General features: G+C 54.0%; 1 protein-coding gene across 18 annotated transcripts; it reads right to left on the bottom strand.

Moving 5' to 3' along the window:
* Nucleotides 1-293: 293 nt before the first annotated feature.
* On the bottom strand, nucleotides 294-92266 carry PTPRF (protein tyrosine phosphatase receptor type F). Of its 18 annotated transcripts, none has more exons than XM_074380674.1 (36): nucleotides 92040-92266; nucleotides 84871-84950; nucleotides 78161-78296; nucleotides 69581-69726; nucleotides 69289-69430; nucleotides 53952-54140; nucleotides 48207-48224; nucleotides 45251-45361; nucleotides 35176-35445; nucleotides 32634-33215; nucleotides 32241-32377; nucleotides 31629-31773; nucleotides 26213-26518; nucleotides 25350-25543; nucleotides 22136-22162; nucleotides 20758-20875; nucleotides 20102-20680; nucleotides 19305-19402; nucleotides 18862-19115; nucleotides 18683-18776; nucleotides 17837-18064; nucleotides 17321-17475; nucleotides 14829-14944; nucleotides 10844-10876; nucleotides 9899-9996; nucleotides 6417-6540; nucleotides 6080-6255; nucleotides 5192-5311; nucleotides 4736-4890; nucleotides 4369-4654; nucleotides 4084-4262; nucleotides 3722-3848; nucleotides 3348-3473; nucleotides 2949-3103; nucleotides 2717-2852; nucleotides 294-2020 (listed from the first exon to the last, which is right to left on the bottom strand). In XM_074380674.1, exons 3-36 carry the CDS (start codon nucleotides 78249-78251, stop codon nucleotides 1952-1954), a joined length of 5784 nt encoding a protein of 1927 aa, XP_074236775.1. In that variant the 5' UTR covers nucleotides 78252-78296; nucleotides 84871-84950; nucleotides 92040-92266; the 3' UTR covers nucleotides 294-1951. The 18 variants fall into 18 exon arrangements, with proteins under 18 accessions (XP_074236775.1, XP_074236776.1, XP_074236779.1 ...); XM_074380675.1 differs by lacking the exon at nucleotides 92040-92266 and adding an exon at nucleotides 90592-90611; XM_074380678.1 differs by lacking the exon at nucleotides 10844-10876.
* Nucleotides 92267-117300: the final 25034 nt, after the last annotated feature.

Here is a 117300-nt window from a genome sequence, read left to right as displayed (position 1 = left end):
CTAAGGTGGAGGAGCATCTTAAGGGGGAAGAGAAGCAAAGGGTGTGTTCCCCAGCCTAGGGTGCTCCTCACATGCAGTGGTGGCTCACGCCTAGCTGGCTCTTGGTGGCCTGGTCTTCAGAGTTTATAACCACTCCTTTCTCAAAGTGGGTAGCATGCCAGCAGACTACTCTGTCACAAATATTTAGGATGCCCTCCCCATCCCCTCAGGAGCAGGAAATCTCTGGAACCCATCTGAGCTACTGATTTGGCCCAGACTCTTCGGTTCCAGAAACAGCTGAGACAGAGGCCTGGTTTGTAAGAAATCTGATTATTCAAATTTATTACCATCAAGAATTATGCAATGATGCTGTAGTTTTTCTTAACAAATAGAAAACAGACTGTGTACAACAGTGAACTCTACAGCACTAGCATCCACAAGGTAAAAATGAATGTTTCATCATCCAACATTACCAACCCTGGAATGTTGATCTTGACTTCGCCTAGCTAGGTTTGGGGACGTCTGCACCACGTCCCTCAGCTAAAACAGCTATGCATCCTTCCCCGCCCCCACTTACCTATCTAGATAGCGCTGCCCAGAGGAAGAGGCCCTCTCCCTGCCCCTCAGCAAGCTGGGATAATAAGGACTGATTAGAGTACCATTGACAGAAGTCCAGTAGTCTTGCCACATTGGTGTATGAGGGCATCTTGGAGTGGAAAAAGAGCGATTCTCGGGGGCTTTGAAAACAGCTGCAAACCAGGGAGGAAAATCATCTGGCCCCTGTTCTGAGGACAGACATGTGCTACCAGGCCCACTGGCCTGGACCTGAAAAGGCCAGCCACGCCCCCGCTGGGCCCTGAGGTGCATGGGGCGTGGCACACACCCTGACCTGTGCTATTTACCTTGGCCACACAGCCGGAACCCACAGCCTACAAACACCACGCCATACTGCAATGCTGGGGACCGAAGCCAGGCTCTGCGGGCCCAGGTCAGCCAGCAGCTCCCTCGGGAACCCCAGGCACATGGAGTTGCTTCCCCTCTTGAGGGTTTGAAGCAGAAGCCAAGGGCTGACTCTCTTTTTTTCTTGGGTTTTTTGTTTTTTTTTGTTTTTTATTTTTGTGGTTTTTTTTGTTTTGTTTTTGTTTTAACTTTTGCAAACACGATGGTGATGAGGAACGCCCTGTCAGGCTCTTCCAGACATGTCTGTGGTTCTGGGCTGTGAATGTTAAACACACACTGGGATAGACGACCGGGGATGAGTGTTCCCTATCTTCTCCCCGCCCACCACTGTCGATGCGGCCTAAAAAAAGGCTTTTAAGGGAAAACAAAACTTAAAAAAAATTGAGTTTCCCTGCATTTAGCTGAAACGGGATCTCGTCTGAAGGGCTGGAGGAGCAGCCGGATCAGCGCTGCCTCCCAGCCCACGGCCGAGCCTCCGCTCAGGCTGGCGGCCCCAGCTCTGCACGAGGAAGGCAATGTTCTGTCCTTCAGCAGAAGTCATACAAAATAAGGATCCAAAGTGAACTCAAAAAAACCAAAATAAACCCTAACCCCTACAGTGGCCCATTCTGCAGTTATGGATTTGCAAAAGGAAAAATCAGAGGGAATAGGCTAGAATCCCTCAGTCTACCCACTTAACGTATAAAAAAGGAGGCTTTGCCCCAACCCCACCCCATGAGAAGAAGCATGAGAAGCATGGCAGCGCAGCAGAGAGCTTGAAGCGGGTTCCGGGTGGGCCTGGTGGACAGAAGGGCCACAGTGCCTGCCTGCCGGGCCACCCACTTGCCCAGGGATGTTCTAGGCTCTCTGATTGATGTGGCAATGTTCCTGAAACGCTGTGATCCCCGTGGGCTGTGCTCTGCCAGTGACAGCATCTGCGTAGGAGGGCTGGACGATGGTCGGTATGGCTCAGAGGAGCTGGGTCCCCTCCGGAGCCCCGCAGCGGGGGCGGCGGAGGAGAGGGGAGCTGTAGTTACGTTGCATAGTGGTCAAAGCTGCCGAGGTACTCCAGGGCCGCACGGTAGCACAGCTGGTACTGGTCCTGCCAGGACAGGGGGCTGGTCAGCATGGGTTGTGCCAGTGGACAGCCCCACCACACAGCTGAGGACACTCACACTGCAGCCACAGGCCACGGAGTTAGCCTCTGCTGACCAAGAGCAGGCACTGGACCCTGGCAGATACATCAGGCAGCGTGCGGGGGAGCCCAAAAGAGCCTCTGAAGGCTCATCTCTCTCCTTTCACTCTCCCGGGACCCCATATCTACCTGCCTTCCACCTGCCATCCCAAACATGTTTCTCTGCTCCTGACTGGGCACCCCATAAGGATTGTCATGTACAACCTTGCCCCACAGCCAGGCACACCACTGGGGCTCAGTAGAGAGCTGCTGAAAGAAAACATCTCACTCGTCTCTCCCCGAGCTCCCAGGCAGCACAATGTTGCAGCATATTTGTTTTGTTTTTTTTCAGAGACAGAGTCTTGCTCTGTTACCCAGGCTGGAGTGCAGTGGCATAATCATAGCTCACTACAGCCTCGAACTTCTGACCTCAAGTGATCCTCCCACCTCAACCTCCCAAGTAGGTAGGACCACAAGCACACACCACCATGCCTATTGCAGGCAATGTTAAGGGTTGGCAGCATGAATGAACGCACGTGCCTGTGCATCCAACTGCAGCTGGAGCCTCGGGTTGCCAGCAGGGCTGCTGCCGAGACCCTGGCCCTATGGACTGGTCTGCGTTACCTCTGTCTGCACCATGGCGGGACGCTGTGTACGCAGGGTCTTCACGGTCTGAAACATGTCGACCACGCCCTCGTAGCGCATGCGTTCCAGGACGATGCTCAGAGTGATGAATACCCCGGTGCGGCCCACACCAGCACTGCTCAGAAACACAGTTGGGTCAGGAGTCCTGTTTGCCTCAAGCAGTGGGTTTGCCAGGCCCACCCACCCCAGCCCTCCACAGGGACAGCCCCACCTGCAGTGAACCGTGATGGGCCCATCCTGTCCAAACTGCTCCTTGGTCTTGTGTACTTGCCCGATGAAGTCTATGAAGCCCTCACCCGTCTTGGGCACACCCTGCTCCGGCCAGTCTGTGAACTGGAACTGCCGGATTGTCCTTGACTGCCCATCCTGGGAAAGGGTGGGGGACATGATTAGGATTCATGCCTTATGCTGTCACCCCTCTGGACTAGACCAGAGTAGTACAATGACAGAGGCATGCATCTGTGTCACTGCACCCAAGGCCAGGGGGAGACATGCTCATACCCTAATACCCACTCCCTGCCTCAGATTCCTGAAGCTTGAGCCAAGGTACTGTGCAGGCAGCCACCTGCTGTGTGTGTGGACAGGCAGTGTTATGAACACACTTACTCACCCGGGCATCCGTGACCTTGAACTCACGCAGGATATACTGGGGCATGTTGTACTCAGCCATCGGGTCAACAACAAAGTACTGGTAGCGAGCAGAGCGCTCTGCTGGCCAATACTGGTGGCATTTCTCCTGTGGACAGACAGCCGGGCCCCCATGACCAGGTGAGGAAGAATGGGGGAAGGGGTGCCAGGCTTCACAGGATTATGGGACAGATACCTCAGGTGGTAATAATGGGGGCCCGAGGCTATGCTGATGAGCAGCTGGGGTTTGAAAGGAGACAGTAACACAGGGGGCAGCTCTCCCAAGGGTGGCTGCTCAGAACTCCCAAGGTGTTCTCCCGGGTATGACAGGGGCCCTGGGGGAAAGGGTGGGCTCACCCTGCCCATCTCCCGAAGCTTGGTCAGCATGACGATGATGGTGGAATTGTGCTCCCAGAGCATGCGCCAGAAGTCCTCGGTGCTCTCTGCCAGAGGCCCCTGTGTAGCTATGTAGGCCTTCTGCTGTCTGGGGTGGACATAAGACTGGATATGCTGGAGGTGCTGCTGCCCCCAGAGTCTCCCCTTAGGCTGCCTAGCCCCCTGGGGCCCTGCTGAGATCACCCCTCCTCCAGGAAGTACTCACTGCTCTACCCAGCCCTCTCTGGTCTTCTAGGCTGGCCCTACTCTACTGCCCACCCCCACCACCTAGGCACAGGCCTAGCCCCTGTAGGGCATGGTGGGGTAGTGACAAGCATGCTGACCTATAACCATCCAGGAAGCTGGCGTTGATGTAGTCAGAGCCCTCCACGCCACGGATGGGTTGCAGACACACACGGGTCAATTCGTAGGGCATGATGTTCACCAGCCGGTTCTTGAACTTGTTGCAGGGCAGGTTGGCGCTGATGAAGCGAGACGTGTGAGCCTTGGAGCTGGCCAGCAACTATTGAGAGGGACGGGTTGGTCAGGCCAAGTTTCCTGTGGCAGTGGGGGTCATCCCCATGACCCAGTCCAGGCCCTGGAGCCAAGCAGGCACACCCGAGCCCCACCTTGAACTCAAGCTCCATGGCGGTCACACTCTCCCCTGGAGGCACTTGGCCCAGCTTCTGGATGTGGGCATAGAGGTTGCGGGCAGGCACCTCTGTGTGGCCGCACGTGGCAGCCTCCAGCAGTGCCTCGTGGATGAACACATACTGGTCCTCCGTCTGCACCATGTAGTTCCTCTGTGATCGCATGCAGGTCACGTGGCCATAGATGTCGACCGTCTTCTCGTGCTTCATCCGCTCCAGCATGGCATCAATCACGATGAAGCAGCCGGTGCGGCCCACACCCGCGCTGCAGGACACCGGCTCGGCTTGAGGCACAGGCCCTCCCACCTCCCACCCCACCCCTCTGTGTGCCACTGTACCCTCTCACCTGCAGTGCACCACCATGGGCCCTGCGTCCAGGGGGTTGCAGGCCTTGACCCGTCGCAGGAAAGCCAGGATGGGAGTTGGGTACTCAGGAACTCCATGGTCTGGCCAGGCCATGAACTGGAACTGACGCAGCTCACGCTTCTCACTGGAGCCACTCTGGGGGACAAAGTGGGGACATAGTGGCGACTAGGAGCCCACCTGCCATAGACTCAGGGCAGAATGACCCGACGCCGAGGTCAGACCTGCCACTCCCTGATGGGACTCAGACGCCACAGAGTAGCCTGAAGGAGCGCCTAGCACTGTTCCCATAACATGGATCATCACACCACACTCGAACACCTGAGCCTCTGACCCTCCAACACCCAGGCTCCGGCTTGCCCCCAACCCAGCACACCACACCCAAGCCACTGTCCTTATAGTATCAGGGCAAGAGATAAGCACTGGGGAAGGGCCATACCTTGTGGAGTGCGAAGGTGCGCACAGTATAGGTGGCCAGCTCCACTGTGTCCAGCAGGGTCACCTGAATAAGGCCATAGGTCTCGGTGCCACGGGCTGGCCAGTACTGGTCACATTTTATCTGCAGGGGGATGAGCAGGGCAGGTTGAAGCAAGCCTACTGGCTCAGATGGGCTTGGCCTCAGTGGAGGCTGGCCTACTCCCTGACTTGTAGACCTCCCTGTCTGGCTACAAAGGCCCCCACAGCCTCGAACTCTCAGATCCACTGCCCTTTGTCCTCCACAAGCCACATCAGGTCCTCAAACTATGTTACCACCCTGCCCTAGCTAGTGGAGTAAGTGCCATAATTGAAAATTATTTATTCAAGGCCAGATCGCACCAGGCACATTTTCTGCCAAATTTACCCATAATGTTTATGTGCCATTTTCAAGCTCTGTAAATTTTACGTTCCAGTCAATGCTTTGCAGTGCAAAAACAGATAACAGCAGCTCTTTCCACTAATTAACTTAGGAGATGTGTTAATGCCCCAGGAACACGCCAGCATCTGGGGAACACGTGAATACTCCGGGAACATGCCAGCAACCGGGGAACACATTAACATTCTCAGAAAATGACAGCATTTGGTGAAACGTATTAACATCCTAGGAACCCACTAGCATCTGTGGGGAACATGCTCTATCCCAGAAACACCCCAGTATCTGGGGAGCTTAATCCCCCCAGAAACGTAACAGCATCTAGGGAATCCCTTGAGTGACTTCCTGCACAGGAGGAGGAGGCATAGAAGAAGGTGCCCTGTGTTGCCTTGTGGCTGGGCATTTCCCTGGCCATGGACCAGGAAATGGGCATTCCTGTGGCCGTGGGCATCTCCTGGCAGGGCCCTGCAGTCTCACCCGGGACTTCTCCTCCAGCCGTGTCATCATGACCACAGTGGCCGTGCGCTGTTCCCACACCATCCTCCAGAAGTCGCCCATGGTCTCAGGCAGGGGCCCCTGCGTGGCGATGTAGGCGTTCTGCTTTCGGTAGCCATCGATGTAGTTGGCATTGATGTAGTCACTCCCGGGGACACCTGTGGATAAAAACGGAGGTGGGAGGGCATTACTCCAAGGTCCCCAACCACCATGCCTCAGTACACCCCTGAGACTCGTGGACATTCTCTGGAGGATGACATGTCCCAGCTAGCAAGGGGGAGGAGAGCAAGGGGACAAGGGCAACACCGTCTTGGCTCACCATCGATGGAGGTGAGGATGACTCGAGAGTGGTCGTAGGCGATGACATTCGCGTAGCGGTTCTTGGGCTTGTTCACCTCCAGGTTTGAATTCTCCCATGTGAACTGCTGGCCAGGGTCAATGGACTACAGAGAATGGAGAAAAAGAGCCGAGGTTGACTTGCTTCTCCGGCAGGGGACCCAGCCTTCTGGGTGATGCTCACATCCTGCCTTCACTCCACATGCCACAGCCAGGCCCTCTACCTCATGGTGCCAGCCATGGAGCTCACAGTTTGCTACATCACCATCACCTATCAGAAAAGTGATGGACTATGGCAGGTGTCCCCAAACTTTTTACACAGGGGGCCAGTTCACTGTCCCTCAGACCGTTGGAGGGCCGCCACATACTGTGCTCCTCTCACTGACCACCAATGAAAGACGTGCCCCTTCCTGAAGTGAGGCGGGGGGCCAGATAAATGGCCTCAGGGGGCCGCATGCGGCCCGTGGGCCATAGTTTGGGGACGCCTGGACTAGGGACTCCTCTGACCGTGGTACCAAATCCCCTTGCTTGGGAGAGTGGTCTGAGCTGGGTCAGGGGCAAGGGAAGGGTCTCTCGAAGCCCTGCACTCATCTAATGAAAAATGAGCTAGGACAGATGGAAGGGATGGTGGACCCTCTCAGGCAGTCCAGACGCCGCTCAGGACTCAGCGCCCAGGGCGCCTCCCTGCTTGGCTCTCCTCCTCCCTTTCCGGCTGCTCCTTCTCTGTTTCCTCTCCCTCCCCTGCGCTTCCCATGGGCAGAACACAGAGCTCCTCCAGGGTTCCTTCCAGGCCCTCTTGTCTCTCTACAGCCTTTCCTGGGTGACCTCATTTGCTCACCTGATTCTTATAAAATATGCCGGAGCTGCCCATAACCCCAGCAGCAGCCCAGAGCTCTCCCCTAAGTAATCAGCAGCCTGACACCTCCACCGGGAGGTCTTTCGACCTTAGTCATTTCAAAGCTGAGTTCACTTAGAGGAGGTGGGGGTCCCTTTCTATTTGGTTAGGGGTCTCTTATTTATTTATTTGAGAGGGAGTCTCACTCTGTTGCCCAGGCTGGAGTGCAGTGGCATGATCCTGGCTCACTGCAACCTCCGCCTCCTGGGTTCCAGCGATTCTCCTGCCTCAGCCTCCCAAGTAGCTAGAACTATAGGTGTGTGCCACCACACCTGGCTAATTTTTGTATTTATAGTAGAGATGGGGTTTTGCCATAGTAGCCAGGCTGGTCTCGAACTCCCGACCTCAGCTTTCCCTCCAAACCTGGCGCCGCTGCTGGGACTCCACCTCCACCTCAGTGAAAAGCACCATCACCCCTTTACTCAGGAGCCAGGCCACAACCTACAAGTCAACCTCAAAATTCCTGCAGTGCCCCCCATCCCATCCCACCCCACCGGTCACCAGGTTCTGGTGCTGCCCTACCCCCTCAGCTCTCTCCAACCTGCTGCCACTGCCCTGGGCCAGGCTGCACCAACTCAGGCTTGGCCTCTTCCCGCCTCTTTCCTCTTGCCCTACTCTGACCCACTCAGCCCCATAGCCAGAACAATCCTTCCAAAATGCAGATCTGAGTATCAATTTCCTGCTTAAAGGCCTTCTGTGGCTCTTCACCACCTCGGAGAGCAATAATGATGATAGCAAAGCCTTAGTGAGGACCCGCAGTGTGCCTGGCACCGCTGTGAGCACTTTGCAAGTATTCCCTCTTCAAATTCTCTTACGAGATAGGTTCCGTTATTATCTTCACATTTTCCAGATGGATACAATCTCAAGTTCTCAGCGTAGCACGCGACGTCCTCCGTATGTTGTCCCCAGCCTCACTGCTCTCTGCAGGACTGCTGCCGTGAGACCCTACAGCACACCCCACCCCTCGGGCTGCTTTGGTGCTGCCAGCCTACCTTTTGCACGCCTGTCAGCCCTATTCAGCACCGGGGCATGCCGTCAGAGTCACAGACTCAATGCGGATTATCTGTCTGCACGTGCTCCCCACCAGTGGGCTCCCTAAGGGCATGTGTCTCTGTATCCTCAGTACAGGGATGGCACATGGAAAATGTGTGCTCAACGACTAACTGAACTTTAAAGACCACAGAGCTACAGGATCCCGGCTGAGGGAGAGCCCACGGCAACCTTGGGTAGCCTGAGAAGGCTTCCTGGAGGAGGAGGGTCTTGTAAGGAGAGCTCTGATCAGAGAAGGGAAGTAGGTAGAAGATGGAAGGGGACTACTGTGAGCAGAAAGACAAGCACAGACTGCTTCTTAGAGAAGGTGGCGGGGCGGGGGTGTCTCTTTTTTTCTTGGTTAGGGATCTTTTTCCCTCCCTCCTTTCCTCACTCCCTTCCTTTCTTGAGAGGGAGTCTCACTCTGTTGCCCAGGTTGGAGTGCAGTGGCATGATCCTGGCTCAGTGCAACCTCTGCCTCTCGGGGTTAAGCAATTCTCCTTAACCCTGGGAGGCACCTCAGCCTCCTGAGTAGCTGGGACTATAGGCATGCGCCACCACACCTGGATAGTTTTTGTATTTTTAGTAGAGATAGGGTTTTGCCATGGTGGCCAAGCTGGACTCGAACTCCTGACCTCAGGTGATCCACCTGCCTCAGCCTCCAAAAGTGCTAAGATTACAGGCATGAGCCACTGTGCCTGGCCAGGGGTCTCTTCTTTAATCACCTCCTTCTCTAACAAAGCCCCTTCCTAGATGGGCAGCCTGGGGATGCTCAAAGTCACCCCGACACTAGCTGTGGGTGGGAAATCCTCAAGACTCTGAAGGCTGAGCCCCAAGCAGGCTCCTAGGAGTTAAGTCCAGAGTAAGGTGAGCACGTGGAGGGCTGCAAGCAAGACTTGTGCAGCCTGAGCAGCCAGTCTCGAGGCCCTGACTCCCCCTCTTGAGTGCACACGTGAGCACAAGCATATGCAGAGCACAGGGCAGCAGGTAGGCCTGGGTTTGAATCCTAGTACCACTATCATCAGCTGTTTGACCTCGGGCAAGTCACTTCCCCTCTCCGAGCCTCTACTTCCTCATCTGGAAGATGGAATTATAACAGTCCCCATTTCAGAAGACGGAGGATGGGAACCAAAGGAGTTAATGCATGCCAAGTGCCTAGCCTGGTGCTAGCCTGCAGGAAGCTCTTGATGCCAGCTCTTGTGGCTGTTCTTACTGATCTGTGTCCGCATACCTGTGGCCTTGTGTCTGCCTCTGAGCATGTGGGCATGTGTCTGAGTGTCCAGACCCTGGCGGCACTCACAGCCTTCTGAAGTATCTCCTAAGGGTGACCACAAGAAGGTGCTGGGCAAGGCTATGGTCAGACCCAGCATTTGAGGTGCCCAGTTCCCAGCTGACCCTTGCCACTGCCGAGCCTCCTCTCTGTGCGCCTGAAAAACCTGGACCCCCTCTCTCCCCCACCACAGCCGGGCTCTAGGACAGCACAGGAGCTGGTGTAGGGTAGGCCTGGGCCAGGCACATGGTGGGGGGCGGGAACGCCTCACCTCGTACTCCTGGGAGAACTTGAGGCCATCGTTGGCTTTGAGGCGTTCAATGTTGTCCGCCAGGTCAGTGATGGGGATGGGTGGGTGGTCTCGCATACCTGGGGGAAGCAGGGCACACACAGGCAGCGTTAGCGTGAGGCTTGAGCAGGGTGGCAGAGAAAGCCCCGATGCATGTATGTGCACATGTGAACACGGGTGACCACGGAACACTGGCAGTGGTGGTATGGAGACGGCAGCACATGCGGCAACAGGGATGACGGAGCACAAGGTGGCTGGAGGGTGGGAGAGGACAGAGGGCGGTGGTGTGCCATGAGCACGTGGAGCCTGTCTTGGTGGCATGGTGCTGAGTAGGGGCACTAGGCCCTGCCTGGCAGGTCTCTCAAGAGGGAGGAGAGGCTTCCTGCCACCCAGGAGGAGCGGGACGCTCAGGTCGGTAGCAGCAGACGTGACAGAGGCTGGGCTCCATCGCACCTGCCTGCAGAGAGCCCTCCTGCCCCTCACTGGCAGCAGTCACCATGGGAGACTCACGGCTATCGTCATCCTGGGCCCCAAGTGTGTAGATGGAGTGGTCACAAGGTACAGAGACAACGGCAGAGCAACACAGAGAAACCCGGAGAGAGAAGCAGCTATCAGGAGGGAGGTGTGAGACAGAGACGAGATGAGAGGAGAGGCACGCAGAAGGAAGGGTGTCCGGCCGGGACTGGAGGCGGGAGAGACAGGGACAGAGGCGGGCCTGGTGGGAGAGAAAACAGGCCTGGAGGAAGCAAGGTGGGCAGAGGGGAGGGTGGGGAAGGAAAGGGGTCAGGAGACAGCGGGACGGGGGAGAAGAGTGGAAAGCGGAGAGAATTCAAGGAAGGACAGAGGTGATGAGTAAACAAAAGTAAGGGGTGGAAACAGACACAGAAGCCAAAGTATCCCCCAAACATGGGAACTTTGAAAACTAACTTGAGGTATTCGGGCAACTGGGGACACTGGAACCTGCAGAGAAAACAAAAACAAAAAAACAACGGGGCAAGAAAAGAGAGCCCATTAACTTTTTCTGCTTACAGAGCTGTCACATGTAGTGGAGGGGCGGAGTAGGCTTGAGAGGGGCTGGCGGAGGAAGAGGACGGGGCAGAGAGGGGCTGGGGCTGCAGACAAGCTCTGTCAAGGCTCCTGTCTCCCAATAATGCAGATGGGTGTCCCACCCCCCAGAGACAAGCCCTTCTTAAAGCCTGGTGGCGTAGGCAGCCTCGGGGGGCTCTTTCTATGATTAAATACTTAAGTCCAAACCAGCCCTGCCCCATTTGGTACCAAAATATGGCCTTGACGATTTTCAGACGATTTCCATGTTGGAAAAAAGAGCTCTCTTTCTTGGATCCCACACACTCCCCTCTCCCACTGCGCCCTGCCCATTGACTCCTTCCCTCTTCCCCCGGGTCTTTGGAAGGGGATTCTCCACTATCTCACTCCTCCTCGACACACTGCTTACTGAAACACTTCTGCCCACAGGACACGGCCACCACCCTCTCTCCAAGGCCCCATGTGCTAAAGCCAACGGTCCTCCCACTGGGTCTCCCACTGCCCTAGCTCACTGAGTCCTCTCCTCCTTGTGCAACTTCCCCCACCCTGGCATCAGGGACGTTGTGTCCCTGCTCTTCACTCGCCGTGGCTGCTCCTCCGTCATCTCCCTAGCTGCTCTTCATCGGTCTTTCCTTAACGCTGCACCATCTTCCCTGCCCTGGGCTCCTTTTGTGGTCCCTGCTTCCTTCCCGTCCTCACCCCATCCTCATCCTCATTCTTTTTTTTTTTCTTAAACGGAGTTTTGCTCTTGTTACCCTGGCTGGAGTGCAATGGCACAATCTCGGCTCACCGCAACCTCCGCCTCCTGGGTTCAGGCGATTCTCCTGCCTCAGCCTCCTGAGTAGCTGGGATTACAGGCACGCGCCACCATGCCCAGCTAATTTTTTGTATTTTTAGTTGAGACGGGGTTTCACCATGTTGACCAGGATGGTCTCAATCTCTTGACCTCGTGATCCACCCGCCTTGGCCTCCCAAAGTGCTGGGATTACAGGCTTGAGCCACCACGCCTGGCCCATCCTCATTCTTTATATATATATAAAGAAATATCTTTACATATATTGCTTTATATATATATTTCTATATCATAGAAATTTCTATATATAGAATATAGATTATATTATATATAAATTTCTATAGATTATATATAATTATAATTCTATAAAATTCTATTTTATATAGAAATTTCTATATATATAATATAGAAATTTCTGTATATATAACATATAATATAGAAATGCCTATATATGAGAGAGATATATATTATATATAGAAAGATATGTATATAAAGAAATGTGTATATATACACATATATATGGTTAGGGATGAGGTTTCACCCTGTTGGCCAGGCTGGTCTTGAACTCCTGACCTCAGGTGATCTACTCACCTTAGCCTCCCAAAAGTGCTGGGATTATAGGCATGAGCCACCGTGCCCAGCCCAGAGTGACATTTCTACAGCATAGTTCTGACCATATGGCTCCCCTGCTGAAAGTAATAGCTCCCTGGCATCCTCAAAAGGAAGTCTAAGCCCTTTAGCCTGACTCTCAAGGTCCTCTTGACTGGACCTCTGCCTAGCCCTCCAGTCTTCTCTTGGCTCAGTATTTCCCCCAGCCCCTAACTCTCATGCTGCAGAAACTCAAGTGCTCATAACGTGATGCATATGCAACACGCCCAAGCTTCTGCACATGCTTCCATGGAGAGGAGCTCTCTCCCACCCTTCTTCTCCTGACCATTGCCCACATGGCTCAGCATCCCATCTCCGAAGAAGCTTCTCTACACTCCAGGTTCCAGCATCCCGGTGCTTGATCCTTCAGAGGTGTAATCATGCTGGGTTGCAATAGCCTGCTAGGTCTGCCTGGCACACTCTCCAGACATGTGCTCCTGAAACTTGGTCACCATGTTGTGAGGAAGCCCAGGCCACCTGAAGAGGCCTCATGTGGGTATTCCAGCTGACAGCCCCAGCAAGGCTCAGAGCTGGCTCATTAACCACCAGTCACATGAATGAAAGAGGCTTTAGAGTCCAGGGGTTGGCAAACTTTTCCCATAAAAGGCCAGAGAGTAGTTTAGGCTTTGTGAGCATCTGGTATCTATTACATCTATTTAATTCTGCCTTTATAGTGAAAAAGCAACCATAGATAGATAACATATAAATAAATAGGTGTGGTTGTTACAGTAAAAACTAATCAATTAATTAATGAGACGGAGTTTTGCTTTTGTCGCCCAGGCCGGAGTTCGATGGTGCAATCTCGGCTTACGCAACCTCCACCTCCTGTGTTCAGATGATTCTCCTGCCTCAGCTTCCTGAGTATCAGGGATTACAGGTGCCATCACGCCTGGCTAATTTTTGTATTTTTAGTAGAGATGGGGTTTTACCATGTTGGTCAGGATGGTCTCGAACTCCTGGCCTCAGGTGATCCACTCACCTCAGCCTGCCAAAGTGCTGGGATTACAGGCATGAGCCACCATGCCTGGCCAGTAAAAATTTATTTACAGAAACAGGTGGTGGGCTGTACTTGGCCAGAGGCCACAGTTTGCCAACCCCTGCTTTAAACGACTCTAACTCCCAGCCTTCAAGTCTTCCGGCTGAGGGCCCAGACTTTCTGGAATAAAGACAAGCCGTTCCTGCTGTGCCCCTGTCTGAATTCCTGCCTCACAAAAACTGTGACAGATAATACATAATTTAAGTTTTGGGGTAATCTGATATGCAATAATAACCAGCTCATACATACACAAACCCTGTGTGTATGCATTAGTTCACTCATTTGTTCATTTGTCTGTGTGTTCATTTCACAGGCATTCAACAAGAACCCATCATGTGCTGAATACAAGGGATGGGGTATGAACAAGACACAGTTCCTGGCACCACAGAGCTCAGAGCTATCACTAAGGCAATCCTAGCCCACTGTGAGAGACATCAAAAAGAAGGAGGCAGGGTCCCAGAGCCAAGGAGAGACACCCAACCCTGTGCGGAGGCTTCTCCTAGGAGGAAGGCTGAGCTGTGTCTGCTAGGTGTGGGGAGAAGTGACATTTCAAGTAGAAAGAGGAGCTGGACAGCCCCGTGGGAGTGGCTAGAACGGGCAGGTACACAGCATGGTAAACTCAGGGTTGGCCTCCACAAAGGCCCAGATGCAGGCACTTCATCTCCCCATGAGTGTCTGGGGAGGCATCTCCCACTGCTAACAAGCCCCTCTTTCATGTGAAGGGGCCAGAGTGTGGGCCAGACACTGGCCATCCTGTGGCAGAGATGTGGGCTCTGGGAGGTCCTCAGCCCACATTCAGAGGCCCTGACAAGAGGAGGCAGGGGCTAAGTGGCTTTGCCACCAGAGAGGCTTCTGGGCCTGGGGCACCTGTCTAGCTGCAGGATATGGTGGCCCCTCAGTCATTCCATCCAAAGTGGATGAGCACAGAAAGAAGGGCAGAAAGGCCGGGCGCGGTGGCTCAAGCCTGTAATCCCAGCACTTTGGGAGGCCGAGGCGGGTGGATCACGAGGTCAAGAGATCGAGACCATCCTGGTCAACATGGTGAAACCCCGTCTCTACTAAAGATACAAAAAATTAGCTGGGCATGGTGGCACGTGCCTGTAATCCCAGCTACTCAGGAGGCTGAGGCAGGAGAATTGCCTGAACCCAGGAGGCGGAGGTTGCGGTGAGCCGAGATCGCGCCATTGCACTCCAGCCTGGGTAACAAGAGCGAAACTCCGTCTCAAAAAAAAAAAAAAAAAAAAAAAAAAGAAGGGCAGAAAGGAGGAAAAGCAGCAGGAACAGGTGCATACGGCCCAGGAACTTCAGCGGAGACCCCCGACACCTGCAGAACAGAGCCACGGGCCTGCCAGGTCTGGACTGGGGGCACACAGGCCATGGGAGTACCCTACCTGGGGTCTGATAGTTGAGCCTCCGCATCTCCACAGGGTCAGAGGAGTGGGCCAGCAAGGAGTCCTTCAGCCCGATCGACTGCTCGTCCTTAGAGGATGGGGAGTGGGTCCTTTTCCTAGAGAGACAGAAGGGAGGCTGGTGAGAACCTGAGGTTCAGGCTGAGGCTGTGATGCATGGCATGGCTGGCTGTCAAGGAGCCCCCATGTCCACGCTCTGTCCTCCTACTGCCCCACCTCTTCCCGGGATCTCTGAGCACAGAGGAGCCAGGGCCAGAGCAGCCTGGACATGAGAACACAGGGCAGGGAAGGGGTGGGGAGAGCAGGAGTGTGGCGTCAGCAGAGGAGCAGTGCAGCAGGGAGGAAGGGGTCGCAGGGGCGGGCAGCTCCTTTGGATAGAAGGCAGGTCCTGTGGGACAGTGGCTGCTATCCCCAAGGCCACCCAGCTGAATAGCGGGAACCACCAAGAATAAACATGCAAATGACACATAAAATACACAAACAGCACAGGGGACAGGGCCCCAGCTTTCTGGCCATCAAAGTATCAAGGTAAATGCCCAGGACAGCAGGGGAGGGAAAGGGAAGGTGTCACCCTAGCTGGCCAGAGTCCTCTCTCACTGGCCTGTTTTCCCATCTACAAGGACAGAGTCAGAGACAGATCATAGGGTTCAGCTGCAAACAAATATCCAGAGGCCACTTGTGGTCTGCACACGTGTATGCTTGGGGAAGAATTTGAGTGAGTGTGTTCAGGTGTGAACCAGGACATGCCTCTCTGCTGTTCCACACAGTGAGTGCTCTTTGCACATAGGCGAGACTGTTTCTTGCAGCACTTAGGCAGCTTCTCAGAGAACTGGGAGCCCGGTGGCGGTTCTGGTGAGCTCTGCACGCTCAGGGAAAGCAATGCAGTCTGCATTATGCATGTGCCCCAGAGCGGCATCCTCTGCAAAGTTAAACTGGCAAGAGAGAGACAGAACCCGCCTCTCCACACCAGTGAGGACTCAGTCCTGGACCGGGGAGAGCCTGCTGAGCTGACTGGACACTTTGCTGCTTAAAGCCACAGGTCAGGGGACTTCTGGTCAAAGCGTCATCCCTCCCTGCTGGCCCAAGAAGTGCATAAGGATTGGAAGTAGAGGGGAGGTGTGTGAAGAGAGAAGGAATGACTCCTACCTTTCTTGTTTACTAGGTCCCAAAAGACAAGCAAGGACAGAAGAAAGGAACGGTCACAGTTTCCACCAAGCACTCAGCCCTCTAATGACATGGGGAGCCTGCAGGCCCCTTATATGGTACCCATGTGACATTCACAGGGAGGGGATCCACCTCTCTGGACAGACCCAGAATCCAGGTGGAAGTGGGAAGGATGAGTGCATCTGTGGGACGCTCTTCAGGGACCTGCCCACAGGTCCATCTACCCTGGGAGGAAGGAACAGTGGGTCCAGGATAGGAGCACAGGATATAGGCACTCTTGCAGGGTGCAGAGATGTGCTCAGACACAGACCAGCATGTCTTCATCTGCCAGGTGCTCACTGACATGCCTGTGGGCTCAGTCCAGTGCTGGAGGCTGAAGGCTTGGCACACAGGCCCAGCTGTGTTTGCAGTGAGCACCATGGGGGACAGATGTAAGGCTGTGCTAGGAAGGGGTAGGAGCCAGGCAAGACCTTGTAGGCACCAGAGCCTGGACTTGAGTCCTGAATGTTGAGGTTGCTGTTGCCAGGTGGGCAGGGGGAGGGAGATCTGCAGAGGGCACAGCATGTGTGGGCCTGAGCACTGAATTAGTTCAGTGTCGCAACGTCAGGAGTGTCAGGAGTGGTGACGGGTCAGATTAGCCAGGTGTTAGGCTGTCAGGCTGAAGAGGCTGGGCTTTATGTTGGGAGCCACCAAAAGGTATTAAACTGAGAGTGACAAAGTTAAACTTTTGGAAATCCCTTTCAGGCTGGAGGTGCACGGATAGGAAGGGGAGACTGCTAGGGTGGGTGGCTGCAACTACCGAGGGAGAGGACTGAGTGGGAGAGACACACCGAGGCTGAGACAGCAGCGAATGGCATGGTCACAGCAGGCTGTCAATCACGTCTGCTAAGTGAGCATCCGCGGCCTGTGGGCCTACAGCTCGACCTCTCTAGGCCTAAGTGGGAGAGCGGGGCTAGGGAATCATCCAGAAATGGTGGCAGAAGGGAGGGACTCGAGGTAGGAGCCCAGGAGATGGTGGTATCTTAAAACTGAAGAGGAGACAGACGCACTCATATAACACAGACAGATAGACGTGCCAGGGATGCACAGGGAACAACCCTCTGAGGCTTCAGCTCCTCATACCCAGGCTGCCACACAAAGGCTCCCTCACCTGACAGATGCAGGCCTGCAGACGTAGGGAGACACACACTGCTTCTGCCCTTCCTGCCGAGCCTGAGGCCCAGGGTCCCGGATGCAAGGCACCACCCTCGGAGAGGGCCCAAAAGGCGAGGGCAGGTGGCCGTCCCCGGAGCGCTGAGGGCAGTGCTCACCTTTTGAACAGGAGGATAGCGATGACAATGAGGATGATGAGGATGACCGCCAGCACGGGGCCCGTCACCCACAGCATCTCGGGCTCCTCCTGCTGCTGGGCTGGTGTCACCTGGACCACGATCTCATCCGAGTAGGGGCTGGAGGCATAGCGCTTCTGTGGCCCAGTGGAGAACAGCAAGCTGTGAGCTCAGAGGGAGGCCCCCCACCCTCTGCCTGTCATCCCTGGAGAAAGGGCTCTGGGTCTGGGTTACCCTGGGCCTGGTCTCCCAGACCCTACAAGGTGGCCCTGGCAGGACTGGGTCTCTGGAGCCACACTAAGTCTGGCCTTTGGGTCCCAGGGCTGTGTCTTAGGATCCCTGTGACAGGTCTTGGGTCTTTGGGGCTGGCCCCAGGCTGGGGATCTCGAAGCCCCTAGACTGATGCAGACCTGGGATCTGGTGGTGTTTGAGACTGGCCTACTCTCAGGCCAGGCCTGGGGTCTCAGGGTTCTGAGAGCCACGCCGGCTCAGGCAGACCTGGTCCACGGGTTCCTTCAAGGAGGCCAGCACAAAGCACTGGTAGCTCAGGTCCGGAGACAGGGGTCGGTTGTAGAAGCCCCGGTAGTTCTTCTTGTCCCCCAAGGTGAAGGTCTCAGGGAGCGCATCCAATTGAGCAGCCACATATGGCTTCAGACGGTCTGCCTGCCGCCGCCGCCGCCGCCGCCGCCGCCGCTCCTCACCGCCCTGCTCGATGGCTTCCAGAAGCTGGCAGAGCAGAGCAGGGGGGTCATGCGGGGCCTTGGAGCGTGCTGGCCCTGGAGCCATGGCCTGGGATGTCGGCTCCCTGGGCTGAGATCAAGGCTCACCTTCTGGGTAAGAGCCCACACCTGCCCAACCCACTACCCCCACAGAGTAACGCCAGATACTGCAAAGCTGCTCCTCCCCACTAGCCCACGAGAAAAAGCCCTGTGGGTAAGCTGCCCCACCCTAACCAGAGAAGGCTGCTTCCACACTGGCTGTGCGAAAGGGCTGAAGGATTTCAATCTTCAGGGACTCCTGGCCGTAGGGATCACCAAGCCCCCATGGCCTCTAGATCTGCGACACTCTGCGAAGTCTACAGGCCAGGCATTCTCTAGACCTGCAGAGGCATCTCCACCATGCCCACCTCTCCGTAAGCCCCCCCGGAGTTCTGCAAATACTCCTAGACGGTTTCCTCAGAGTCTCTCTCTCCAGAGAGGGCTGCTCTGACAGCCAGAGCAGCCAGGAGAGAGATTTCAATTTGGGGAGTGGATCTGGGAGTCACTGGCCCAGTGCTCAGGGCAGGAAGGCCACAGCCGATCGCTGCAATGGGGCTGTCAGTGTCCCCATCCCCTCCCCAGGCACCTCATCCAGCTCCAGCTCCTCGGGTGTGCTCCACCTTGGCGCCAGCATGCTCCCGCCCACACGGTCGATGGGCACCACCACGATGTAGAACCACCTGGGTGGGCAGGGCAGGAATCAGGACTGTCACCACTGCCCGCCTCCAGCCCTGCCCCGCCTCCTGTGATGCCTCGTGTGCACACCTGACGAGTGAGGGGTCCTGCACATGGGGCATGGAGAGAGCGAATCGGCCATCCTCTATATAGGCAGAGGCAGGCAGCGGCTTGTGTGGCAGGAGATCGGGGGCCGTGCGGATGGACACCAGGTGCTGCAGGCCCCCCGCGCTGCTGCCCCGGTTCATCAGCACGAAAGAGTACTCCGTGTTGGGCTGCAGGTCTGCGATCAGCTTCCGCATCGAGTGCCCATCCACGTCCACACTCTGCCCGTTGTACAGAATCTGTGGGGGACAGGAGGGACAATGCCTGCCTCTGGGTGACGTGACCTACCATGGGCTGCAAGGCACAGTGCATGCACACACAACCACAGTCCTGCTCCACAGCCAGGTGCACGTGGCTTAGGACTGGAATGACAGCACGCAGCAGGCCTGTGTGTGTGCTGGGCTCAGCAGGCCATGGCCCTTACTCACCTTAAAGGGCACGGCCGACTTATAGGAGTCAGGGACCTCCCAGCTGAGCAGCACAGATGTCTTCATTGCAGCTGCCACCCGGAAGTTCTTGGCAAACACTGCAGAGGCAGAAGAAGAGTGTCAGCTCTGCTGGGTATAGGAGGTAGGGTGAATGCGCTGACGGGTGGAAGCTGAATGGCCAGGATGAGATTACAGCTGGGGAATGGGGAGTTGAAGGATGGCTGCAGAGTACTAAGTGCCCCACTCCCAGCCAGCTTCAAACGGCACAGTTGAACTCCCAGCCCAAGCTCTTCCACAGCGAGCAGTGAACAGAGTGGGGGATGCCACGGCAACCGGGGTCACAATCTCCAGAAACACGGCTGTGAAAGCTTGAGCCAATGGACACCAGGCCAGAGTGATCAGAGGTCAGTGGGTTTCGGTCATGAGAAGCATGTGACCCTAGAGCATGTTCACTAGAGGCTGGTGGGTCATAGCCCCAAGAGATTAGTGTCACACACCAAAGATCAGAAGGCTGCACACCCAAGAATAGTGACACAGTCAAGAGAGATCAGTGGGTCAAGGTCACGAGAGATCAGGAGGTCACACAGCAAAGGTCAGTAGGTCAAGGACAGCAGAGGTCAGGGCATCAAGAACGTGCTGCCCATTCACTAGAGGTTAGTGGTCACAGTCATGAGAGATTGGAGGTCACACCCCAGAGGCTGGTGGATCACGGCTGCCAGAAGTCAGTGGGTCAAGGAGAGCAGAGACCCCCAGGTGCAGCCAAGCTCGGGTAGGGCTGCCATGTCCACAGCACACACCTTGCTCCACTGGCATGGTCCGGGACTGGATGCTAGGGCTGAGGGGGCCGGAGCCTTTGCTGGTCCATGCACGGACCTTGATGTCGTAAGTGGTGTCTGGCTTGAGGCCAGCGAGGGTAAAGCAGGTGTCTGTCGTGACGTTCTGTAGCTCCTGCTGGCTGTTGATATCTCGGAACACCACGGTGTAGCTAGTGATGCGTCCGTTCCTCTCTGCCAGCACTGGCGGGTCCCAGGCCAGTTCCGTGGTAGATGTGGTCAGTCCTGTCACACGCAGGTTTTGGGGGAAGCCGCTGGGCAGGCCCTCAGGGGTCCTGATCTCCTTCTCGAACTCCTCGCCCAGGCCAGCCCGGTTCTTGGCAGCAAGCCGGAAGATGTAGGTGGTCCCCTTGTGCAGGCCGGTGACTGTGAAGTGCTGGTCGTCCTTGCTGAAATCTATGGTGTTGGGCCGTGCCTCGTCGGCCCGGCAGTACTGCAGCCGATAGCCCAGCAGCTCGCCAGGCAGCTCCTTGGGGGGGTGCCACTGGAGCAGCGCAGTGTTCATGGCCGTGGTGCTGATCATCATGGTGGGCCGGCCTGGGACTGAAGGACCACGAGCTGGGCTCTGGCGCTGCCCTCCTGCTGCCCCGCCCTCAGGTCTGTCCTGACCCCTCACTCACCTGCACCTGTTGTCGTAACAATTTTGGGCTTGCTGCGGGCACCATCCCCCTTGGTGGTATAGGCAGCGACAGTAATGGAGTAGGTGGTCTCCGGGGTCAGGCCGCTGATAGTGGTTTCCTGAGGGAGGAGGAAGGGTCCATTCCCATCACAGGAATGCAGAGAGAGGCCAGACCCTGTCAGGGACCCCAGGACTCCAGCTCGAGGGGAGTTCCTGGTTACACACACAAGGCCAGGGGTTGTGGAAGGTGGGGCTGTACAAGGCTGGCCTCTGCTGGAGAGGAAGCAGGCAGGTGGGATGCAGGCCTAGGAGGACCCACCCACCCCAGGAGCCGCACGCCTGGGGCAGACAGCTCATTATTCCTTTCAGACAAGAACAAAAGGCCAGACTGTTTCCCTCACTCCATTGTACTGGGAACAGTGGCTGAGGATACACACACGGCACAGCCTCGCACGCACCCAGCACCTTGCATGGCTCTTGGAACCCACACGAACACAGCCTACAGCTCCTGCGTAAGCAGGTGTAAGGCCACCTGTGGACACGACTGTATGCATGCACACACAGAGCGAGGTAGTGGTGTGGGCTAAGGTGCCACCCTATAGGACCCAGTCAGGACTCCACCTGCTCCCATATACGCCACTAACTCTGTGAACATCTACACCTTGCAGTATCTCTTGGGAAAGGTGGGGGAGGGGCCAGGAGAATAAGAAAACCTTCACACCTGGGGAACTGGCGGACCCTGCCCACATACCCCTTCTGCAGCAAACGCATTATCTCTGGACATGCTGAGAAACACCATGGGAGGTTCAAGCCACATCACACAGAAAGAAAAGTGGGAAGCAGGGCAGCGACCACCGTGCAGTGGGAACAGAGCTGTCACCAACCCTGGTATCCCTCCAGCTCTGGCCTGAGGTGGGGCCCCTGCAGTTGCCACCACCCCCTGATGGGCCCCTCCTGCCCCAGCTGGAGGGTCCCAGGGTTGGGGCCCCAGAGTGCACCAATGCTAGAACCCAACTCCCCAGACTGCCCTCCCAGCCTGGGACCTGAAGCAGGTGATTTTTCACTCCAGGGATCAATAAGGCCTAACAATCAGGATCGGATTTAACTCCAACCCTGTCTGGCCCGAGCAGGGGCTGGGCCCTGGTCGATCATGAACATTGGCCTCAAATTGCTGCTCGACAGGCGAGAAGTAAGGATTAGAGGAAATGCCAATCGCTGCTCAGCTCAGTGCTGGCGTCTAAACGCCAATTTTCTCCAGATGTGGCTGGTGCCCTGTGGATCTTGGCAGCACAGGCTGGCAGGAAAGGAGGGAGAGGGGGAGTGTCCCATGAGCCCAGCCTGACCCAGGTCTTGTCCACGTTCGCACACCTGTTACTTACATAGTCCTCGGACTCGTCTGGCCGCCACTGACCGCGGGAGAGGGAGAGAAAGGGAGACAGGATGGTGAAGGACTCTGACCTGGAGGGGAACTGGCCCAGGGAGGACAGAGGGAGAGCTTGGGCCTTGAAGTACCCCTGGGGGTAGCACCCCAGGACAATGCCCGATTCAAAGATTCGAGTCTCTGCCTCACTGGGCACCAACTGTGTGTGCCAGGGCTGAGGAGGGTAGGGAGACCAGGAGGGCAGGCAGCCTCCAGGGAGAGGACCTGCTGACTGAGGGGCCCAGGAATACAAAGCAGCTAGAGGTGCTTTGAGGGAGGGGCTGCCAGATGTTGGGGGTGGGTTCAACAGCTCAGGCTAAGGGGAAGGAAGATACTGAGGAGTGAATGGGGTGCCCATATGCTCTGGTTTGCCTCAGACAGTCCTGGCCTATGCTTGCAGCCACAGAATGATTACTCAGTGTCCTTCCACCCTGCAAAGCATCCAGATGTGATCATACATTATACAATCACACAGGCAGCCCAAGTGTCCCACAACAATGAGAGCTGTACCATGGCTAGGATGGGCCAAAGGGCAAGCGGGGCAGCAAGACTATGAAGGCTGTGAATGCCAAGCTCAGAGCCTGGGCTGCAGCCCACAGGCAAGGGGAACCACCTATAACCCTGTTCCTTCCTCAGGGTGTCTGAGAATCAAGGCAGGAAAGAATGTTTCGGGGCTGGCAGTGTTGCAGGCCATTGGTGCGTGTCGGTATTCTGGCTGGACAGGTGGAGGGACTGTGAGGTCTCCATGCTGAGGCTCCATGAAACATCATAGGGGATGGTCCATGATGTCTCCAAGTTGGAGGTACCTTGGGGTCCTCCGGCCCAACCACCCCCACAGTGCCAGTGTGGCCTTTGTCCACTGGTCCCCATGCTGGGCGGCCTACGTTCCTCCTGTCCTGGGATACTCTGCTGCAAAGTCCTTGAGAGAAGCATGGAACAGAACATGAGAGGAAGCTCTGGACAGTGCATGGTCCTGAGGTCCCCAGTGCATGGTCACTCTATAGGGTGCGGCTGGCCCACCCCCGTTCCAGTTTCCTTGCCTAGGGGGAGACCTGGGCTGTCCCAACCAAGTGGAGGTTCTCATATGGAACCTGTCCTGCACCAGGGGCAGAGCAAAAAAGAAGGGAAAGACAGAGGATGAAACCAAATGGAGATGAAAGGAAGGGATCAGAGGAATGGCAGGAGGAGGAGGGAAGGAGGGAGGAAAGAGAAGAGAATGAACAAAAGAAAAACAGAGGCTGCAAGGAGAGAAATGAAGGCCATGAGAGGGGAAGGGAGGCATGGAGGTGGAATCAGGCATAAAAGGAGACAGGGCTGGCTCCACACTTCTGGGGTGGGGGTGGGGCACGCACCACATAGTTCTTTCAGGCCTGAGGGGGCCCTGAGCTGAGCAGATGGTGCTGTTGGGTGAAGGACAGGATGTGGTGCCCTTGATGGAAGTCCAGAACAGCTGGGCCCCGTGGCCAGGCTCAGGACCAGGCCCCATCTGCTCTCCCACTGGCGAGGAACAGAATGACCCAGTCCCAATGGGGCTACAAGGGCAGGCCTCCATCTTCACTGTCCTCCATGAGCCCAGACTCTAGTTCACCCCCATGATGGGATGTCTTGAGGCTAAAACAGCAGCGTCCCTGAGCCTCTGGCCCAGCTCCCTTTCAAAACTCCTCGGACCAGAAGGGGGCACTCGAAGTAGCTTCTCTGGAATCCCACTGGCCACAGCTGTGGCCATTGGCCCCCCTAAGAGAGGAGGACCTGGGGGAACCCATTCCCAGGATGTTTCTGGGTAGGTGTGTTCACTGAGGCTCCATGAGGAGCCCTCAACCTGCCCCAGGAGTGCAGGCAGGTGCACACATCCGCCGCCTCCACCCCGGGTGCCTTAGTACTGGGCAGGCTGAGAGCGGGAAGAGGGCACCCTCTGGGCAGAAAGGAATTTTGCTTTAGATGGCTGAACACAGCTGGAGGGGTGAGGCTCCCATCTGTCTATGTGGGTGGCCCCGCCCCTTTGCACAGTGTGTACAGCATGGAGTGGTTGGTACATGTAGCCCTGCTCTCCGCCCAGGCAGGGGTGAGAGGCTGGATGGGGAGGGTGTGTAGGTCCCCCAGGCCCTGCTCCTTGATGGGGAGATCTTGAGAGCACCACACCAGGTGTTGAGACTCTCCAGCAAGGTCTTTTGGGAGGCGGCTCAAGACAGCAGCTGCGAGTGCCCTTTCCTAGGGGTCCATAGACATGGCTTCTTATCCAAGAGCAGCCACCTACTTGAATAATTCCAAATGACTCTCATAACCTCCCAGCATTCCAAGTTCTCCATCTGAATAGCAACCAGTGTTCAGAATAGCCCAGGGACCTCACCCCAAGCTCACGAGCAGGACCCTCCTCCCAGGAAGACAGACACACAGAGGGAGGTGTGAGGCTGGCCAGAAGGCCTAGCCCTTGTGGGTGAACATCGGGAGCTGAGCCATTCTCTGGGGGGCAGGAGCAGGAACACCCTGCCTGGCTACTTACAGAGGTCTGCAGCAGCCACGGACCCATGGCCGGCAGTGGGGTAAGAGCCCTGGGGCACTCTCCCTACCCTTTCTGTGGGAGAAGCAGATGCCAGCTCAGCACTGTCTAGGGAAAAGGCACATCTCAAAACCCAGCCTGGTGGGGCTTGGTAGCTCACACCTGTAATCCAGCACTTTGGGAGGCAGAGGAGGGTGGATCACCTGAGGTCAGGAGTTCAAGACCTGCCTGGCCAACATGGTGAAACCCCGTCTCTACTAAAAATACAAAAATTAGCCAGGCGTGGTGGTGCACACCTGTAATCCCAGCTACTCGGGAGGCTGAGACAGGAGAATGGCTTGAACCTCAGAGGCAGAAGTTGCAGTGAGCCTAGATTGCACCACTGCACTCTAGCCTGGGCTTGAACCCGGGAGGTGGAGGTTGCAGTGAGCTATCATGCCACCGCACTCCAGCCTGGGCGACAAGAGCAAAACCGTCTCAAAAAACAAAACAAAACAAAAACAACCCCAGCCTAACCCCTGACACTGCCAAGCGTCTCAGGTCTCACAACCAAGGTAAGGCAGTCACAGCACTGCTGAGGGCAGACAGGGTAGAGGGACATATCTGGGCCCTGAAAAGGAACTTGTGTATGCTGGTCTGTGCTCACCCTGCCCCCCAACACCACCCAATGAGGCACCTGGGTCTCGGCTAGCATGACGTCTTGGATGATAGGGAGTCCACGGGGCTCGCCATTCTCCAGCCGCACGTAGGTGACCTGGTAGCCTCGGATCTGGCCATGCTGCTTGCTGGGGACAGGCAGCTTCCAGTAGACACGCACGGCAGTGGAGTTCAGTGGCTCCACTTCCACCTTCCTTGGAGGCCCACTGGGCACTGGGGGTCAGGCAGAGAAGGAAATCAGGCCTGGAGGTACTAACCCTGACTCAGATGGGCACAGCAAACTCAAGGGCCCTGCCTTTGCACCCCACTCCCCTAGGAAAGGCCCTGATAGAGTTTCCTTAGGTCACCTGTCCCTGGTGAGGAACACGGAAGGTTCCCTCTGCCTGCCATGAGTAAGAGCCCAGGACTGGCCCTGCCCACCCCTCTGGCCCAGGCCTTTCACTTGGTGGGGAGGGTCGACATGGGAGAACAGGTGGAGGTGGGGCACCAGGTCTTTGACCACCCCAAGTCAGCGTAACCTGTCCTGACACTTGCTAGGCCCCAAATCATGCCAATGTCCAGCCAACAGAGTCTTGCTCATTCTACTTTGAGTATCTTTTACACCAATCTTCCCAATCTTGACCTTTCAAATCTTAGTTAAGGCTGCTTCTCCTGTCTTAGCCCGTGAAGGCTAATCTCTGGGGCTAAGGCTAATCTTAGCCCCAAAGGCTGGGATTTGGGCATAAGTTATCCCATAAGTGACATCTCCCCACTTTGGACCATTAGGCCTGAACCAGAAAGATGAGCTGACCCGGGCCTGTGTGAGGAAAAGGAGGCCTGTGGTGCTTGGGGATAGTGCCTGAGGCAGAGCGCCTCCCCTCCCGCCCCGGTGGCACTGCCTACCGTCCTCATCGGTGCGCACCAGCACCGGGCTGCTCTCGGGCCCGGGGCCCACGTCTGTGTGTGCCCGCACCCACACCCGGTACTCCGTCCACTTCTCCAGGCCCACCAGGTCCCAGCTGGAGTGCTCACGGCTGATGCCTTCCACCACATGCCGCCCGCGGTCCTCGCCGTCCACCGCCACGTAGGCCACGGAGTACTGGGTGATAACGCCGTTGCGGCTGTCGGCCGGCGGCGGGACCCAACTTACCCGGACCGTGGTGGAGCCCGTGCTCACACATGTCACCTTCTGGGGAGGGGCGGAGGGGGCTGGGGAAGACAAATGGGGGGGAAGCAAGCAGATGGAGGGTGGGGATCACAGGCACAATGACTGAGCCACAGTGGACTGGAGACTCACCCGGGCCAGCTATCCCTCAGGTGCTGAAATGGCCATCCCAGGGTCCCTCCAGGCAGGCTGCCGCCACTCTCGCCAAGGACACCTGACTCCCTCTGAACTGGCTCCCTCCCTGCCCCGCCCCCTGCACGCATGGTGATATACACACAATCACACACACTCTCACACAGCCTCACACACACGGTCTCACACACACAGTGTCTCAGTCTCAGCGCCTCACATGTCTCTCAGTCACATGCTCTGTCACACAAACAGGGAGTCTCATACATACAGTCTTGGTGTCTCACAGTCTCACACACAGTGTCATATACACAGTGCCTCAGACACGTCTCTCACACTGTTACGCCCTGTGTCACACAGCCAGGGTGTCTCATACATACACTGTCTTGGAGTCTCACAGTGTCTCTCACACAGTCTCACACATACACATAGTGTCCTATACACACAGCCACACACAGTCACAGACTCACAAACATACATGTCACATACACAGTGTCTCACATACAGTTAGTCTCACAAATATACATGTCACCTACAGTGTCTCACAGTCACACACATATCCATCATGTCACATACACAGTGTCTTAGGCACACAGTCTCACACATAAACATAGTGCCATACACAGTGTCTCACATGTGTCTCTCACACACAGTCTCTCAGAGTCTCACACACACAGTTGTGTCTTGGTGTCTCACAGTGTCTCTCTCACACGGACTCACATACGTATAGTGTCACACACCCAGAGTCTGTCTCACACACAGCATCGGACACACAGTCTCTCATACACACACAGTGTCTCAAAGTTCTGATACAGCTTATGTCACACAAGTTCTCTCCCACACACACGCCATCTCACACAAAACATACACGATAGCAGATACACACAAGTACACGGCCAGCCCACTGCCACCTGCACACACGGCCACATATGGAGAACTGCTCCCTGTCTGCTGTGCCCACAGTCCTGCTCTGCTGAGGAAGAGTGGCCTCGGCGGCCCTTTTGGCATAAGGCAGCCTTCCCCTGTGCCCGCCTGGACACAGCCTCTTTGCCAGAGCCACAGGTAACCACTGCTGGAGGCCAGACATGCATGCCAATGGCCTCATGTGGAGAAGAAGCACCCACCAACAGAGGTGCCCTCACTCAACAGGTTCCTTGGGAATTAGGAGGCAGGCATGTGTCGCCTTGTGCCCAGTGACACTTCCAGACTCCACGCCCACCGAGGACTCTGCTGCAATACACAGGTTTCCTCTTCAAGTTCTGTCACCCCCCCCCCGCCATGGGGACTTCAGCAGCCCCTTGACCCACTGGCCCCAGAGCCCCTCATCTCCAGGACTTTCTCCTCCCCCACACGGCTGTGGTCATGCCCTGGAGGCTGCCAGTATGGGGCGGGGGGGCGGGGGTGCCCTCCTTCCAGAATCATGGACTCTCACATCCCCTCGCCAGCACCATCCCCTCGCCCCAGCTCAGTCACTCACTCCAGGCCCGGGCACTGTGCCTGCTCACCAGCCCCTCAGGACGCCTGTCCGTCAACCTTGTCCTTCCCAGCCTCCATGTTCAGCCTCCATAGCCCACCGCCTACCACTCTCTCCACAATATCCCAAGCTCCCTGCCTCCTGATCTTTCTATACTCCTTCCTGGCCTGTGCCAAGCCTTAGATGAATCCAACTCTCCCCTGCCTTCTCTACAGTGACACTGGGGCAGGCTGGCACCCTATGCGCACATCTCCAGAGGCCTCCTCCTCCAAGACCCTCCATGCTGCCTGTTTCTGCCCCATGCCCAGCTCGCTCTGCCACTTTACACAAAACACAGTCTCCCTCCTCCACGCTCCCCAGACCTCCAGCTCCCTTTGCCTCCCTCCTCTCGGCACATGGCCACGTCTCCCACTCTGCAGGGAGGACCGGGTTTTCACAGCTTCTCCCTCCAGCTCTTGCTACACCCACCCACCCTGCCTGCATCTGCGGCGATTCTCTCCTTTCCACGCATGAGAATGGAGAGTTGAGCCACCCTGTCCAAGGCTAAGCTCTCCCACCGCCCACACTGCACCCCTTCTCTCCACCTCCTGAGGCTCCACCAGTTACCCTCTTTTCCGTGGTTTCTTTTTTTCCTATTGACTGTTTCCAATAGCATTTAAATATGCTTGAGATTTCCCCATCTTAAAAGAAAAATCCCAGGCTGGGCGCGGTGGCTCATACTTGTGATCCCAACACTTTGGGACGCCAAGGCGGGGGGATCACCTGAGGTCAGGAGTTCAAGACCCGCTTAGCCAACATGGTGAAACCCTGTCTCTACTAAAAATACAAAAATTAGCTGGGTGTGATGGCAGATGCCTATAGTCCCAGCTCCTTGGGAGGCTGAACAGGAGAATCACCTGAACCTGGGATGTGGAGACTGCAACAAGCTGAGATCGTGTCACTGCACTCCAGCCTAGGAGACAGAGTAACTTCGTCTCAAATATTAACAAAAAAGAAAAATCCCACCCTCAGCCCCATAGCCCTCTACAGCTACAGTGGTTCCTTCACTCACAGCTACACTTTCTGGCAATGTCTGGGCTTGCTGCCTCCACTTCCTCATCACCCACAGGCCTCGCGAAACAGCCACCATGCTTCGTGTCCAGGGCCATTCCTCCACATTGCTCAGTCCAACAGGTACTCCTGACCGCTCAGCAGCAGCGTCTCATCTACTTCTTGAAACTTTCTCTCCTTCCAACCTCCAAGTCGCTCCCTTCCCCTTCCCCTGATTTCCTCTCGTCTGCAGTCTTTCTTCTCAGGGTCCTGCAGCTCGAGCCCAGCCCTGGATCCCCACAGCCTGCCGAGCACTGCCATGTGGATGGCACAGGCATCTCGAAGTTGGGTATCTGAGACCAGCTGCATTCTTCACACCTGCCTCGGCTCCATTTCCTATCCTATGCCAGCACCATTCTCCTCCCTGGTCAATACACCAGAAACAAGATTCACCTCCACTTCCCTCCCCCGGGGCCCCCGTTTGTAACCCATCACTAAGTCTGACCAGTCAGCAACCCTGATAGTTCTCAGATCCACTGCCATCGCCTCACCTGGGCCACCATCTCTGTCCATTCTCACAGAGCAGCCAGAGTCGGCCTTCCTGCCTACCCTGTGGCGCCAAGGCCCTGACTGTCATCTCTCTGGCAGCCACTGCAGCCACACTGGCCTGTTCCTTATCCTGTGACCATAGCCACACACCTTGTAGCTGGAGGGCCTTCAGGCCTGCAGACTCTACCTGAGGACTGTGTGCTCCCTGCTCCTGTTCACTTACAAGTTGGCTCCCACACTTTCTTCAGGCCTCGGGGAAGTGTCACCTCCCCAAGGCAGCCCTCTTTGACCCCTCAGACCAAAGGAGGTCTCATCAGCTCTCCACCCTGTCTCTTCCATCCCACTTTACACAAATGTCACTGTAAGCTCATTTGGAGGCTGGGTGAGGTGGCTCACACCTACAGTCCCAGCACTCTGGGAGGCTGAGGCAGGCGGGTCACCTGAGGTCAGGAGTTAAAGAGACCAGCCTGGCCAACATGGTAAAACTTCAACTTTACTAAAAATACAAAAATGAGTCAGGCGTGGTGGTGCTCACCTGGAATCCCAGCTACTTGGGAAGCTGAGACAGGAGAATCACCTGAACCCAGGAGGTAGAAGTTACAGTGAGCCAAGATGGTGCCATTGTACCCTAGCCTGGGCGACAAGAGTGAAACTCTGTCTCAAATAAATAAATAAAATTAAACGATAAAATAAAATTTAAAAGTTCATTTGGGTCATTACAGGTTTAACGTCGTCTGCCCTGCTGGACTGTGAGATCCCCATGGGCAAAGAGCCACGTGTCTGGTCATGCTGCCAGCCTTGTAATATGCATGGGGCCTGGCCCCCAGGAGGAGCACAGCAGGTGCTTCTGGAATGAATCCATGAACACAAGGACACACAGAGACTCTTGACATCACTGGTACATGCACATGGTCTCACATCATAAGGACCACTTCAGACACCACCACAGTCATGGTCATCACATGGCCACATCAGATGTGGTCATCTCAATCCCCCAATGCTAGCCAGCCACAGTCACATCCATGACACCCTATCACGCAGAGTCTCACACAGCAGCTGGCTGTGGCTGCGTGCTGCCCAGCAGCAACCACACATACACTGAGTCAAACACACACTCAGTCTACTATCTGGGGGGCTACAGAGACCCACAAACATGGTCAAAGGGTCAGGCCACAAAGTCACCCACAAAGACAAGGGTCCTGCCCAAGATCCACCGATGCGTGCGTACACAGGTGCTACACGGCCAGGTGGTCAGGTACAGTCACTCACACACACACACACACACACACACACACACGCACACACACACGCACACACACGGGCAGTGCCACCTACACAGCTGCAGCATTGGAGTCTTACATACGAAGAACACGGTAACACACAACACCAGAGTCATCACACAGACAGCCTTGCAGACAGTCCCCTGCATGGACGCATGGTCGCAATGCACATGTGAGCGGGCTGGGTCACACGGCTGCGTTCTCAGACCTGTCCCCGAGTGCAGTCAGCTCAGGTGATCACATGGCTCCCAGGTAACTTTCACTGGGGGTATGAGGAAGGGAACATGGGGTGATGGGGAGACGAGATGCGGAGCCATGGGGATGAGAAACAGTCGCCAAAGCAGGTCTGGGATGTGGCAGACCCACCAAAGATGGCCCATCAGCTAGTGTGACCAGCACAGAGTGGGGACGGAGATGAGGCACAGACACAGAACTTACCTGGGCAGCATGTGGGGGATGGGCGGGAGGAGGGGCAGGAAGCTGGGCAAGGAGCAAGAAGGGCAGCAGCCGCCTGGACTGGACAGACTGGGAGGCACTTACCTGGCCCGTTCCCGAGGTCCAGACTCAGAGCCCAGGCCAGAGTCCAGTTTGGGGCCCAGCAGACCTGACCACCCCACCCACCTGGTCAAGGGAGAAGTATGTGTGCGTGTCCCAGCCCAGGTGTAACAGGCAGCGGACGTAGGAGACACTTACTGGACTGTGCTGTGCGGGCCTCAATGGTGGGGGTGAAGACGCCCACCCCCATATCTGAGCGTGCAGCCAGCTGGAAGTGGTAGAGTGTGTCGGGCTTCAGGTCTTCTAGTGTGTAGGAGGAGGTCGGGTCAAAGGTCACCTTGTGCTGGAAGAGCAGGGAGCACTCACTGATGGCTCTGAGCTCAAAAGTCACTCAGAGGTTGTTCCCCAACATAGGCTGCAATGTGACACCTCTGGACCCACCATGGCTCCAGGACTGGCTCCATGGCATAAGGCCACACAAGGAACTCAGGGTTAAGCCCATGCCTCACAGACCACATGGGTACAGGAGTCACCTGGGACACATGGCTTCTGGGGAAACTTTAGGGCGCTGCCAGTCGTGTGAGCCACAGAGCCTAGGAAACCCAAGGCAGACCCTGAGGACTTTGCCCCCAGCACTAGGTGACAATGACTCCGGAATCACACAGGCTCTGCGGGCCCTGGTACTCATGAGCCACAACGCATCCAGCAGAAACCTTAGAGGCTGTGCTCACACCCGCCACAGAATCCAGAGAACATCGTCCTGGGTTAAGCCGGTCACAGAGGCCCCCGTATTCCCTGCCTGCTGCACACCTGTTGGTCTTCATCCTCTGCCGCCCAGTACACCAGCTCGTACATGACGATCCGCTCCTGAGGGGGTAGCAGCCACGAGAGCTGGATCCTGGTGTCGGACTCAACCTCAGCCTGGAAGTCCGCGGGCTGGGCAGGCACTGCAACACCCCACACCAGGCAGGTCAGCCTCGTCTGTGAGAGTTCAGGGGTGCCTGGGGACGACGGGGCCCAGGAAGGCAGGCCCAAACCTCGCACCCTTATCCTACACATCCCAAATGACTACACATCTATGGAATATGGTGCCTTGGTACTCCCAAGAGCCCCCAACCTCACAGCCGAGGGAGGAGAGGCACCGCCACAACCTCAGCCTACCCCCTCTGCCATCGGCTGCCCAGCCAGCATGCCCCCACCTACCTCCCTGCTGTGTCTTGACCTGGATGGTGGGGCTGGGAGGGCCATCGCCCACGGCGGTGAAGGCAAGCACACGCAGGCTATAGGTGATGCCAGGCAGCAGGCTGCCCACGGTCGTGAGGAGCCCCGCGTCAGTGTTGTGCTTGTGCCAGGCGCTCGGGGGGCGGCGGGAGTCCGGAGTATAGTAAACACGGTATCCCCGCACCAGGCCATTGGGCTCCTCAGGAGGCTCCCACTGCACCAGCATGGTGCTGGCGCTCAGCATGCGTGCCTGCACGCGGCGCGGCGGGCTGGAGGGCGCCTGTTCTCCTGTGCGTGCCCGTACTGCCTCGCTGGGCGGCCCTCGCCCGATGCTGTTGACCGCCAGCACGCGGAAGGCATATTCTGAGAAAGGGCTGAGGCCACCGATGCTGTATCGGGTGGTGGCCACACCATCCACCTCCTGGAAGGGGCCCTCTGTGCCCGCTGCGCGGTACTGGATACCATAGTAGGACACAGGCTCCGAGTTCCCAGAGTCCCAGGTCAGGGTGACGCTGGTGGCAGTTGTCTCTGTCACCACAAGATCAATCGGAGGCTTCGGCAGAGCTGGGGAGAAAGTGGAAGGTTCAAGGCTGCCTGAGGTCAAGACCCTCAGGAACCAACTCTATAGTTGGGGATTATCCACAACACGTGGTGGGAGCCCCTGAGTGTGGTTCATACACACAGCCTACCTTGAAAAATGGCCGGAAAAGCTTATGGTGACCTCTGAAGGCACAAGTGGGGGACAGTAGCCAGGCCTGTCAGTGCCCCCGGGCCTCGGGTCATTGAGTATGTACACCTATCAACAATGGGACTCACTGGAGCCTCACATCAGCACATGACTCATCTAACAAATGGACTTGGAGGTGACATGGCCCTTGCAGTCCCATGCAGATGAAAGGCCCCCAGACTGTGTAGCAAGTATCTGTCTCTGCAGGTCACCTGAGCCCACCTGGTAGAGAGTATGTGTAATAGGCAGGGAAAAGGCAGGTATTTCCTAAGGGACTAGCTCTGAGTTTTAGGAAGTGATGGGGCTGCTGGCCCACAGACCCTGTGGCTTGGCTGAAATTTAAGTGGAAAGGTCCCGAGTCCACAACCGTTCAACAAATAATGAACAAGCACTCACTCAATGCCAGACACTGCACTGGGGCTGGGGCTACAATGCCACATAGTCACATCCCTGCTCACGGAGTTTATACCTCAGTATGACAGATAATCAATAAACGAGTTGGTCGTACTCATGATTCTGGCATGTGCAAGGACAGCAGGAATCAGGGTGCTGAGGTGAAGTAAAATCCAGGGAATCTCCTTGGATGGGGTGATGAGGGAAGGAAAGCATCACTGAGCTGAGGCCTGGAGGGGTACTTGGAGCCAGTGACAGAAGGCGCTAGGCAAGGAGCAAGGGAAACTGAAAGGAGCGTGCGTCTACACAGCTGGCGCATGACAGGGTGGGAGGCCAGTGGCCCTGGGAGACCCAGTAAGGACCCTGATCTGCGTCCTAAAACCAACGGGAAGCCGCTGGACAGCGTTTCTCCCTTTCCTAACAGGGAGTGACATGATCCTGAATTACGGTTTTTAAAGATCACTCAAGTTGCAAGATAGATAATGGATCAGAGGCTGTTGAGAATTGAAGCAGGGAGACCAGGAAGGAATCTTTTTTTTGTTTTCGATAGGGTCTTGCCTCTGTCATTCAAGCTGGAGTGCAGTGGTGCGATCATGGCTTACTGCATCACCACAGCCTCAACCTCATGGGCTCAAGTGATCCTCCTGTCTCAGCCTCCCAAGAAACTGAGACCACAGGTATGTGCCACCATGCCTAGCTATTTTTTTTTTTTTTTTTTTTTTTTTTGGTAGAGATGGGTCTCTCTATGTTACTCGGACTGGTCTCAAATTCCTGAGCTTGGTCTCCCAAAGTGCTCGGATTATAGGAGTAAGCCACTCGCCCAGCCAGAATCTATTATATATATGCAACATACGTGTAATGTATGTTTGCCTGTTCCTCTCGGGCAGAGAGAACCCACTTCCCCCTGCTATTTTACCACATCCTTCTTGCTGGGAGGCTATAAACCTGAAGGTCTGGTACTACGTAGTGGTTAGAAGGGTAAGCTATGGATCCAGACCACACTGGGTTTAATTCCCTGCTCTATCACTTATTTTTGTGTGGCCCTGGGCAAGTGATATACCCTCTCTGTGCCTCAGTTCTCTCATTTGAAAAATGGAAATAATAAGAGCACCTATCTCCCAGGATAACACATTAAAAAACAAAATAAACTGTGCTTGCTAACATGATGTCTGCCCGAGGAACTCAATATGCCTTAACTATTATCATTAAGGCAGCTAAGAAAATCATTAACGGAAACCCGTCCCTCCCTCTAAGAGCTGGAGGACCCCAGGGCAGGGACACCCAGGAAAGGGTAAGAATCCCTCAGCCATGCCTGTGTCCATGGCAGCCAGCTCGGGTTCACCTGCCACCAGGACTTCCTAGATGACAGGGGAGGGCACTGGTCACAGCACCTGCCACACTCACCTTTCACTGTGACCTGGGCTGTGGCCTCAATCATGCCCAGCGAAGAGATGGCCACACAGGTGTAGTTGGCAGAGCGGACGACATTGCTGAGCTCCAGGACATTGCGGCCGACTGGCATCTCATCCTCCTTGGTGAGTTCTTCGGCCCCCATCATCCACTTCACGTAGGGCATGGGCGCACCCACTGCCACGCATGTCAGGTTCACGCTGCCGCCTGGCATCACCTCTTGGCTGCTGGGAGGGATGGAGAAACGAGGAGCCACGCGGCGCACTGCAGGAGGAGGGAGAGAGGCACTCACAGGCCGGGCAGGACATGCGGCTGCATGGAAGGGCAGGGGCCCATCATCCATGAAGCCCCTCTGGTCAGAGCTAAACCCACGGTCAGAGACAGGAGGGGTGGCACCGCCGGACCCCAGCTCACCATCAACTCCTACCCCACCCACTTCAGCCTAGAAGTGGCTCCCACACTGAGGGACTGTCTGGAACACAATGAGAGATCTTGCAACCAAGCTCCCAATATATAGCCTAGGAAGCTGAGGCCCAGGAAGGTCTTATCTGCCCAGGGTCACACAGGGACTCAGTACAAGCCAGGCCTGGTCAGGACCACAACCCAGGTTGTCCTCCAGGGCTCATCTCTGCCACCTCCTTCCTGGCTGGGGCACCAGGGAGAGAAAGCAGGCCCTAGGGTGGAGGGTCCTCAGAGCATGGCTGGGAGGGGCAGAAGGTCAGTCCAGAGGGACACAGCCATCTGCTGTGGAGTCACTGCCTCCCCCTCCAGGCCATGGCCCAATGGCAAAAAAAATAAGGGAAGTGGAAGGGCTACCTGCCCGGGTCTCAGCCATGCTCAGGGCACAACCTGGGAACCCAAGCAAAGGGGCTGCTGCCTTTAGGAGGGCTGGGCAGTGGCAGGGGTCAGGGCAGGCCAGGGACGTGGTCCGCGGGCAGGATGGGCATGACGATGGCAGTAACATGATGAGGGCGCCGAACAGACGGCTTCCTGCGCCAACAAACAAGGGTCTCAAGGGGAGGAGGGGTGGCTGTGCCTGGCCACAGCCTCCAGCCTTGGACTCCCCTGGCTAGAAGCTGTTCTGAGCTTCTCAGTCCAGGGTACAGTCTAAAACCACCCCCCTGAAGCTGTAAGCGAGGCACAGACGCAGGCGCATGCAGAGGGAAGGGAGGTGACAAGACCCAGCCGTGGACAGGCATGCCTGGCATGCAGATGGGCCATGCAGCTGGTGTGCAGAGGCCAGGGTGTGTCCTACACGGGCACTCTCACACGCGGGGCCAAAGGAGGCAGGCAGTAGGCTAGTCAGTACCTGAGAGCGCTGCTGAGAGCACTGGTCTCTGAGGACCCTCGCTAGGGAGCCCAGACATGCAAAGATCCCACAGCACCACATCGGGAGCATCTCCACTATAAGCACCAGACTATGCGGCTCGCACAGCCCCAAGTCACAGAACCAGAGCTAGAAGCAACTGCAGAGACCACCCGGTCCAACGTCTGACCTCACAATATAGGGGTCAAAACTGAGGCCCAGATATAAGACATTCAGCAAGTCACCAGGTCCTGTCGGCAGGGTGGTCTAAAACACTTTTCAAATCCATGTATTTCTCTCCAGACACACAGGAAACTGTCACCACCAAAGTCCAAGCCGCCATCGTCCTTCTCTGGGTTGCTGTAATGGGTTCTGCCTTGGTCCTCCTGCCTGGTCCCCTGCCTCAATTCCTGCTCATGGGCCCTCCACAAACAGCTGGTGCAAATCTGATACCACTCCCCGTTCAACAAGCTCCTGTATGGCTCCCAGTGATGACTCCGCCCAGCCTATGAGACCCTACCTGACTTAGTACTTGCTTCGACTCCTTCCACAGCCTGCCTTACTTCGGTGCTCCAGACAGAGCCCAAACACTGCCCGCACCCGAGCAGGCCAGGCCTGACCGGTGCCTGTGGGCTGGATCTGTGCCTCAGGTTCACCTAGGGCATGAGAGTGTCTTGTAGACATTCAGGGTTCTGCCTTCTCCGCAAATCAATCAGCATCCCCATTTTCTTTAGGGAGCCACTTCTACCCCCATTCTTGGTACATGGGGTGTGTGGCCAACATCTGACTGTGGAGAAACAGCTTTTGGACTTCTGCAGCAGAAACTATTAGAAAAGCGACCTTTTCTCTACTGAGGTAGCTAAGCTTAGAGCAGCTGGGGATTGCTTCTTCCAACACACAGGAAAAGCTGCTTGAGAACAAAGACGTCGACAGAGGAGAGGAGAGCTCAGAGACAAAGACAGACGAATGCCTGGTCAGCCTACTTAAGTCCCTGGATCTCACCCTGCCCAACACCAAGTCTACTACATTTTTCAGGTTTGTAACACAAGAGTTCCTTGTTTTGCTTATGCTGGCATAAGTGGGTTTCTGTCATCTGTTCTAGTGCCAGGAGTCTCTACCAATGATGACAGCATGGCACAGTCAGTTCTTGTGGCAGAACAGGTGGATTCCGGGGCATGGCTGGCAGTGTTTCATGGCAACAGAGGACTCTCTGAGCATGCTCCCTAAATGGTTCAAGGTGAGAGCAGGAGGCTCAGCCAGGACCACCACACAGCCTGGCGGTGTGTGCCCTTCCTTTGCTCTGGAGATGAGCCTCAGGGACGGGCACAGGCAGGTAGGTCTGCCTGCAGATCAGGTCCAGGCCTGCCACAGAAGGGGGCTGGGGACAGCACAGAGAAGCAGCCTTAATGAACCAAATCTCTCCTGTCCTCCTGGCCAGTGGGTGCCCCGTCTCCTTCTCTTCATGGGAAGGGAAGCTATTCTTTTTTTTTTTTTTTTTTTGAGACGGAGTTTCGCTCTTGTTACCCAGGCTGGAGTGCAATGGCACAATCTCGGCTCACCGCAACCTCCGCCTCCTGGGTTCAGGCAATTCTCCTGCCTCAGCCTCCTGAGTAGCTGGGATTACAGGCACACGCCACCATGCCCAGCTAATTTTTTGTATTTTTAGTAGAGACGGGGTTTCACCATGTTGACCAGGATGGTCTCGATCTCTTGACCTCGTGATCCACCTGCCTCAGCCTCCCAAAGTGCTGGGATTACAGGCTTGAGCCACCGCGCCCAGCGGGAAGCTATTCTTAAGCACCTACTAGGTACAGAAGGTTTCCATGCTGTAGATGCTATCACCTCCCATTCATAGTCAAGGGAACTGATTTAAAACCAAGCCACACATAGTAGGAATTGGTAGGTGTGATGAAAAACTTTTGAGCCCTTGCTGACAGGCCTGAAAAAAAAAAAAGACCCAGAAACTCTTTATTGAAGGGCAGAAGCATCAGAATTAGCAGAGGCTAGAAGGAGAGGAAGCTACTCCAGCAGGCATAAGGATGGCACTTAGACAGCCTGTGTCAGGGGAGAGGTCACGACTGTAGGCTTTACCCTAGCAGTGGTGGAATCCTGGGGCCTAATCAGGTCGTTGGCTACCAGGACAAAGAGCCCCAGCAGAAGGAAGTAGGTCTTAGGCCAATAAACTCTGGGCACCAACCTAGACACCTGACTGGACTTTACCCTTAAAGAGTCCCTGGAGGGCAGGGTCTTCAGGCCAAAAGGCAGACCTCATGGATCAGCCCTGGAGATGAGGCCAATGCCCTGAGCCATGCCTTCTAGAGCCTCCAACTCCTGATGCTATTAGGAAATTGAGGCGCTTCAGGAACACAAAATAGTTGCGTTTATTTTTTTCCCTCTTAGATGTGGGTGGCAGGGAGAACTCCAGGGGCTAGGGATGAGTGTGAGAGGTCAACAGTGGCCTTTAGGGTCATCTGTAATGCCAGGCAAGGGCCTCAGGGCCAGAGGTTCCTGGGTGCACCACCTTCACTCTCACAAGGACCCTGGGCTTCAGCCATGCAGACACTTCCCTGTAGCTGAGACATTTTCCTTGTGAGGGAGGTCAGGGTATGCCTACAGAGGAAGAGTGGGGGAAACAGAGGCAAGTGACAACCTCCTGGGATCCCAAGTACGAATGGGGCCTTGCATCCTAGACCTGCCCAGACAGCCACCCCCGTGCCAATAGGCAGGAGTGCCTGGCGTCTCACTGCAGCAGCCCCAACCATCCTCCGCCCACTGCTGCAGGCACAGGCCCCGAAAAGGAGCAGGCCTCACCCTGGACAGTCTATTGACAGAAGCAACAGCAGGGAAGGAAAAACTAGAGCTGGGAAAAATGCATTCAGGGTCTAATCTTAGGCTCCAACAATGCCGGTCTATTACTGTTCCCCGTGCATCCTTAGTGCTGACATTTTATAGACAATTTCCAAAACAGGGCCCTGCCATTTCTGGATTATATTTCAGCTGTAACTTTTAAGTCTAATTATTTGCGCTGACAACCCCCTATAATAGGGCGGTGCGGCGCCCAGAGGCATCAGCATTCAGTGGAGTGACAGCCTAATTGCAGGGGGCAGCCCCGCAATCTGCATTCACTAGGGGAAATTTCTCTGATGAAAATAACACAACATTAAGGAGGGGATGAGGGGCAGGATCCACTGTATCAAGATAAAATAACTCTTTAATAAATAACCTTGTGGCTGCCGCAGAGCAGTAATTAAATGCCGGCATACCCGGCACACAGTTTTAAGTAAAGCTGGAAAAATGTAAGATGCAATTATCAGCACCAAACAAATTACCAGCCCGGCAAATCCCCCCAGAATACTTAGAAACTCCTTTCTGCCTTCCTGCTAAATATTTGTGCATGTGCTCATTTTTGGTGGGACCACAGGGTGGGGTGGGGTGGGGGAAGGGTGGGGACGAGGGACCAGGAGGCTGGAGGAAGGGATGTGGAAGGAGCCGCTGTGGGCTGGGGGCTGTCTCTGCCGATGACTGTTTTCGGAAGACCCCGGCAGATCTGCCCAGTCAGCAAAATGGTATAACGAATGCCCCAGAGCTCAGGAGTGCACAGGATGGATGCTCAGGGCTGATATCTGAGCCGAGGCTGCAGCCCTCCTCTCGACTGGCTCCCTCACCCTCACAGAGGAAACTCGAGCCACAGAGGATGTGTCAGAGGGAACCAGGATGGCCTGGGTCTGCTCCCTGGCGCTCAGCCTGTCCTACATTTCTACCCTGAACCCCCAAAGCCCAGTGGACAGGTGAGTCTCCTCTGACCACACAGACCATGTGATAGATGAATGACCACTAGCCCCTGCTGCCAACCCCAGCATCAGGGGTGGGGGTCTGGCTCCAAGGGTGGGGCTGAAGACCAAGCCCTAAACAGGTCTGCTCTGTAACGGGTTAAAGGACAGTCTCCAGGAAACTCTTCCCAACCAGTAGCTGAGTCAAGGGCCACCAGCAGGCTCCTACAAGACCTTGCTAAGTTGCAGTTGACCATTTAGTCACTCCAGGTAGAAGCAACTTGAGTCTGAATGCAAAGTACCAGGCTAAGGAATGTCAGTTAGCTGGCTGGTGGACTAAATAAATTCCACCCTCAGACAGACACGGGAGCTAGCTGGAAGCTTGGGCAGAGGGGCCTGGGGCAGGTAGGAGGATCTTAATTTGGATCTGGCTGGAAAAGGAAAAGACAACCTTATGGGAAACTTCCCTCAGTGCGCCAAGATGACGCTACTCACCCTATGCCATGGACACCAAGCTCCCTGAGGCAGACCAGGGCTGGCTGCCCCACTGAGCCCTGATGGAGAACCTGAGGGCCTCAAGGACAGGGTAGACACTGCAGGACTTTTGCCCTGTGCCACAGGATATTGGGAGGACAGCCTACTCTAGCCTCTTCCCTTCATGTTCAGTGGTTTCGGCTGAGCCTGGGTCTCTAGGAGAGGAGGGCGGTGAAAGGTCCCACAGGTGCACAGAAACCACTACAGCTCTTACACCTCTCTCTGACCACAGCCCCCCACAACCATCCCTGAGCACCACCTGGATCAGACAGCTGGCCTGGCCTGGGTGCAAAGGTGGGGTGCAGTGTCATGCCATGCAGCATGCCCGACCCACCGCCCTTGCTGGGGAGCCAGGCTAAGGGGACATGCACATACATAGTGCACCAGGGACTCAAGCAGCAGGAACATGCAGGTCAAGGGGCTGCCCACCCACCCCTGGTCCTGCCTGCCCGCCGGCCCAAACAAGACACTGGCGGACAGGCACGGCTGCGGCAAGCCTGAGGGAGCTGACCGAGCCCGCTGGGCCCTACTGACGGGCGTGTCCCATCGACGGGCGAACTGTAGATGGATAAGAAGTGAAAAGGACCAACCTTCTCGCTGATCTGAGAGATGAGAGTTTGGGTTGATGGCAGAGTGCGATGAAGATGAGGAGGGAATAAAAAAAAGACAAGGAGAAACACAGAGAGAGTAAAAACAGGCCAACCTTCATCTGCCCACACAGCATGGAGGCGAGACAAGACTCTTGTGCCCCCTCGCGCACACACATGCACACGGGAGCACACGAACCACATCGCTCACAAAAGACTCAGGACTCATGGAGGACATGGTGGACAGGGCTGAGGCCCGCCAGCAGATGCCAGGAGGGCTGAGAGTGGGGCTGGGGTGGGTGGAAATGGGGCACAGGCAGGCCCCCATGCCTCACACACACCCCACAGCTCAGACAGACCCTGTGGACTGGGCTCTGGGGTTAAGGCCCACCCAGCCCACAAACCTGCCGAGGTACACAAGCCACTAGAGCCCAGCCACCTTGGGGAAGGCCCCACCAATACACACACCACCAGCGTGAGGAGCACGTCTGGGCACCTGTGGGGAGAAAGGTACTGTTCCTGTTTTAGACAGTGGTGACCCTGCAGCCAGGTCCCTGGAGAGAAGGGGGAAGACTGGTAGCCCTGGCACAGGTAGGCCAGGCTCTGAGGAGGGCAGGGCTCCACCCTGGCCCCAGCAGCTGTACACCCAGAGAGCTGTGGATGGAAGGAGAGAATGAGTCACTCAGGGAGAGAGTTAGGTGGTGACGGAGAAAGGCGCTGGCCCACCCAGCATGCCTGGGCCTGCCAGACTGTGGGTGGAGCTGCGGGCAACTGTGAACAAAGTCAGATGTAACTGGATGACACATCCCCCCACAGCGCTATCTGGACGGCCACAGAGGCTACTGACTAGCAAGTGCTTCCTGCGTGCCTGGCAGTACGTCGGGTTTCATGTGTACTGTCCCATCAAATGTAGCAGCCGCATGGCCTGGGAGAGACACTGGGACCCCTGAGAGTTTGGGGGACAGAAGGGAGATGTGAGGTAGACACTGAAGCTAAATCTGATGAGGAGATTAAACCCCGAAGCCAGTGGACACAGGAGAAGAGAGTCAGACGGGTGAAGACAATGACAGCGGGAAACTATCAGTATTTCCCTCAGGTGACATGTGGCTATGCTGGTTTTGACTGAGGGGTGCTACTGGCATCTGGAAAGCTAGAGATGCTGCTAAACATCCTACAAGGCACAGGATGGCCCCTTACAACTAAGAATCATCTAGCCCAAAATGCCAACAGTGCTGCGGCTGAGAAGCCCAGGGCCAGGGCCCACGCCAACCTGGCTGAGGCTCAGGAGCCTGCCGTGGGAGGAAACCTCGAAGCTGCTCTGCTGGGAGATGGATGGGGTGCAGGCCAGCACTGAGGGCTCCTCCATGGCCATCCAAGCAGAGCTCAGGACGCAAAGCTGGTGGTCAGCCCAGCACAGGCTGTCCCCAGGCCCTGGGGCTGAAGGGCCCCTAGTATGGCTGAGGGCAGAAGGCAGGGGCTTTGCCAGGCATGAGATGAGGAGGGGTGGGGGCAGCAGAGGCAAGGGATCCAGGGAGCAGAGCCTTTCAGGTGTACAGAAGTCCTGTCCTTATGACAGTAGGGCCTATCCTGGAACTATGGGGCAGGTTGCTCTTGGCAAAACAGGGTGGGTGTAGATTCTGATAGGGTCTAGATATGAGGCAGGTCGTGAGGAGAGCTTAGAACTGGTCCTGAGATATCAGGGCCCACAGGAACGTTGTATGTGTCTGTGATAGAGACAAGAGAAGTCAGAGGTTTGGCTGTTCTAGAGTCCCTGGGAAGTGGGCCTGGAACTAAAGGAACCCCTGTGTTTCCTACCAAAAGGCCTATGAGGATGGAGCCAGGAGAGTAGATTCGGGAAGAGCTGGTAGGGGTAGGGGATGGGCCATGGCAGGAGCCAGTCAGGGCCCTGCCTGAGTCTATCACGTGTAAACAGGGAGCCCCACAGACAGGGATGCTCCAAGGGGCTGTACGTAAGAGCTCCCTGGGCAGTGCCCGAGCTGCCAGCCACAGCAGTGAGCTCAGCTCATCTCCAAAGAGACCCACTGCTCTGCCTCCAGGGCTAGGGCCAGTGTAACTGTGACTTCAGAGAATGCTGCCTAGCCAAGAGAATAATTCAGGGGTCCATCTACGTCTGGGCCTTCTCCTGCCTCATGTTGCCTCCTGTAGCTCTGCCCTAGGAAATGTGCCCACAGGTCACGCCCTTGCAGCTGGCTTGGGTTGACAGTGGCTCTGGCTGGGCCCTTCCTCTTCCTGGTGCAGCCACATGCAGATAAAGGCTTCCTTGCTGAGGCCTCGAACTGCCACACTTTTGACCTTACAGTCTTGGGAGCAGAGCTCTGGAGAGCACAGCATTTGGGACAGTCAGGGTCGGAGGAGGCAGGTCTTTGAGAAGGGTCATTCCAGCTGCTCCTCTGTTGGAGTGGACTCGACAGCCCCCGTGCCTGCCAGACACTCCGCCTGGGACAAGGTGGGGCGAAGGCTGTGGCATTTACAACTCCACTCCTCTGGGCCATTTGGGAAGTTTTTGGGCTCCTGTTCCGGCAGACAGCTGAGCTGACCTGGGGCCTGAGCCTTGATGAGCAAGACACCTGACAGTAAGCGAGGGAACCTCCCACCCATGCCCCTGAACCCCAGGAAGCATCGTTCATAGTCTTTGAGGGACAATTTGCCCACCATGAATAGCTCCTCTGCAGCTCAACTGGTCACCAAATGGGCTGGCAATCTGTGGCCTCTCCAGAACCACCCTCTCCCCAGACAGATAGCAACCCCTTGTTTTGGTTGACAGCCTAATTCTCTCTGCTCTGAGTAAGCAAGTCTGACCATATGGCCTCAAAGAGTGGGACAGGGCACCGTCATCACCCATGGAGTGTACTGGCTGGCGAATCAGACAACAGCCTTCAGGAAGCTGTGCTAAGCGTGTGGCGTGATGGAACCATCATTGCAAGGAGCCACGTCCACTTTCCTTTACACATGCCCTGGGTGGAGACAGTTTAACTTTTAATGACATCCACCTATGCAGGAGGGCTAAGGAGGGAACAGTGTGAGGGTAGAAGGGCTCCCAGGGCCCCTCCTGGGCATGTGTATGCCAGACCCAGTGTGTTCTCAGGAAAGGGCAATGTGGCCAACTTTCGTCACCCTTAGGCTGTGAGCATAGCAGAGACTGGAAAAACCCAGGCCCCTCCCTGCTGGGTACTTGGGACTTCTGGAAAGCACATTGTCCACTTGCTCCCAGCAAGGAATACCTAGAACACAACAGGTGCTCACCCAAGGCAACATAACCATGGGGGCTCGCAGCTGAACGCAAGGGGTCCTCCAGGAAGGCCCCAGGCAGACCTGGCCAGAGGATAGGCTCACCTGGCCCGGTCCATTCCTGAGGTCTGACTGCCCCAAAGCCCAGAGCCAGGGTGGTTCTGGAGCCCACCGTGCTGTGGCAGGCAGGAGGACATACTAAAGGAAAGCCAGGCCAGGCGTGCATGCATTTACACACAGACAAGCGTGCCTGCATGGGCACACACACGCATATACACCAAGAAGTCAGCTTAGAAGGCTCCAAATTCCCATGAGGCTCTGGGCCCATGCGGCGGGACCTACAAGAGATACAAATGCTCCCAAGAGTGGCTGCTTCCCCATGGGCCTGCAGGGAAGGAAAGCAAAGTAGTGGCAGACACCAGGAGCTTGCCCAGTGGGAGCTGCTGCTGCTGCTGCTGCTGCTGCTGCTGCTGCTGCTATCGCCGCTGCAGAAAGCAGGAAGGAGGAGAAACTGGACCTACGGCAGTCCCTTGCGGGTCTGCACCAAGGGCTCTGAGCAGCAAGCCCGTCAGGTGCAACACAGCTCCGCAGTGACAGGGGCCAGGTACTGCCCGAGTCCTTACCTCGCACATACAGGTTCGCAGGGGCTGAGTAACGTGTGCCTGCCGAGTTGGTCGCCACACACTCGTACTTGCCTTGGTCGGATTCCTCACTGCTCTCTATCTGCAAGGCACCTGTGGGGACATGAAGCAAGAGCTCAGGCATGGCCCATGTTAAGTATGGCCTGGAACACGGGGAGGGGTCTTGACAGCACCTGTGGCTGATGTTGACCAGATGTCAAAGCTCTTCCAAGCCACACTCTGGCACCCATGCTGCTTCCAGAAAGCTCTTGCCGATGAGCCCAGTGGCCTCCTGACTAGAACCAAGGGTTGTGCTTTGGAGCACAATCCCATGTCCCCCACACAGTCCAGCAAGACCTGTCTTTGCTCTGCCAGGAACCGTAGTATCCCAACCCCCTGCTCCACTCAGTTTCCACCACACTCCTGCCAGTCAGCACTGGAGCCTGCTTCCCAATCAACGTCCCGCTTAGTGTTCCCAGCCCTACAGCCCCGGTAGGCCCGTCAGAGCCAGGTGTGGGAGCAGACTGCAGAACGGCGGGCCTGGGATTCACAAGCACGTCACGCCCTCCTCAGGCTGGAGCTTGAGAATGTGCCGCCCACCAGAAAGGAATGGGCATGCCCTGGGGGTCTGGTGCCCAGCAGCCTCTGCTCCCAGCACCATCTTCCCCTCGCACTCCACCCCCTCCCCGCCGGCCCCACCCATTCCGGCTCCTCTCCTCAGCCTGGTCCTGCTAAAGTGCTTCGACCCACCACGGCTCCTGCATAATTCAGGAGGCTAATGGAGGCTGGAGCTCCCACTCGGGCCAGTGCTCTGAGGGGCTGCTCCGGCCGCAGACGGACAGACAGGAGCCAGGATTGTGGTGGGCAGCAAAAGGACCCTCACAGAGGGTGGAGGAATCTTGGGCTTGAGGCCAGTTCTGACAGGTCCAGGTCGGGGAGGCCAAGGCAGAGTGGCAGGGTTGGGGCAGACCCACTCAACTTGGCCATCCCCTGGCCCCACCAATAAACACTTGAAAAAACTGCTTGTGAAAGCACACTGGGCAAGCTGTCTGTGACAGAAACACCCCCGAGCACAGGCAGCACACCCCTCCCTGGAACAATCCAACAGACAATTACAGCCACACAGGACAGTTCAACAGTTAAGAACCCCCACAGGACACAGTCTGACAAAACCACCTCCGGCACAGAACAGCCAGCCTGACCTGACAGCCCCTACCTTCCCAGGGCCCAGGCTGATGGACAATCACACCCACAAAGGACACGGACAGAACCTGCCAGACCCCCCGCCTGGACTGGACAGGAGCCAGAGGAAGAGTTCCAAGTCATGCTCTCACGGCTGGGGCCCACCCAGGACCTGACCTATAGTCCCTTCAGTGCCTGACGTCCCTCTTCCACCATCTAACCCAGGGCAGCAGGAGGGGCTGGGAGCTGGAGGTGAAGGAAGAGGGGAGGACACAAACGCAGGACCAGCCTGCCTCTGTGGTGCCGCCTCAGCCCTCCCCGAGGTGCCAGGGAACATCAGGGCCCAGTGCACATGCCAAATACCCAGCTCCTCCAAGAGCAGCCCTGATGGGTACCCAACAGGTCATGCTTATGGGATGGATGGACGCTGCTAGAGAAAACGTTCATTCGAGCAGGTGGGGTTCAGGCCCCTGACTGGGAGAGGCGACACTAAGGTCAGCTCAGAGAGGCAGGTGGGGTGGGGGAAGATTTGGTGGCTAGTGCCATAGACTTGGGGCAGAAAGTGGTGCCTCGGTGAAATTTTTGACCCAGAAAACAGGAGGTTCCTCTGCAACAAGAGCCTAAGAGTGGTCAGGAGACCTAACAAGGACCGGGTGCCTATTTGCATACAGAACCCCCCAAATATGGAACCAACATCAGGACCAGCAGCCGGGACAGGAAAGAGTCAGCACAGGCTGAGTGGATGGGCAGGGGGATTGGAGGGCTGCCAGGTGAAGCGAGAGCCAGCCTCAGGGTGATGGGCAAGATACCACCCAGGGAGGGAGCTGCTCTTCCCTGAGACCATCCTGGTCCTGAGCACTCAAGGTCTAGATATGCCCACAGAGTAATACTGAAAGAACTGGGGAGAAAATGATGTGAACAGACAAGCCACCATTTTTACAGGTGTCTGCTCTCCGCCAGACACTCCACATCCTCCTTCCCTCGAATTCTCATGACCCTGTGCGGCAGGTGGCCGTGCCCCAACTTAAAGAGGAAACACACTTCTGAGAGACGAACTGAGTTTCTGAAGATCAGAAAGGTGGTAAGTCACACTTGAACCCGGATCTTCCTGAGTCCAAAACCTGTGCTTTTAACTTGCAGGCTGCAGGGCCCTGCTTCGTGGAGGCAGCCCAGCGGGGAGTCTGCGCGGAGAGGTCAGGTGGTGGAGTTACCCAAGGGCCTGTTTACCTCCCTGTTGTCATCCCAGCACCTACACGGAAGTCTTAAGTGAATGTTCCCCCTAATCCTTGCCGGGCTGAAGGGATGGTCCTCATTCTACTACAGTACAGAGCCAGGATTCTAAAGGGAAAGTCAAGTAGTAATTGAGGTCCCCTCAAAAGAGAAGACTCGAGAGAAAAGGCAAGGCTTGGTCTGGCCTAAACTCACAGGAAGCTTTTCTGTCTACAGAAGCCTGGGGACAGGCTAAGCTTCACGGTGGGAGCTGATGGGGTCCCTTCTGTGGGGATGGCCTGGAAGGCCTGGGCAGCAGGGCTTGCCGTCCAGGGCGGGGCTCGGCGAGTATCTCCACAATTCAGACTTGGCAATGGATGAGTCCACAGGAGGGAATGACTGAGAGTGGATGTGTGTGGTGGCCGGTGGTGTTGGGGGGCTGGAGCTGGAGATGAGGAGGCTGAAAGGTTGGGATGGGGATGGGGAGGTGACAGACTGGACGGGATGGAGTGGAGGTGACGGCAGTGGCAAGGCGTGGTGTGGCGAGAGGCACGGACAGCATTCTTACCTCTGATTGGTGAACCACCTGGCGAGGTAATTTGAATGCAAATAAGATCAGAGAGAAGCATTAGTACAAAAGGAAGGAAAGCCACACAAAGCCAAATCAGGTAAAATAAAACATAAGAAAGGGCCTTAAATACATGGAGAAACTGAGGCCTGAGTTAGGCCGACGCGGATGATGTGTGAGCAAGCGCCAGGCAGAGCCAGGCTGAGTGTCAGTGAAGCTGTGTCTCAGGTCACTGGCTCTGCTCTGAGGACAAGGAGGGGGTGCAGTGTTGCTGGGGCTGATGGGAATCAGGGAGGTGAGTCAGGACTCCTTCAGACCCCACTGGCTTGGGACGATGGAGGGGAAAGGTAAAGAAAAGAGGTAGCAAACCCACCCCACAGGGCCACCCAGATCCCACCAGTGGGTAAGATTCCAAAACAAAGCACTTACCAAAACAGAGCCTGGTGTTAAGGCAGACAGGACAGAGGCTGAAGGGAGGGCTTGCCATGGGCTCCTAGCACACTGGGCCTCCCACAACACGCAGCCCAGCCCAGCAGAACGGGCAGTAGGGCAGCAAACTCACGGTCCAGGGGCGGACTCCCTAGGAACACCCACTCAATCCTGCTAAAAACTGGGGGACTACTGAGCTTCCCTCCTTTGGCCTGGCTGGCAAGAGGTGGAGACCAGTGCCCACCCTTTGCCTGTTCTGCACCTTATAACCCTGAGGGTTGGTAACCCAGAAGGCCAGGTGCTCACCCTCCATATCCAGGCCTATTATGGGGTCTGGGCAGGTTTCGTCCCCAACAGGTACCTTCTCCAAGGCTCAAGCCCCCCTGTGCAACCAATGCCTCCCCCAGAGGAGTAAGCAGCCCATAGGCGGGCCCAGGTCCAGCTCTATCTACCTTGCCCCACTGCCCTCTTCCTGCCCACGTCCAGGGATTGGCAAGTGTGCAGAAAAACCATCGTCAATCCCTGTCTCATGGGACTTCACAACACCTAGAGGCATTCTTCATCTTTAAGTTCAAATGAGAAAGCAGGCTGAGAGAGATTCAGGGAATTGCCCAAAGCCCAAGGTCACACTAGCCTGTAAGTAAAGTGGAAGGACCTGACCAGGCCCATCTAACTCATAGCCTGCCCACAGGATGAGGCTGTCAGTCCTGCAGATGCAGAGGCAGGGGACAGGGCATAGGCTGGGACTTGGGAATGAAGGTTACATGAGAGAATCTGCACAGTGATTCTCCCAAGTGTGGTCCCGGGACCTCCTGAGACCTTTCCAGGAGGTCCACAAGGTCAAAATTGTTTTTATAATATTCAGAAATTATTTGCTTTATGCACTCTCTTTTCTCTCAGGAACATACAGTTTTTCAGAGGCTACGTGACACGTGCTATCACAACTGGCCAAATGCAGAAGTAGCTAGGAAAATCCGGCTGCCTCCTATAAAGCCCCAAATTGAAGAGATTTGTAATAAGGGTAAAACAATGTCCTTGGTAAATTTTTTTGTTTTAGAAAATATAATTATTTTTCATCAAAAAAATGTTATTTATGCTTACAATGAGTTTTTAAATTATTTTAAAATGGATTAATAAATATTTTAAAATAATTTCAGTCTTAATATCTAATATGGTAAATATCAATAAAAACAACCCACACAAACAAGAGCTCTTTGATGTTCTCTGATATTTACAAGTAGAGGCCCTGAGACTAAAAAGTTGACAATGCTGATTTCCCATCATCCAGGCCAGGGCTCAGTGGTGGGTGGGGGCAGTGGACATGATCCAGGACTGGCACCCCTCACTCCTGACCTCAGCTCTTCCAGAACCTAACCTGTTCTGAAAGAACCTAACAGTAATTTCCCCACCGAACAGAGAATCTACCTTTTAGATTTCACAAGATGGGTTTGGGGGACTGATGGGGCCCAGGAGTCAGCATCCCTAGAGGTGTGCTCACGCCCAAGAGGTGCCAGGGTGCTCTGGGCCAAAGGGAAGCTGTGAGCACGCACTGGCAGTGCGCCCTCCTGGCAGGCCCAGCAGATGGTAGAGCAGGGTGGGGTGGGGACAGGCTCTTTCAGCCAGAGCTGGGGCCAGCCAGCAGGGTGATGGGCTGCAAGCCCTCTGCATCCTACCCACAGGCCTCCTCCGGCAGTGAGATGCTGCATCTCTTCTTAGACCCCCAGGTTTCACCTCAGGGTGCTGGGGGTGGGGAGGAGGCTGCTCTCTGGATGAGCACATGGACTCAGTGAGTTAGGCTGTCCTCCACAAAGGATGACAGCTCACATGCTCCGGCCACAGCAGGAGTGCAGGAATCTCCTGCGGCCAACACCTCCTCTCAGGACCCAGCAGGAGCTCTGAGCCCCTGCTCACGACTCCATTTCCACTCTCCAAGCTTGTTCCTGTTCCTCCTGGGCCTACCCTGATTTGAAGTTCAAATTCTCCAGGAGGCGGTTTTAGCAGCAGGTCACGTCACTACAGAGAAGAAAAGGCCTGCCGAGCAGAGCTCACATCTGGGCAGTGCGTGCTGCCAGCTACCTCCTGTCCAGCTCCTTCTTTGGGGTGGGGGGCATGCCTGGGTAGATGTGCTGTGGCTTGGGTGACAGATGGTGGAGGACTTCTGGGTACTGGGTCAGCAGGGGCCTGGGGTCTGGAGAAACTGGGAATGTGCAGCTTTGAAGCCCAGCAGGGTCAGCTGCTCCTCAGGCCCCCAGGTTTGCTATGTGTGATACTAGGTCCCGGGGTGATCTCCCAGGGGAGCTCCTAGGCCGAGTCTCGCTGTGTGACCCCAAGTGACTCCCATAACTCAGCTGTGAAGGAGGCATGGTAATCACAGCCTGTCCTACTTCACAGGGTTATAAGAGAATCAGCTGCAACAAAAAGGGGGAAAGCTCTGTTGTAAACTGTCAGTGATGCGTAAACCCGTGAAGGTCCCTGGAAACAGCCGAGTGCTCAGGGGCCTGAGTCCACTCCATGACGGGCCATGTGCACGGAATAGCCTCAGCACCCTTCTAGATGATAATAGGATAAAGACAGCAGCAACTGAGGCCAAGGGTCCTAGGCCAGGTCAGGCAGGGAGGGGAGAGAGCCCAGTTGTTACTGCAGAGGTGGGATGGTTGAGGCCCCTTAGGTGCCACCTGGCTCCATCCCAGGAGCTGGACCCTGGGCCCACGACCCTTAGGTCACAATTTCCAGGTGGCAGGAAAAGTCAAATAAGGAAGTCTTCCTTGGTCCTGGAAAGCAGGAGCACTAGAGCAGATACTGCTCTACAGGGACAAGGGCCAAAGGTCAAGTTCATAAATTCACTCAAGAGCTCAGAAGATCTGTCCTACAGCTGACCTCACCAAGTGGGGTCAGATCCAGGCCCTCCCTGCAAGGCCCAGCTGAACAAAACAGGACCCAGATGGTGACAACGTAAAGCAAGGTGAGGCCTGAGGAAGCGGCCAGAGGCTGGGCAGGGTGGAGGCTTTCAAGTGGAGCAGCCAGAAGGTGAGCAGAGGGCCTGAGGTGGTCAAGGACCAAGGACAGGCCAGCATGGCTCGGTGTTAGGAGGGTCGGGGGCACAGAAAATAGAAAGAGCTCCATGAAGCCCTTACCAGAGGCCAGGCTGCCAACTCAAGCTTTGACTGCCATTGTCTCACTCACTGCTTACTGTAACTCCTTTTCAAACATGAGAAAACTGACACATGAAAAAGTTAAGCCACCAAGGCCAGAGAGGGGGTAAGTGGTGTTGGCCAGAACCCGATGAGATGCGGGGGCGTGTACTTGACCAGGCAGGCAAGGAGACACCACTGAGGTAGTCAGAGCACGGGCAGGATGTGAGCAGCAAACCTGGCCTGCAGGGCGATGGCTTCTCGGGAGGGCCTGGAGGCAGGGAAAACAGTGTCTGGTGCCTGGGATAGGACTGACACAGCAGGAGGTGACAGGGGACCAATTTGAGAGCCACAAGGGTGATAAATCTGAGAGCTCTCAAATCAAACCAACTTGAGAGCCACGTTCCTTAGGTTGGGGGCTGCCACTTACAGAGAGTGTGGCTGTCTGGGAAGGTCATCGGTCATCACTGGTCAGGGTGACAACCAGAAGGCAGACTGATTTTTGGATCTAGAGCTCAGGCAAGAGGTTTGGGCTGGAAAGACTGAAGCTAGAGCTGCAGGTAAGGAGATGGCAGCTGGAACTTTAGGAGGGGTGAGCTCATCCCAGGCAAGGCTGTGTCCATGGGGCAAAGGCAGGGCTCCCAGGCTCCTTGGTTGAAGGAAGGGAAGATGCCGCTAGAGGGAAGGAGCACTAGGAAGAGGGAAGTCGCAAGAGACAGAACCCTGGGAGGTTAGGGAAAAAATGGGAGAGTGGTTGGGAAGGAGGGAGGAATGTTAGCTGCTGCTGAGAGGATGAGGAGGATGGGGCCTGAGTGGCATCCAGCGGACTGACAGTCAAGAAGGCGGTGGCCCAGGGCCAGGCACCCCGAGCCCTGCATAAATACTACTTGAACCAACGTGTGAGTGAGTCTTCCCAGAGCTGCTGCCAGACAAGTCCATGTGTTTCCAGGGAGGGGCCCAGGACTGCAGGGAGGAGCGTCTGGCTGCCTGGGAGCTGCCTGGGGGAACCGTGAGGAAACGCAGAGGAGCCGAACCATGCCGGCCTCTGTGCAGCGCTGGGCAGCGGCCACAAACACAGCCGGCCGTTCGCTGCCTTGATTATGGCTGTTTTAATTAACTGCACTACAGCTGCCTCCATCTTGTTGAGTTTTAATTAAATTAAATGAGCTAACACTTCATAGGCTGTCTCAGGCGGCCGTAGCTGGGGCCAGAATCTTGCCCTGTTGGGCAGCTTGTCTCTCCCTCCTCCTGCTGGGCACCGAGGGGCTGTGTGCCTGATGGGAATTGATGGGGAGGGGTTGGCATCTCAGGGAGTGGCAGGGTACCTCTGAAGCCTGCAGGGCTCTGAAAGGGGCAGGAGTCATGTCCTGCTTTTCAGTGTTGACATCACAGCTGACAGGCAGCAGGAGCTCTGGCCGGCGCTGGCCATCCTGCCGGAGGCCCACCATCCCATAGCTAGCAGGAGGGCTTCTGAAGCAAAGACTATTGGTCCAGGCTGTGCTGGCAGCAGAGGCAGAATGCAGCCAAGCTGATTCTGAACCTCTTTTCCCGCCTGCTCTGTTCCCACAAAAAACTGAATCAATTATCCTGGCGGGAGCCTCACAGGCAGATCGATCAATGGGCGACACCTCCCTCCTGCACAATGGCATCCTTGCTTCCAGGGCTTCGAGTTGGCTCGACGGAGACATCCAGAGGAGACAGGTGGCTCTGGTTGTTGAGGGACAACAGCAAGTCCCCTTGGCTTCAGGCACCTGAGGTCCAGCCTTTTGAAGCCTAAAGAATCAGGCACCTTTGGCCTCTTCTCCCATCTAAGCCCTGCTGTCTGAGGAGGCAAGAAGCATCACCCATCAGCCCTGTCTCAGGCCAGACTACAGGGAAGGAGGAAGATGGACATCCACAGAGCACCCTCAAAGAGTCTACCACATTGGCACATCACATGTGCTGAGAGGGGCAAACTGGCCCAAAGTCTGAAGTCTGACAATCCCAAGAGGGTAAAGAGGCACAGCCAAGCACAAGCTCTCTTCCCTGGGCCAGGCACACCTGCAGTAAGACCCAGTCCACCCCACCGGGCGCCCTCCGGTCAGCCTTGGAGGGTCACAGGTCCAAGAGGGTAGGCTATGCTGGGATTTGGCAAGACCCTTGTCCTGAGGTCTGCATGGCCCCTTGACCCCTGCCCTCTGCTCACCTGAACGCAGCTGCTTGATGCGGCCGTTGCTTGTGGCAGGATCTACAGGAAGGAAGTCCTTGAACCAAGAAATCTCAGGGTCTGGATTTCCACCTGCGGCGCATAGCATGGTGGCTGTGCGTGCCTTCTCCACCACCTTCAGCTGTGGCCCCATGTCGATGGAAGGGAACCCAGGGGGCAGCTGTTCCTCTGCAGACAAAGAGAAATGTGTGTATTAGAGCTGGCTCTGCCTGCCCCCGAGAACCCTTCTGGGGGTAACTTCCCCAGCTCCAGGTTTGCCAGGGCCCTTAAGATTCCACTCCCCTAGCCCTGACTTCTAAGCGTGAAGCCTACCCTGATGTGAGGAACCAGGGTCCTGAGCCTCTTTGGCAGGGCAGAGGCTGCAGTGGGGCCCATCCCTGCCATGTCAGGGAGTTTCCAGCTCTGAGAAGCAATGCCTCAGACTGAAGGTGTCAGCACTTAATCTCTCCAGGCCCTGAGAAGAACGAGAATCGATGCTCTGCTGGTCACAGCAGAAAGCCCTGTAGGGATGGATGCTGGGCTGCAGTGGGTGGGAGGGCTAGCGGGGAGCTCACATAGTATCGAACAGCCAAAGCTCGGTCTGAGGGCCCCTGTGCTGTCCAGCCCCCTCTCCCCTGTCCGTACACACACAGTGTTTCCTCCATCCAGCCTTCAGCTCTGTCACATGGCAGAGCTGACCATGGCACCGCCTGGTCTCTAGCCCTGACTCTGGACACCCCCAGCCCTACCAATGGTCCCCTTCTAACTCTCATCCTGACCTTGACCTATTTTCTACTTCAACCTTGACCCTGACCTTTCTCCCTCACTCAGTATCGACCCTGGGAGTCATGGTCAGGGCTGGGGACCATGTCTGTGCATGCAGAGGCAAAGGAGATTAAAAAGCTCTAAAGACATCAAAAGTTGGTAGGGGGAGGCAAAGCCCCTTCCTGGCTGCCTTCTCCCAGCTTGTCAGGGGCTGGCGGCTCACAGAGGAGTCACTGCCATGGAGTCACAGGAACAGATGTCAGCAGCAAACCCATTCCCATTACACATGGGCTCCCATATCTGCCCTGAAGGGCGGTGGGGCAACGCTATCCACTCCCCACTCCTTGGAAGCATGAAAAGCTAGGGCAGGCTCGGGACTGGTGTAGACCAAATGGGACTCCCACCTTCACCATGAACTAGCTTTAGCGCCTGGCATGTTACTCATTCTCTGTTTCTGCTTCTATCTGTACACAGGGTTCAAGGGCCCACCTCACAAGGCAATTGTGAGGATTGTATCTGATCATGTATGCAAGGTGTTGTGGAGCATCTGATGCAGAATTCACACCCAGTGAATATTAGCTGGTGTAACTAGTAAGGGGCAGACAGATAGTTAGACTAGAGCTGGGAGCTCCCTTTTCCATCTTAGGCTGGTGACAGGCCCTTCCCAATAGGACCAAACCACCAAGCCTTTTCAAGGTCTCAGCAGAGCCTCTCTCCCAGTGTGGACACCAGGCACAACGAATGTGGGGCAAGGGGAAATGCGTCCTTTGTCTCCTCCGTAGGGAGAGCTGGGCTCATGATGGAGGAGACCAGCAACATTCTGTACCTCCCTTCCACAAGCCCAGCACATGTTCCCACATGTGCCAAGGGAAGTCAGGCTTCTATGCCAGAAAAAAGGCACATGGCATCCTCAGATGTGAATAATTTAAAGGCTGGCAGAAACTAGCCCTCCCTGGAGCCTCTTGGAGACCTGAGGAGAGCAACTGGTAGGCAGGTGAAGAGGGAGTTGGAGGAACCTCAACAGGTGGGAGCAAGTTACCTACCTGCTGCCAGACCCCAGGGGGTGCTCCCCAAGGCTCCAGCTGCCAGGGGCATCCCAAAGGGACTGTGGCCCATCTGGAGCAGGGGTCTCAGGCTAGCGAGCAGTAGGACTCCCAGCATGGCCTTGCTACCCCAGCCTTTCCTGGGAGCTGGCTGTGTGTTTCCCCACCTGTAGCCCTAGAAATTCTGGATATAAACCCAGTGTCTCCTTGGCTGTAAATATGATCCCAAAGTGCCCTTTCAGCTTTGATTTTTAAAAGTAAAACGTTAAACAGTGGCAAGAGAAGGGCAGGAGCTCGGAAATGAAGAGGACTGGGATGCACCAGGCAGTGGAACAGCCTCCTTTGGCCCAGCTGCTCTTGCTTCCATGAGGTGCAGGGCTCCTCTCCCCAAGAGCTGGGGACACTCAGGGCTGCCAGGGCCATCCTGACCTCCAGGGCACCAGTCTAGTTCTTCTAAGACCTCATTCCTAACTGCTCAGCTCATGCGGAGGATGTGGCCACAGCCTGCTAGAGTCAGGCTCCAGGAGTCAAGTGGCCTCCATCTCTACCCACAGATAGGGAAGGGAAGGGAAGTACAAATGTGTGCAGCCGCGTGTTTCGGAATCTACTCTGAATTCCTTACACGGGGAAGGTCTTTGGGATTTACGCCAAATTAAGGACAATTAATTTTCCTCCCTCAATTATCACACCCTCAGTGGCTCTGTCCTTGGCTCAGATCATCCCTCAGGCACCGCCGCCAGAGCCTAAAACCAGCATGTGTGAAGAGCCGTCCATAAAACAGCGGGACCCAAAAGCCAGTCCCCTGTGCCAACTAGGCTTCTAGGCAGCACTCGGAAGGCTGCCACTCTGCCACCCAGGGAGGGAAGTGGGTCTCACAGGACGGCTCCAGCCCCTCAGGAGCGACGCACTGCTGCCTCTTCCTTCTCTCCTGCCCAGGCGCCTTGGAACATTCAAACACAGCCAAGTACAGCAGCCCTTTCCTGATACCCACCACGTGCCTGGGCCGGCGGAGCACGGGGCATCCTGGTGTCTGACCTATCAGCCAAACTGGCACACTGACCAGCTTCCCTGACAGGCACCTGCATGAGCTGGGTCCACTGAGGCCTGAACACTCAGGCTGAAGACCTGGGCAACTCCTCAGCTGATGTCACATGATCACTCCAAACCCATCAACAACTGGGACTGAGACCCAGGTATGAGGGATAGTAAGGAGCATTTATTAGGTTCCAGGTACTACGTTAAAATGCTTTACATCTTTACCAAAGTCTTATGAGGTACATTAGCAACCACGGCCTTAGAGAAATCTAGACATCTAGACACCTGTTCAAGGTCACATAGCTACATCAGAGGTGGAGCTGGGAGAAGACCTGGTGGTAGGCCCCCAGCCTCAGCGCTCTAGGCGGGGACACCCCCTCTCCCGCCACAGCGAGGGCGAGCAACCCTCCCCCATGCCACGCCCTTAGCCGGCCGGGCTCAGGCTCCACTGCAGAGCCTCGCACATGCACCGCGGTGTTTGCGTTTACGGCAAAGCGAACCCCCGGGTCCCCCACATGTGGACACTCGCAGTCACGCACCCACGTTCCAACCCCGGGATGCACCAGTCATGCCGAGTCCCCTCAAATCGCATCCTGTTGGCGCCGAAGGGGAGGAAAGGCCCCTCCCCGCTCCAGGCCAGCCGGTAGCCATGGCGACGGCGGAGCGGCGGGAGCCGCGGCAGAGCTGCGTGTGCCCTAGTACGTGCAGGCAGGCGCGCGCGTCCGCTGTCCGCCCGGGCGCTGCCCTTCCCGCCCCCCGCCTGGGTGGAGCCTCCGCACCCCTCCCCAGGCAAGGGCTCCCAAACTCCAGGGAATCCTCCTACTAGGCTTTCCCGCTTCCCCGACGCGGCCCTCCCCTCAAGCCCCAAATGAGTGCCCCCGCACCGGCCCGCACAGTGCAGGGAGGGGCCATCTGCCTCCGCAACTTCAGCGCTGGGGGCGTCCGCACGATGCGTTTCAGGGCCATCACCTGATCCCCTGGACGAAGAGAGAAGCCCACGGGGCCTTCAGAGGTGTCTAGGGGCCGGAGTATCCCACCGTTTGCGGATTCTACCTGCATGCACAGCAGCGTGCACACACATTCCCTGGGGTCTCTCCGGCTCGCGCAGATCTGTGTGCAAGGTGGGGAGTGCGCACATGTGCGCAAATGCCTCCTGCACCTAACTGGCCTTTAGCCACTGCAGCAAGGAGACCCGTCCCCTTCTGTGAACAGGTTCAGTTGCCCCATGGGCAGAAGATGATGACAACTGGGGGTGTGGGACAAGGGAGGGAGGAAGGGTGGCGGGAATCTAAGGTTCAGAGGCAGGTGGGAGCTGGGTTAACCTCCCACAGCAGTGTTAGAGCTGATCAGTTAGACTCCACAGCTCACTTGCCATCTTGGTGGCTTCCTGGAGGAGGGAGATTCAAGAACAGGAAACACGTGAGCATGGGAGGCAGAAAGCTTTCCAGGGAGGGGGGTGGAAACTGCCTTTTATAAAGGCTGTGGGGAGAGTGGCGGGACAACAGTAGCCAGGCGAGTCTGGTGAGAGCTAGGGCACGTGTTGGGGTCCTGACAGATGAGCCAAGGATGGGGGTGTAGGCTGCTGAGGCCCCCTACAAAGTAGACATAGGTCTCTTTGTCCAGCTCAGCCTTGGACGCCTGACGGGGAGTCTCTGGGCCAGAGGGAGGGGGCTGAACCAGGGAAGCTGACAGATGGAGACGACTTGCAGGGTCCCGGGGCAGGCAGCACCGTCTGTCAGTATGACCTTCTCACCCGTGTTTACCCAGCTTCGTGGCGTCTCCGTGCAAACGCAGGCACGCACCCGCACACACAGACACAGGCTCCCTGGGGTGGCACCGTCTGTGAGCCTGCCTGCCTCCCCTAAGCGTGAGTGTTAGGCTGGGCCTCACCCTGCATCTCAACACCCAGACAACGCAGAAACATGCACAGCCAGGAACCCACAGAAATAAACATGGAGAGAGAGACAGGTGTAAAAATAGAAACCTACATGTACATATGGAGGGGCACCTGCAGTGACAAGCACCTGTGGAAACAGACACATGCAGGCAGATCCAGAGGCAGCGCATGCAGAGACACGCAAACACACATGTGGAGACATGCAGAGCCAGACACACCTATGCCGTGACACGTGCGCCAGGAGACACATGCAGGGACGCGACACATGCAGGCATCTCGTAGGGGGCAGGGCTGCTGGCTCCCCCTGCCCTTCAGCCTCTCCACAGAAGCCAAGGCCACCTCCAGCAGTTCCATCCTCAGCAGGGCCAGGGCCAGGCGCCCCCAAAAAGTCAAAGGCTGCCAGATCCACACGCTCCCACACTCTCTCAGAGCGCCCAGCCCCACCCCCAGGCTTTCAGGCAGTAAGGGTGGCCTGGGGAGCCTTGGGCCCATCTCCCTTCGCAGCTTTCAGTCTCGATTTTCAGCTGTTTTTCCAAGAGCAAACTCCCACCTCTTCCAGCACTCAGATTTCATCAAACTTGGCATCTTAAAAGCCTGTTTTGTTTTTCAATCTGAGCTGTTTGGGGCCCGTTGGCAGGCACGGCCTCCCGCTCCCAGTCATCCCCCCCCCTTCTTCCTTGGGTTTCCCTGGCACCCCACATTGCCTTACTCAACCTGGTTGGTGAGGCCTCCCCACCACATGAACCCAGGGGCCATGCCCTGCACACACACCCGCCCCATGCTGCACTTCCGGACTCAGGCCCACACTGGACTCTCCTTCGGTGGCTCTCCCAGCTCAGTCCTACTCTGGGGAGACTCCTGTCATCCATTCACTCCCTAGGTTCGGGCCCTGCTTCAGTCACTCTAGACACTGATAACCTCCCTCTCACTGCTCAGCCCTGTGGCCCTGCTGCACCCTGCTGCCTCCCGACACCAAGGCCAATGATGGCTCCACAAAACTAACTGTTAAGGACACATGCCAGGTCTCTCAGCAGCACCCTACCCTGCTGACCACTCCTCCTTTGCACTCTTTTCTCTTGACCTCCTTGGCCTCACACACTCTCCTGGTTTCCCTCCAGTCTCTCAGGAACCTCCTCCCAACATGAAGAGTCGGTTCCTGGGACTCCTGTCCTGGCTCTGGCTCCCTGAGATTTGCTATTTCTCAGCCTGCAAGATGCCAACTCCAGATGTCCTCCAGAGTGCCAGGCAAATGTGTACGAGGCCTCTTTGACACCTTCCCTGGATGCCTGTGCACACGGGGCTCAACAGATTTCTAACGGGACTCACCAACTCGCCTCCTCAAACCTGGTCCTCCTCTAGTACGTGAATCTTAGAAATGGCACCCCCACCTACCCAGCCCCAAGGTCAGGAACCTGAAGCCTTGCACCTCCCCAATCCTACAGGTAGCCAGGCAGGCCTCTACTCTTTCGAACTTTTTTTTTTGAGATGGAGTCTTGCTGTGTCGCCCAGGCTGGAGTGTGGTGGTGCCATCATCTCCCCGCAACCTCTGCCTCCCAGGTTGAAGCAATTCTCATGCTCAGCCTCCCGAGTAGCTGGGATTACAGGTGCATGCCACCACGTCCAGCTAATTTTTATATTTTTAGTAGAGACAAGGTTTTACCATGTTGGCCAGGCTGGTCTCAAATCGAACTCCTGACCCCAAGTGACCTGCCCACCTTGGCCTCCCAAAGTGCTAGTATTACAGGTGTGAGCCACCATGCCTGGCCTCTTTCTAACCTTCTAGTAAACGGTTCCCCTTTCTTCCCCTGTCATACCCAGATGTGCACCCATGCCAACTCTCACCTGGAGTGCAACAACCTTTTACTGGTTTCCTTCCACCCCCGACTATGCACCCACAGGGACCTTTCTGAAGCTTAAGCTTGATCGTGTCACTCCTCTGATTAAAATTCAATCGGGAGCGGTGGCTCATGCCTGTGATCCTAGCACTTTGGGAGGCCGAGGTGGGTGTATCACTTCAGGTCAGGAGTTTAAGGTCAGCCTGGCCAACAGCTAACATGGTGAAACCCCATCTCTACTGAAAATACAAAAAATTAGCCACATGTGGTGGCGCAGGCCTGTAATCCCAGCTACTAGGGAGGCTGAGACGTGAGAATCACTTGAACCCAAGAGGTGGAGGTTGCAGTGAGTAGAGATTAGGCCACTGCACTCCAGCCTGGGTGACAGAGTAAGACTCCATCTCAAAAAAAAAAAAAAAAAAAAAAAGAAAAAAAGAAAAAAAAACAACAACGGTCCTTTCTCCTTAGCAAACCAGCACAGCGAGAGGGAGCACCTTACCACGGATGGAGAAAGTGCATGCGCAGGGCCTTTGGCCTTTAAATCTCCAACCTGGTGAGCCTATTCCCAGAGCCACTGGATCCACTGTGGTCATGAGGCCAGGGAAGAGGAGAGGATGCATGGCCACACACACAGTAGGCCTTACAAGTACCTGTGACTATAGGGGCAGGGGGCCAGGCTGGGTACAGGGGAGGTATCCAGTGTCCATGGCTAACAGAAGAGGCAAGAGTACCACCTACTCAGCAGCAGCAACCATTCAGAAGGAAGTCCACTTGGGCGCTTGAAAGCAGATCACAGCTAATAAAAATAGGAAACTCCAGGTACCAAGAAAACCAGGGTCTGACCTTCAAGGCCCTCGTGGCAGTGCCTACTTACCTAATACCTCTCCCATCCCCATGCCTGGGGCCTAGAACCTCCAGGAACTAGTTGTAGAACCTCGTATCTGCATGGATCTGAAATCTACTGTGGTCATGGGGGTGGAAGGACAGGTCACACAGGACCACAGCAGCTGGACCAGGGGTATACAAGTCATGCCTCAGTTGCTAAGGGGGGTAGAAGCTGGCCTGGGTTCCAGTTTCTGGGGCCTTTTCTACATCCTCTGTGTTGCAAATCAGGTGAGTGACAGGCCCAGCTTCTGCCAAAGCATACCGTTACCCAGACACACATGTAGACAATAGAAAGGGCTCACATCTCGCCCCTTGGGAAGTCATCTTCTGCCTGCAATAACCCTTTACCCAGACTCCCCAGCCATCAAAGTCAGGCCTGGGCCAAGTCATTCCACCATGGGTGGAAGGAATACACAGGTTTGGAGAAGGGAAGGAGGTGGAACAGAGAGAGATGACTCCTTGAGAAAACATGCACCCATCTCACAAATGTAAGCTCCCTTACCAGTTCTGCTCCTGGATACCTCAGGACAGGGTCATATGTCGATCACTGGCCCTCTGTCCCTAGGGCTGTTTCCAAAGGGACTGTGTTAGGGAGTGGTCAGGGGGTACTGCAAGAGGTCCCTCATCATCCTACAGGTCCCAAAGCCAGTCAGGGTTAGAGCTCCTGCAGAACCCAGAGGTCCAAGCCCAGTACAGCACTGACTTGCCCTTACCCTGGCCACTACTTCATGTGCCTGATAACCCTTCCCCAGAGCCTGCTCCAAGGCTGGCAACACCAACTCCATCCAGACACCTGGATTCCCTGGCCCGCATGGCATAGGTGGTATGGTCCTGGCTGGTTGGCACACTGAGGCCAGGTGGGAACAGACAGAAGGGATTGTGGGCTTGGTGGGGTAGGGGAAGGAGAGGAAAGGGGTCCCAAGACCTCTAGCAGGCAGGTCTGGGCAGGATCCCTATCTGGTGCACCCCACCTCCTGGCCTGGCTATAGAGGAGCTGCTGAGGGACCATTGTAGGTGTTGAGAACAGCTCAGCCAGACTATTCTGGCCACATCCAACTCTGTCCAGCTTCCTGGCTGACCAAGAGGTCCAAACAGGGATCCTGCAAGGTCCCAGAGACAATGAGCCCAAACACAGCATCTCTGACCTCCTGCCAGTGCCAGACTAACCCCACCACACATCAGCTCGGGCTGCATGCTGCCCACTCCTGCTGCTGTCCACACAGCTTGTAAGATGCAAACCACCTGCTGTCCACTCCCACCCCACACATACTGCCGTGGTACACCTACACACACAGCCTGCTGCACACCACCTGCTATACACACAAATATACTGCCTGCTGCATATGTACACACACATTGCTTGCTGCACACACATACACAGCCTGATGCATACACACATAGCCTGCTGCACACCACACAGCCTGCTGCACACATGCGCGCGTGCACACACACACACTGCCCATTGCATACCACCTGTTGTACACACACTGCCTGCTGCACATGTACACACACACACTGCTCGCTGCATACCACCTGCTGTACATACCACACAAACACTGCCTACTGTATACCCCTGCAAGCTACCTGCTATGCAAATGTGTGTGTGCATGCACACACTGCCTGATACATACACACCCTGGTACATACCACCTGGTGTACACACACACACAACCACACTGCCTGCTGCACATACACACATAGCCTGCTACACACCACATGCCGCACACCCCACAAACTACTCACTGCACAGAAACACGCATACATACATCACACACTGCCTGAAACACAAACTGCCTGCTACACACCACCTGCTGTATACACACACACACACACACACACACACACACAACCTGATACACACAGGCTGCTGAACGCCACCTGCTGTACACCCCACAAACAACTGCTGCATCTTGCACATAAACACACATCACATATTGCATGATACACACACACTGCCTGTTGCACACCACCCCACTGTACACATACAGGCACACTGCCTGCTGCACAAACACACAGCTTACTGCACACCACCTGTTGCATGCCCTTGCTGCACATAAACACACTGCCTGATACAAACACAGGTAGCCTGCTGCAGGGCACACTGCACACACACACTGCCTACTGCCCAAACACTGCCTGATGCATACCCCTTGCTGTATACAACGTATTCACTATCTACTTACACACCACACCCACACACTGCCTGATGCACACACCACCTGCTGTACACCCAGTGCCCTGCCAGAAGCACACAGATGCATACAGACACTGCCTGCTGCATACACAGCCCATAAAGCACACAGTATCTCCTGCACACACTGCCCCCTTCCCCGCTGCCTGATACTCATGTGTGCAGCCTACTGCACATCCTGTTCTGTGCACACAGCTTGCAAAGCAGCACCCCTGGTGTATACACTGCACCACACACTTCACACACACACTACCTTAAACACGGCACACAGGGCACCCACACCACACACAGTGCACCTTATCAATGAGCCCAAGACAAATAATGCCACCTGCACTCAGAACCCTTGGAGGCAGGCCCCCCAGGACAAGTCCAAAACAGCTCATCCCTGCTCCACGGCCTCTTTCTTCTTCCCACCTCCTTGTCCCTTCCAGAACCTACCCAAAGTCACCAGTGCCCTCCCCGTACAACTGAATGTCTGGCGGCCTCCTGGGGCTTTCCCAGCCAGTACTTCCAGACCTTAAACCTGTGGTCCCAGCTGAATCCATGACTTACAGACTGAGCTCCAAGACCTTCACTGCCCCCCAGCCTCCTGTACGGAAAGGCCAGGAATCCAGGCCTGCCTCCCCTCCCCCATGGCTCCCCCTCCCTGGTGAGGGAAAATGTCAGATTCCCTGTCTCAGTGGCGGCAGCGGGCGGGTTGGAGGGGGAGTGATTCAGCCGCCGCCTCAAGAGTGCGGAGCGAGAAGAGCTTTTCCTGCCATTACCCGGCGAGGGAGAGGCTGGCGCGCTAATGGCTTCAATTACCACTCAGACAGGAACACTGGGCGGCGGGCCCCGAGCTCATCACAGCCAGGACGGGCTCACCTCGGCCAGCTTGTGCTGGGCACCCCTACCTTGTACAGTCCTGGTGGGGGTGTCAAGGGGAGGCCACACTGGGAATGACAATCCTGCTCAGAAGCGGGGCGCAAAGGACACTGCTGTTGGAGGGGCACTCCCTCGGGCTGTGGTGGGAGTGGCCCTGGAGCCAGAGCAGTTTGGCCTGGTGTGACATGAGGCAAGGGCAGAGGGCACAGACAGACTGTAGGCCTGGGATCCTTTTTGGGGGTACACTGATCTTCACCTGAGCCAGTTCACCCCAGACAGCCCTCAGTCACCCTCCAAGAAGCCCAGCTCACAGGGAGAGCTGTGTGCAACTCAGGAGGGGACTGGACTCTTACTCCTCAGCCCCCAACCAGCTCCATCCTCTCCCCAGCTCCCCTCAGACTGGTGGTGGACTCCCAAGACTGGCCCTGGCTCCTGCTGTCCCCACCCCAGAGCTCCAGTCCAGCCATCCTTTCACCCAGTTCCTGTAGGCACCCAGCTTTCCTGACCCTCCTAGGAGGGAGGGCGCACCTCTCGCCAGGGGAGGAGTGGGGAGGGGCAGGGGGCAGGTGTTCACCCTCTGGGCTGCCTCCCTCTGACCCTCCCCTGGCACGCCTTTCTGTCAAGCCCCATGCTGGTCAAGGTTATACAGACCAACAGGATAAGTCAGCATTTTGTCTTCCTGGTGCTGTGTTTCAGAAGCAGGAGGGGCTCACTCAGGCCCACGGCTCCACACCCTTCCCAGGAGCACGGACAGAGTCTGGGTACTTGCCCCACATTCTCCCCAGCTTCATCAGACACTTCTCATCTCACACACCAGAAGCACAAAGACATACTGCTGGTCCCTGGTAGAGAAACCCAACAGAGACACCTCCTGCCAGTCCTTTTTTTTTTTTTTTTTGAGATGGAGTCTACTGTTGCCCAGGCTGGAGTGCAGTGGCACAATCTAAGCTCACTGCAACCTCCTCCTTTTGGGTTCAAGCAATTCTCCTGCCTTAGCCTCCGAAATAGCTGGGATTACAGGCATGTGCCATCACGCCAGGTTAATTTTGTATTTTTTAGTAGAGACAGGGTTTCGCCATGTTGGCTGGGATCATCTCAAACTCCTGACCTCAAGTGATCTGCCTGCCTCAGCCTCCCAAAGTGCTGGGATTACAGGGCTGAGCCACCGCACCCAGCCCCCTCCTGTCAGTCTGAGTGGGTCCTTCTCACCCCAGGCCTGAAAGACTACCTCCATTCTCCTCAACCCTTCGAAAGATAAGGCCTGCCCAGAGCAGTGGCAGAGGTTAAGAGAGCTCCTGACACAGGACCTGGAGCTTAGGCGCTTTTTAAGGACTTCTCTTTCAACACTAACAAGGAGGCCCTGTTCCCCAATCTGAGAGCCCGAAAATAAGCCCTCTGGGGCATCTGGTCCTTCTGCCACTTCCAAAATGCCAGGGCAGGGCAGATGGCTCCCAGCTAGGACAGATGCCAACAGGAGGATGGGCAGTGTTGAAATACTTGCCCCCAGGTCATGAGTGGGGAAACTGAGGTCAGGAGTGGCAGGGAGGAGCCTGAAAACACTCAGCAATCAGTGATCCTGGCCCAGGGCCTGTTCTCTGGGTTCCTGTTCCACAGGTAAGTCCCCCATGGGAGCAGACGGTGGGGCTGCACCACCGGATGATGCCAGGCAGCACAGAGGCCAACCACCTTCAGCTCACATGGTGAGGCCTCTAGATGTACAGCTTCCAGCCCCACAGCAACCACCATTCACACTCCTGGGAAGTGCTTCATACATGGCATTCGACCTTCCAAATCAGCTTGGATGGTAGGCATTACATCCATTTACAGATGGAACAAATGAGGCTCAAAGGCATAGTTACTGGCCCAAGGTCACATGGGAAATGAGTGGTCCAGAGTCTTAACCACTGTCCTCCACGGCCCCTCTAAGCTTGTAGAACCCATGGACTCATACAAGACACAGATGCAAAAGAGTAACCAAATGGAGATGCGTATATGAACAGATAAAGCCACGGAGTAAAAATGGCCAATGTGGAAAGATGTTCAGCTGTTCTTGTAATCAAAGAAATGCAAATTAAATCAAGATGCCATTTTTTTTGCCTATTAATTTGGCAAAAACGATTTTCTTTGGCCAGGCACAGTGGCTCGCGCCTGTAATCCTAGCACTTTGGAAGGTTGAGTGAGGTGGGCGGATCATGATGTCAAGAGATCAAGACCATCCTGGCCAACATGGTAAAACCCCATCTCTACTAAAAATACAAAAATTAGCTGGGTGTAGTGGCGCGCTCCTGTAATCTCAGCTATTCAGGAGGCGGAGGCAGGAGAACTGCTTGAACTCAGGAGATGGAAGTTGCAGTGAGCCAAGATTGCGCCATTGCAGTCCAGCCTGGTGACAGAGCAAGACTCCGTCTCAAACAAAATGAAAACAAAACAAGATTTTAAAAAATGATAAAATGATGTGCAGGAAAGAGGCCCTCTTCTGCCCTTCTTGGCAGGAGAATGAACTGACACAATCTTCTGGAAACACTGAAAGGCTTAAAAATGCATATGCCCTTAGACTCAGCAATTTACTTCCATGAATCTAGAATAAGGAAATAATCAGGAAGGTGAACACATCCATCTGCAGAGACGTGTATGGTACTTTATTTATAGAAGCAAAAAACTGGGAACATATGTGTCCAACAATAAGGGAATGGCTGAATAAATTAGGGTACTTCCATGAGACAGCTTACCCATAGCCATTAAGAATAATGATACAGGCTGGTGCGGTGGCTCACGCCCGTAATCCCAACATTTTGGGAGGTTGAGGCGGGTGGATCACCTGAGGTCAGAAGTTCGAGACCTGTCTGGCCAATATGGTGAAACCCCATTTCTACTAAAAATATGAAGTTAGCCAGGTGTAGTAGCATGCACCTGTAGTCCCAGCTACTCAGAAGGCCAAGGCAGGAGAATTGCTTGAACCCAGAAGGTGGAGGTTGCAGTGAGCAGCGATCACGCCACTGCACTCCAGCCTGGGTGACAGAGTCAGACTCTGCCTCAAAAAAATAAAAATGAATAATGATACAGAAGAATATTTAATGGTAAGGTAGATGTTAGCCATACTTTTTTTTTTTTTTTTTTTTTTTGGAGACCGAGTTTCGCTCTTGTTACCCAGGCTGGAGTGCAATGGCACAATCTCGGCTCACCGCAACCTCCGCCTCCTGGGTTCAAGCAATTCTCCTGCCTCAGCCTCCTGAGTAGCTGGGACTACAGGCACATGCCACCATGCCCAGCTAATTTTTTGTATTTTTAGTAGAGACGGGGTTTCACCATGTTGACCGGGATGGTCTCGATCTCTCGACCTCGTGATCCACCTGCCTCAGCCTCCCAAAGTGCTGGGATTACAGGCTTGAGCCACCACGCCCGGCCAACCATACTTTTTTTTTTAAAAGTCAGTCTACAAATCATTGAAAACAGTATGTGATCCCATTTCTGTTCACATACACATATATGCATGCACAGAAAATGGGCCACAAGAAAATAACCAAATGTTATTAGTAGAGGTAGGGTAATGAGACATTTTAATATTTTCTTCTGCGCTATTCTATACTTTTCCATTTTTCAAAAAGGAACAGATATTGACATCACATTTAAAAGAAAGCAACAATCAGCCAGGCACAGTGGCTCACGCCTGTAATCCTAGCACTTTGGGAGGCTGAGGCAGGCAGATCACCTGAGGTCAGGAGTTCAAGACCAGCCTGACCAACATGGTGAAACCCCATTTCTACTAAAAATACAAAATTCGCCGGGTATGGTGGCACTTGCCTGTAGTCCCAGCTACTTCGGAGGCTGGGGTAGGAGAATTGCTTGAACCTGGGAGGTGAAGGCTGCAGTGAACCGAGATCGAACCATTGCACTCCAGCCTGGGCAACAAGAGCAAGACTTTGTCCCCCCAACCATCCCCATTCCTCAAAAAAAAGAAAGCAACAACTGATGCTATATTTAGAAAATACAGACACATTCAGACTGATGAAACCGTTGTGGCTGGGGTCAGATCATGTCACCCCCACCCTGTTTGTGGCTTCCTATGTCCCAAGTAGAGTGTTCTTTTCTCAGCCAGATCCTACGTAATCTGGCCTCCAACCTCTCCAGACTTATGCTGAATTGCTTTCCCCTTCTTCCTGTGCTCTCTAGCTCCCCCTCTGCCTTCCAGAAAACCCAAATTGAACTACTCAGAGTTCTCTGAAAGTTCCATTTCTGGGCCTGGGCACCTGCCTAGCTGCCAACTGCCACCCCCAACTCCTACCTGTCCTCAAGACTTGGCTTAGACACAGCTCCCTCCTTCTCGGTGCTCAGAGGACTTCAAGGTGGTCCAGGTAGTGTTTGTGAATGAATGGAGAAGCCACCAAGTGAGAGAAGACACTAAAATCCACAGACAGAGCCCCAGCCCGCAGCTCACACGGGCAACAAGGAACAGACGTGAAACCTGTGGCCAGGTTCCAAATGGAAATCAGGTCCACTGCCACAGCCACAGCCATGTAACACAAGGGATACACAACTGCAGCTCCACACCTCCAGTCAGACCCTAGACCCCACCCAAGCGACGAGCCCGCTTAGCAGTATAATATAAAGGCACCATGCCTCACACAGCTGGCCTCAGCATAAGCCACACAATTCAGACCAGATCCAATGACTCTCCCTGTCTATCACCGACTTTCGCCAACCCCAAGGTAGCCAGTCCCCTTCTACCAAAGACGCATGGGTCCAGGGCAGGATCAGGGCCGGCTGGCTCTTCCCACACCTCAGCCCAGCAGCCCACTGTGCCACATGTCTCCCCAGCACGTACCTTCAAGCACTGAGAGCTTGGCACTAGTGTTGATCTCACCCAGGCTGTTGGTGGCTGTGCACTCATAGATGGCTTCATCTCGCTGCACCCGCAATGGCTGGATTCGCAGCACTGACCCTGCCCCATCGTCAAACTCAATTACCTGTCAGAGGACAGACATGGGGTCACAGTCCACTCAGGACACAGGACCCAAAGGCCCAGGGGGAGGGAAACTGAAAGGACAGGATGGGGGACCAGACCTCAGAGTGGGCAGACCCTGAGCCCTGCCTACCCCTTCCCACTATGGACGTACCTCAAAGCGCTGGGAGCTGACTTTCTTCCCCTTCTTCATCCATGTGATGCGTGGCTTGGGTTCCCCTGTGGCTTGGCACACGAAGGAGGCTACTCCTCCTGACAGCCCAGTCTGGTCCTCAGGGACTCTAATGAAGACAGGTTTGCCTGGAAGAGATGGAGATGCCACAGCACGATCACTACAGAAATGGCCAGTGAGGCAGGTGGCAGTCATGGGGGCAGAAAGACAGACTTACGAAGAAAACAATGACACCTAACCTGTATGTGGCACTTAGTATGTGCCAGGCACTGTTCGGAGAGTTTCGCATTTATTAACTCTTTTAAGCATATGAGGCGGGTGCTATAACTGTATCTGTTTCTAGAGACCCAGAGAGGTTAAGGGATTTGTCCAATATGACACAGCTGGTAAGTAAGTGGCAGTGCTCAGATCTCAACCCAGGTGTTTTGTTTTAACACAAAAACCTCTCTAGCTCCCTCTGAACAGAGAGGGAGCTAGAGAGCACTGTGACCACTGCACCCTTCTGTTGCCCACCCCCCCATCAATTCCAAGCTCCAGGAAAAAGGCGTCCTGGAGAGCAGCTGGGAAGAGCTCCAGCTCTCTCTGAGAGCTGTCCCTCCCCCTGCTCTCCATCTCGATGATGGCACCGTCATCCACCCTGGGGCTCCAGCCAGGAACCGTGACTCCTCCCTCTCTCCCAGCCCCCACATACCAGCAGCAGTCCCAAAGGCCTAGACAGTCCAGCTCCTAAGTATCTCTGGATGTCTTCCCAGGTGAACACTTTCCTGTAAATCTGCCCCTCCCACCCCTCCCCCACCGACTTGGTTATTGCTTTCTGACAGTTTTCCCAAGGTGTCCACAGGGAGGCAGAGGGAGGAAAAGAAAGATGGGGGCTCAGACACGGCACTGCCGCACCCTCATCACCTTGGTAAACATACCAGGGACAACTCGCACCCTCTATCCCTAAGAATTCCACCACCTAGAGTCACAAACCCAGAGAAACCCAACCCGCTTGCTACCATCTTGTAGCAATAGCTCCTTAATCCTGACAGCTGATCCATTTCCTATTTATCAGGCCAATAAACAACTCCAAAAAGGCTAGTAGTGCCGTGAGAAATGACCTTTCAGACCACCTGTTCGGTGCCCAGGAGCCCAGGCCCAGCCTGGTCCCTGGCACAGAAACATGTGCAATGATGACAGTCCTTTGCCAAGCACTCCCTCTGCACCAGTCTCTTTACCTTTAGTCCTTTATTGCTATTATCCCCAGTTTACAGGCTCAGAGGGGTCAAGTCACTTGTCCAAGGTCACATACCAGTGGGGGACACATCTGGGACCTGAATTCAGGCATGTTTGACTGCAAAACACCTGGTACAAAACAGTTCACACAAGATTGTCGGGGACCTTGTCAAGATCAGGGTCAGTGGAGTGGTGGGGGCCAAAGCCAGACCAAAGAAGGCCAAAGAATGACTGGGAGGCGATGAGGGAAGAGAGGAGAGTACAGGTGACTTACAGCAGGCGGCTGGGAAGGATAAGGCGGGAGGGAGGTTTGTGAATTTTTGTTTCTTTTTTTCTTGAAGACAGATCTGAAAGGCAATGTTTAAATACTGATGGGAACTAGCAGAGAGGGAGAAGGTGCTGATCCAGCTGAGAAGGGATGGAAGATGGGGCAGAGTCTCCCAGGAGAAGAGAGTGTAGGGGAGCAGGGTAGGGAGTGGCAGCTGCAGGTACCAGCAGGGAAAGAACTTTTGAGAATTCCAGGCCCAGGGGCTCTGGGGGTTTTATGTAATTATTATGCAAGTCAGTCATCATCTCCGGGCCTCTCTTTTCCCGTCTGCAAAACAGTGACCCACTATTCCGTCACAGATGGAATGAGAAGTCTGTAAACTGCTCCACATGGTGGGCCTTCCCTGAGGGAAGTATTATCAGTCTTAATACAATTCCAATGAGGTAGGTGGTATTATTATCCCCATTTAAGAGATGGGGAAATAGAGGCTCAGAGGGTGAAATGACTGACAAATCAGAGTGATGTGGGAGTGGAGCCAGGGTTTGAGCCAAGCTTCTAACTCCTAAGCTCACCTCCGGCCTTCCCTGGAGGGAGGCCTTGGGACTGACTGATTATGCTCTTAGAGTGCCTAGGGCAAGGCTCAGGCAGCCAGCTCAGGGAGGCTGTGGGGGCCAGAAAGACAAGGAGACACCACAGAAAGGCCAGAACCCCTGCCCCCCAGCATGCCTTGCCCTTCCCGAGTGCCCTCCTGTGGTCGGGAGGCTCCAGGCTGTCTGCAAAGTTGGCCTCTCAGACAGGACGCTCCCACTCAGGCCCCACCGGGGGGGGGGGGGGGTCTCCTGCCCCTCTTGAAGTCCTCCACAGAGCAGCTCAGGGTTCTCCATCTTCGCTGCCACACCCTAGTCCATATACTACCTTGTTGATGGGCACCCCACTGGCCTCACGCAGGAGCTCCTACCTCCAGGTTTACACCATGCCTCCCATCTGTTCTCTACTCATCGTCCAGAATAAGCTGACAGACTCCCTCAACACCCCACCCTCATCAAAACCCTCCAAAGGCCTCCCAAGTCACTCTTAAAACAAGACTGAACACCTATTACCATAGACCAGGCGTCCCCAAACTTTTTTACACAGGGTGCCAGTTCACTGTCCCTCAGACCGTTGGAGGGCCGCCACATACTGTGCTCCTCTCACTGACCACCAATGAAAGAGGTGCCCCTTCCTGAAGTGCGGCGGGGGGGCCGGATAAATGGCCTCCGCCGTAGTCTGGGGACGCCTGCCGTAGACAAAGCCACCGGGTCTGATGCCGCTGCTCTCCCCAGAGCCCCAGCTTTGGCTCCTCTCAAGCAGCAATGCAGTGTTCCCTGCAGCCACAGGGCCTTTGCATAAGCTGCTGCTTCTGCCAACCTTCACCAAACCCTCTAACTCCATTTACCCTTCTGCTCACCACTTAAATATCACTGCCTCGGAAAACCTCCTCCAGTCCCCCTGCCCCCAACTCATCAGCTCAGTTCCTGGTTTGAAACTCCCCAGTAACTCCTTTGCCTCCCACAGCACTCACTGCTCCCAGCTTGTTAGGTACCAGCTGAGCTTTTATCACTTTCACTCACGGTTTATTATGTACACGTATGAGGTTATTACTTTTTGCACATTTTTGGTTGAGTAATGGCTGCTTCCCCTCCCAGAATATAACCTGGGCAGGGCAGATAGCATGCTTGTCTGGTTTCCTGTCCCAGTGTCTGACCCAGTTTCTGGCACCCAGGGGTGCAGATTTAAAGAAAGACCGAACAGAGGCGCTGAGGAGGCAGAGGACTTCGGCCCCTGCTACACCAGGGGAGAGAAACACCGGAGAGAAGGTGCCCCTCCAGCTCCTGCCAGGACGTGCAGTGGTAGAAACCGGGAGGCTGGAACCTGCTGAACCAGAATGGCCGGGCGAGTGCGCCTGGAGGCGGGGCGGGGCGGGGCCTCCGCTCCACACAAAGAAGCCAGAGGAGACGCTGGGGAGGAGAGCCAGGTGTGGGTCACCGGCGGCCAGGAAGGGGGAGGGCCCGAGAGCCGTGGGAGGCTGGGCTGTGCCCAACGCCTGGGGCTATCGAGGAGGCAGAACAACTCCCCTCCCTTGGAGGCTGGAGGGGAGCCCGTAACCTGCCCGCCCACCCGACAGACTCGGCCAGGCCGGCCCAGTGCAGCCCAGGGGGCCGGGCAGGCAGGCCCCGCCCCTCAACCGGGCCTCGCCCGCAGCTTCCCTCCAATCCACCTCTATCCACAGGACACAGCCCCAGAGACGAGGCGTTGCCCCTTTTGTTCAGCAGAGGATCTTTGGGGAGTACAGATCTGACCACATCTCTCCTCAGCTACCAACAGGCCTGATGTTCCTCTCTAGGCTCCCCTCGGAAATGCGCTCCTCCTAAGCTCTCAGGCTCACTGTTCTTTAGTCTTTTCCTTTTTATTTTTATTTTTTTGAGACGGGGGGGGGGGTCTCAGTTTGTCACCCAGGTTGGAGTGCAGTGGCATGATCTGGGCTCACTGTAACCTCTGCCTCCATCTCCTCTCAAGCAATCCTCCCACCTCAGCCTCCCGAGTGGCTGGTATCACAGGCGCTCACCACTATGCCTGGCTAACTTTTTTGTATTTTTGGTAGAGATAGGGTTTCACCACGTTGCCCAGGCTGGCCTCAAACTCCTGAGCTCAAGTGATCCACGTGCCTTAGCCTTCCAAAGTGCTGGGATTACAGGTGTGAGCCACTACACCCGGCTTTACTCTTTCAACAAGTATTTTTTGAGCACCTACTATAGTACAGGCCCAGCACTGTGCAGAGCACACTGCTTGGACCCCCTACCCAGGCCACCCTGACAGGCCAGGCCCACGGGCTCCTCCCTGCTTTTGTGCATGCCTACCCCAGCCCCTCTCTAATGTACCACCGCACCAAGCTTCTGTAGGAGCCTGCTCTGTGTCTCATGACTGGAGGTGCCGAGGCTTCCCATCCTAGCACTGATCATATCCCAGTGTCAGGTCCCAAGCTACTTTGACTACTCAGCCCAGTGCCTGACTCACACCGGGTGTTCAGTGAGGCTCTGAACACAACTTCTGAGATGGGGTCAACAGATCCTAGAAGTCTAGAAAGTCCCTAGAGCACACCAGGAGGGACTTTCTGTCAGTTACCCACTGCCAACTGGCCTGACACCCCACGAGAGCATGCCCCCTTCTCGACACACACAGTGGTCGTGGGACGCACAGCCCTTTGAACACAGCTCCTACTGGTATGCCCAGCAACATTCTTGGGCCACCAAGCCCATGCAAGGTGAGAGAAAGTGGCCTAAGAAAGAAGTGGAACTGGCTGAAGGAGGGGGCCACATACCACCTAGGGAGGCTGTAGGGGTCCAGCGCCAGGGACAGTCAAACTGGGCCACTGTCAAGGCTCTTCTGTGGCGAGACTGCTATTCTGTGCCTTTCCAGTGGAGTACACATACACACGTACACAGAGAACACGGAGGCAGAGGGCAGACACAAGGCAGTGAGGGCTGGCGAGGGCAGGGCAGGAAGCTTCTAGAGAGGCAGATCTCCCGACTTTGAGCAGCTTAACGAGCTGGGACTCAGTGAGCTCCTGTGACTGCTCCTGGGGCCGCCTGGAGCCCACTCAGAGACAAGCCTGGTTCCCAGGGACAGAGCGAGAGCCCCAGGTCATGGCCTCAGATAAGGGGAGCACACATGAGGTTCCAGGCTCCTGGTCCATGTGACCTCAACTAACCTTTCCAAGTAGGAGTGTTTATCCCCATTGTGCAATAGGAAAACAGGCCCGGAGAAAGAAAGCAACGGAACCTGCTGGAAGTCCTACGGGGAGCAGAGTCTAGATAGCCCCCCCCCCCCATAGAAGGAAGGGGAGAGCACCACAGACCCCATGTGCTCCACAGGCTCTGGGGAGGAGGGAAATGACACAACAGACACACGCCCAGCTCTTCAGGCCTCTGACCACCTACCCCTCGAGCCAGTGGGCAGCCTGCTCTGGGCTCCTAGGATTCTGGGTAACTGGGCCAAAACCAGGGTCTCACTCCCACCCGGTCCTGGGACCCCACCTCTGACCCATGCTATCAGGTTCTCCCCTTGGCTCTCCCATGAAGTCCATAGAGAAGGCCAGGCACATTCCTGCTTCTTCCTCCCAACCCCACTTCATTAGGCAATATTCCTCCCATCAGCGAAGGTCCACTGATCCTCCAGGAAGCCTCCCAACTCCCCTCTTAAGATGCTTCTGCCATGGCCTGTGTCAGTCACCTACCCAGCACAGCCTATGGTCAGTGCTCACAACCCTGTGCCACCACGCTGCAGGTCCTATCTGAAGGCAGGCACCCAACATGCACTTGAGATCAGCAAACCCCTCTGCCCTGGCTCAGGACACCTCTGGCCCCACAACCTCCCTCCTGAGAAGCCACGAAGCCCTGGCTGGGGAAGCTGCGCTGTGGTAGATGCAGCCCCAGTGCATGCCCAGATCTCCACTGGAGCTGCCGTGGCACTGCCGCTAGGGCCTCTGGGCTAACTCTTGGCAGCTGCTTCTCCACCCCCTTCTCTCCGCTCCCCTCAGAGGCCAGGGCCCCCATTCATTTGTCTCGTTAAGAGGCCTATTGAAACACATTTGTCCTCTCCGTGCTTCACTGCCCCAGCAGTCAATTCTCTGGGGTGCCTACCCTACCATCCGCAGCTGCCCTGTCCATGTATGGCCGCTTGCCCCTGGCTAGAAGTCACCCAAGCTCAGCCCGAGCCTGGCCACAGTGCAGGGACAGATCCCAAAGTGTGTGCGGTGTAAGACAGGCCCAGGGGACAGACCCTGGCTCCTGGGGCTCAGTCACCATGACCCCCAGCCCAGGCTCTGTCCCATGGCTCTCTGCCTGGGAGAAAGCCTGAGTCCCCCGAATTCCCACCTGGATGAGGCAGGATTTCAGCTTCTTCAGCTGCTTTCTACCTTCAAGATCTGGTCTTTGGGCTTTGGTTCCTAAGAAGCCAGCACGGAGGTGCTTGACTTTGCTTTAAAAACTGTTCTGCCTTGCCCCTACCAATTCCTACCGAGAACTGGTGAACCACTGAGAGAAGTCAGCAATGGCAGGTGTGTGGGGGGCGGGGACAGCCAGGGATGAGGTTGACAGAGGCTTGATAATGCAGAGCCTAGAGGAGGGTAATGACCCTGAGGGCCGGAGGGAATGAAGCATTCTAACCTGAGGAGTAACGGGATGTTTCACCTTGTGACATGACTCTTCCTTTGGAATGCAGAATGGATTAGGAAGGAAAAGACTGGAGGCAGGGTAACTGTCAGGAGGCTGTTGCACGCAAAAGCCCAAGCAAGAGCTGAGGGTGGCTTGGATGAAGGCGGCAGAGAGAAGTGGATGCATTCCAAAGATATTCAGAAGGTAGAAGCAACGGAACTTGGTGATGGATTCGATGTGGGATACGAAGGAGGGAGGAGGCTGGAGGAGGCCCAGGTTCTGACTTGGGTGACCGGGTGGGTGGTAATGCCTTTCACGGGAGGAGCACGGGAAGACAGCAGGCTGGGGGATGAGTGTGAAGGGTGCAGGTTGGGGTGTGTTGGGTCTGAGGCAGAAGGAAAAGGACAGCTTTTCTACCAGGAAGTGTTATCTGTTGAAGCCCAGCTGGACCATCCTCCTCCCACCCTGGAGCTCCTGTCTGAAGGCCCTGAGAGTGTCCGGGGTCGGGGTGGAGGGCAAGGACAGTACTTATGTCCAAGAGCTACTGACCACACCTGGACAAGCCTTCACCTTCCTGCCAGCTACCGCGGTCACACCTGACAGGGCTTTCTACTCTAACCTGCCCCTGCAGGCTCCAGCCAGGCCTGGAGATCCCCGGCCCCACTTCCCCACGTGATTCCCCACCGGTCTTCTTCCTTGCTCTCACCTGCCCAGCCCTCTCTTTGGCACCTGGTGCTCCCATGACCCTTCTCCTTTCCCTTCTAGCTCCACCTAGGACCCAGCACCTGCGGACAAAGGGCGGGGCCACGCCAGTCCCATCCCACTCCAGAATCACCCCACTCTGAATAATTAATGAGCCATTAGAAGAAAGAGCCCTGGTGGGGCAAGGGGAGAGATCTGTGCCCAGAGATACAGAGGAAAGTTGGGGAGCTCTGTGGCCTGCTGACCCATGGACTGACCCCAGGGTTGGCCCTGGATCACCCCTGGGTTCTGGACAGGCCAGGAACGGCCCCTTCCCCCAGGGACCTTGGCTCCGACCTCGCCCCTCCCCCTCAGCCTGCAGATTGGCTAAATCTGCCCTGTGCCCCGCCTCCCACCAGTAACCAAGCAGTGGTAACCATGGTGACAGGGCGGGCTGAGGCCAGTCTCGGAGTGCCAGGCAGGGGGAAGGGCAGCAGGAAAGGGACCAAAGTTCAGAGTAGAATCTGGATGGGAACAATTCCACCCCACTCCAACACAAACACACACACAGGGGCGTTGCTCGGCTTCCTGCCGGCCAAACACAATCTTCCCCCCATTTCTAGGGCTGAGGAGCTGGGGTTTGGGGGATGCTCCTTTGCCTAGAAGGTCCCCATGAAAGGAGAAGGAGGGGCTCAGAGACTCACACTTGGACCCTGAGGTCCACCCTAGGGGAAGAGCTATTGGTGGTTACTGCTTTTGACCTTCCCTGAACCTATGGACACACCTGGCATCCTGGACACACATCTGCACACATGCCCTGTGTGCCACTCCCCCATTGCCATGCCACCCCCTGGCTGTAGCTCACACTGTGCCTGCAGCACAGATCTGAAACAGTGGACACAGCACACACATGGGCACATCAATCACACAATGACCACATGAATCCAGAACAGGTCTCACCCCAGCCCCAAAAGACAGGGTCATGATTCGACTGCCCCGCTCTGGTGCCTAAAGATGCTCTTAAGTACCCAGGTATTCCTTAGAAAGAGACTCTCCAAGCAGTGGGGCTCTCTAGGACAGAAGGTCTAAAGGGTTTCCGGCCATCCCATCTCTCCCAGTAGCTGGTCTGTCTCCATCCTGGAGTCCTGCTAGGAAGGATGCCACCTTTCAAGCTGGGAGATCTGCACCTTGAGGGGTCAGACTTACTGTCACCATGGGCGCCTGCTACCAAACCAAGCATCACCAGTGCAGGTACAAGGGGCACCATCGTCCTCCCTGGGGCTGGCTCGGGGGCCATCCAGGGCTCTAGCTCCACAGCCAGCCACAGCCCAGGACAATCAACCTGTAACAGAGAGAAGGGCAGAGCCAGTTAGCTAGCAGTCACCAGTGTCCCTAATGCCCACCCCTGCTGCTTCCTGACCCCCACTCATCCTCACTGACCATCGAGAGCCTAGTTCAACAGACGCCCCCACTTGGACTGTGCAACGACCACCTAGACCTTCTGACCCCAGTGGCCAACCACTCAAGCTCCTCATGATTCCCCAACACCCATAAGGACAGCCCAACAGTCACATTGGAGGTAGAAAGAGTGGAGGAGGCCTTCCGGCCATTCTCTAAACCTGAGTAGGGGGCACAGGGAACAGCTGAGACCAGAGGATGTATAGTGTGCTGCATTCCAGACCTTGAGCTCCGACTCAGCCCCAGAAGAGGACAGGGAAACAGGGTCAGAGAGACACTTAGGTGGGACAGAGGACAGAGACAAGACAGAGACAGGGAGCAGTGAGGGGCTAAGCAGACCGACTCTAGAGTCTCCCTGAAAGAAGGCTGTTGCTCCTCCTCTCCCCAGCAGGAGGGAGAAGATGGGAGGCCAGACTCTACAAGCACGCTAAGCACAGGCCTCAGAACACAGGCTTGTTAGCAGAAGACGTGCTCCAGGTATCAGAGGCGTCCAGCCAAAGCCACAGCCCATCAGAGCTTGCCAGGACGTGCTCCTGACAAGCTGCTGCTGCCCTGCCTGGCCACCCTCATCCTACCCAATTCCCATGGCACTTTCCCACTTCACAGAGAAACCACAGGGAGGCCCCTGGTGGCAGGAATGGGGGTGCTGGACCTCAAAATTCAAACCTCACACTTCTTCTGCACTTGCCCCAGAAGCCCGGAGCTGAACAAGTATAGGGAGGATGGAGTGTGAACCTCAAGGACCGGTATTTGAGGCAGAAAGCTATGCACAGGGAAGACCGAGTAGCGTCTGGGACTGGCTGAATGCCTCTAGGCCTTTACTCCCAAGGCTCCCGGCATGGAGTGCCTGCAGGCACCTGGGTGAAGCCTCTAGCGTGGCTCCCACTGTACATGGGAGATACGCTGCTATTGCTCCCCAGCCCCACTGGTGAGCTCCCCAGGGTCTCTCTCCCATACCCCTCACCTGGGGCACCAGGGGATGTATGGAAGTGCCCACAAGTTCTGCTCACATCATGCTCTGGGCAGAGGGGTGAGACGTGGTCAATCTCTCACGAATGCTCCGAAGACACAACAGAGCACAACAGGAAGTACATGATGGTAAGCATGCCTTGGGGCCCCGCAGTGACACCCATGGACTTTGGTGGGGGAACTGTGATCAGACCCAGCTGACTGCAATGGTAAGAGAATTTGCAAGGTGATAGGGTAGGTGAACAGGAAGAGTAGGGCTCAAAGGTGGCTCTGGTCCTTTCTGAAATTTGAACCCTTGTCTCAACTGAGATAATCAAAGGTCATGAGGTCAGAGGGCAGCAGGTGAGCGAAGGTGTTGGACAGAGCAGGTAGGACTTCAAAGTGGAATGGGGCCAAACACAAAGGGAAAGGCGGGGGAGTTGTCCCCTATCCCAGGATCTCACCAAAAATCTGAGTCAGGAGCTGAACACCAAAGTAAGAACGTTGAAGGGGCATGAGAGGTGTCCAGCCCCATTTACACCAAGCTGGGGGGGGGTCTGCTCCATGATCCCAGAGCTGAGGTGGCTGAGACCACATGACTCCTACAAGGCCATGTTGGGATGGAGGTCATACATCGCTAAGGCCCTGTCTGGGCTTGCGCTATGGTGCCACATGCAGCCAACAATAGAGCACCTTCCCAGCGGACATGAGGTGGTGGACTATGGGTGGCTCTTCCTCGCGGGGCCTGTGAGCACATCTGGTATCCCATGCCAGGCCAGATCATCATGGGGGTATTGTCCCCTGATGGACCATCCTGTAGCCCCTGGTTGAGATACCTGAGTTCATATAATATAGCCCCTGGTTGAGATACCCGAGTTCATATAATATAATAGTATTACAACAAAGGACAGGGTACGGTGGCCTCGTACCGGCATCATGAGGTATAACAATATAATAGTCACAGAAGTTAACTCCCAGGAACAAGCATTCCAAGCACGTAACCCCCACCAGGCAGGCTTCATAGGGATACAGGCCCCCAGCACAACCATATTTCCCTGCACAGTCATCACAGGATACAGCTCCCCAGTACAATGAACAGAGGCTTAATTCCCTGTAGCCGCCCTGGTACAGTAATCATAGCAATGTAACTCCCAGGTGCAGACATCATGGAGATGCAGCCGTGTGGTCTAGACATCACGTGGTGTACACAGAGGGCACCAACATCATGGAGTGTAGCTGCCTGCGAAGGACATTACAGGGGTGCACCTCCCTGTACGTTATCACAGAGGTGTAACTTGCTGCTACAGACATCATGATGGAGGCAGAGCCCCCAGTATAGCCATCATAGGCGTATAACTCCCAGAGTAGACATCCATGTGGTACAGGCTTGGATGAGAGTCTGGCAATGGGTGTTAGAGAACTTGGGCCTCAGGTAACCCTTCCCCCAACCGGGGGCCTCCAGGAAACCCCTGTGTATCAGGGGTGCTCAGGACACTGTTCAGATCTAGAAAGCCGGACAGAGAGCTTCTGCCAGTGGTCCATGATGGACACAGGACACAGATGTCCAGGGAGATGGGGAAACACAAGGGACATACACAAACACATTCTCAGGCAACTACTCTGGCAACCACACAGTGGCATCAGCCAGGGCCTCTCCCTCACCAGCTCCTGGCGAGAGCAAGCTGCCTCTCCCCTCCGAGACTCTGGGCATAGAGCCTGTCCTGGTGTCAGGCGGTTCAGGCCACTCCCAGCTCCAGGACCTCACTCGTCAGAGCAGAGCAGCCCTTGGCTCCCAAGGCCTGGCCTCAAGTCTAGACCTTATCCCTACACCGGCCCCCAGAGTCTCAGAGTCACCAGCAGGGAGAAGGTGGGAGAGGCACAGGGCTGCTGTTAGCCCGGCTGCAGTTGCAAGGTTTAGCACCTTGTGAATCCATGCCAACAGTGTTCACAGCAGAGCACCCACTTCACAGCATGGCTGGGTGAGCCTGGGCTTTCATCAACCAAGATAAAAACAAGGCCGGAGCACTTGGGCGCTCAACCTCGTCTCTGAATTGTGCCGTGGACCGTCGGTTCTGCCAAGCTGACATACTTGGGCAGGAACACAATTATGTACCATATGATATTACAGAATATAATTGGACACAATTTTTCCCACATTCAGAATGGTTTTAATATATCCTTCTCCTTTGCTACGTCAGTGTAAAGCTGCCAACTGCCCTTTCTTGGGAAGAACTGTCCTTTATTCTCAAATTTTGTCCTTGGTGTTAAAATGTTCTTTCTGGTATGAAATGATGGGGATAGCAGATAGCAGTTGTTTTTTTATAATGTCTTTACCTGGCAAAATAAAAAATTGCCAACCTTACGTCTGGCCCTTGAGTACTTTTGGAAATCGTACCGGTTTGTGAAACCAAAGAGCCTGGGAATCACTGCTTTGAGGGAAAAGGAAGCAGCAGGCACTAGACCAAGCCACAGCGTTCGCATGTGAACATCACAGACTATTCATGTCATAAAAAACAGGAGCCGCGTCACCTCCATGCAGCCCACCCTAACCACCCTGTCAGCCTCTGTGGGGGCCCAAGGAACCAAGAGACGCCAACGATGGGGGGGTTCCCCTGGAGAACAGCTGGGATCATTCCTGAGTCCTCTTCATAAATACGCAAACACAGATTGATTTGTTTTCCTTGGTCATGCATTATTATTCACAAATATTAATTAGTCTCCAAATACCACCTGTTCCTGCAGCCTCCCCCACCTCGCCCCCCCAGACCAGGTCCCTGCGGCCCAGAAATGGACAGGAGCAGAAGGAGGGGTATCCAGGGCCCCACAGAGCAGACGGCCAAGAGGAAAGGCCAGCGCTTGAGCAACGGGAAGCGCCTGTCGGCAGGGAGAGCTCAGAGCCGTTCATCGTTTAACCAGTGGGCAGCTAACCGAGCCCTTTTGTCATGTCCTGGACAGTTCACCGCGTGGCACTGCAGCAGCAGCCGCGGAGGCGGAAACAGGCCTTGTTATACTTGGGAAGGGAAAACCAACATGCTTCCAGCTCTCACCAAACCAACCACTGGATGATGACAGGAATAAATCACAGTGTCAGCCAGGACCCCTAACCCAGGGAAGGAGGGGCCTGTGGGGAAGAGGGCGAGGCCGCCTTCACTCCTCCAGCCAGTTGGCCAGAATCTGTGAGCACAGCCAGGAACAGCCCGCCCTCCCACAGCTGGTGTCAGGGCTCCCACCAGCTGGACTGAGTCCCACCCTGTTGTAGCTCTCAGCTTCTCCATCTCCCTGAGGAGTGGAGGGGGAGATTTGGCAGGGGAGATGAGGAGGAGCATCACAGAGACTGGGAGGTGGCAGAGTCAGCAGGAGCCTAGCTCTGGGGGCAGAAGACCAAAGGGGACCAGCGGAGGTATCTTCCTGCAGCTGTAACCTCTAAGCCTCCAGGCCCCTTCCCCTGGGGCTGGGGTCCCCCTTGGATTAATGTTCCCCAACTGTGCTGCCTCAAGGCCTCTGTACTTGTTGTTCTCTCCACGGGAAAAAATGCTCTTCTCCTGCCCCCACCGCTCACTCAGAACTCAGCTCAAGTGGCTCATCACTGTCCATTTTCCCCACTGACCCTCCTCAGTTTGCCAGGTTTGCACAGTATAGTGAAAGCAGCAAGAGGATGTAGACCAGAGGTTCTCCATTCAGGGTAATTTTGCCCCCATGGGACATTACAAACGAGTGGAGACATTTTTGATTATCAAGACTGGGGAAAGCGGGGAGATGCTACTGGCATCTAGTGGGAAGAAACCAGGGATGCTGCCAGATACCCTACAGTGACAGGCCAGGCTGCACTATAAGGGGTTATCGGATCCAAAATGTCACCAGTGCTGAGGCTGAGAAACCCGAACAGAGACAAGATCCTTTGCCAGTTGAGACTACAGCCTGACCTGGCCCTTGCCCCAGAACCCAATCCCCTATGGGCACTCTGGGTCTTGTACCCAAGGAGAGTGGTCTCCCCAGAGGACAAAGGGCTCCACTTTCAGGTACCTCTTCTGGCAAGACTGGGCTTCAAGGTAGGTCAAACCATCATCTGAGGGTGGAGAGGTGAAGAGACACGTGGTGTCCCCCATACCCACCCTCCCCATCTGACCTTTCCAGCCTGTGACACAGCCCCTGTTGCTGCACTCTCTACGTAACCCCAATGCCCATCTCACCAAGTGCAGGGCCTGAACCCCAGCAGACACCCAAGACACGCACATTTTCTTCCCATACCCAGGCCAGACCCATCTCTTCCACAGCCTTCTTAGTTCAGCCACCCGTCCAGATGCTCGGTGGAGAGGGTGATGAACAAGATAGTCACAGGCTCTGCCTTTGGGGAGTTTATAGAGGGTGAACAGGCCCACCGAGCTATTGGCTAAGTATGGCCTAACCAGAACTCATCTGCACCAATCCCACTCCTCCTCCAGGGTGACCAGTCTGGGGGCCAGCACCACCATCGCTCAGTTGCCAAGCCCACAAATCCTCCTTAAATGCTCCCTTGCCCTCATCCCACACATCTAACCCATCAATAAGTTTGAATCTGTCCTGCCTCCATCCCCACTGCCATGGTGTTAGTAAGACTTCATCACTTCCTGCCTCTTCAGTGGGCTTCCTGACTCCAATTAGTCCCTTCCAACCCATCCTGCACACAGATCAACACCATGTTTTAGCACATAAAAATGCAAATCTGCACTTTGTTTGCCACTTTATCCCACAGCAGGCGTTCAGACAGTGTTCCATGAATGAATGACGGGACGGGCAATGGACAGATGAATGCATGGATATTGCTTCTCTGCTTAAGAATCTTCAATGCTGCTGTATTGCCCTCAGGAAAAAGTCTAAAGTCTTTTGCTTGACATCCGAGGCCCATGATGCTGACGCTACACCAGTTCTCCAATCTCATTCCCTGCAACTCCAGCCCACCCACTCTGTGCTTCCAACAGACAGAGAGGAGGACAAGGGAACCTCAAAGAGATGCAGAGGATACGCTCAGATCCTGCAGGCACCATGCTCCTTCTACCACAACCTACAGTCGATGGGAACAGTCTTTTCTACAGAAATGTGGTGAATGGAGAAGCAGAAGACAGATCCTGGTGTAAGTTCCAGGATGTCACCCAGAAGCCTATTTCACACCTACAGTAGCTGATGAGCTGTATGTCATTCCCCACCCACCTCTATCATCCACTCCAGCCAAGAACTCAGACACCATCCTTGACACCTCCCCTCCCTCATGCCCCACATTTAATCCTTCAGCATGTCCTGTCTATTCCGCCTCCCTAAATAGCACTCACGTCCCTTCTCTCCACTTCTGTCGCTCCCTCCCTGGTCCAGGCCTCCACAATCTCTCACCAGCACACATTGGATCATGTCATGCCCCCTGCTGACACCCCCTCTATGGCTGTCCACTGACCCTGCATCAAAATCCAAGCTGCTCGGCCTGGCCCACAGGACTCCTGTACAACCCTGCTCCTGGCCACTCCTTGGGGCACACTCACCGGGTCTTTACTTCTTCACCCCCGTCACTCTTGCTGGACAATCAGCACCAAGGGCAGGGCACCAGGGCCTCCGCTCCTTCCTAGACAGAAAGGAAAGCATGAGAAAACATCAAGAATTTCATCATAGCAGCATATGTATTGACACAGAAAGACTTTGAAAATTTGCTGTTTACGCAGGAAAAAAAAAAGGTATGGAAATGTTCATGGAGAACCATCCGCATCTGGTAAAAATGCCCATCTTTTCCTTCATGTCCTCGCTCATTCGATACTCCCTGAGCACCTACTACATGCTGGGTGTCCTTCCAGGCAACCTTCCATAGAGCTGTGAGCCACACAGACCAAGTCCCTGACCTCAGCAGTAGAATCTGTAGCCCAGCTCCTCAGCATGACCCTGGACCCAAGCAGAGTTGGCCCCTCCCACGTCTGCAGTCCCACCTGCCGGTGTTCTCCTCCTGCCAGAATGGGAACTTCCTCTTCTGATCCTCAAATGTGCCAACAAATTTCTTCTTGTCTCCCAGCCTTGCCTGTGCGGAATGCCACTGCCTAGAGCAGGCTACCCATGTTGTTGTGGCCAATTTATCCTCGGATCTCAGATCCTGTGGCAGCTTCTCAGGGAAGCCTTCCACAATGTCCCACACTACATGCCTGGACCTTGGCTTGGAGCAGTGACCAAAACCATGACTACTGATGTATTTTTACAATTACTGAGTCACTGCCATAAGCTTGGTAGGAGCATGGGCTATGGCTGCCCAGCTCCTCTCCATATCCCCAGCGCCTGGCAGACAGCTAGCACACAGTAGGTGCTCAGTCAATATACACTGAATGAGTGGATGAACGCATGAATGAGTTCAAAGAAAACAGCCCAGCCAGGAAGAACACACCCCAACATACATGCCAATCTTCAAAGAAGCTTCAGAAGCAATATTTATTTTTGAGTTTCTGCTTCTCTATAATTTTTAAAATAAAGGTGTGCCCCTGGATGCCTCCTCCGCTGGCACACACGCAGTGACAGAGCCCAGCCCCTTCCTTCTAGAGCCATTACTGAGCCCCCACCAGTGTGCGCACCATCCTGGGTAGGGGTGGGGGTCAGACACACCCACACCACCTCATCACCACCTCACCGAAGCTCAGCTATTTGGCCTACTTGACGCAAGCTGCACCTTGCAACAGGCTTCTCATCTCAAGCCACACATGCACAGTGATCCCACCCCACACCACTCTGCCACCTTGGCTTCTCCTGTAACGGACATAAGGAAACCAGGGCCGGGGGCTGCGGGGGCAAGGGAATGTCCTCACAGACCCAAGCAAGACTGACCCTCATCATGCAATCAAGGACATACCTCTGCACCTGGCAATTACCCTCAAGAGGCACTAACCACCTTTGCCAATATGGGGGTGTTCTCACCAACTGAAGGCCACCCCAGCTGACCCAAGATGGCCGTCGCCAGCTCTCCGACCCAGCCTCCACTGCCCCACCTACCTGCACCAGAACCCACAGCACTGTGGGGCAGGACCTCTGCTCGCTTCCCTCCCCACTCTCCAGGCTGAGTTTCTCCAGTTTCCAGTGCTGCTGCTTCCAGCACACAGGCTGCCCAGCGGGTCTGGCCAGACAAACCAGCTTCCAGGCCCCAAACTTAAAGGCCCATTTGTCTAGAGATGCCCGCAGGGCCTCACGGTATCCAAGTGAGGTTTTTGGCTGCACCATTACGCAGAGACCCTGGGCAGAGTGGCAGAGTCCATGGCAGGGAACCAGGGAATGGGAAATCCCAAGCTGGCCAGGCGCTGCTGCCACACCCAGGGCCACAGCAGGGTCTCCTGCTTGGAGACTGAGACAGGCCTCACATGGAGCAGAAGCCACACCTGGAAAGAGGTGCGTACCCAAAGTGGCCGGGGGTCGTTTGCAAAGACCCTGAGGTACACAGAACAGATCCTAGAACGGCTACACCGTAACTTTGAGCCACATCAGTCTGGGATCAAAGTGGCCTCAAAACAACCTATCAGGCAACCAAAAAAAAAGACTCAGATTCACCAATAGCAGCCCCCAGAACCACTCTACACTCACATCAGAAAGGAGCCCAGAACAATCAGGACAACCAGATATACCCCCAGAACAGAGCCAGCGCTGACACCTGGAAGGCCGATTAGAAAGCTACTCAGAAAGGGCCTGAATGGTACAGGATGCGCTTTAGAAATCACGAGTCACAGTGGCTCACCCTGTAATCCCAGCACTTTGGGAGGTCAAGGCAGGCAGATCACTTGAGCCCAGGAGTTCAAGAGCAGCCTGGACAACATGCCAAAACCCTGTCTCTACAAAAAATACAAAAATTAGCCAGGTGTGGTGGTGCACACCTGCAGTCCCAGTTATTCAGGAGGCTGGGATGGGAGGATTGCTTGAGCCTGGGAGGTCGAGGCTGCAGTGAGCCACAACACCATTATACTCCAGCCTAGGCAACAGGGTGAGATTCTGTTTCAAAAAAAAAGGAAAGGAAAGAGAGAAAGAAAAAGAAAGAAATCACACTGCCTGACCCCTAGAAAGGCCTCAGAAGGGATGAAGTCCACAATCATGATCAATATCAAGAAAGCAAGCCCTTGGCACCAACAACCCAGGGCTGGCCCCAGCAGAGTTCCCCATCATCTGCCAGGCCTGAAACCTGGCCTGACAGTGGGTAGGGAGCAAGTCGATGATATCCAGGGGAATTCAGGCACAACTGCCCTCTCAAGCAACCCCTAGAAAGCCCCTGTGGCTGCACCAGGAACAGTCCCCAGAAACAGCAGCGAAAATACTGCTAAGGAGCTAACACCGGAATTCTCAGACCTACAAGTCACGCTCACACAGAGATGTGGTGCATCTGGACCAAAGAGGCAGATGCTGGTAGAAAGAACCTCAGCAGAAGCCCAGGGCCCAAGCAGGGTGGGAGGAAATGGAGAACTCAACACCCCAAGGCTACCCCTACTCAAAATTCCCTTCCACGTACCCTAAACATAAAGTCTCTTCCGTAGGGCCTCACCTCTAGTCTTCTCATGCCCCCCGCTCCTGAAAATCAAACACCTGAGCAACACACACGATCCCATCGATAACAACGGGGGCTGGGCACCCCCTTTGTTGAGCTCCTCAACCTGCTAATCTCAGCTCAGAATTGTAGCTACCATAGACAGACAGGTACCCTAACCTTAGCGGTCATCTTTTTATTAAAGGCAACCCCATGTGATCCCTGATGGAGGGTGCGTTTACACCACCCCTGTAGAGGACGATTATAATAACTGCAAACACAGATAACCGTGCTCACTAGATGCCAAGCCCTGTGCTGAGCACACTTTATGCATACTACCTTTAATCTTCATAACAACACTTGTAAGGCATGGGTTTTTATAATCATCCGACGAATGAGGAAACGGATTCAGAGAGGTTAAGCCACTTGCTTAAAGTCACACTGCTAGGAAACAGAGTCCAGTCCTAGCAGTATAAAACTCAGCTCTTCACCACTGTCGGAGGTGATCTTCTCTCAATCTGCGTACCTCTATGCTCTGTCATATAGCTCTTGCTTCTCTTTCTCTGGCACACATTTCTTTCCCATACCCTCACACCAAAGCCCCTTTTTGATGCTCCTCCCCCACTGAGCCTCAAATGCCCCAAGTACCTCAAAGGCCACATGTCCAACAGAGCTTATTCTCTGCCCCTCCTCACCAAGTCCCTAACTCAGTGAAGCTTCAGGGCCTTCAGTGAAGGCTCACCCAACCCACTCCCAGGAACCCGAACCCCTTCCTCTTCCTTTCCTTCACTCCCACATCCACTAAATCATTGTGACCTGACCAGTGCGCCTTCAACATTGCTCCATGCTACCACCTATCAAAGCCAGCATCTTCTCTCACCTCACTTACCTGCACCCTCCTGCCCCATTGGGCATCCTGTCTCCATCCCTTTCTCACGGCCACAGAGCATTTTCTGGAAACATAAACCTGACCACAGCACACTCCACCCTCCCTACCCAAGCTTTAAACCTTTGGTGTTTTCTCTCTGGGTTCTCAGAGTAAAATCATAGGTACGTAACAGGGCACTGAAGCCCCTCTGTGATCTCTGAGTACTTGACAAGTGACAACACCTCCAGTCTCTATTCATACTGGCTTTTATCTACCTCAAGTCCTTTCTCTCTTCTTTAAACTCCTATTCATCCCTCCAAACCCAGTTCAGATCACTCCTTCTTGGTCTCCTCTGGGACTCATCTCACTCTGATCTCTGAACTCTCCTGTCTCTTATGAAACTCTTCCAATCTTCTAACCCAACTCAGAACTGCAGCTGCTTTCATTGAGCAGATGCCTGAAGCTTAGGGGTGGGCTGCCTCTTCTACATGGCTATTTAGTCCCAAAGGAAGCAAGGCAGCCGGGCTGAAAGTGCCAACCCCAGGGTCTGGCACACCGTTAGTAATCAGTAACAGGTAACTGAATTGCTTTTGCATTCCCATGGTGCAACCTGCTGCCCCAGGGACCATGAGCTTCTCGAGGGCAGGGCCCTGGCTTTGAGCTTGGACCAAGCACACAGCAGTGTCAGTCACACGGGAAGGGACTGCCACTGCTGACGATGCACTGCACACAGTTCCCTTGGATGCTTACAACAGCCCTGGGACCCAGTCCGGGTTAGATTAGCTGCCCCATTTTACAGGGAGTGAAATCGAGACTCAGGGAGAAAGGGGCCTCTTTGAGGCCTGACGCTAGAAAGTGGAGGAGGCATGGTGTGTTATCACAATCTGCGCTGCAGGAGGTCTGGGTCCCCTCCTCCCCAACCCCAGTGAGGACCCTCAAAGCTAGACTCCCATAGTTCAGGCTGATGGGAAAAAGGGTGGACTGTGCTCAAACTGCCAGAGCTAGTATTTTGCTGCATGTCAATACGATTTCCAATAACAGATTTGTAGCTAGTTTACGTTTGCTGCAGTCTAACTCTGCCCCGCCAAACTTCTTCACCAGTACCCAACCCCCCTCCTCTCCTGGCAGCCCTGTACACCAAGCCAACCGGCACAGGGCACACAAAGCTGGATAGAGGGGAGGTTTCAGTAGTTGCAAGAGGAAGGAAGAGAGGGTGGAAGAAGGAATTATCTTAATTTTCTTGTTAAAGGAAAGAAAGGGAAGAGGAAGAGAAGTTGGAAAGGAAACTATAAGGGAAACTAAAAAAGAACTATAAAGATTTCAAATAATAAGGGAGAAATTGAGCAAGTAAAATGTGCCAGAAAGTACATACACAAAAATGCACAAGGATGAGTGTGCATGTGCACAGGTGTGCTGCGAGAGTGTGCAGGCACAGATTTCATGAGCCCTGGCTGGCATGCAGGCCCAGGTATTCCAGCAGGGGCAAGAAAGCCGCCGAATGGGGAGTGTGCGTGGGGATGGAGGGGGTGAGCTGAGCGTGGAAATGAAGGCAAGTGTGGCCTGTGGCTGGGGCTGAGAATGTAGGGGCTGTACTTGGGGAGTTACACCTGCTCTTTCTCGAAGCCCTAGGCTCATTCATATAATCAGTAAAAAACAGAGATTTTCATGCTCCCTGAAGCAAGAGTTAATAAGGAGCTAAGCACAGAAATTTCCTTAGATAGCCTGTCAGAACTCTCTTCTGGATCCCTCAGATCCCCGAAGCCTCCCAAAGGATCCCCCACCAGATCTTCCCTTCTCAGCAGATCCCTCCCCACGAGCACCCACCTGGAACCACCACCCCACATCCTTTTCTAGGCCTCTCACCCCAGTGCACTTCCCCGATTCTCAGTCCAGATCCGGCACCAGGTCGCTCTGGATCCCTGCCCTTGTTCCTTCAGAAGTGGAGCCTTCCTCATCAGCACTCCTAATCCAGCCTCCTGGCCCAGCGCTGTGGCCCCTCAGGGAGATCCAGACAACCCCCACGCTGGGTCAGCCTCTCTCCCCCATTTCACAGCTCAGGCAGGTAGCGCTCCCCACCCCCAACCTGCTCCAACTCAGGGGCCCGCACTGGGGGGCAGCGGGGCTTGAAATGGGGAGAAAGTCTAGCCCCTCCTGCCGGGGGTGGAAGAACCAGAGGGGCAGCATTCCAGAGAAATGGGGAGGGGTCCTAGCACAGAGGGTGCAGAGACACCAAGAGATGGGTGAGAGACAGGAAGCGGAGAGACTTAGGGAGGGAGACACAGACTCAGGGAGAGGAAACAGAAAGACCCAAGGGGAGAGAACAGGGAGACTCAGGGACAGGAAACAAGACGACCCAGGGAGACAGAATGGAGAGACCTGGAGAGGAGAGCAGAGTGACCTGGGGAGAAAGAACGGAGACAGCCGGAGAGACCCTGGGATTGCAGGGGCGTGAGATTGGGAGGAACTGACACGGGGAGGCAGAGATGCCGAGGAACACAGAAAGCAGTCAAGACAGCGAGGTGGGCTCGGCGATGGGGAGCCGGGACGGGACGGGCGGGACGGGACGCGGGGCGGCCACTGAGTGAACTTTCGAAGCGGGTCCGACTGGCCACGTCCTCACGGGACAGGTCGCTCCTGGGCCTCCAAGGCGTTGCACCCGGGTGGGGGCGGGTACAGCCTGCCCGGCCCCTCCCCACCCCGTGCTCGAGAACGAGGTGGGGTGGGGGGGCTCCAAACTCGCGCCCGGCGCAGCCCGGGACCGCACGTGCGCCAGGGCCGCGAGCGAGACCCGGGCGCGCCGGCTGCGGATCCCCCGCCGGCTGGGAGGGGGCGCCTGTGCGGCGGGGGCGGGGGCGCGGCCTGGACCCGCCCGGAGCCGGGGGCTGGGGGGGCTGAGGGCCGCCCCCGGAGTGCGTCCGCGCCAGAAGAGGGGACGAGGCGGGACCGAGGAGGGGGAGCAAGAACGCAAACGGGAAACTTTGCACTGTGGCGGGGGGGGGGGCGCGGGCTGCGGCTAAGGTGCGGCGGAGAGAGGGAGGCGGCGAGGGGCGGCGGGGAGCCAGCCAGCCGGCAGCACTGGGGGTGCGTCTGCCGCGGGGTGAGCGGGGAGGAGCCGCCAGGCTGGGGCGCTGCGGGGGGGCTTCGCCGAGGCTGCGGGTGCGGCAGGTGGGGGCGCGGCCCGGCCTCAGCGGCGCCCTCGTCCCCTCGGGACCGCCCCCAGCTCAGCTTGGTGGACGCCGGGGGAGGGCAAGGAGAACCGGGAAGGGACGGGTGCGGAGGGGGCTGGCGGGGGGCCGGGGGGGGTCACTCACCGCCTATCCAGGGGCCGTCGGTCCGCATGTCCCCCCGCAAGCCGCTGGGGCCGCTGCTCCCACGCCTCTGCCGCCGCCGCCTCCACCTGGTCTCGCTCCCGCCACCGCCACCCGAGCTGGAGCCGGAGCCCGACCCGGAGCCGGAGCTGGAGCCGCCGCCTCTGCCGCCGCCGCCGCCACCGCTCCCGCCGCTCCCGCGCCAGCTCCAGCCGCGCGCTCCCTTCGCGCTCGCGCTCGCGCCCGGCCCCTGCCCCTGCCGTGCGCGCCCCCGGCGCCGCCCCTCCCCTCGTGCACTCTCGCTCGTAGAGCCGGGGACCGCGGAGGCCTGGAGAGGCCACAACCCAACGCCAAGTCGAAACCGACCGGATCCTCAGTGTTGAACCCGAATCCCAATAATGAACATGGACAGCTCAAACTCAGATACTACGTCGACATCCTTCTAGTGGCTCCCAGCCCTAGCATGAACCTAATGCCACTCTAGGACCCCACTTTCTCCCCATACAGATCTGAACCTGATACTTAGCCCATACCTTGCCTTAAACCCAATATTGAATCTAAAGCCCTTAATCTGCCCCCAAATTAGCACAAGTAGTAATTTTGTTCTGAACCTCTATACTGATCCCAAATACCAATTCTGACTCTAAACCTCTTTCTCACTGCTACCTGCACTAACCTTGATAGTTACACTGGCACCAACCCTGGACCTTAAATGAACCCTGTACCAATACTCAGTCCCCAGTCCCTAAATTAACCCCAAAGTCTAAAAGCTACCTTGCTATGGACCCCAGTTCTCTCTTTTGAACTCCAAGCCTTACAGAAAACTCCAGTACTGCTCCCATTCCCAGATCAAAACCATCACACTCTGAATTGGGATTCTCGATTCCAGAGCTAGGATTGGGTCACCAGAAAAGGACCGCTAAATACAGATACTGACCTCAAACCCCACCCAACCTTGAGACCATTTAGGACCCTAAACCAACCCAGCTTTAATAACAATCTTGGAACCCAAAATGAGACTAGCTTTGCAGAAACTCCACACAAAGCCCCTTCATCCTCATGCTCACCCTCCACTTCTCTGACCTGGTGTCGACCCCAAGCAGAGGCTGGCTCATACCCCAATATTATACCAATTCCAACTGTGAACCTTACATTGGCCTCTGAACTAAAGACGTGATAATGCCCTCCAAGCCTAATTTAAATCTCAGGATTGAGGTTTTGACTCCTCATACCAAACTCAAATGATGACCCTAGAAAATTCTAGATGAAACCAATAAACTACCTGAAGATTTATTCCAAGACCTACTATCAGAGGGATTTGATGAATTCCAACCCAAGAGCCCCTGCCTCCAGACCCCGCCCCACCCAATCCATGCTACAACCACTTAAGAGTCAGCCAAAGCCACGCCAGCTCTTTCCTGTCTACCCGCACCCTGCTAGGCTTCACTACGAAGTATGGGGGACCTACTCCCACTGCCCTGGGTCAGGTAACTGAGCAGAAGAAGAGATGAGGTTTCTCCTCTGTGGGGTTTCTTCTGTGGGTTCTTTCTGAGAACCCTGTGAGTTTGGAGTCAGGGGAGAAATGAAGTTTGGAGATTGTTGAGGTGCCTGGATTCAGGGCTCACGTGGTCATGTGCAGGGCAAGGTTGCTGCAGTGTTCAGGGATCTGGGCTGAGGGATCAAGTTCTGGTGACCACCTGATTCACTGCCTGTTTTTGTCCTGAACTTGGATTCACAAACAGTGCGTGTGCGCCCCCTGGTGTGTGAGGAGGGGATGGGAGCGGCTCCAGTGATTCTGGACAAACAATTGGTTTGGATGACAAACAGATCAAAAATGAATAATTCCAGTGAGTGGTTTTTCACCACTGGTAATTTTGGTGTACCATGGGGGAGGTATTGCAATTTTTCTGCATCTTTAAGCATTTTTTTCCAGAACTTTGAGGATTTAGAGCTTCCCTCTTGGCCCCCAAATTTTAAAAGTATACTTTTCAGCCTGCTCATTGCTGAGTTATTAAAACAGTCCTTTCCTTGGCTTCATTGGCCCACCCTTTTCCTCACTGGCCACTGTCTCCAATTCCTTTACCACCTCCTATTCTGCTCTTCCGGGACTCTGGCCTAGGCCTCCTCTTTTCTCCTGCTCTGCCACTTTCCCCTGGACCACCTTGACTGCTACCAGACATACGCCGATGACTTCCAAGTCTCTATCTCCAGTCTGGGGTGCCCCCCTGAGCTCCAGATCCGTTTAACTAAGAGCATCCTCTGTCCTGCCCACTCCAGATCTGCTTACCTTCAATACTCCCCGTCTCAGGTAGTGGCCTCCCAGCCACTTAGTCACTGATATGCAGAGACCCTCCCTCCTGCACCACTGTCCAATCAGTCATTAGTCCTTCAAATTTTGAAAAATAGAGACTAGAGACCACATAGCTCCATGAGGGACACATGCAGAGGGTTTCTGGCTTTTGGGTTTCAGACCATACACACAAGGCCAAACGTCCTAACTCCTCTTGCATGCAGTCAGAATATAATGCCCCTCAAGACTTGCTCTACCGGCCAGGTGCTGTGGCTCACGCCTCTAATCCCAGTACTTTGGGAGGCTGAAGTGGGTGGATCAACTGAGGTCAAGAGTTCAAGACCAGCCTGGCCAATATGATGAAACCCTAACCCTAAACAAAAACAAAAACAAAAACAAAAATTAGCCAGGTGTGATGGCCACACCTGTAATCCCAGCTACTTGGGAGGCTGAGGGGGGAGAATTGCTTGACCCTGGGAGGCAGAGTTTGCAGTGAGCCAAAATTGCTCCACTGCACTCCAGCCTGTGCCACAGAGCCAGACTCTGTTTAAAACAAAAGAAAATAAAAACTTGCTTTACCTTTAGTGGAGTTTTGGCACCTCAGAGTCAACTGTACCTATTGGGAGCCATTGTTTCCTCCAGGAAGCTATCCTGGCTGTCACCATGGCCTGTCTCCCTCACCTGTGGACAGCAGGTTTCTCATAGTAGGGAGAAATAAGTCCACCTTGTCTCCTGTCATGTGCCAGTGGCCATCACAGGGTCCTGACACACAATAGGTACTTGATACATATTTGTGAAAGGAATGAAGATTGACTTTCCTATCTATGCTCAAGGAACCATCAGACGTAAATGACCAAGTGAAGGAACAGCTCCCTGACCAAGTCTTAGAGCGTGTCCAGCCCCAGTCTTCTGTGGCCCTGGCAAGCGCTAGAAACGGGGCTTGTGGTGTTTGCTAGCCTGTGTGCCTGCTAGTCTGGGCCTTGGTAGTCCTGATGCTCTGGCATCCCTGTTCCCTCTGCCCTGCATTGCCAAGCCTAATGAGCACTATATTGGAAGGTAGGTGAGTTGGGACCCCTGGCTTCCTGTGGTTGAAGTTAGCAGATGTGCTCACTGCTGTGCCCGCCAGGCTCTTGCTCCAAACCCCACAGGGTCACAGGGGTTTCAGAATCCTAACCCATCGGTGTCTGTCCTCTCCTTCACCCACATGTGGCAAAGTGTTTGCCGAAACAGGGCAAGAGAATGCCTGTAAGCAGCCTACCCAGATCTCTTCTCTGCATGTTTGGCATCTGGAACTAGATACAAATCCAAGGTAATGAAACCAGAAGCCTAGGTGCTAAGGCCACATGGATGAGAAGCTCAGGTGGCCGGGCCTGCGAGAGCAAGATAGCCGCTAAAGGAGAAGAGCCAAGGCTCTGTCCAGATTGCCAAACTGTGGGGCTGCTCTGCTGCCCTGCTCCTAGCCTGGGGGAAGGGATGTCCTTGTGCTCATCTGTGAAGGCCGAGTGGCACCACGTGGTCATTGAGTCTGCTGTGTTCCAGCCCCAGGGTGCAGGGTGAGGAGAGGGTCACATGTCAGCTCCCACTCACTGCTCACCCTTTGTCCAGGTCCTGGGCCCACTGGACACTTTGCAAACTCATGACGTAAATACACCTCTTAGTCATCCCTTAGTTGGTCTAAACCAAATTAAATTCAGCTTAAGTCTCTACCCGCCAGATCAGCAAGATTTCCCTATCACTCATGGCTACCCTTCACTTCCCTCCAATCAGCCATGAGCTCCAGGGGTTTGTACAGTCCCAGAGATGGTCGGTCCGTGCTCCACAGCCTTAAAAAGAAAGGTAGAAGGATTTTTCAGGCTGCTGCTGCTGCTGTTGCAGACATCCGTGGTCACTGTTACAGGGCTTCTACGATCTTTTGCCCATCTGCAGGGCCTCATTTGTCCAACCTGGTCCTTGGGAAGATAACCCTCTACTCCCTCTACCCCAGCTCTTTCAACAAGGGCTCTCCCACACACCCTACAGTTGCAGCCCTTAGTCCTTGGAATTTCGCATCACTTTCTTGTGGCGGCAGTCAGGGTGGGATGGAGAATGCCTGTTCCTCTGTCCCTCTCTTCTATGCCAAATAATCAATTCCCCAAGACACAGTGGTGTTCTCCCTCTTAGCTCAGGCACAGGAACTACAAAACAGCCTGCTTACTTTCTCAGGTATGAGGTGGGAGAAAAAAGGCCCAGGCCTCCGAACACAAAAGCCTGACTAACGCTTTTTTGATTTAAAAAAAAAAAATTTTTTTTTTTTGGACAAAAATCTCATCCTGTTGCCCAGGCTGATCTCGAACTCCTAGGCTCAGGAGATCTTCCAGGCTCGACCTCTCAGTGTGCTGGGATTACAGCAGGCATGAGCCTTAGTGCCTGGCCCCGGCTGATGACTTTCATTTCTTCCTGATGAGTCACATGGGCGTCGTGGGGAATGATACGGGAGTTAATTTCTCAATGAACACTCTGCTGATGACCTCACCTCATGTTTCCTGAGAAAACAGAAGCCACCACAGGAGGACTCCCTCATCTCCCACTACCGTATCCACAAAGCCACACACCCGTCCTCCTTCCGCTCTGCCTCCCCTGTGGTCAGGGTGCTCCCGTGCATCCAGGCTTTGTTCTGCACCCCCATCCGCTGCACTGTCTTCGCTATATCATTCCTATCTGCTCATGCGCATGTCTCTCCCTTCCTAAAAAAACTTCCCTCCCTTGGCCCCGTACGCCTCTCCAGGGTAGGAGAGACTCAGTGCTTCTCTGTTCTCCTTCCCCACAAACTCAAGAGCCATTCACTGATGTTGCTCTTTTTTTTTTTGGGGGGACTGAATCTCGATCTGTCACCCAGACTGGAGTGCAGTGGCACCATCTCAGCTCACTGCAACCTCTGCCTCCTGGGTTCAAGTGATTCTCCTGCCTCAGCCTCCCAAGTAGCTGGGATTATAGGTGCCTGCCACCATGCCCACCTAGTTTTTGTCTTTTCAGTAGAGACGGGGTTTCACCATGTTGACCAGACTGGTCTCGAACTCCTTACCTCAAGTGATCTGCCACCTTGGCCTCCCAAAGTGCTGGGATTACAGGCATGAGCCACCGAGCCTGGCCTGATGTTGCTCTTGATGTAATGACTCTTCCCCTCCATTTTGCTACAGCCAATGGCTGGGCCTCTGTTTCCAGCTTAGGGGGCTCCTCAGTGGCCTTGCTACTCCCTGCCATCAGCCTGGGTCACTTCAGCACCTGTGCAGACAGATAGTTCCTGGACCTCTCATCATACTGGCAGCCCCATGAAGGCTGCCCAAGCCACTCTTTCTAATTGTCCCACACTGGGCCTTGTCTTTTCCCCAAACTTTTCCTCTCCTACTCCTACCTTGCCCCCTCCGCCTCACGATCACTGCTCCATTTCATCAGACCTCTCTGCTGGTGACCTCATGTTTCCCTAGTGTGTCAGCTCTCTCCTTTTCACTTTTCTCCTGGTCCAACTTAGATGCCAAGGTCCAACATTTTAATAACACTCTTGTCAATACCCCAAGCCCTGTGGCCTCTCTGCCTTTTTATCATATCTGTCTGGCAAAAAGCCAGCTCTGAGTGAGCCCTCCCGTCTGCTGTCATAGGGCTGTGCTCAAGCAAACGCATGACTCCACAGGTCAGACACATGTGCCCTTACGGCGGGGCCACCCACTGCATAGGGGCCTTCTGTGCAGTTCTCCTGTCAGCTTGGAACCCCACTCTCTGTAAACGCTATTTCCAGCCCTCCCCAGTCTCTTTACAGCTTCAGCTAGCCCATCTCCCCCTCGCTGTCAGATGGGACCTTGCTTCCTCATTATAGAGAGGATTAAAGCCACCACAGAACTTCCCCAGCTCTCCACTAGCACATTCATACACCTCCCCACATCTGCCCTCTCTCCTGCTGCCTTACAGAAAGCACCCTCCTCCTCTCTCAGGCCAGTGTCTCTGCCAATCCTAGATTCCCTAGCCCCTCCTGCTGCTCAGCTCCCTCACCTATCCACTGTCCCTGCTCTCCCTGAGCACCACCCCCAACCCTTGACTGGAGCCATCCATAAAACTTCTCCCTGCGTGCTTTCTTCCAGCCCCCTTGCCGCCCCCTCCCATCTTTCTCCTCCCTTTCTCCATCAACTTTCTTTGTTTATCTCATTTTTTGTAGAGGTGGGGTCTCGCTATATCGCCTAGGCTGGTCTCGAACTCCTGGCCTCTAATGATGCTTTCACCTTGGTCTCCCAAAGTGCTGGGATTACAGATGTGAGCCACAACACTTGGCCTTTTCTTTCTTTTACATTTCAAAAATTTCAATGGCTTTTGGAGTACAGGTGTTTTTTTAGTTACGTGGATGAATTATACAGTGGTGAATTCTGAGATTCTGGTGCATCTGTCGTCTGAGTAGTGAACATTGTACCCAATATGTACCCCTTACCACCCCCAAACTCCTCCTTCTGAGTCTCTAAAGTCCATCATTGCACTCTGTATGCCTTTGTGTACTCACAGCTTAGCTCCCGTTTATAAGTGAGGATGTATGGAAAACTTGTTTTCCATTCCTAAGTTCCTGGCCTCTCTTCTTTCTTTCTTTCTTTCTTTCTTTCTTTCTTTTTTTTTTTTTAGACAGAGTCTCACTCTGTCAACCAGGCTGGAGTTCAGTGACGTGATCTCGGCTTACTGCAACCTCTACCTCCGGAGTTCAGGCAATTCTTGTGCCTCAGCCCCCAAGTAGCGGGGACCACAGGTGCATCCCACCATACCCGGCTAATGTTTTTTGCTTTTTTTTTTTTTTTTAAAGTAGATTTAGGGGATTCGCCATGTTGGCCAGCCTGGCCTTGAACTCCTGGCCTCAACTAATCTGCCCACCTTGGCCTCCCAAAGTGCTGGGATTATAGGCATGAGCTACCATGCCCGGCCCCAGCCTCTTCTTTCATGAGAATATTTTGTTTGCCATGATGGCATTCCTACTCACTTCATCCAACATTTGGTCAAATCTGGCTTTTTACCCCCTCTTCCCCCAGCATCTCCCCTCAGACACAATGGTTGTGCTATGATCTCCATGTCTTAAAATGTGAAGGCCATTTTTTCTTTTTTCAGCACGCATGTTTTAAGACCTCTTGACTACTGCATTCTTCAAACACTATCTTCTTTGGCTCCCTTGACACCATACTCTCCTGGTTTGCCTCTTAACTCCTTGGTCTTCTTCTTGGTCTCCTTGGCGGGGTCATCGTCCTCCACTCAATGCATTTAGTGCTCCATCCTTCAAGGCCCATGCCTTGGCCTTTCCCTTTCTTCCTGTGGAGTCTGTCCCCGATGATCTCATCCATGCCTACAGCACTGAGTACTGTCCGTCTGCCGATGAGTCACACCTTTATGACTCTCACTCAGTGTAAGCCTCTGGTGTAAGCCCTTGACGAAGAGGAGCCCGGCCAGCTGCCTAGTCAACATCTCCACCTGTGTCCCAAAGGCACCTCAGCCCTGGCGTGCCCAAGACCTCCCTCCCGAACTTCACTCCCTGACTCCTCTCTCGAGTTCTCCGTCTCAGTCAGTGGCCCCACTGTCCATCTAGAGGCAAGCCAGAATCCCGGGAACCATCACCAAATCCTGTTCAGTTTACCTCCAGAGCCCCCCTCTAATCTGCACCCTCCTCTTCCACTCCACTGATGCCTCACGGCTCCAAGCCGCCGTTAACTCTTACGTGGACCTCTGCAGTGCCTCCTCACTGATCTCACGACATCGGCTTTGCCCCTCTCCCATCTTATCTCTGTGCTGCAGTCGCAAATGGGGTTATGCCACTCCCCGATGAAAACCTTGGAATGGCTTCCATGGAGCTGGATTAGGAGACAACTCTTTTTTTTTTTTTTTTTTTTTTTTTGAGACGGAGTTTCGCTCTTGTTACCCAGTGCAATGGCGCGATCTCGGCTCGCCGCAACCTCCGCCTCCTGGGTTCAGGCGATTCTCCTGCCTCAACCTCCTGAGTAGCTGGGATTACAGGCACGCACCACCATGCCCAGCTAATTTTTTGTATTTTTAGTAGAGACGGGGTTTCACCATGTTGACCAGGATGGTCTCGATCTCTCGACCTTGTGATCCACCCGCCTTGGCCTCCCAAAGTGCTGGGATTACAGGCTTGAGCCACCGCGCCCGGCCAGGAGACAACTCTTGAACGTGGATGAAATGCCCTCCCTTCGCCTGCCTCCCCGCCTCATCCAGCACAGCGCTCCCGCCTCTGTCCTCCGCAGCGGCCCCAGCTTCCTTTCAATTCCTCAGACATGCCGCCTCTTCCCCTTCCCTCTCCCCGTTCTTTCTAGAAGACTTTCCTACCCCACCTCCTTCGCATTCTTCACTTTTGGCTCGGGCATCCTTTCCTTGGGGCAGCCTTCCCTGACCCTTAGTCTGAGTAAGTACAGGACTCTGTCGCTTTCTGCCAGAGCATTCCTTTACACTTCTCGTTACATGTTTAACGGATTGATGTCTGTCATCCATGTCATTCACTCAATATCTGTATGTTAAATCCATATAAGGTGTCTGGAGTAAAGTCTGGCACCCAGTAACTACTCAATAAATGTTAGCTATTGTTATCCTCAACAACTGGAGACCAAGGAAAGGCAGAAGAGCCCAAAAAAGTGAGAAAAGGAACAGTCAGCAGGAAGGAAAGAAGAGAAGGAGGGGAGAGGGAGTCTTTTGCTCATTTCCCTCTGTTAGGCTCACCCTTCAGACGCCGCGTCCTCAGCTCCTCCTGTGGCACCTGGAGCTCTTCTCCCAGATATTCGCATGGCTGGCTCCTTCTCATTTTTCGTGTCTGTCTTAGGTCAGGTTCCCCAGAAGAAGACCCTGAGATGAAGATTCATGTGCCAGTGATTTATTAAGGAAGCATTCCCCAGGGAAGCGGGCAAAGCAGCAGGGGAAGCAGAACAGACAAGGGGAAGAAGCCAGGTAAGGGGGGATTTCAGGCCACGTTCTCGGAAGGGTGGCTTCAGCCTGACCTCAGGGGGACCCTGGAGTGGAAGTTGATGCCTCAGGGTTGTCCCCACCCCTACCAAGGGCGTTGGAGCCTTTATACCTCGTGGCCTCCTAAGTCATCTCTTGAGGGCCACCAGTGGGGCTGAGAATGGCGGCTGATGAGTAAACCCACTTCGGGGCCTTTTTTTTCTCTTGAGACAGAGTATTGCTCTGTTGCCCAGTCTGGAGTGCAGTGGTGCGATCTCAACTCACTGCAACTTCCGCCTCCCAGATTCAAATGATTCTCCTGCCTCAGCCTCCCCAGTAGCTGGGACTACAAGTGCACACCACCATGCCAAGCTCATGTTTTGTATTTTTAGCAGAGATGGGGTTTCACCATGTTAGCCAGGATGGTCTCGATCTCCTGACCTTGTGATCCACCCGCCTCGGCCTCCTAAAGCGTGAGCCACTGTGCCCCGCGGAACCCACTTCGGGGCCTTTCTAGCTCGCATGTAGAGAGAGTGGCTCCAGGAAGTCAAGGACAGTCATCCACAAAAGAAGCCGTGCTAGCTGCTGGAAGGCAAGGCACGCTGAAGGTGGGGCTGTGTCTGCCTCTCACCTCCGCACCAAATACGGTGGAAGGGGATCTGAGGGGTCTGCCGTGTCTCTGTTGAAATGTCACCCTCTCAGAGAAGTGACGAAATGACGACCACCCTAGCTAAAATAGTTTCCCATAATAGCAACAACACTCTCTCTATTTCCTTCATAGAATTTAGCACAATCTGTAGTTAGTTTGATTTCAATTTTGTTTAATAACTGTTTCTGCTGCTAGACTCTAAGCTCTAGGAGGGCAGAAATCTCCTCTACTTTATCCTCACCAGATCTTTAGCACTAGAACAATGCTTGGCACATAGTAGGTGGCTCAATCTATCTTTTTTGAATGAATGCTTTAGTGAGGTAAGCACATGCAGCAAGCACTCAGCTGGGTGAGAGGCAGGTAATTCCAGATGTATGTATAGCGGGCTAGCTGCACTGCGCTGGCCAGAATGTGACCTGAACAGTTGTGCTTGGGAAGGGGACATAGAGGGTCAACTCTCCTCTGAGGCAGCAGACATCACCCCAAGGCTGTGTATCTCTGTGGGTCCCCAGCCCTTCGTGGAAATTGGGAAGGAGCCCATGGGGGATCCAGGCATTGGGGCAGTGGGATTCAGAAATACGTGGGTTGGGGGCGGGGGCGGTGGCTCATGCCTGTAATCCCAGCACACTGGGAGGCCGAGGTGGGTGGATTACGAGGTCAGAAGTTATAGATCAGCCTGACCAACATGGTGAAACCCCGTTTCTACTAAAAATACAAAAATCAGCCAGATGTGGTGGCACACATCTGTAATCCCAGCTACTTAGGAGGCTGAGGCAGAAGAATCACTTGACCCAGGAGGTGGAGGTTGCAGTGAGCCGAGATTGCACCACTACACTCCAGCCTGGGTGACAGAGTGGGACTCCCTCTTAAAAAAAAGTATAGGGGAGTTCTGGCAAGGGGCTTGAAGCTGCACAGGTGCATGTCATGGACACCTCCTCACACACAAGCCACCAACACCACCCGGTGCCTCAGGCTAAACTGGCCTCAGTGAGGGCAGACTAGGCTGCGAGAGGGCGGCCTTGCATTTAGGAAAACGTGGCCCTGGCTCTGAATAAGACCCTCTGCGCTTATTTAGCTGTGTGGTCTTGGACTTCTCTATGTCTCAGTTTCCTCTTCTGTAGAAAGGGGATAATACTTACTTCGCAGCATTATAGGACAGACGTGAAATTGTGTTTGTAAAGAGCTTCATCAGAGCCTGGCACATTGTAGGTTCTTGAAAATAGAAGCTATTTGATGATTATTAGAATTAGCATAATCAAGGCTCTAATAGCACCCGTTTGGAGAACTATTTAAAAGCTAATCCCGCCAGGCCCCATATCCTGGTAATCCCCGACTGTCTGGATGAGAGCCCATTTCGTCATCCATCCACCTTCTTCTGCAGTTGCCCGCCCCCATCCAGCTTCCCACGGTTCCTTCCTCAACCTCTTAAACTCTCAGCCCCTTCAAACTTCCTCCCTGCAATTCCTGCCTCACTGAGGACACAGCAGCTGCCTCCAGGGGAGGCCGCCATTCCACAGCCACAGAAGAATGAGGCAGAGCAGCGTCTTTCTCGCTCTCAAAAGCCACTCCCAGATCATTATTCCTTCAGCCTCATGGAAAAATCCCTGCTCATTTAAGGCTCATGCCATCTGGCTCTTGCAATTCATTTATTCAACTAAGATTTATTGAGTGCTTTTTCCTCTTTCTCTCTATTTCTGTACCTTACCTTCTTTCAGAAAAGATTTAGGTATTTATAAAAAAACATGTAATAGAAGATGCCTGGCACATAGTAGGGCACTCTTTCTAGCTGTGAATAGATGAATACGCTTTGAAATGTCACATAGATGCTCACCTCTCCCCAGTGCCCCTTCAGAGGCGGATTTCATGGAACATGAACAGAGAAGTAGAAGACCCAGTCTTTTGCCTCTCTTGAGTTGTTCGCTTGGGAACTGGCTCACCATTTCCAATGTTCTTCTCAGCTCCACAGGGAATCACATCTCATCATATTGGTCACCACCTGGAGCTTATAATATCCTACCTCGAGAAAATAAATATTTGCTGTGGTTATTATCCATAAGAAATTCTATCAGCAAATCATTACAAGGGCATGTGATGCATTTTAAGGGCTGCCACATGTTGTGATTTGTCTCTGCTGGGAGGGATTTCTGTGGGTCCCAGTGAAGAGATGGGGATGAGGCAGGTTCTCTGCCCCTTCACCATAGCCCCTTTTATTCTCTGTAAGACCATCGCGCAACACTGGGCTGCCATATTTACTTGAACGAAGGGCAGTGCAACTTGAAAGAAGAATTATAGTGCAGAAAGAGAATGTGGTAACTGGGTAATAACTTGGATTTTCCCAGAGACCAAAGAGAAAAGCGCCTCGAGAATCAAGTGCTATCTTCTCTCTCCTGCCCTCTACTAGACAGCTTCTCTCCAAACTGCGTTCTTCATCAACCCCTCCCACGCTCTCCAGTGCAGGTGTTTTCCCTTTCAGAAAATCTCTTCCTTCCCCACCAGGCTCCTGGATTCCTCCTTTCCCTTGTGTAATTCTCCTAGTCAGGGTAACTCCTCCGGAGTCATGTCTGCAGGCTTCGTCAAGTTGCGTCCGCATCAGTAATGCTCAAGTCGGAGCCTCCTCCCAAGATCCTTCTTGTGGAGAAGGGTGTTGGCATTTGACATCCCATCCTTCGAGATGGATGAGGACTAATAGGGCTTTCTTTTCAATATTCAACATCCCCATTGGCTTCTTTCCATGTTGAACCTGCTAAATAACATGCATTGGCACCCATAGCGCAAACACAGACATGACTTCTTAGGTCTAGTACATTCTAAAGCCATATTGAGAAAGGAAATAATTCCTTAATTGCCTCATAATTAGCAGTGTGTCTTCTCTATTCCCTGGGAATCAGTAAATCCGATTATTGTGGCAAGGGTAGATGTCTGTTCCTTTCTTGATCCCCTTCGGGGTTTGTTCGAATAAGAATTTGGTCATAGTCCCTTTAATGACTTCTCAATGATTTTCACAAGAGAGGCTTTGATGGCTTGATTTTAGGGAGCCTCAATTACATTCTTGCCAAGGGCCGATATCAATGTGGGGAAAGGGAAAGGGGAGGACTATTCTCCCAGTTAAATAAAATTAAAGATAAATACGTGAATAAACAGAAAAAATGATAACAAGGACAGGAATCAAGACAGTGTGATACTGGCATGGGATAGACATCAAATCAATGGAACAGAAATGAGAGTCCAGAAATAAACCCTTACAGTTATGGTCAATTGATTTTCCACAAAGGTGCCAAGGAAATTCAATGGGGAAAGGATAGTCTTTTCAACAAATGGCTCTGACACAATTGAATATCCACATGCAAAAAAAAAAATGAATTTAGACTCTTGTCTCATGCCATGTGTAAAAATTAACTGGAAATGGGTCACAGACCTAAATGTAAGAGATAAAACTGCAAAACTCTTAGAAGAAAACATAGTAATAATTCTTCATGACTTTGGGTTAGGCAAAGAGTTCTTAATTACATACCAAAAAGCACAAATAAGGAAAAAAACAACAAGTTGGACTTTATAAAGATAAAAACTTCTCAATTCAAAGAACACCATTAAGAAAGTGGAAAGACAAACCACAGACTGGGAGAAAATATTGTAAATCATATACCTAATGAAAAGATTTGTACCCAGAACTTGTAAAGAGCTTTTAACAACTAATAAGAAGGCAAATAATTCAATTTAAAATTGCATGGGACGACCGAGTGCAGTGGTTCACGCTTGCAATCCGAGCACTTTGGGAAGCTGAGGCGGGCGGATCACCTGAGGTCAGGAGTTCGAGAGCAGCCTGGCCAACATGGTGAAACCCCGTCTCTATTAAAAATAAATAAATATATATATATATATATATAGCTGAGCATGGTGGTGGACTCCTGTAATCCCAGCTACTTGGGAGGCTGAGGCAGGAGAATCTCTTGAACCCAGGAGGCAGAGGTTGCAGTGAGCCCAGACCACGCCTCTGCACTCCAGCCTGGAAAACAAGAAGGACATTTGTCTTAAATAATAATAATAATGGGAGGCTGAAACAGGTGATTTGCTTGAGCCTGGGAGGCACAGGTTGCAGTGAGTCGAGATCGTGCCATTGCACTCCAGCCTGGGCAGCAGAGTAAGAACTTTTAAAATAATAATAATAATAATAACAAAATAATATAAAAACAAATAAAAATTTAAACTAAAATTTAAGAAAATTGCAGATGGATGCAGTGGCTCATGCCTGTAATCTCAGTACTTTGGGAGGCCGAGGTGGGTGGATCACTTGAGGTCAGGAGTCTGAGGCCAGCCTGGCCAACATGGTGAAAAACCCCATCTCTACTAAAAATACAAACATTAGCCAAGTGCGGTGGCGGGTACCTGTAAACCCAGCTACAGGGAAGGCTGAGGCAGAAGAATTGCTTGAACCCAGGAAGTGGAGGTTGCAGTGAGCCAAGATTGTGCCACTGCACTCCAGCCTGGGCAACAGAGTGAGACACTGTCCCCAAAAAATCAGATAAAATAAGGCATAAGAGCTGAAGAGACATTTCACCAAAGATCATGTATAAATGGCCAATAAGCACATGAAAAAATGCTCAACATCACAATGAAATACAAACTAAAATCCCAGCAAGATACCACTTCATACCCACTGGAGTGGCTATAATAGAAGAAATTGGCAATAACAAGTGTTGGTGAGGATGTGGAGAAACTGGAACCCTCATACGTCACTTACGGGACTGTAAAATGGTGCCATACTTTGGAAACAGTTTGTCAGATTCGTCACAAAAATTTACCATGTGACCCAGTAATTTCACTCCTGCGTATCTATCTGCCCAAGAGAAATGGAAACACATGTCCACAGACGGATTTATGTGAGACCGTTCATAGCAGCATTATTCATAATAGCCAAACAGTAGAAACAACCCGAGTGTTTGTCAACTGTGACTGGATAAACAAAATGTATTATATCCATACGGTAGAATAATATTTGTCAATAAAAAGGAATGCAATATGGACAGATGCTACAGATGAACCTCAAAAACATTATGCTCAATGAAAGAAACTAGACGCAAAAGATCATATATTGTGTAATTCCATTTATATAAAATGTCCAGGAAGAGGAAATCTATAGAGACAGAAAGTCGATGAATGGTTGACTTTGGGAAAAGGAACTGACTAAATATGAGCACAAGGATTCTTTGGGGGACCATAAAAATAAAAATGCTTTTAAACTAAATCGTGGTGATAGTTGCACAATTCTGTAAGTATACTAAAAATTACTGAACTGACTGGGCGCGGTGGCTTGTGCCCGTAATCCCAGCTACTCTGGAGACTGAGGCAGGAGAAATACTTAAACCCAGGGTGGGGTGGGGTGGGGCGGGGGAAACAGGTTGCAGTGAGCCAAGATAATGCCACTGCACTCCAGCCTGGCCAACAGAGTGAGACTCTGCCTTGGAAAAAATAAATAAATAAATAAATAATTATTGAACGATACACTTTTTAAAAAAGACAACAGGGTAGAAAAAAGAAATGGAACCAACAGTACTGTTAGGATCCAAATGTACTCATAGTAGAGATGGACTCTAAAAATGACAGAGCTTCCTGAGAGCCAAAGGAAAAAGGGAAACAGACTTGATTATGTGATTCCTAGGTGTCTTAAGATTAAAAACTAAACTAAACTAGGTGTTAAGGAACAATTTTTCTTTTTCAGTTCCTTAGACCTAAGAAAAATTTATTCTAGTGAGAGGATACTACATGAACAGTGAATGTCCTGGATACTAGCCTACAGTGAATTTATTTATTTTATTTACTTATGTTTTTGAGATGGAGTTTCACTCTGTCACCCAGGCTGGAGTGCAGTGGTGCGATCTCAGCTCACTACAACCTCCACCTCCTTGGTTCAAGCAACTCTCCTGCCTCAGCCTCCGAAGTAGCTGTGATCTCAGATGCTCATCACCACGCCTGGCTAATTTTTTGTATTTTTAGTAGAGACGGGGTTTCACTGTGTTGGTCAGGATGGTCTTGAGCTCCTGACCTCAGATGATCTGCTAGCCTCAGCCTTCCAAAGTGCTGGGATTATAGGCCTGAACCACACTGCCCGGCCTACAGTGAATTTTAAAATTTCAATATTTTTTGACAGTTTCATATATTGTCTCTTTACTTTCATAACCTCACACATTGAGAACATTGCAGAAAGATGGGTTGGGGAGAGGAGTAGAAATTTTATTTTTAAAAATAGAAGGCTTCACATAGTTATATTTGGGCGTTTGGACGTGCAGTGGTGGGATAAACTGAGGTCTGTCAGGGCACACTTGGGGAACAATGTTTTGGTTAGTTGAGCTGTTTAGCTGATGGCCGCGCTTTTGTTTTGCAGAGCACCCTTTGGCTGGCTTCTCTTTTGCTGAATGGTATATTCAGCCTGGCAGGATTTTTATATACAAAACAGAGGAGGGCCAGAGCCAGCCTGGCAGGGAGAGGCTGCGGAGTGGACAGTGGGTGGGAGAAGGGGAATGAGAAGGGAAAAGGGTGGCTAATGTCTTTGGGAGAGATGCTGAAGGGGACGGATTTTGAAGGAGATTCTCAAGGGATTCTGCTGTGCATAGGGTCACGGAATCTTCTCCTCCAGCTCTTCAAGAAATGCTTAGTCACTTGGGAGTTGGGTTTGCACTGAGGAGCATTTCATAGTATGTAGGGACTGACTTCAAGTCTGGTCTTGGGTGTCAGAAGCGATGGCTCAAGAGGACCCAGGCATGTGTGGGTCAAAGGCTGGGCCCTGTCTGGGATTTTTCCCTGTGAGTGATGCCCACCTGTATCTTGGTTAAATGGTTCTTTTCTAACTCCAGAGTGTAACTTCAGTAGGACTGCTAAGCTTGCAGATTTATAGCACAAAGAAATGAAGATTGATCAGCCTGAGAGGGGATGGAATTTGGAATGCCAACTCCAAATCAGGGGGAAACGGGTGGCAAGCACCCTGAGATACAAATGACAACTATGGGGGTGCACGTTCCTCTCTGTGCTCATATCCGCCTTCCTGAAGCACGGGATGTACGCTGACCAGGGTGACAAAAGGGACGTGGTCATCTGACTTGTCACCAGACAACAGCTCTTTCCGCATCATGACACAGGCCACATGCCAAGAGGGGATCGATCCTGGCAGTACGAAAAGTCTGTCTTTCTTGTTGATATTACACCAACCAGTGGCGCCCATCTCCACCCCAGCCTTCCTCATCTGGAGAGAAACTGAGGGATTGAACCGCTGATAGCTTGTGCCAGAGTCTAAGGAGGCAGAGGTGGACTCCTGCAGGAGCGGAGGCACGAGATTAGAGGTGACAACCAGGCAGCCAGAGAAAGTGCTAGAGGGTTGGAAGAGGCTTTCCTCCTTCTGGCCTTGAGCAGGTGGCCATTGGGGGTGCTCTGCACACCCACATGGAAAGGCCCTTCCTTACTAAGGTGCTGTTTGGGTTCAGCCATTCTGAAAACATTTCTCTCTTCTCATGGGTTGAAAGAAACACGCAAGTCAGATGTCAACAATGATTTTGTACATTTTTCTTTGATTTTTTTTTTTTTTTTTTGAGACAGAGTCTTGTTCTACTCCCCAGGCTGGAATGCAGTGGTGCAAACACAGCTTACTGCAGCCTCCACTTCCCAGGCTCATTTGATCCTCCCACCTCAGCCTCTGGAGTAGCTGAGACTACAGGCGTGTGCCATACTTGGCTAACAGCCAACCATACTTGGCTAATTTTTGTGGTTTTTTTTTTTTTGTTTTGTTTTATAGAGAAGTGATCTCACTATGTTGCCCCGGCTGGTCTCAAACTCCTGAGCTCAAGTGATCTTCCCGTCTTGGCCTTCCAAAGTGCTGAGATTACAGGTGTGAGCCTCTGTGTCCAGGATTTTGTACATTTTTTTTATGCTTCAGGTATGCATTTTTTGAGTGACATGGTTGTTTGTGGGAAAATTTTCCCTCCCTTCCACACTTAGATTGTATCTTGGAGTGAAATGACCCAGAAGTGTGGAGCAAGGCCAGTGTCAGCTGTGACCAGATTCCATCACATCTGTAAACTGAGCCAGCGTGGTGGCATCTGAGGCGTGGTGACCAACACACTGAGGAATGAAGGGCATCTGGCGTGAGAGGGAACAAGAAGCCACCCACAGGGGAGGCTGCAGTTTCTCCTGGCACTGGAGCTGCCGGGGATGTGGCTGTTGAGAACTGATATTTCAACCAGATAGCCACAGACAACCTCTAGGAGAGGCAGCCGGGAAGACAGCTGTGGGGACGCACGTGATCTACCCAGGTCAGGGGCAGCAGCTGCAAACGGTTGTCACCAACACACCATATGGTGATCCACTGCCACTTTCCAAGGCCTGTCTTTCTTTGGCTACAGCCAGATTGGGGAATTAGCTGTTATGTGATAGGAATCACTGATTCTGTATATTTCAAGCTGTTTGTGGTTTCACTAACATCTCTAATTATCCCAGGGAGGTAGTATAGCTTCTATTTTGTTTGGCTAGGGAAGGGGAATGCAGGAGATCACACTAGGTACTTCCTCTGGAAAAAAAAAGGAAGCTCTTAATCCATGGAAATCAGGGATCTGGTGCGGGAATGCAGCGCTGCTGGTGCTGTGGATTTCCACACCTTCAGAAACCAGGAGAGTGCACGGCAGGGTTGGGACCTCGCAGGGCCTTCTGTGGGGCAGACTCAGCTTAACGCTCCGTTTACCCTGACCCCATACACTTCCACTCTGACAGTGCATCATGGTGGCATTCTGGAGTTCTAGGAATCGGTGTTGGCTCAGAGCTGGTATCCAGGTATCTTGAAAATGTCCGGGGTATCCTCAGGCCCTGAAAGAGGGTAGAGTATCTGGAACACTAACGATCAGCTACTCCACCCTCCTGCCTCACCCTGCTGATCCGCCTCGCCCTTGCCTCCCTCATCCCTCGCCCTCAGAAGGTGTATTACTCAGGATTCTTTCCATTGCACCTGAACGAGAAAGGACAATATATTGGTTTACATAACTCAAAAGCCCAGGATGTGGAAGAAAAAGTTTAAATTGTGCATTGTGTTTTTAATGTGAGTCTGTTAAAATCAGTATTCGTTTTTCTTGTATAACTTATGCCAGGGGGGAAAATCCTTACAAATACTTTTTTTCCCAATGCCAAGAAACTATACCAGTCTTGTACTGCTGGTTGGTTTAAATCAGGCGTCCCCAAACTATGGCCACGGGCCACATGTGGCCCCCTGAGGCCATTTATCTGGCCCCCCGCCGCACTTCAGGAAGGGGCATCTCTTTCATTGGTGGTCAGTGAGAAGAGCACAGTATGTGGTGGCCCTCCAACGGTCTGAGGGACAGTGAACTGGCCCCCTGTGTAAAAAGTTTGGAGATGCCTGGTTTAAATAAAAGAAGAGCACTGAAGTCATACTCAGCTCAGGTGAAATATTACAGGGTTGCTGGAAAGTTTAATTCCTTATAGCAAACTTACAAGGAGTAAATACCATTTTCTACAATAAACAAGCATCATAGTCTCAGGGTTAAGGGTTATAAAACAATAAACCATTGTAGTTAGAGTAGAATGTCAGAGGAGAGCTTCATGCATACAAACTACTCAATATCATGATGACAAGATATAAAATAAGAATAAATGTAATTTGAAATAAAAGCTTAACTCCATATGGTTAATATTCTCTCTCTCTCTCTCTCTCTCTCTCTCTCTCTCTGTGTGTGTGTGTGTGTGTGTGTGTGTGTGTGTCTTTCTCTGTTCTTTGTACCTTTCACCTTACTCCTAATTTTTGCCACACACAAAATTACATCCAGTTCAGCATTTTGCATTCTCTCTTTTTTTTTTTTTTTTTGGAGACAGAGTCTCCCTCTGTTGCCCAGGCTGGAGTGCAGTGGCGCAATCTCAGCTCGCTGCAACCTCTGTCTCCTGGGTTCAAACAGTTCTCTGCCTTAGCCTCTCAAGTAGCTGGGATGACAGCCACCTGACACCACACCAGGCTCATTTGTGTATTTTTTTTTTTGAGACGGAGTTTCGCTCTTGTTACCCAGGCTGGAGTGCAATGGCGCCATCTCGGCTCACCGCAACCTCCGCCTCCTAGGCTCAGGCAATTCTCCTGCCTCAGCCTCCTAAGTAGCTGGGATTACAGGCACGCACCACCATGCCCAGCTAACTTTTTTTGTATTTTTAGTAGAGACGGGGTTTCACCTTGTTGACCAGGACGGTCTCGATCTCTCGACCTCGTGATCCACCTGCCTCGGCCTCCCAAAGTGCTGGGATTACAGGCTTCAGCCACCGCGCCCGGCCTCATTTGTGTATTTTTAGTAGAGACAGGGTTTCACCATCTTGGCCAGGCTGGTCTTGAACTCCTGACCTTGTGATCCACCTGCCTTGCCTCCCAAAGTGCTGGGATTACAAGCATGAGCCACTGTGCCTGGCCTGTTTTGCATTTTAAAAAGCACTGCATCAATAACTTCTCATTATCTGAAGGTTCCTTATTTATTGGAATTGAACCCTCTGGTTTCAATTACAATGTTAAACAAAGACGAAATAATAGACTGGGGCTTATAACATTTTATTTTCTCAAAGCCTAGACTAGGTATTCAGAAATGGCTGGGTCCAGGGGTTTCTTTTTATTTCTGCGCCTGTCTCCATCCCTCTCCATCCCTCATCTTGGTTTATTCTCTGGTTCACATTGCTTGTTTGCCTCATTCTCTTCTATTGCAGAATTATTCTTCACATGGATGGTGAAAATGGCCAAGGCAGCTCCATCTCCCACTCTCAGAGAATACGGGAGCATTTTCTTGATTGTTCTGACAGAAAACTCCCAGGGAATATTCTGATTGGCCCAACTTGGTCATGTGCCCATCCCTGAATTAATCACTATGGCTAGAGATTGGAAATAAAGTAGTCTGATTTGGAGGCTCTTACCACACACCCATCTTTGGGCCTTGGGGATGAGGACTGAGTGGGGATCAGTGCCCCTTAAGCCACATGGAATGAGGAAGGGGTGGTTCCCTAAAGGAAAGGATGACAGCAGACAATGTTGATCTAGGACAAACAGATGGAAAGTGGCATTATACCATACCAGGTCGATGGAGATAATAAAGTTGTGATGTTACTCATCAATGGCCATCTGGCAGTAAGGCCCAATACTCCAAAAACAGATGAGCTTCTTTTTTTTTTTTTTTTTTGTTTTTTTTTTAGACAGAATCTTATGCTGTTGTCAGGCTAGGGTGCAGTGGTGAGATTTTGGCTCACAGCAACTTCCACTTCGCGGGTTTAAGTGATTCTCCTGCCTCAGCCTCCCTAGTAGCTGGGACTACAGGCATGTGCCACCACGCCCAGCTAATTTTTGTATTTTTAGTAGAGACGAGGTTTCACCATGTTGACCAGGATGGTCTTGATCTTTTGACCTTGTGATCTACCTGCCTTGGCCTCCCAAAGTGCTGGGATTACATGCATGAGCCACCGCACACACAACTTTTTTTTTTTCTTTTTTTTTTTTTTTTTTTTTGAGACAGAGTCTTGTTCTGTTACCCAGACTGAAATACTGCAATACAGTGGCTTGATCATGGCTCACTACAGCCTCAACCTCCCAGGCTCAAGCAGTCCTTCTGCCTCAGCCTCCTGAGTAGCTCAGATTACAGGTGCATGCCACCATGCCCAGCTAATTTTTAAAAAGTTTTTGTAGAGATGAGTTCTGACTATGTTGCCCAGGCTGGTCTTAAACTCCTGGGCTCAAGTGATCCTCCTGCTTTGGCCTCCCAAAGTGCTGGGATTATAAGTGTTAGCCACCGCACCTGGCCCAGACCAGCATTTTTAATGCCGATATGGATTATCAGAATATCTCTAAGGAATGCGAATATGGAGCACCCTTCACTTACCAGCACTGACTGGGTATTAGGAGGGATGCTCCAGTGCCCTGTAATTCCATCATTGTTTTCATGTGCTCTGAAGGTGCAGCTGTTGTGTTACAAAGGTGATGTCCTCGGGTCACTGAGACCATCTTTAATGAGGGAGCGTAGATCATTTGGAATGGCAAAGGTGTCTGGAAAAGAGGCTTGGCTGACAGCCTAGGGCAACACTCAGAAGCTGTACTTACAGCCTTGAATTATATAACCCAAATCTACCTCCCTGCCCCAGATGAATGTGGGGACTGGCAAAGAGCTTTACTAGGAAGACGTGGAGCTGTGGTTGACAGTGAAAGGGAAGAAGTAGGTCTCTTGGCAGGAAGGGTACAAAGCTCCTCTTATGGCCTGAATGCCATTCCCTTGGAATGACAGAAATTGCCCTAATTATTAGGTATTGTACAGGATTCCTTGTGCCTCATAAATGGACTGTGGAAGCAGTTGGTACTGTTTCAAAAGGGCTACCCCAAGGCACAGAGTCCACACATGATGATTTTAAGCCTTAGGGAGGGAACAGATGCTGGAGCTAATTAGGGCATGATTCCTCTGGCCCAAGATGGCAGAGGATGTCCAAATAAAATGTGACACCTGCGCCCCAGTGCAGTTCATGGAAAACACTGCCCACCAACCTGCCCGTCTGGAGGCGACTCAGAGTGGGATGCTCTTTGAAAATGGCCCTGCTTGGTTGTTGTCTTCTGAAGCTGGACAGTCAAAGTCTGGATGGTGCACTGCCTCCTGCTACTCTGCCAACGATCCAGGAGCATTCCTGGTGGCAGGAGGGTGATGGGAGAAGTTCTTTGCAGTTTTTGGATTTTCTGTTTTGAGATCTTCTCACCAAAAAATTGCGAGAGTTTAAGAACTATTTTTTCTGCAGAACTTCAATTGGCAAGGCTAGAATTGTCCCCAAGGGGCCTCCCCAGCCCAAGGGATTGAACAGAACATTATTAGATGTGCTTGGCACGCTCCATGCAGATCGGATAGGGCGGTGAGGCTGGTGTGAAGAGGTCCTCATCTGCACGCTGCCCCCGGAACGGTGCTGCTGACTGAGCACTCTGTATCACGATAGTTGGGCTGTAGCCACGGCCATTCATTGATTTTGTTTTGGGCTTGACAAGGAGACAGGGACAGGCCCATTCAGGATGTCACCAAGCTGAAGGATAAACTCCAAGTGGCTTATGGCTTGTCATTGCGCAGAGAACATGATCAGAACCGCAGAGCGGACATCTGCTGTTTTGGCCTGCTCAAAGCCATGCATCCTTCTCCTCAGTCTTTACTTGGAGAATCACACTTCAGCCACTCTTGGTCTTTGTATTCAGGGACAAGGACAAGGGGGCTGACGACAGCCTTTAGGCAATGAGAGATAAAGGCAGATCCTTGATGGTACTGTTTAGGCCAGGGGTTGGCAGACTCTTCCTATAAAGAGCCAATAGTAAATATGTTCAGCTTTGAGAGCCCTGTAGTCTCTGTGGCAGCAACTCAGCTCTGTGTTTGTGGGGTACGGGGAGCCATAGACAGTATGTAAACCAGTAAGCACGGCTGCTTTCCAATAAAAAGTTATTTACAAAACAGGTGGCAGGCTAGATTTGGCTCACAGGCTGGCTGTCATTTACCAACTCTTTGTTTAAGCACCTGGATTCAGCTGAGCCTGAAGCTAACTGCCTCTGTGACTTTTCAGTGAATGAATCAGTAAATCTCCCTTTTTCCCTGTAATAATTTGAATTGGCATTCTGTTAATGCAACTGAAAGATTACTTACAATTTATCCAGGTGTAGAGCCAGGGTTGCAGACTGGAGATTGAGTTTCAAAATAGATTTGGTGGCCCCAGATAGGCAGAGGATAGCTTAGCAATGGAGAAAATTCCATTTTTGAGAGGGAATGGGGCAGGACTCCTGACAGTTTCTAACATGCAGCCAGAGGCCAGGGCTGTTAAGGTGGGATGTCAGAACAGCCAGCTACCCAAGAGAGACCTGGAGGAGTGGGAATCCACCTGTCTGAGGACACTGACCATATCCCACCACCCCAAGCTGCACAGGAAATGCGCCAGTGAGGCCAAAGAAAAGCCAGCCTTCCTTTTTGATGAGGCGTGAGTAGGAAATGGATGGGGAGGAGGAGGATGGGGAGGCAAAGCTGACCGGTGACCCTTTGAAATAAAAGTCCAGCGACACCTTGACCCCAGGTTGGAGTGGGACACCCAGACATCTGTGGGGTTGTGGGAAGCCCTCTCCACTGCACCCCTTTTTTCTTTCTTTTTTTTGAGACAGAGTCTTGCTCTGTCACCCAGACTAGAGTGCTGTGGGGTGATCTTGGCTCACTGTAACCTCTACCTCCTGGGTTCCAGCGATTCTTGTGCCTCAGCGTCCTTAGTAGCTGGTACCACAGGCGTGTGCCACCATGCCTGGCTAATTTTTGTGTTTTTAGTAGAGATGGGGCTTTTGCCATGTTGTCCAGGCTGGTCTCAAACTCCCGACCTCAAGTGATCCTCCCGCATCAACCTCCCAAAGTCTCTCCACCACACTTAATCTGGAGATAGCAAAATATAATGAAGAGGAAAAGGAGAGCATCGAAGGACCTGCGGGGCAGGTGGGATGCCCATGGCCCTTGCTACCCTTGAGTGAGGAAGGGATTTCTATTCCCCTTTATAAAGACATAGGAAACTCCAACCTCAACAGACTTCCCATTTCTTAAGGGATTGACTCCCTTCCTGGAGGGGAGAGGAGCTGGGAGCAGAAGCCCGTGGACTGGTTTGGGTTCCAGGTCTGCCTCACCTGCTGGTGAGCAGATGCCAGGGGACAGACCCTGCAGCAAGCAAGAGAGACCCTTCCCAGGATGGGAAGAGACTGAGAGTGGAGGCTGGAAATGCCAGAGGAGCGTGAGAGGTTTGCAGGCCTGGGATAGAAAGAGTTTGCACTGAGAAATGATTACAGAGTGATTCGGTAGCCAATGCTCTCTGCAGTCTGCCCCTGGACCCCTGGGTCAGTTTTGCACACCAGCAACCCGAGTGCTTTCACCTCTAACAGCCTGCGCTCCATCTTTGCCAGAGGCTGAGCTCTTGGAATGCTTTTTTTTTTTTTTTTTTTTTTTTGAGACTGAGATTTGCTCTTGTCACCCAGACTGGAGTGCAATGGTGGAGTCTGGGCTCACTGCAACCTCCGCCTCTCCGGTTCAAGTGATTCTCCTGCCTCAGCTTCCTGAGTAGCTGAGATTACAGGTGCATACCACCATGCCTGGTTATTTTTTGTATTTTTAGTAGAGACAGGGTTTCATTATGTTGCTCAGGCCGGTCTTGAAGTCCTGACCTTAAATGATCTGCCTGCCTCGGCCTCCCAAAGTGTTAGGATTATAGGTGTGAGCCACCATGCCTGGCTGGAACCCACTGTAAGTAAACGCAAGGAGGGTGCAAGTGGCTGGGAATTTATGTGGGGCAAGGGCAGCCTTTACCAGTGACTACGGGGCTTGGGCTATAAACCTCGT

The sequence above is a fragment of the Saimiri boliviensis genome, chromosome 11 (genome assembly GCF_048565385.1).
Source record: "Saimiri boliviensis isolate mSaiBol1 chromosome 11, mSaiBol1.pri, whole genome shotgun sequence".
Taxonomy (NCBI): Eukaryota; Metazoa; Chordata; class Mammalia; order Primates; family Cebidae; genus Saimiri; species Saimiri boliviensis.
The sequence above is the reverse complement of the archived record's forward strand: the minus strand, read 5'-3'. Positions and strand labels throughout refer to the sequence as shown.

What these genes read in the sequence shown, in the direction of transcription:
- PTPRF (XM_074380674.1), bottom strand. Translation starts at nt 78,251, where the DNA reads ATGGCCCCCGAGCCAGCCCCAGGGAGGACGATGGTGCCCCTTGTACCT. An exon ending in CAAGCTCTCAGTGCTTGAAG is followed by an intron (nt 54,141 to 69,288) that starts GTACGTGCTGGG and finishes CTTTGTCTGCAG; the next exon opens with AGGAACAGCTGCCCCCTGGG. An exon ending in AGGAGCTGGAGCTGGATGAG is followed by an intron (nt 18,065 to 18,682) that starts GTGCCTGGGGAG and finishes CTGCTCTGCCAG; the next exon opens with CTTCTGGAAGCCATCGAGCA.